Raw genomic sequence first — 144,179 nt, forward strand, 5'->3', positions numbered from 1 at the left:
CTCGAATAGTCATCAACTATGGTCAAGAAATATTTATGGCCATGAATTGATGGTATTGAGTATGGTCCCCAAATATCTACATGAATAAAATCAAAACATTTTTTCGATTTAGATGTACTAATAGGAAAAGAAAGTCTTTTTTGCTTTGCAAAATGACAAACATCACAAACAAAAGATTTGTTATATTTAACAAAAGGAAATTTATTCTTGATAACATCAATACATTTATTTGAAATATGACCTAATCGAAAATGTCAAAGGGTTTCTAGATCACTAGCACTGACATTAACAGTATTGATGATGTGTGTAGATTCAAGGAGTTTAATTTGAAATTTCTGGTAAGATGGGATCCTGAGTATATAAAGTCTATCTTGCATCTTAGCACAACCAATTATTTTCAAGGAGTTTTTGTCTTGAATGTGACAACCATTAGAATCAAAGGTAAGAACACAAGATAGTCTATCAACCAATTTTGTTACTGAAAGAAGATTAAGAGTGAAGCAAGGAATATACAAAACATTGTTTATGACATGATTTTGGTTGAGAAAAACACTTCCAGAATAATTGGCAATGACTTGATTTCCATTTGGTAATTTGACATAAATAGGATCAATTTGATGATACGAAGTGCAGTAAGTTAAGGATGAACAAATGTGATCAGTAGCACCACTATCAATAATCCAATAACTAGAAGAAGAAATAGAGTTATTACCAGTTTGTGTTGTCATGTTGGAAGGAATAACAAAGACTTGACTAGAAACATTGTCACTGGATTTAACCTGTTGTAAAAGAGCTAACAATGTTTGATACTGCTCATGAGTAAAACCAATTTGTTGAGACTCCACTTCTGACTTTGAACCTTCATGATTCTGCTCATTATTGTTAAAATTTGTATTGTGAAAGGCTGCATGACTTTGATGATGGTTCTGATTTTTAAATTTGAAATAAGGTGGAAAACCACGTTTTTTATAGCATGTATCAATGGTATGCCCTGTCTTTCCACAATAACTACAAATTTTGGAAGTATATCCTCCTACATAGCTTCCTCCTCCATATCCACCACTCATGCCATAGGTCGTAGCATTGTTATTATAACCTCCTTTGCTAGTAGCAATCATTGCCTTGGATTGATCACCAAAACTTGCCTCTCTTGTTGTGTAATGAGAGAGTAAACTCTATTCAAGGATGAATTATCGGATAAACTAACATGGTAAGGTGAACAAAGATCTTGTGAGGGATCAACAACTTCACCCATAGATAAATGTAGCAACTAGAGCTCTAATCAGAGCTCTGATACCATATTACAAAATAGAACAGAGATGAACAAAAGAGTAATCTGAAGACAAAGTATATGAGAATGAATATCTCTTCTTTCTTCTTTCTGAATATATACAACTAGTACACAACTCATAATTAGAAAAGACACTAAATTATTATCCTCTATAAAGAGAAACAACTGATAATCATAAAAGACACCCAATTAATATTAGGATCCTTCTCTCTATAACTATAACTCTGGTATCCGTATCCTTTAATATTCCATGTAAGATTATTTCATTTTACAAACAACTCTTGTGCATGCATTTTCAAACTATTAATAATATAAATTATCAAAAATGTTAATAATATAAATTATTTTATTACAATATACAATAAACAAAGTTAAATATTACATAAATTTATTTAACAATTTCAAAAATATTTAATATACTATTAATAACAACATATAATTATAAATAATGAAAATAATAAAATAAAATTATATTATCAACAAAATATTTATAGTTATATAAAATAACAAATGTATATAATAAAAAATATCATTTTCATAAATTTTAATATATTTAGTAAATTTATTTTAATTTAACACAAAATTATTTTTTATTATATTTTTAAATTTTTTATTAAAAATACAAGTAATTATGGATATTATATATTAGAAAAAATTAATTAACTCAAACCTACATAAAAAAGTAATCATAATTTATTATTCAAATATCTTTTAATAACATGATAAATTTGTAAATTTACATTTTACATCTTTAAAATAATTTCTAACTTCCCTCCCAACTATCACATCACTCACAAAATTCAATAAATCATCCTTACAAATTCATTCTATCATCTTTCAATCCAAATAACCTCACACATCCTCTTTAATCCTCACAAATCCATTCTCTCTCCTCCCCACGATCCTCAATCCAAACACAACATGTTATTCCATGTACTAAAAATATGCAAAGTTTAATAAATATGCATATATATTATGTTAGTTATAAGCGAGAAAGAAAGTGTCATTTTAATTGCTAATTGTTAATAATGTGGTAATTTAAGTTTTTCAATTTTTTTAAACACAGTAAATAATATTGTTTGACTAATTGTAAATTAGAATTATAATTGAATAGAATTGAGTATAATTAAAATTGTGTAACTAAATAGTTATTTAGTTTGATTCCAATTTTCAATAACGTGAACCATTAGCATCCTTTGTGTCTTGAAACATTTTCATCAATGCCTTAAAATGCTTAATGATTTCTATTATTTTTTGTTTTCACAATGACACTTATCCAGTGTGAATGCACACGTTATAATTGAATATAATTAAAATTATTTAACTTAATAGAATTTAATTTTTTAAAAAATTTTAGTAGTGTGAATCATTAACATCTTTGTGCCTTGAAACGCTTTCATCAATGCCTTGAAACGCCTAACAGTTTCTATTATTTTTTGTTTTCACATCAACACCTTCCAATGTGAATGCATGTGTAATAATTGAATATAATTAAAATTATGTAACTGAGTAGAATTTAATTTTTATTCAAATTTCCAGTAACGTGAACCATTACCATCCTTTTGCCTTAAAACGCTTTCATCAATATCTTGAAACGCGTAACGATTTATTATTTTTCGTTTTCACAGCGAAACCTCTCCAGAGTGCATGCACACATTATAATTGAATATAATTAAAATTGTGTAACTGAATATAATTTAATTTTATTAAAATTTCTAGTAATGCCTAATGATTTCTATTATTTCCTGTTTTCATAGCAACACCTTCTCATGTGAATGTATGCTGTATAATTGTATAGAATTGAATATAATTAAAATTGTGTAACTAAATAAAATTTAATTTTATTCAAATTTCCAGTGGATCATTAGCATCCTTGTCGTCGCTGCTATAAAATCATAAAATAGAAACTAATTTTTAGTGACAAAAAATAATTAGTTGATATAGTGACTAAATTAGAAATCATTTTAGAGATTAAATAATTTTTGGTTTCTAGATTAGTTTCTATTATTATTAAATGGTTTCTGAATTGGTTTGTAAATTGGTATCTAATTAGCAACCAAGGTTTATGCTTCCAAATTTAAAAACTAAACAATTAGTAGTTAAAACCTTAGTTGCTAACTAAATATCAATTTAAAAATCATTCAACAATAATATAAACCTTGAAATGTCTAACTATCTCTATTATTTTTCGTATTCACAACTACACTTTCCAACGTGAATGCACACATTATAATTGAATAGACTTTAAAAAATAGAGAAAACAATTTTTTTTTCATTATTTCCCATACAAATCTTAAGAGAATTAGATTCAAAATAATTATATAATTTCATAATTAAAGTGAAAGCAAATAATAGAAATAAATTATAGTTTGAAAAAAATAATTTGTAATTATTGAATCATAATTATGTTTAACATACAATTTGATTAAAGTAATGTTTATATTTAATATTAATCAGTTTAGTTAAATAATGAAAAATTAAGAATATAAAATGATAATTAAAAATATACCACAATCATGTAATTAAGGATAATTCAAAACAAAATGTATACAAAATGTAGTAATAGATAATGAAGAGTGACAATAAACAGTATTATTATTTTTTATTTTCTCTAGTTCTTGATTATTTTTCTTAATCTTTTGTCACTCATTTGATTTTTGACACTCTCACAATCTTGGTGTTGTGTTGTCAACGGCTAAACCTGTTCCAATCTTCTGGCTTTCGAGGCTCAAACACAAAAATCCTACCATCTGTGAGCCCCACAACAAATTGGCTTGGCTTATGTGGATGTGCAGCAATTGCTAGTGCAGAAATGCTGGAACTGGAATAAACAAATAACATAATTATAATGTGTGCCAAGGGAATATGCAATATATAAAAATTAAAAAATGACTATTAGTTTTTTTTGTAGTGAAATCAAAGGCCAAAGCTTCTGGTGATAGGTCAAGATCTCATAGACAAACCAAATACTCTAATATTTGTTACCTTAGAGAAGAAAAACATACCTTAAAGTTGTAGAAAGGTAAGTTGATAGATTAATCCTACAACGTATTTGAAACTTTAAGGTATCAAGAATTGCCACATTTCCATCAACAAAACTGACATACACAGCTTGACCATCAGATGAGAAAGTTGCTTGGGAGATAACCACTGCAACTTGTGGAACCCACTAGCATGAAACAAAAAGTTTGTGTATTTGTTAAGTAAGAAACAACTCGCTTTATAAGGGAAAACCATATCATAATAACTAAGTGAGGGGGAAAAAAGAGAACCTGGTTACAACATTTGAGATCTGTTGCTTCATACATTGCAAGATAATCACTTCGAACAACAAGGAAGTGCCTCTGATATAGGTGAAATTGAATATGTGTTTCAGACACTACTTCTGGCAGCCTTCGTCCATATATCTGCAAGTACCCTTCTTTCCGTTTTTTCCACTCATTGGTGTCCCATACAAAAATCTACAAGAGACAATTAAAATAATGACAAACCAAGTTCATATGGAACTAACCAGAAAAATCACACTAACCCATCTTATCACCCTCAGTCACATAATGCATGTAATAGATATGAAATATACTAACCTCATCATTTACACCAATGGAAACAAGCAGATCAAAACTAATTGAAAATGCAAGGTCCGAAACTCTTTTGGAGTGACCCTCAAGTTTGCTTATAATCTGTACAAAAGTAAGATGCATAAAACTATAACTTCAACCTCTTTGAAGTAGGTGATGAAACATATCTTTCTCAAGATTAAGTAAGATATATACCTTATTTGTGCAAACATTGTATATAAGTATACTCAAATCATCCATACCAACCGCAAGTATATTATTATCACGAGGGTAGAAGGTTAAACAAGTTGCCATAGGTGGTGGTGGCATGATAGTCGTCAGAGTCTGTATTTATTGGACAGTGTATAACATGATCAGACAAATCATAGTTTCATTAGCAGACTTGTAAATGGTAGCGTGATATCAAATAAGAAAAGGAAAGAGAGAACACATGAATAATGTTTATAAATGAATGAGCATAGGATGAAAAAGAGGTATACATAACATAATAACAAAATGAAAAATCAATTATTTTGATTCTAGAAAAAGTTTATGCATACTGATAATTTCTACAAGTTGTTAGAAAACCTTTATGAATGTAGGGATATGGAATCAAACCTTCCAAAATAATATCAAAACTTTAACATTAAACAATTTCATATAAATTAAGGACATTTCTTCTGCACAAATAAACTTTTATCTTCTAGTTTTACCTTAAACGAGGACATGCTGAACAAGGAGATTGGTCCCCCAGATGTTGACATGAGATATGAATCGTTCTTCGATAAAGAGAAACAAGAAATTGGGTCTCCACTATATGAACTTGTAAGTTCATTGCTCATCATCAATTGCAAGTCACTCCCAGCTGGTTGCCAAATGTAAGGAGGAACTTGTGTAGTTGCCTACATGTATTACTTATACTTTATAATAACTTCAACTACAAAGTAAGAAAACTAAAAAAAAGTGTTGATACGTTGACACTAATTTACAATTAGAAAGAAAAATAACTTTTTAATGGAATGGTCAAATCACAGTTATAAATTAGTGCATTTCATTGAACAATTATCAAAGTAACATTTTTCAACTTAAAATTATAAAGTGGATTTTATGTTTTTACTTACCTTGCCATCTGGGTTAAGGTTGTTACTAGGCCACTTCCAAAGTAGATGATGTCCATTTGATCCCAATGCCAAAATGCCATTTCCCTCATTGGTGTAAGCCAGTCTAAGTATCTGTTTTATCGTGAGAAAAGTTAGTGATAATTTCTTGTGTTATGAAACCTAGTAGTAAATTCTAACTTGTATTTTGTTTGTGCAAAATATATCTATGTGAATTAAAATCTTTTCATTCTCAACTCAGGTATTTATGACAAGGATGTTATCAATCCATGTAGTAATTGTTATTTTATGATTGCATTTACCTTATAAAATTTATGTAAAAAGGGAGTTGAACATTTCAAATAGAGCTATCCATGACACAATAAAGGATTATATTTATCATGTTCAACTATTTTTAAAAATTAGTGATAATAATACATGTAACTTTTAACAATAATCCAATAAAGCATTACCCTAAAAGGTCATACCTTGCTTATTTTGGGATGAGTTTGAAGCTCCAAGAAGTTACAATGGGATGATGAGTCACAAATTTGTAAGTCATTCCAAAGATTTGAATTTTTACGAGACTCTTCAAATGAATTAGACCTCCCATCTTGCAAGTCGTTTTGGTACCCATTCTTTTACAAAAACCAAGTTTAAATTAGGGCAGTCAAGTAGTATATAAGACATAAAGAAAAGTGAATAAGCAATTCCAATCGAAAAACAAAGCAAACAAAGTTATATTTGTATGTGTAATGCTTATATAAGCTACTTAAGGTAATGAACCTCAAATATATCGTTTTACCAATAACACAATATTACTTTATAATTTTTTAAACAAATACTATAAATTGCCTTCACATGTAACTCTACTACTTAACACAAGTGAAAATTGGTCTTTGTGTATGCGGTAGGAAATCAAAAGTTTAAAGATTGAGAAACTCTATAACATAGTCAACTTAAAGGTTACATACAAAAACAATTCTTCACATGTTGTACCCCATCTTTGATGATGAAAACTACAAACTTTAGACTATGAGAAGGAAATCCAATTTAGAGGCACTAGCTAGATATTTAGGATGTTATAGAAAAAGGTTATGATGTTCCTGTGTTACTAGATAACCCCACCATGACCCAGATTAGAAACCACAGAAAAGAAAATCAAGAAAACAATGGTAAATGCATGCATATTTTCTTGTCTCACAACATATTCATCAGAATTATGAATCTTAAATAAAAAAAACAATTTGGGATTATCAAAATACATGAGATATGCAGGAGACCAGATGATAGAGAGCATGTTCGTGTTAAATTAAGTAAGGGAATTTCAGTTGTAGAGAATGAAAAAGTCTAAGACTATCAAAAAGTACTTAGAAAAAATGCTTAGCATTCTAAATAAAGATAGATTGCTAGGCACTAAGTTTCTTGGTTCCAGAATTGTTGAAAATATTCTTGTAACGATACTTGACAACTTTGAAGCTTCTATAGCAACTTTGGAGACCTCAAATGAGTTGTGTTTTATCACATTGACTGAAATATTACATGAATTAAAAACACATGAATAGAGGAGATTGATGAGGCAAAAATGATCTATGGAGGGTGCCTTTCAAGCCAAGTTGAAAATTAGCACAATAACGAAAACAACAAGTAGAAGGATTTGCAAGCAATGAAAACAATAATCATAGTAGTAATGCTTAGGTTTATCCTCCATGTTCTTACTGCAAAATAAACAAAAAAAACACTAATCATCCACAAAAACAATGTTGGTGGAGGCTAGATCCAAGGTGCCCTAGGTGTGGTTAGGTAGGACACACAGAAAGGGTATGCAAATCCTAAGAACATTGAAGTCAATGTTGTCGAATACCAATCCAAGAGGATAAGTTGTTTGCTTATCATGTTTTGATAGCTTTACAGAAAGTTGACTTATTGATAATGGTTGTACAAATCATATGACTTATGATCGTGAGTTCTTTAGAAATTTTGATTAAGCTATTCTTTCTAAAGTTAAGATTGTAAATGGAGCATACATTGACGGAAAGAGTAAAGGAACAAGTGACAATCGATCAATGACAATAACAATAACAATGTAGTTTTGTATTAAAATACAAGTGTGCGAGTTTGATTCCTACATTAAGTAAGAATAAAAAAGTTGAACAACATATAAGAAAAAGACCCACAAATATTGAGTTAGAGACAGTGTCAATCTGTTGTACAGGTTTGACTCATGTCTCATTGTTGTTGAATATTTCTGGTGAATCCCTTTAAATAACCCAACAACAAAACTAGTATTTAGGAAAAATAAACATTTGTTGACCAACCAAAAGTTTTTGTTATTCAAGAATAAGAGGAGAGTACTTGTAGTATTAGTATTTTTAGTACAAGAAGATATACAAAATTACTTGACAAGTTGAATGAAGATAAGAAATATTGTTTTGAAATGACATTCTTTTTTGGTATACATGTTAAAAAAAGCAAAATAAAATATTTGAGTGTAAAAAAAAAACTAATTGCAATTATGATGAATCAAATGAATTTTTTTTTGCAAAGAATATGGAGTTGAAAATCGTAATAAAAAGTTGTACAAAATCTTGATAGGATATTTGATGTACTTAATCACAACCAAGCCAAACAAGTCTATTATAGAATAGAGCATCAGTCTAGTATAGAACAGAGCATCAGTCTACGAACAGAGCATCAGCCTGTAGAACATAGCATCAAAATGCAGATATCTTAACATCTTAACTGAGACATTTTCCAAAACTATATTCGAATTCCTAATAAAACGACTTGTAATAAACAACTTCAATATCAAGAAAAGATGTTAAATGATTGACTGTCAAATAATCTACTTGATTATCTTGATTTTTAGACATTAAATAGTCAAATAATATTTTCTTAATTTTTAGATAATAAGGAATCAAATCATAATATCTACTTATCTAATTTTTAGATATTTGTTATATTAATTACTTGGTGAATTTTATGTAATTTTATTCATCTCGATGTTATGTTATGTAAATTCACATTCCACTTGTACTTAAAAAATTATACCTTCATATATCCTTTATATAATCAACAATGTTTAACAAAGTAAGTCCAACTAACCTCTTTTGACATCTGGGAGGGTCTACCCTCTAGTGATAATACATTATGAACCTCCATTGTAGTATCTAGAGAAAGGACATGGATTATTTCCATCATAGGCAATAATTGAAATGATTACATTAAGCAACAAAACAAAATAAGAATAAATCTCATACCTAGATTTTCTGCAACAGGAAATGATACAAAGTCAATTATAGCATAAGAGTTAGAATTGTGATTTGAGATATGCTTACCAGATTTGGGGTTTTCAATTGAATTATTGTCTTCTGATTGCAAAGATGAAGGGTCCATCAGAAAGGTTTTCATGTCAGGAACACGATGTGGATCTTTAGAAACTAGATATTGCCAATTCAAACTGACAAAATGAGTAGTAAGTAAATTTTATTCCAACAGTTGAAAAGTACATGCCCATATCCAGAAAAGAAAAAAAAGCATGATTGTTATATGTGTCAATATATTATCAACTTTTGAGTTGGAAAAAAGAGGGAAACCTTTGGTTCAGAAGATGGTACAACCTCTGAGTTTTAAAGGTAGGACATTTCAATTTTTCATGGAACTCAGGATTTCCCTCAATGAGTTTCATAATACTATCTGCAACAATTCTCCTCACAGAATTTGTTTCTCCATATGTTGAAAGTGATGCATTCTCCCTGATCGATCAAGAGAAAGGTTAAGTTTAAAGCCCATCAAAGGATATTATTGTGCTCACATCTAAAATTACAACACTGAAATTGAGTTGTACCTTATATTGTTAATTGTCAAAAGCTGAGTCAATTCTTTAAATAGTTCTTCACGCCCTGAAGAAAAAACTTTCAGATCCTTGACGAGGATATCCAAAGCCTTGGTACGGTTGTCACTGTAATAAATGAAGAAACAAGATATGAAAAATATACCCAAATGAAAACAATTAAGCATTCCTTTGGAAATAATAAGATGACACTCAGCCCAATGATGTTTTTTTCTTAATCCGACAAGGTCCTTTTGTAAGACAATAAAAAGCTTACATGTCTAATGCTTCAAGGTACTTTTGTTTCCTGATTTCAAAGTATATTTTGGTTGAGTGCATGTTGTCATCTATCCTTGTAAATCTAGAAAGATAGCTCTCAGCGTCATTCCATTTCCCAAGAAGTAACATCTCCTCAAAATACTTCATGTTAAAGTACAGTCCACTTTCGCACTCAAGTCTATGAATAAAAAATTAAAGAAAACAAAATTGTCAAAAGATTAATGATGAAAATGAGAACGAAGACTGAATTTATATAAAGAGGGGTGACATACTTCTGTGCAGCTTCCTTAAATCCCTCTTCATTAAGAAATTGAAAGGTTAAGAAAACAAGATCTTTGTCTAGAGCAGAATTCTCCATTACAAATCTCTTTGTTTTATCTTATGGACCTGCATCACAATTATATAAAAATCGAAACTTTTTACTCAATTCATAACAATTATCCAATTCAAAATACTCAGAAGAGTCCTTTATTAAAATGGCAGCAGATTAACCACAAAAAACTAACATGCACTAAGAAATAACAGAAGAAATTTTTGGCACCTAGAGGGGAACGAAACACAAAGAAAGGTGCAAAGGTGAATTCACCCAAAGCTCACCCCAAAAGAAGAAGAAGAGATGGAAATTAAGAAGTAAACATGTGAAGGTTTTTTAAGGTTTTTATCTAATTGGGAAAATAAACCTCTGTAAGAAATGCGGACATAACCACTGAGAATGACTTATATAAGAAGCAGTGTCTTGAACCAGAAGAAAAAACTTTCAGAAGCACCTATCTCATGTAATATGATAAGGGCATGAACTTATCTATGTCTGAGATGTCTTAAGTTGGTGGGGACCACATGGACAGATGGTCTTTCCCACCACAGCTACAATAAATACTTAATAAAATCTCATTTTATTTTATTTATATAATTAATGTAAGTGAATGGAGGTTTTAAAGAAGGTTAGTTGTCATTCCAGTGTTTATTAAATTAAGAATATAAAATATTAAATGAAGGGCAGTTCTACTTTAGATGAATTGATTTCTTTTATTGGATTAGTATATATAATAGTATTTTTTTTTTCTTTAGGATTAAGTTATAAAGTGATATTGTTTGAATTAAAGTAAATAAAATGAAAAAAATTGTGAAATTTTATGAATAGTATAATAAATATGATTAAAATTATAATTTATTTTATATAAAAAAAATAAGATTACAAATTTTTCTTATATTTAAATATTATTGAAAAATAAATTTAATTGTAGATTATAATATTCAAACGTTATTTTCAATAATTAATAACATACCACTTTCATTTAAACGTTCTATTTAAAAAAATAGTTTTGAGTCCATATTTAATAAATTTGATTAGAAAAAAATATAATTATTTTATGAAATAAAAACATTAAGCAAACTTACTAACATTCTTAATTTATGTAAACTCAGCCTATTTCCAATAAGATTTGCTTATGAAATTACTTTAAAATAAAAGTAACATTTTAATATAAATCTATGAAAGTTATTTTTATTAAAAAGTTCTATTCAATTTATAAACACTCCTCTTTGTATTAGAACAACTCATTTATATATATATATATATATATATATATATATATATATATATATTTTGTATAATCTATATTAAAAAATAATCTTATTTAACTCTCATGCTTTTATATCTAGGTTCACGGCAGTTTTTCAAATAATTATTATAAAATCAATAATTTATTGTAAAACAGGATGTAAACTCTTACATTATATCATTTCTTTCATTCATAATTTAATCAAAGTACCAAAATCTTTACACGGTTACAGACTATTTATTCTATTAAAATTAACTAATTCCATTAATGTTCATTAATGTTCATAATAAAATAATTTTATATGACTAAAAAATTTATTAACAATTACAATTGTACATTTATTATTGTATTTTATTATTATATTTATTATTGTATTTATTTCTTGAAGATACTACTGAAAGATAATCACTTTTTTAAACATTTTATGGTATGATATACTTTTTTATTTGTCATGCTAACTGGACAGAAATTAATTCCCTTATTTATCACTAAAAAAATTCATTCAATTTTAGAGTTAAACTATAATTAATTACTATATTAATTAAATTCAATATTATTTTGAAAATTAAAAAATATTAATTATAAAGTAGTTTCTATTATTAATAAAATGTATTGGTTTTTAATATATTTTTTAATTAATTAATTTAAAAAATATTTTAGAATATTTGATTTATTTTTTATATGATATTTTGTAGAATTTTTTTTATTGTGGATTGAGATTTACATGTATGTAGTGTAAAAGTTTAAATATATTTTATTCAATATTTTGAAATGGATAAAAGTAAGATTGTGCTTAAAAAATGAGAGCTCAAATATTTATTTAGAGATGTCTATATTGTATATCTGATTATGTCTTGAATAGAATTGGTATGTGAAAAATAAAAAAATAAAAAAAATACTTTTTATACTATTGAATCATAGTTTGTCATATATATGATAAGTATATTAACTTTTATACTAATTAAAACTTTGTTAATAATAAATACGTACGTACAGTAAACTTTTTAAAATTGAGTGTGTATTAAAATATTTTTAAACAATAAAAAAAATATTGGGAGATTATGTTTTCATTATTTCTATTGCACTTCTATGGTACACAAAGTGTAAAAAATATTACATAAAAGTGAATTAATTTAAGTATATTATAGATTGAAATGCTCTAAAGTAGAAGTCTCTTCTTTTCAATTTTTAATCATACATTCTTAAATTTTTTCTTTGAAGGATATATATTCTTAACAAATCTTTCAATTTCCAATTTTAGAGTATTTTTCAAACTATTAATGTTAATTATGTTGTAATAATTAATATCTACAGAAAATAAATATAATAATAAATGTAAAATGTAGTTAGTAAAACTATTCTGCTTAGATAAATTTATTTTATTATAAAAATTAGTGTGCTTAATTATTTTTTAGTATAATAAATAGTTTATGCATTGATTGTATAATAAATAGTTAATTGATTGTATAATAAATACTAGTCACAATTTATAATATATATATATATTAAAAAAATCATTAAATAAAAATTAACTTTAAAAACTAAAAATAATCAGTTTATTATATTGACTAAATTAAAGACTATTTTAGAAACTTAAAAAAATTATTAATTTTTAAATTAGTTTATATTATTGATAAATAATTTTTAATTGGTATTTAATTAGCTACCAATATTTTAACTACTAATTATTTATATTCTAAATTTGGTAGAAAAAAACTTGATTGATAATCATATGTCAATTTAGAAACTATTTAATAGAAAATAATTTAGAAACCAATAATTTATTTTAGTATTTAAAATGGTCTCTAATTTAGTCAATATAACAACTAATTATTTTTTGTCTCTAAAATTGAATTCTACTTAATAATTTTTTTGTAGTGATATATATATATATATATATATATATTATTAAGGAAATAACATAAGCAAAAAGTTGTTGAAACATTCAAATAAACACCGCAAGAAATACAAGAAAATCATAAAATAAAAACCAATTTTTAGATTAAAAAAATAATTAGTTGCTATAATGACTAAATTAGAGATTAGAGACTACAAAAATTTTGGTTTTCTAAATTAGTTTATATTATTGTTAAATGGTTTCTAAATTGGTGTCTTATTAACAAGTAGCAAAAACTTTGGTTGCTAATTAGACACTAATTTAGAAACCATTTAATAATAATAGAAACTAATTTAGAAACTAACATTTTTTTTTATCTTTAAAATGATCTCTAATTTAATTACTATAACAACTAATTATTTTTTGTCTCTAAAAATTGGTTTCTATTTCATGATTTTCTTCTAGTGAAAAAATCACATAATTTATCCATACTTTTAGACGGAGACAACAAATTATAAATATGTTTTTCCACATAATTTTTTAATTATTGTTAAGAGTAACATGTTAAGCCTATAACCTTTATCATTAATTTTTTTTAAAATAAAAAGACTAAAAATGAAAATATTCCAAAGTTTAAGAATAAAAAATATATTGTATCCTCTTACAAATTACAATAATAAATTAAAATAATAATAATATTTGCTCCATTTATTTGTAAATGTTATTTTTTTTTCTATTCATTGTAGAGTTTAAGATAATTTTTGTAAACAATACCCTTCCCTTAATCTTTAATAAATGTAAATACATGCATTTGTTACCGTATATAAGTAAAAAAAGATAAAATAAAAGTCTTATGAATATTCTATTAAAGTTAGAAAATTTTATTACATTTTTTTTTATTTTTTAAAAAGAACCTTAAATAACACTTAAAAATAAATAAAAAAGAATAAACTTAAATGTAGTTTAATACACGTATTATTTTTTATTCGCAATTTTAATAAATCATCAAATTTGTCTATATTTTTATTTTTAGTATTTTAATTGATTAAATTATTTTTTAGGATACCTTGAATTAATATGTTAAGTTTAAGGTTCAATAAATAAAAAATAAATAAATAAAATATAATTCAGAATTAAGAATTGGACTAAAATTATGATTTTTCTAAAAGGAAAAAATTTAAATGCTTATATTTTAAGATGTAACTGGCGGCCTCTCCCCTCACTTTTTTTCTTTCTCTCCGGTTGTCCATCTTTTAAACTATCTTCCTTTTCTCTTTTCTTTCCATACATCATCAATTTTGATTGAATCAGAATGTAGCTGAGGAGCTAAAACAACATTACTACTCAAACATATTCTCGAACATACTAAGTTCATATTTGCTATAAATATCATTTATTCTCTGTTTTTTTCTTAAAATTTAGTCATCAATCTTAATGAGTCAGTCGAGAAAAGTAATTTTCTCAACTTATTATACTATACACTAAATTTTGTTATGTTTGGATAACTTGCATAAGGTCTTTATATCTTGAAGCTTATCCATACTGGATAGATAAAATTCTAGAGGTTGCTCGGAAAACAAACAATTAAGGTAAGAGAAGTTAATTTTAACTTTCAATAGTACTCTAGGCTAGAAAATCTGAATGTGGAGAGGACGTGATCCCAAGTTTCAATTTCTTTTGCATGGACGTTATTTGATGAAATTGTTTGATTTTATGTTGTGTGAATATGTATAAATATTAAATTTTGATAGTTTGAAAAGTTAACTATTGTTTTTTTTTTATGTTGAAAAGGTTATTGAATGTTATATGTGATTGAATGGTATGTGAATGATGAAAATTGCATGAAATTGAAGTCATACATTTGGGATAATGTATGGACTTATGTTTGTTTGTGTATTAAGTATTGATGTCTATGTGGTAACAAAGATCTACTGGCCTCATTGGTAGTCTAAGTCACATAAACTAAGATATCAGGTGGTGAGAAGCTGATAGGAAAGTTCATGCACACTGTGACATATGAGATGCACGACTTGAGTTGTATTAAACTTACTTTGATCATTTTTCCTGGATTCACAAGTCTTGAGTATTAGATCAAGTGTTAGTATCTGACATGACTTACTTAATACGGGTCTTCTAGAAGGCGTTTTGAATAATTGAGAAATTGATCCATATAATCTGATTTGCTCTTTTGATTGGATTGTATATATTATAAAATTTTATTTTCACTAGTTTACACTTACTTTTTTGGTTGTGTTGTGAACTTCCAATGACTATACTATGTACACGTGCAAATAATGATTATGTAGGTACATGAAAGTTTAAAGGACTTTAGAATATTATTTTGAGTTTTGTATTATAAATATTGTATTTATATAAATCTTAATTATGTATTAGGAACCTTTTGAAATACTCTAAAATATTTGTATAGAAACTTATAGAACTTGTATTATAATAATTAATTATATTTTTGGGTATTACATAAGATAAGATAGGAATCAAAATTAAAATTTGAATAAAACTGAAGGATCAAAATTATATTTAAATAAAATAATAATTGTAAAAACTTTAACTTTTCAATCAATTTTATGTTCACTGTATTTATTACTAACTTCTTCTTTTTTCCTCTGCACTGTACTTTTCCTGTGAGACGTGCCCTTTCAAGTATATCTCAATATGTTAATAAAAATAAAAATAATTTATATAAAATTTTCTAACAAATGTTAATTTCAATTTATAGAAAACTAGTTTAACTATTTAAACAAAATCATAAAAATGACTAAGTTTGTTGAAACGTATCCTTAATTTGTCAATATCTTTTCTTGGATGCCTCAGTTTTTGTTTTCTTCTAATCTTGCTTCATACAAACTTAATGGGTGAACTGTTTTCAATAAGTTTTCTTTTTTCTAATAAATGTGTTTGTTATAGAATGCTTGAAACGGGGAATTACAAATATTCATTTCATGGATGACAAGAAACTAATATTAATTTGGTTTATTGTTTTAGAACTTGACATACTTTTTTAAATGATTCAATTACTTTTTGTTAATATTAAATTTTTAAAAATAAAATCAACTTCAAATTTTTTGCAATTATAAAATTTAAATTATCATTAAAATAAAATTCTAACTTACGTCATTTCTATGGGCAGATATTATTTTTATAATTTTATTAGTTCACAAAACAAATATTCAGTAACTTCTTAAAATTGAAGTTACCGAAAATACCACCTAATGAAATTATACACTAAAAATAGTTTCGCATGAGAATCATATAAAATTAAAAAATAAACATAATTTTATTTTTGTCAATCCAATTGACGTAATCTTTAATATAATTTTTCAAAATATTATAAAATCAATAAAATTATAATTATAAGGACTTACATAATTGTATAATGTAAAATTGATAGGGCTAAGATAAAGTATGAATATTTTATTATTAAATATAAAATTTATAAATAATAAAAATGAATTATTCAAATTTTATTTTAAAAGAATTATTATCGTTTTTAGAAAAAAATCTTTTTTTCTTTGATTTCTCTCTACAAATTCGTAGCATGTCATATGAATCCCGATGGAGATAGAATAAGTGTATCCAATCAATTTATGCTTTAAAATAAGTTTCTCTTTACCTTTTTTTTGGTTAGTTTTGAGAAAAAAATTATGCATGTCTGGTGAGGAGACTTTTTTCATATTTTGTTTTTAGAACTATAATAAGTATCAGTTAGTTCAGATCATATCAAATCATTTATTAGAACTTTTTGTGTTCAAGTTTAGTCCTCCTGTTGCTATGGAATTGGAGTTTAGTTGCTATGGAATTGGAGTTTAGTTTTGTGTTGAACAGGTAAGGAAATATGATTTAATTGTTAATAGTATCTTAGGTTAAACGAAGTGGATGTGAAAGTAACATTCTCACATTGTTTTGAAAATTTTGTAGAAATTGGTATATTGGTTTATTTTTTTATTTAAATGAGTTCAACTTGGAATTGCTATACTAGTTTGACTGAAATGAAAATCCTATTTTATTTTGAATGCTTTGAAATATTGTATGCATGTATCAGTTTTGTGTTAAAATGTTGAGCACGGACAAGTAATTCAAGTTGGGATTAGTTAGAATAAGATAGGTAGAAAAGAAATTGAAAAACTATGTTGAACCACAATAAACATGTGCTAGGTTATACGAATTACCCTAATCTTATGCACATTTGTTGAGTTAGTCAAGTGTCGTTAGACTAAATTTGTTTTATTAAAAATTCAAGAGTTGTTGGGTAAGTCAAATTCATTGGGCGAGCTATTTAATAAAAACTCCTAATAGATTGATCGTTGGACAAGCCAAACTCTCGTTGGGAAAAAATCATTTAATTAAAAATCTAAGAACTTTGATTGCTAAGCAAACCAAATTTGTTGTGCAAGCTATTAAATAAAAACTCCCTAAGATTTGGTTATTGGGCAAGGCTAAGAGCTAAGAGATAAGAACTTTGTCACTAGGCAAACATTTTATTTATTGGGTGACTAAAATTTGTTAAGTGTGTTGTGCCTTTTGCTGCGTGAGCAAAATGGTAGTTGGACAAATTGTAACATATGCTTAATGCGTTGGACAAGTCAAATATCACTTGAGCGAGAAGAGGTTTTCTAAACTTTGAAAAAATATGTTTTTAAATGTTTCTAAAAGCTAAAATGTGTTTATCTTTCATTATATTGTTATATTTGACCAATATATAGTATTTGAACATTTTATAATATAATGGATGATGAATTTTGAATTTATTGGCATTTGATTTAAGTTAGGATGTATATGTATGAATGTAAATTTTGATGAAAATGATTATATATGATATGAAGTATGATATAGATGTACTTATTTATAGGAAAGGGAATTTTATATTATTCTGACTCTACTAATACATTGGATTCACAAAGAGAAATATTATCATGTGATGGAGTCAATGAGAGTTCTTATGATTTAGTTTGCGATGTGAAAAAAATTGGTCTAGCACATCATAGAGATTTACCTAGTCATATGAGATGACTAATCTCTTTTTGATGTAGTTGTGTTCGATAGACAACATAATAAATGTTGTATAACAAATACAGGTCTTTGAGTCAAATTCAATGCGTGCGTAACATTTTATTTATTTTGAAAGTTTTTAAACAATTATATTTACACCAAAAAAAGTAAGTTCCTTTCTGAAAACAAAGTTCATTTTACCATTTAAGCAAAAATTAATTATTCTATATTCGTTTTTTAATAAATTGTTTTTAAATATACATTTTTTAACAATTATATTTAAAAAAATAATTGTGCTAAATTCTAATTAAAAAATGACCTTACATTACAAAATAATCATTAAATAATAATCAAATTTAGAAATAAAAATAATTAGTCAAAATATATATATATATATATATATATATAATAAATTAATCACTATATTAACTAGATTAGATATTAATTTAAAGACTTAAAAATTATTCATATCTAAAGTGATTTCTATTAATAATAAAAATTTATAAAATGATTTATAAATTAGTTACTTAAGTTTTAGCTACTAATATCTTAGAATCTAAATTGATCCACGAAGTAATAAAGACTAATTTAGAATATAAAATAATAAATAAATAAAATTTTGATAATTATTGATTAAATTAATTAAATACCAATTTAAATGCCATTTTAATTTATGTTATTAATAATAGAAATTACTTTAAATATCAATAATTTTTTTAATTTAAAAAAATAGTCTCTAATTTAATCAAGTAATAATTAATTATTTTGATATGTAAAATTAATTTTTAGTTAATAATTTTTTTGTAGTGTTATTTTTTTTTATAAAGTTTTCGTGTTAGGCATCACTATGCAGCTTGACATCTCACCTAAGCTGACACTTCAAGTAACAACAATCATCTGCCATCATATGAAAAAAAAAATATTATTAAAAAAAAGAAAAAAAAAAGAAAATACAAAAATATGGGGGGACTAGACCAAAATCCATATATTAACACAAACGATACATAAGTAGATTATACCTATTCATAAAGAATTCTAAGAACAGACTAGTTGGGAGTCTATTATACCAATGAAATTATTCTCTATGAATAAATCTTAAATTAGCCAACTTATCAGCACACGCATTCCCTTCACGAAAAATATGAGTTACCCTAAACCTGATTGTCCCACAAAAATTAAGACAAGTATTTCATCGATTCTGTTTTGTAGTGTTATTTAAGATGACTAGTATTTCACTTCTCACTGGCACCAAAATACACTCTAGAATGGAGAGAAAATAAAAATTTGAATGGAAGATATATATTTTTTAAAGCTTTCATTTTCCAAAGACGACTTTTTTTTGTTCTCTTTAATTAAACAAAAAAAATGAGTCATTATCTATATTTCTTTCTTCTATACAACGGTTTTCTTGTGATCTAGGGATCCATTTCATTATTAGCACAAACAAAGATCAAGAATGAAAAAAAAAACTGAAAACTCCTTGTCACCACAAAAGGCTTTCTCAATATGAAGCCAAAAGGGTACTTACTCCAGTGATACTGCGATAAATTATTTCAATACTAATATGAAAATGTTGCAACTATGAATGAAGAATATTCTAGGGTTAAAAGCCCGATAAATAAAAAATAATTAATTCAATATTGGTCACCAAGACAACATACTGAGTAGCAGATCCATATTTTTAAGGCACCATGAATTAAGAAGGGTACCCTTTATCATAGTGAGCAGTTGATAGCTTCATACAGCAGTGGCATCCCTTACAATTAATTTCCATATACATTTCTTGGTTTTGCTTTGGATAGGATGAAGAAGTGAAACTAAGTATCTCGACTAGAGCAGCTCTTGAAGTGGAAGAGGAATGGTAGGCCTCCAAGTTGTGCCATTTGGACTGTCCATAAGAGTAATACCAAGAATAGCCAAATCCTTCCTAATTGCATCCGATTTAGCATACTCCTTTTCTATTCTAGCAGCAGCCCGTTCTTCAATTTTCTGCAACACTTTCTCTTCTGTCAAGTTTGCACGCTTTAAAGCTTTTTCCTTAAGCTGCTGCAGAACCTGCAGCATGCAACAATGATTAGAAACAAGAAATATTGAGCATTTGGCAGAATAATATGAATTATGTTATGCAAACAGATACCAGAGAAACAACATCTCAAACCTATTCATATTTCACACCATTAGATTTACCACTGGATTTTTGCAAGCTCACTGTAGGTATCATATAAAACATAAATGTTTTATAACAATATACAGAGTCATTAAGGAGAATTTTGTAGCAGTCCATTGTTATAGCAGCTTCAGACTGGGTGGAAGTATCATTGCCTGTTGGATTAGTCTCAATACTGAATCCGATGGCCAATAAAGCAGACAAAAGAATGCCCATAAAAAACCTCCACTTAAACACTATGCCGGAATTGAATGGGAATTAAAGATTTAGAAAGAAAAAATGAGAGGATTCAGTGTATAGATCAGAAAGAATATAACCAGTAAAAAAAGATTGTTAAAAGAGTTCAAAAATAACAATTAGACCCCAGAAAGATAAACGATAAAGGAATCAAAACTTCTAATCAATGGAATTTCCGTTAAGTACACATAAATTAGTGATTTGTACTCCCAATAAAATGTTGGGAGGGTATGATGTCATACCTCGCATGCAAAAAAAAAAAAATTAGAAAACAGAGACAGAAAGCAATCGGTTAAATGTATTCATACCTCAGAGTAACTTGCAGGCATTAGTCCTAAAACAGTAAGGACATCCCCGATGCTCTTCTCCAAAGCTGCAAGTGACTCTATTCGAAATTTTTGTTTTTTCCCCTGCATGATTATGAACTTGGAATGTTATAAACAGCATTTAACCCATATACTTTATTTGCTGATGTGCCAAGCATTAAATAATATCATCCCCAAGATAAAATTTGGAAGATGCATTTCTGGCACAGAAACTCTGAAACAACACAATTAATTAGAGACCACATCTAGAGATCGAAAACCATGAAGAGATCTGCACAAAATCCTTTTATTCAACCTTTGCAAAGGTTAAGTTATTGGCATCATGTAACACTTAGCAAGTAAACAACTTGAAATATAGGTTTGCTTGAAGCACGATTGATTACTAGATACAAGTACAAGTATGACCAAAACCAGAGGTTCGATAGACTGACATTAAACTAAAACCAAAATTGTACAACAACAATAAGATGAATTAATTAATGTTAAAGTTATTCATTTCCAAACCTTGACCTCATTTAAAATCAATACTAAACTATAATTACATAATAACTTCGGCTATAAACGAGAAAATGTCATACCTTACGCGTATGCAGCAAATCATTGATTGACTTTAAGGGATCAGACATTCCAGCCAATACAACTGGAGTGTGAAGATCATCCGACATTGAGGTCAGAAAAACATCATGGAACTTATCAATAATATTCAATGTATCTGGTGGGGTGGAATCCTTTCTAATTGTCTGATCGTGCTGATTCAAGAAGCTTTCACATTCGTATAATGTCTGCAAGCACACGACACATTCAAGATAGTCCACACAACATACATGCTGACATAATAAAGAAGCAAGCCTATTTAAGAATACCCATGGGGAAAATGCATAGAAGATGAAGTGTGCAAACTGTACAGATTGATAAGCACACATAGCAAGGAGAAATAAAATAATTCCTAAAGAAAGTAATACCTCATATATATAAAAGATACGGTCTGAAGCACTTTCAAGTTGTATATTTGAGTAATTAACAGGAGATCGATAATGGGCACTCATCAAAAAATATCTCAAAGCCAGTGGATGGTAAATGTCTATAACCTGATAAAACAATGTTTATGGCATCATAATGTAACCCTTTGAATGGTAACTAATCAACAAATAGAAATTGTAGGTCCTTGACCATAGACTAAATAGTTTGTCTAATAAAAATGACGATAGACTTAATAAGTAGGATAAGTTTAAACCATCAGGGATGATTCACCTGACGTATTGTGAAAAAATTTCCCAAAGATTTTGACATCTTCACAGAATCAATGGTAACAAAACCATTGTGCATCCATATGCTTATATCACTTTTCTTACATGCAGCACAACTCTGAGCAATTTCATTCTCATGGTGAGGAAACACAAGATCAATTCCTCCACCGTGGATGTCAAAAGAGTAACCAAGATAAACTGCACTCATGGCACTGCATTCAATATGCCACCCAGGTCTTCCAGGGCCCCAGGGACTTTCCCAAAATGGCTCCCCTGGCTTTGCAGACTGCAAAATAGCATTGAAAATCCACAATAAGTTTCAAACTAAATTAAGATTGAAGAATTTAATAATCATTGATTTGTAATATATAGGATATCAACATATTTGACAGAACATATTATCCTCATTTGTCAATTGTCACTGATATATTATACCTTCCACAGAGCAAAATCAGCAGGATTTTTCTTCCTTGTATCAACTGCAACCCTCTCACCAGCACGATTATCTTCTAGATCTCGACTAGATAGTTTCCCATATTCAGGAAATTTTTCTACATGAAAGTATACATCCCCGTCAACAATGTAGGCATACCCATTATTAAGAATCTGTCAAGAAGCATGTTAACTGATCAATAATGAAGCAAATCAACATTGTATTTCTTAAGAAGATAAACAAAAATAGAGTTTTATAATGAACTATGAAGAGAAGCATTTCATCTACCAATAATGTATCTAAGTAAGCTTGTGTAGAAATGGAATATGAATAAACAGTCCAAAATTTGTCTATCTTCTAGTGTCCATTTTAATGCCCACAGTAAATGGTGAGCATCAGTACCTTCTCAATCATATCAATGATTTGGGGCATGTGCTCCGAGACCTTTGGTTCCACAGAAGGAGGCAGACAATTCAGAGTTATCATGTCTCGACAGAACTCTTCACAATAGCGCCGGCTCAAACTGATTGGATCTTCTTCTAACTCTTTTGCTCTAGCAATTATCTACATATTGAAAAGTGCAGACTAAGATCCTGTAATACCAATTAAAAAACAGTGGGAACTTAACAAATGGATATAATCAAAATTCAAAACTTGTCCACAAGTTCTTAAGGTCTAAACTCTAAATGATTCAGAACTACTATTTATAGGGTAACAACTAAGAAGTGAATGGCCAAGAGTCACGTAAAAGGTTTTGTTTGGATAAACTTCTGTATACGTGCTTGTATGACAAGAAAATGAAAAAGGTAAAATAAATTGAGATTCTCTGATGAGTTAAAATCATTTCTACGTAGTTAACTTTTGTAGAAGCTATCTCATTTAACTTCTCCAAAAGCTAAGATACGTAAGTTGATTTTAACTTTTGAGAGAAACCCAATTCATTTACCTTCTTATTTACTTTTCCTATACGTAATTATGAAAAGAAGTTGACCATAACAAGACCTAGTTCAAACCCATGAAAAATTCCCCACCCACCTCATTACCATCCTCTACTAAGAGCAAATTCAGGCTTAGTTGCAAACATATCATCTTGAAGATTTTCATCTCTTCTCTAGCTGTCTAGTTATTAATATTTTCAACAAGCGAAAAGCTTAACACCTTGACCTAATGAAAGCAAAGGACAGACTTTGAGCTATTAAAACAAGAGCCAAGCAATAAGCTGAAAGATGCTTACTAAATAACGAATAAAATTGCCTCAAGGGCGCCAATTGTTGTATTATGAAGATATGAGACATGAGATAACAAAGAATCATACAAATTGACTTTTTAATGAGAAAGTAGCAAGGAGGTGCAAAAACAGGAAATAGACACTCACTCACTGACCTTGTCATCAACGTCAGTAAAATTGCGAACATAACAGACTTCAAATCCCAAATGCTTAAAGTATCTGCCTAATTGCCAAGCAGAGAAAACCAATTAGTACCAAATAGAAAAGGAGAGTACGATTGAATTAAGCGTGTGCGAAGAGAAGAGAGAAACCTGTAAAGAAGGTCGAAATTGATATAGACGCGTGCATGTCCAATATGGCTGAGATCGTAGGCGGTGACGCCGCATACGTACATTCCCACTTTGGATTCCACGTTGGGTTTGAAGAGTTGCTTCGTTTTACTCATGGTGTTGTGCAGCCACACCTCCGGCGCGGATTTCTTCAGGGTGAGACCCTCGGCGTCGGATTCGCCGCATTCCTTCACCGCCGTCAACGGCGGAGATGAGCCGGTGCAGAAGGACTGCGGATTCTTCGTCCTGAAGATGGCGGCGTGGGGTGTGGATGGAGCGGAGCGAGGAAAAAGCGTAGAGAAGAAGGGTCTGTAGCACTTAAGAAGAGAGACAGTACCCATTTTGCAGCTTCTCTTATGGCGTCTCTCTGTTATCTGTTATCAACAATCAGCTTGCAGTTACGGAGTTCACTCGGACGAGTTCATGCTTTAAGGTTGTCGTTTATTGATTTATTCATAGGGTATGAACTTAGAAGGGAAAGAGAATTTAGAAGGAATTTTTTTTAAAGTTTATTGGATATTTCTTCTTATTTTAACCATGATTTAGTATAAAAAATTTATTTAAAGTATTGCTTAAAAATTTAATGATTTGTATACTTTAGAAATAATTAAAAATACCATTTTTCTAATTTTTATGTTTTCTGTTTCTTTCTTCTCTTAAGGGATGCTTGGTAACTTTTAGAATATCTGAAATTAAAAAAAAAATATATATATATTAATATATATATATATATATATATATTACACGTTAATTAACACGATCATCACAAATTAAAGAAAACAAATACAAAACAAAGCACGGGATAAGTTAGCTATTTTTAAAAGTTCAAAAATAAAACTTTAAATATCAAACATAAATCATCAATATTACAATTTCATCAAGTGTCTATCACGTTCATCATCCACATTACTCTTATCATATTTCATGTTTCTACTGACTAACATACACAAACACCTGACTTTATTTTCGGAAGACTCGTGTATTGAAATTAGCATCCAAAGACCTACACATGTTATACTACTCACTATGAATCCAAACAGTCATGCACATAATCATCTCAATGTCTCATCATCTCATATGATAAGGTAAATCCATTTGATCTGATGATCAGTTCTTTCAAACCTCAGATTCAGCCAAATGGACCTCCTTCGACTCTCACCAACTGAATAAATCTATGTGATTCCATTATATCAGTAGAGTCAGGATAGTCTTAGGACACTCACAAATCAATACACCCTAATAACATTCTTAACATGGTATTTTCTTTCCTGAAAATATTATGTTTTGATTACACTTTCACCTCATTACATACATCATTTAACACATCAATGCACCAATCACATCATATTTTAAACTTTGTAAACAATCAAAATATATCTCAAAATTCACTTAAACACATAACTAAGTTCCAAATATATGCTCTCTAAATCATTCATCATCTAACATCAAACAACCAATTCTCATCAAACATCACATTTTAAGTAATTCAACAACTATTCAAAAACAATTCAACTCATTTATATCACCATTCAAACACTTTAAATTCTCAATCACAAACACTTTTCAATAATTTATTCACCTTAAAATGAATATATATAATATTCAAAATCAACCACTTCCGTTAGTATTTTACTTTACTCTTAAAAGAGACAATCCTGCAAGCAAAAATTGGAACTAGTGACCACGTCATCCGCACATCCAAATCTTCTAACCTATAGTTTTATTGAAAAAAATAAAACTAGTTTCCCTTACCTGAATGCTCACTAAGAGCTCCAAATCTACCAAAAACTTAAAGGTAATTAACCTACACCACAAAGTCCTGTGAAAAATCTAACTATATAACTAGGACCCTGAGTTAACAAAGATTAACCCTGAAACTAATTGAGTCACATGCAAAGCCTATGTAGAGACAACACTATCAAGTTCAAAATTTGACTCAAAGAAAAGGGTAAAAAAGAACTTACTCTATCTAAGATTTTGATCGGACAATCTTTGAGAGTTCACTGTTAGGAGTCTAATTGGCAGACTCCGATTGTCAGAATCATAGAGAGAAGGAGAGGCAAGGGAAAAGGAATAAAAATGAACTTACTCTTATTAGAGATTCTAATCTTGCAGTCTTGTAGTCTTCGTTACCAGGAGTCTAATAGCGTACTTCGATCGTCAACAAGGAGGTCAGAATCTTAAAGAGAAGGGAAAGGAAAGGAAAAGGGAAACTTTTAGAGGGATGGTGGTTCTTTTAAAATGAAACTTGAATAACTCTGAATATTCTATTTATATGTTCTTTTAATTTTAATAATGTGTCATTTAAAATATATCACTTCTACTCTAAGGTTATTTTTTAGATCTTTACACGAATATTGATACGACACGGATACGGATATATATTTTCTAAAATGTAGGACATGATATACTATATAATTATGAATTATATAAATTAAAAATAAAAATTTATATGCACTAAGTATGTTTAAGTTATTTTAACAGAAAAATGTTTTTCATGACTGGTTCAAAATGATTTGTTCCTTCTTTTTATAATCATAATAAAAATTTATACAATAAAATTGTATTAGATCCGTGCTAGAATTGTCAGAAATTCAACAAATATTTTTTGAATTAGACACTTCACTGATAAGTGTCATACGATCTCAGTGTCTGAAACGTGTGTCAAAGACAGACACACCATTTAAGAGAAGTGTCCGAATTTTATAAATATTGAAATAAAGTTAGGAGATAAAATATCAATTATTCAAGTTTAATTGAATAGTTTACAATCAATCCAATTTATGAGAAATTTCAAATTAATTAAATTGATAAAATTTACTCATGATTTAGTAAATGTAATGTTGTATTAATTTTGACAATATTTATTTAATCTTGTCTACACTTTAAACTATTTTATCTCCATTTTAATTTTTTAAAATATTTTTTCATCAAGTTAGTTTTCACAAGATTTTTTATGATCAGTTTAGACCTCAACAAGATTAATACAATTACTATCAATCACAATTAAATGTATAAACCACTAACAGTTAGCCCCATTATAGCTTATCCTTGACAAACGTTTCGATGAATTAAAAAAAGTTTCTATAAATTATAAACGATATGACTATTTTGGTGTAAGAATAATTACTAAAATAATTTAATTTTTATATACATCCTAAACCCACTCTTACTCTTTCAATTATCAATCTAAATTTCTAGAGAGTATACAAAACATGACCCAATTGTTCATATTCTCCTCCTGACTATCAAATCCAATATTTCGAAATCAAATTGCCAAAGGAATGACAAAAAAAGAAGGCAAAACATACATTGAAGAAGAAAATTAACTAGAGCAATACAGCAAAAAACAGATTATAAATCAATTTTTTTCAAGAAAACGACCAAAAGTGGAAATTCAGATCTTCTACAAGTAAACCAAAATAGCTAAATATTACTGAATGGTTATCAACATTGGCAAGAAAGAGGGAAGAGTTACGTAGAACCCTACTCCTGAGAAACCACTATCAGAAATTTCAAATTTTAGCTAATCCACAACATAAACAATCAAAAGATTTCTCAGTACCAATTTGTTATGAGAAAAATAAGTCATATTTCTTCAGCTTGTGCTTGAGGCAACCAACTTGGTCACCAGTTTCCATTACTCGTACACCTAGTTACTTCTTGCGGCACCAGGTAACAAGCTTGCTAACGATGGAACTCCTTGATTTCTCATTTCTTCTTGTGCACGCCTCATTTCTTCTGGATCTGTTTCCACAGAAATACAATGAGGCCATCAGCATAATTTATGCAAGAAGTAGCACAATATCCTGGTTTTTAGGTCCATACAACATGAAAAAACTACCATTCGGCAGATTGCCTACGAAACAAGTAAAGCAAGTCACAACATCAAAAGTAAAGTTGAACAAGATTTTCGAAGTTCAAGATTTTCAAAATTTTCCCCATTTAATCTGGATTTTGACCGACAGGAAGTTAATGATTAGTTAAAAAGTTTTTTCTGATAAACTCGTTAAGTTTGATAACCATGCAAGAAAAAATTAGTAGAAGCCCAAAAAGGGAGAAGCATAATTCATAGCTCAAACTTTTTAATATGCACACGATGTATTAACGTAAGATAGCATACCGGTGGAACATTGCAAAGTATTCAGTTATGACTCAGTAATACAAGAAAATCAGGGGAGAAAATTTTTCTTCAAGGATGAAGACAGGGAGAAAGATAGAAGGAGCTTCAGATATTTCAACTTGATTTTGATATTTTGACGATGCCAAGCAACAGTAATAGCCGCTGAGATAGGATTAGTCCCAAACTTCTCCAGAAGGAAATCAAACATTTCACCCATACAAAGCAAGTACATCCATAAAGAGACATGCAAAAAAGAGACTCGGAAAATGAAAAAAGTAAGCAGATAAGTTTTTAGAAGCATACCCATGTTCTCCATCAATTTGGGCATGAGGAAGACAACAATTAGCATAAATCCAACCATCAGACCCATTGGACTTTTCACAATGGACATAATAGAGAATGGCTCCCTAACCTGTAGCAAGACAAGATAACATCATGCAAACATTCAGATGATAATTTGAAGGAACGGGAAGGGGAACTGGGAAACACAAACAGGAACTTTGCAGTCTAAACCAACCTCGTAATATTGTTCATCCTTTAATGGCTCTAAGACAAACTCACTAAGTCCCCTCCTATTCTCTGTCAGTGCTGCCTGAATTTTGCCATGGTGTCTAGCACTAACATCAACTCGTACCTTTTTTTAATGAACACAACAATTTAATAAATGATCATACATTGAATATATATATATATATATATATATATATATATATATATTTGGGGAAAAGGATCGAGATGTAATTATCAGGTTGAGTATTCACCGGAGAAAAGAAATAGCCAATTGCAGCCACTTCAATTAGATGTGTCCCTGCAGGAACATTGTGGCTTAAAGAACACGTTAAGGAATTAGATCATGTCTTAACATGAGTTGCCAGCATTAACTACAATAACTTCACAAAATCAAGAACAAGAAAATGAGGAGAAATAAAATTAAATAGGGTTTAATATCCCAAAAGCATTCATCATGCAAATTAAACAGAAGTGGGAATTATGTTGTAAATCAAAAGGATACAATGAGAAATATCCATCAGGCCTCAGAAAAGTAACTCTTTGACCACCATTGAGTATGACTTTGACGTTTGAAATTTTTCCTGGAAGAATATAATCTTTTGTTCCCACACCTGTCATAAATATTTACCAATTTAACAATGCAACAAAACGTGTAGGCTATAGCAAACCTATACAAAGTCAGAAGATAGATACGCAACAAATAGAAGGAATGCATAAAGGATAATAAACTGTCAAATTTTCCCATTTCAATTTTCAACCGCCTGGTAACTAAACCATCAGCTTCCCTAAATACAGGCTAAACTAAACACCATCCAATGACAACACACAGTAACCGGTTCAGAACTCCATCTTCCTATTTCAATTGCCCGGATAAAGTTCATCTAAGTAACTGACGAGAGCAACCAACAAGCTTTAAACCCACCCATATTCTTGATTCAAATTTGTTTTTTCATAGTCTTGCCACATGAAATCACATCCTAACAAGAGAATATTTGTTGTCAAGTAAAATGAGGTGTATTTATCTGTGAATTCACAAGTTCTATTTAAAAAAAAAATCATTATGTGCAAGGAAAAAAATGTTGGAGAGGGCGGAAGAATGAAATAACCAGGTAAGAATTTTGAACCAGATAACTTTTGAGCAATATAATGCAGGTAAATTCATGTGAACAGCATGAACTGAGTGATCACCCAAGTACCACTACATTCCCAACAACTATTCAAAATTAATCTTGATGACACAGCACAACCTATAGTATCCTATTGTGCATTAGCCTGTTAACTTAGCCTTAGACATCAAAGCAACCACACGCTTCGTTCACAGATCGAAGTTCAATACTTTTTTGTTCATAAAAAATTTAACGAACTACACAGTAAGCAATAATCAGGATTTAAATTATATAGTTAATAAAAAACGAAGTACAAGCAAGAACGTACTGGGGATCTTCACTCGACCATAAATAGTGTAACCTTCGGTGGACCTGGAGAAATAGATTCGTTAAAATAAGGGTTAATAGAAAGCAGAAAACAAAGCGAAATTAGGGTTTAGGAATTAGGGAATTGATACCCGGTGGCAGGGGATTGGGCGAATGAGAAGGGTAGAAGTGAGAAGCAAAATTGAATTAATAGAAAAAGAATGAGTGATCTGGTGGAAGCCATGGCAGAATTTCAGAAGTGATCTAAACCTTTGTTTTCTCAAAGACACCAAAACACTGTTTTTTTTTCCTATTTCAACTGTTAACTTCGAAGTTCAACCCGCACCAAAGCACTCTCTCGCGATCTATCACTTCAGATCAGGCAAGAAAAGAAAAATAACACTAAATTATTTTGTAATTAAATTTTTATTTTTAGTATTTCTTTATTTTAAAATATCTCGATTTTAAAAATGTAACAATTAAAAAACTAAAAAAATCTGAACAAATAAATAATAATAATAATTTTAACTAATGAAAAATGTCACATTAGTTAAAAACTTAATTGAATATTTTACTACGATCAAATTAAATAAATAAATAAAAACTCAATTTTTTTCACTAGTTAATTGTTTCATACTTTCATCTTATTATAAAAATAAATGGCATCATTTAAATTTATTGAAAAATTGGGATACCATCTAGTGTAAAAAATGTACATTTAGCATTTACTCATTATTTCAAGAGTTTAATAATTTTATATTCTCTTTATTTTTTTCATCATCATTAATCAAAAAAATATTTTTTATATCAATTCAAGTTTTATGATATCCCTAAAACAAAATCAATCATGTTTATATAATTATTAAAAGAATTATATATTATTAGAATATATATATATATATAACTAAATATTCTTATTAGATTATATACAAAAATGATTACCATTATCGGTTATTATTTCACTATTTCTTTAAAAAAAAAGTATATAAATTCATATTTTCTTACTTCATTAAAGTAAACCATCGATAATAAAACACTTCTTAACTTTGTTTCGGATTTTTATTTTTATTTTGTATTCAAAGGCAATAATAATATTTAAACTTGTGCGTTTAGACCAAACTACCTAAATCTCTTATAGTTGGGTCGATCTTAATGAGTTATTATTTCTTAAATATCACGTATACATGAAATAAAATGCAAATTTAATACCTTTTTTTATATTGTTTAGGCCATTAAATATCTATGAATATTTTTAATACGATAATTTAATTGGAAAATTTCCTCTCTTTTTTTGTAAACTTTTTATATTACCTCAGATTTAAGAACAGTCGTCAAGACAGAACGTTTACAGTCCATGATTATTAAATGAGTCGTTAACATTAATTTTTCTTATTATATAATCTCATAAATTTAAGCATTTTATACAAAATTCCATTTCAACAATAAAATTTCCAAAACAAATATTTAGATGGAGAAAAAAATTGCATACACAAATGTAAAAAAAGGCTTCATTACATTAGGCCAACCTATAATGTTATATAGAACATGAACTTCACTCTAGAATCATATACACAAAAAATTACAGCACCATTCAGCGCATTGATTTATGATATACATTGTCTCGTGGTACAGCATCCTATCAGAACAATGGAGGGATGATGGACCGAACAAAGAATCAACTATGGAAAAAAATTAACAGAGAAACAATATGCTACAATCCCAACTTCTTCGTCAACCGGTCTGAAAGATTAGCTATAACAAAGCCTGCAAATACCTGCAGCTCAATTCCAAACCAATTCCAGCATTAATATGTGAACAAATTGCTGATAATGATTTGTCTCCATCAGTCAGTAGTTAGAACATTGGTGGAGAAAAATTCCTATTACATGTTTACTTTTATAGCGGAAACCAGAATGACACACAAGAGTTAGCATGCATAAGGTAAAACATAAATAATAATTATCACTCGTATATGTCGATCAACGCAACCATCATTAATAGGTGTTCAGTTTGATTAATTTTGGAAGAAAATTGCCTTTTTTTAGAAGCTCTTTTAGTAACATTTTGATCACAACAAAATAAGTTAATCCATCCATATACTAAACCAAATCACAATGTTGTGATCAAAAGCCATTCACGAAATCCGAGGAAACCCGTCATTTTCATTCCTACTTGGTCCCTAACCTTGGCATGGGTCATCATATTAGTCCTTAAAATAAAATAAGAAAAGTGCAAAATATGTCTCATGTCTATTTTGTCAGTCAAATTAGTTCCTAACAAAGGTCTTATGTTTCGGGACTTTTATTGTTGGACAAATCGGAGGACACAATTGTCTGACAACAAAAACAAAGGTTAAGGACTTGTATTCATGTTTGCTTTTTCAGTGCAGGAACTGACATGACAATGCGTGCCAAAATTGGAGATGAAAATGGGGTATACTTGATGAAATCCATTTTCTGAAGTTACTTGCCAAGCAACATAACTCATAAGCATGATAGAATTTAACAATATGCTATCCACAAGAATTTGTGAAAGACGAGAACAACAGCAGGCAATCCCCCACAAACATGCCCCCACCAACCCCTCATGAATATAGACATGTCCAAACAAACAAGCAGGGAAGCAAATATAAACTATCTGAACAGATATTAAACTGCAAGGATCATCATGACACCAAGAGGCAAATGGATCTTTTTTTTTATCATTTGGCTAAATAGAAACCAAAATCCTCCCACAGGTACCAGCTAAAAAAGATCAAGTAGTTGATATCTTTAGAGATAATACCTGAGCTGAGCCAAGAATGTATACAGCTGAGTAATGTCGACCATGAATTACCATGTCAGCCACCATAGCGAGAGGAATGGTGAGTGACATCCCCAAAGTGGCCACCAGGGGAGTAGTCCATACAACGCAAAGTGCCCTGGATAGATGAAACAATAGCTAAGATATTGAGTAATTACAAGGATTTGAATCGATAAATTTGAAAGTAGGCTTTTCATGTACCAGAAGTAGTCTGAGAGTACGCTTCCAATAAATCCATTTGCAAGAACCACTTCGTCCAGTTTAGCAGAGTGGGGAATGCTGAATTTGGGTTCAATTCCTAAGGCCATCAATGGCCAGACTGAGGGAAGTATAGAAGAAAATTAGCAATCTTTTAGTGCAGCAATTTATAGTCTTTCATGCTCAACATATAAATGAGAGCATAAAGTAGTGTGCTATTCATGAGTAACTGCAAAAACATTAATAAGCAAAAACTTACCAAGCCACCACAGTGCTACTAGGGTAAACAATCCGATATACCCAAACAGCTTTTGCACATCAACTCTTTCTCCTTCTCCGGAAAATTTCTTGAGAAGAACTGCAGTAGTAATGATTCAAGAAATGATCATGACCTATCGAAATTATCTGATTAAAAACAGAACAGTCGGGATATTGCTTAACCTGTAAATAGGCCATATGACATAGCTGAGAGAATTCCAAAAAGATCGCCAACCAAAGAGTGCTTTCCATTGCTGAGCACAAAAATAAACTGTCAATGTCCCAAATAAAGCATTACAAAGAACAAGGTGTAATAATATATTTACTTATAAGACTCAGTCTCAGTTTAAGAACAGTCCTGATGACAGCATCCTAGGATAATGGAAATGTCATGAAAAAACAAGAACTTTACTCCCTAAAGTTGTGCCATATAATTTAAATAATTATCTTTATTTTTTTATCACTTCATAGGATCTTTTCAGTCCCATCCTTGACACATACATCAACGAACATACACAGAAAGATATATTTCTAATAAATACAAAGCAGGACAAAGAAAGATCAGCTGAAATTATATTTTTTACCTCAATGATTTTCCTGTCATTTTGACATGAATGATTTATGGGGATTTTTTAAGTTACTCTATAACTTTCATATAATTACGAGTAAATAATAGAATCAGAGTTGAAGATATGAGTAATAATATTTTGTATTGTACTATAAAGTTTTCTATTTGTAAAGGTAGCCAATAACGTTCTTATACAAGCCACTAAAAAGATCATGCAGCTAGTGATTATTAAGCAGAATTTTGAGGCTGACATGACTTAGTAACATAATACTAACCCTTAGGATTTTGTGTTCACCAATCACATTATTTCTTTTCAATTTTTTAAATTTGAACTAGAGTTCAGTTAGATACCCCTGCCATCTACAAATGGGCTGCCCTTTCCAACCCTATGAGGTCACATTTACATAGGAACTTTAAGTTTTTCATATTGACTGAGAATGGACAAGAAAAAGAATTTTTCTTTTCAGTTACAGCCAATGTTCTCTTCTCTTATTAATTCCAATTTTAAGGAGTTTACTCAACATCATAATGACAAAAAAAAATTCAGACATAGGTGTGAGAATAGTCAGGCCAACCTAGGCTTTACATAAATAGGCATGACCTGTTATAAAAATATTAAGGTCTAACCTATTAATCTATTTGGAGGTCTTCTCTATATTACTACAAGCCAAATTTTAAATATGCCAACAAGTTAAGAATGTCAATTGGTCTAATCATAAAATGCAAACTTAATGAGTTTTGATAATCCATTCTTCATTCTAAATAATTATTTTATTTATGATATGAGATTTTAATTTATTAAATATTAAATATAAAATTATAATATATATATATATATATTAACTTTTATTATAATTAATAAGTTTTTTTACCAGTTTGGGCCTAGCCTATTTATTTAATAGGCATTTTTAGAAGCCCAACTCTGGTCATTTTCTTAAATAGGCTAGGCCAAATCAGACTTTAAATGAGTAAGGTCATAGGACTCTCTGGAGCAGCCTAGTTTAGATAATCTCTATTGTAAGATTATTGTATGAGATCTTAATTTACTTTCTGACCCTACAAGACATCATGGTAACTTTTATTCCAACATAAGTGTTTTATAAGACTCCACTTTAAAAATATATTTCTTTGAACTTGTTAGAAGAAGAGTTACTTTGAAGATAAAAAAAATTTAGTTTAAAAATATTTCTTTAAACTCTTAAATGGAATGATCTGATAAGACCCAGGTCTTAAACTTATGACCCCAGCAATGAATATACCCTTAGTTGCAGGTGGAGTTTGTGTAAAGATATGGAGCAGTTTAAAACACCTGCAATAAAGTTCAGCCAAAATACTATGAAAGCTTCATCAACATTCAACAATGATTTCTTTAAGCGTCATTTTGTTTGGAGGAATGGAGAGGGTCAAAATATAAATTGCTGTCAAATTTGAAAGCAGAGAATAGGTAACCAAGATCTTAACAAGTTCTTTAACAAATAATGGAAATTTTAATTTCATGCAATTCAGTGCAATTTTTCTTTTTTTTCCTAATCTCGTATTATATGAAAGCAAAGAATAGGTAACCAAGGTTTAAACAAGTTCTTCAACAAAAAGATGAAAAATTTAATTTCATGCAATTCAGTGTAATGTTTATTTTTTCCTCATCTGGTGTTATATGAAAGAGAGGAGGGCAAGATTATAAAGTAGGATGAATGTGGACTAGCTCCCACTACATTATGCATTAATTTCACCCACTAGCCACTGTTGAGCTAAAACTAGAACATCTGTTAAATGTGAGTTGACCATTAAAAGGATAAAAAAAAAGCTTACCCATCACTTAATTGCGATTCATCAGCAGCCCAGGTTTTCCCCATTGTTGTCATAACAACCCCAGCCATGCTGACTAAGACAGCAACTACTTTTGCTACATTTAAAGAGTCTTGACCCATAAATGCACCAATGAAAAGTGTGAAAAGTCCTGAAGTTGATGATAATACTGTTGTACTTGCAACACTTGTTCGTGCAAGGGCAGCATTTGATAGATACTGAAAGCAACAGAAAATAATCAATAAAGCACCACTGCCACTTCCCTAAAGTTGTCATAGAAACAGCAGAATAAACAACAAAGCTCAGCATTCACAATTGAGAAACATCAAGGCAGAGAAGAGGAATAAAAAGTATAAAATGAAGAAAGACATGTTGAAAAAAAGTTCCATAGAATCAATCAAATACTGTTCCCAAAAACATACAAATGTTTAAGTATGAGAAGCATGGAAACATCTTATTCTACCAATATGATTAATATGGCAAGGCATATAACTAACTCAAGGACAAGTGAACTTAGACTTAGGTGCTATATATGAATTATCTATCCAGAGTGATGAAGGGGTCAGGTGTGCTGAAGTTTTTCCTAGTGTATAGAATATATGTATGCATTGATCTACAAGTATGGTGTAAAAAATCTGTTTATGCAATATCAACTTATCAACAAGAAAGATCACTGGCACAAAGAGATTATAAAAGGTGGTGTGTTTGTGTCTTGCATTGCTAGTATAAATCATATAACATCTTCTAAGAGTTATAGTGAAAGGAAACATCTACTACTTTAACCGATATGATTTTAATATAATGTCACATCTTGTCAACTCAATCTCACAGCCTCCTCTTAGGACAGAGAATAATTCAATTTTTGTTCTTCTTAACAACAAAACAGAATAGTGATATCACTCTGCAGTTACCTCTGTTATAAACCAGATAGGTGCAATGTAAAACCCATAAGCAGCAATTTCCTTCGCAGTAAGTTCTTTCTCCACCTTTAGCACATTAGTATTGTCATTATATTTAGCTACCAATGGCTTTACTTCTGAAAGTGTTGAAAGGTCTAAATCACTATCTTTGCGAATCACACTCCCCAGTTCTAGTTCAAAGTTTGTCTGCACTCCATTGCTTTTGAGAGGAGAGTTAATCCTGACAGAAAACTCATCCATGCACTCTGCATTTTTACCACTTTTAGAGGAGCGGGATTTAAGCAAGTTACAGAACCAGTCCTTAATGAATGCTATTGGGAGGTAAACTACCATAAGAGAAGCTCCAAGATATGTCACTGCAAATGGCTGCTTATAATCTGTAAAAATATCCTGTTGAGAAAGATTTTGCACAGAAAATTATTCACAGGTATAAAACTGTGGCTGAAATTGTTTCATGATAATGTAACATTAAATAGATAAATAGATACTAAGATACCCCTTAAGCAGGATTAAAACTACAGGGGTATTAGGAAAAAATACAATCTCCCCATGTGCAGTTAATGAATCATAAGTTTTGTTGCAAGAGTATTAATAGGATACAAATATAAATCATCAACCAATAGTCTCCACCTGTGGGCACATGTTATGATTGGAAATGCAAACCCAACCCTCTCCCAAATAACCAAGGAGACATTGTATGCTACGGGGCTGCAACTCTAACTTACTCAAAACCATGATGACCAAATGTTTTCAGGTTTGATATACTAGTAATTGTTCCACTTCATCAAAAGGACATAGGGTCTGTTTGGATGATCTTAACTTCTAGAAGAAAAAAATAAAAAATGAAAATGAAATGAACTTCATCATAAACTAAAATTTACTTCTTCATAAGAGATTCTTTATAATTCTTTTTCATATTAGTTTGTCTAAAATAGATGGTTTTTAACTAATGCATAAGTTAGTTTTAATTTCTGAAAAGTTTTACTTCATCTTTCCTTCTTATTTTTTGTAATCCTAATAGCATTTACAAAGAAGTTTACCCAAATATACCCAACCGTGGGATTACATGATTGAATTATAAAGTTTGAAATGCTTCATAGCGTGAAATGATAAAAAGGCTGATCCTTACAGAAGAGCTGTAACTCAAGTGGTACCAAGTGTGTTAGATTAGAAGGGTTGAAATGGGATCCAAAACCGAAAAATTCGAAGTCCATTTGCATGCAGCTCAAGTGCCCGCAAAGATACAAGCACGCACTTTAGCCGCTCATGTTCAGATCTTGTATCTCATTATATAACCAAAAAAAAAAAACACTACCCCAGGATTGCGGAGGTTAGGAACATCATGTCAAATCAAGTCAAACATTACTTTGCACCCTGTTTTGATTGTGTGATCGGTATTCAACTATTTCTAAATAATCATAGCCTAGGAATCAATGATAGTAAGTAGGAATCCCATAAAAAAAAACATAAGAACAAAATTGCTTTACTTTCGTACCTGGGTAACTTCAGCGGAGGTAACCCAAATGACAACAACAGTTCCTATGAGGAACAAGCCAGCCTTGTATCTCCAACCCATCGCAAAAACAAACTATGCCCCGATGGACCAAAGAAACTGCGAGATCCGTACTCTTCCACACCAATTTCCCAACCAGATCTTAATCTTTGCGTTGCTTTACAATAGAGCAAGACGCCACACAACAAAGCGAGGTGTGTGGTGGGTGCAGGATTCTTGTAACCACCGAAAAGCCAAGCCTCTGAGAAAAACGTTAAAATTAAGTTCCTTTCTAATTTGTTAACACCTTCCTTAAATCTTCCTCACCGGTCACGGTATTCAGTATTAGGAACAGTACCACCTCCCTACCAATTCCACAAATTACTATTTTTAATTCACAAAAAAAAGGACAACAACTTTGTCTTCAATTCTAATCCAGAAATTATATGTTTAAAAATGTGACAAGACATTATGGTATTTTTTATTGTAATCAAATAAATTGTAATTATCATTAAAAAATAGTTTAGCTGTGCCAGTTACTTGGCAGTTGCCATTGATAAAACTGGAAAGGTGAAGATGATATCTCATTTGATTGATTATGAATATTATCTTACCTAATAATAATAATAAAATAATAGTCATTTAGTTTTGATAAATTATTTTCGAAATACTCGTATAGCAAATAATTAAATTGATCAGAGATGATTTTTTGCATTAAGAAAAATGGTTTTACCACGTTACCACTTATTGACGAAATCGAATTCTAATCATTAAACTTAAATTAAATCTTTAGTTAAATAATTTAATTTGTAAATACATATAAAACATTTTTTATTAGCAAAAAAACGTTAATTTTCTAACCCTAAAAATAATAAGACTTGAAAGCTAATTCTAATTACATCTTATATGCACATTTGAATATGCGAGGATTTTTATTTTCCGTTTTCGTATTGCCGACAACCTGTACTCGGTTGAAATCAAATAATCAAGGTGACACATAAATCGTAAAATGCACACGGATACAGGCGAATATAAGCGAGTGCAGAAAGAAAATGGTGGGACCTGTAACTTGCTGTGCAAATGTCCTTCATTTTGAAAAAACTATCCTTGAATATCTTAATTTCTTTTTATATTTCATTTTATAGCTTTATATATTTCAATTTATTACCTTCAATTTTTTTATATTTCAATTTCTTCAACTCAAATTGAATTAATCAAGATTTAGATATTACGTTGACATTTATTTTCTTTTCTTTAAAAATAAATAAATCTTGGTCGGGTAAAATATTAAATCAATGGATCTAAGTAATCTTGCTCTCTCATATATAGTTTTTTTTTTTTTTGTGGTGAGTTAGATTTAAACAAATGAAATTGTACTTTGTAGGCTAAGTAATCTCAATTGTTCTTGAAATAAACAAATATATTTGTGAGTTATTCTAAATCCTTACATATTATACACTCACTTTATTTTTATTGTTATACATAATCGTGTATATTTTCATGAGATAATGGACGAAATATAATTATATAGTAAAATATTTTTTATGCTGTGAAAATAGTGAAAAAAATTATTTATTTCTTGCTAAGGAACAAATGATTTTACAAATTAATTGGATATGCAGGAGATAGTGATAATTTTTTAATATAATTAGAAACAATATCAGATTGTGAGGGAAAAAAAGGACATTATTCATTATAAGAAAAGAGAGTCCGATTGAAAAGGTAAAACAATTAAGTTGAAAATCACTATTTTTTACTAAATTAAAATTAAATGTTTTAGTTAAGATTAACTAGAACAGTTTGTATATTAGTTAATTTTTTAAAATATCTAATGTTTTGATTTTTGATTGATTACGTATTTTGTTTTTAATTGTAATTGTGAACAATGTTATATGTATATATCAGGCTTTTGATACATTCCGAGGTAGATTATTGTGACTAACATAATGCTACTTTCATCTTTACAATAGTAATTCTTAAATTCTTCTATTTTTCTTTTCAGATTCAGTTATGAAGTACAAGATGTCAGTTTTTATTTAATTTTTTAGTATTATATTTGTTTGAATATTTTTCTATTAATTTTTTATTCTAAAATACGTTATTTTTAAATTCTAAAATATATTAATATTTTTAATCAATTATTGATTCATTCAATTTGAGTTTCTTATTCAAAAACAACAAGGGAAATTCAATTTAACTCAGATTTATTTCATCAGATTGTGTTGTGGGATAAATTAAACTCAACTAACTCATCCTTGTTGACTTTCACACTAACTAAAGAGTAATAAAACAGAGACGCCTTATTGAAGAATGAAATAAGTAACTTTACTTATATTTTATTATAATTCTAAACGAGTCACTATATTACTTTTTATAATGTAAGCACATTTTGATTTTAATAAATTGTATCACGTGTAGGTTTATGTCCTTAATTAGTCTATTAAGAAATAATGTAACTTATTAAAATAGTCGGTAATCAATAAAATTATTTAAAATTTTAGTAAAAAAATAAATGAATATCTACTTGAATTCAGTTTAAGAATATATAAATTTTAAAATTTGATAAATTAGTTAAGATGAAGAGAATAAGAAACTAGTATCTATAAAATAGATCTCTCCTTATAAACAATAGAATAAATTTGAACTTATATATTTTTTATTTGAGATTATTTAAACTTTGAAACAAAATAATTTCATTAAAAGTTATAGTTATCTCAATTATAAAATTATTAAAAAAACTCAAAACACTTAAATATTTTCTAGACTAATAAAGTTTTGAAAATTAAAAACATCGAAAATTTCCTTAAATTAATTTTTAATTCAAACAATCTATTGTCCATAAAACATATTAAAATATATTTAATGTATTGTCCATAAAACATGTTAAAATATATTTAATGTATTGTTGTTAGTCTTTTGTATTTGTCTTGTATGTGGGTGGGTGGATGAGTGTGGGTGGTATGGGTGGTGTGCATGGATATGTTTGTTGCGTGTGTGTAGGTGTGTGTATTGAGAAGTGTATTGAGATGAGATTCTCGATCTCGATTTCCCAGAGTCTTAGTCTCAATTTCTCTCTTAGTCTCATTTTCGGAGAAGATATTACTTGCAATGACACTCAATTAAGTATTCAAGGGTGAGATTCAATGACACAATAAAGTACAATAACCTTTGCGAAAAACAAAAGTTAGTCATTTTACCTAGGGATGCTCATTTATTCATACTATCTTATTGGGCCTTTACTTATATGGACATTTGGAGGAGGCCCAAGTTTTCTCTAATCATGATGTTGACGTTTCTAAGTCGTAATGACATTAGTGATCATGTATTTGGTCAGTTGCTCCAAACATTGGTGTTTTGTCACTGTATTTTTCATTAGAATGTCTCAGGTTACTCAGTTATCAAGGAGGCCTCATACTTACCTACCTATATAGCTTGGATCAAGTACAGGGTCAACCTTATAATCATATTAAGCGTCCACTGAAGTGATGTTGGTGACCCAAGATAGTCACTAGCCCAAAGCATGAGTAAAGGACAATGAAAGAAAAAATTGTTTCTTTGTCAAGTTATTATGGGACCTACTAGTTCCCGGGTTCTAATGGGAGTAACCTTACAAAGATTCTATAACATTTTGATTGGGCATTGAGGATTATTCATGTCAGATATAAAGAGTTGTTTAATTGTATTCATTGGTTTTGAATCAATCTAATGGTTGGGGTTATGACGGTTTGCTTCCCTAATGTTCCCTCATCTATATAAATAGGAGTTCTTGGAGATTTCACAATCGTCCTTTCCTTTTCTTCAATTTTTTTGATAGCTCATAAGTCCAAGATATTTTTGAGTAATTGTTCATGCATTAAGGTAAATGATGTCTTCCTTTTATTCTGATATTAGTTTATCTTCATGGTTTTCAGAGGAATTTAGGATACTAGTAGGAAAGTGTTTACGGGTGATATGGATGTCGATAATATGAGTTAGTCCTTGTATGTTAGTGAGTATTGTTTGGTGGAAGGGGGTGGGGGTGAGGGAGGTAGTGGGCAACAATGTCGCTCAATTGACATCAAACATTTTGGGCGAGGAAGTGGAAGAACAAACTAAGAATGATATTCCTTTAAGGGAAGAGTGGGTAGATTATCGAGTTTATGAGTACTTTTCCAGTATTAACGGTCATGTGTAATGTCAATATTTTAAACATTGGAGTACTGAATGATTGAATAGTTTTTCGTCGATGTAGGTCAACTGACAACAATTGTCATGGGTGAGAAAACTAGTTCATAATTTTTTGTTTTTTTATTGATTAATAACAAACATTCATGTTTGATTTCCTCTTAATGTTTATCATAAGGGTACTTTACATTTTAAATGCCGTACCAATTCAAATAGTTGGATGTCATCTATGTTTTTCGAATTTTGTACTTGACATGTGTTTGAGAGTGACTTCTCAAGTATTTTTACATTTTTTAAATACTAGACCTAGAGATCAAGTAAAGTGATTATTGTTAATTGGTTGATTAAGAATCCGTTTTATCACTCCCTTCAACTACTCTTATTATAATTTTAAGGAAAAATTTTAAATTTTAAATTCTTATTTTTATAAAGGTAATACTTGTAGAAACTAATTGAAGAAAATAAAAAAAGGTAAAATGTTTCAGAAACTGATTGAACGTGATTGCACGAATTTGCAAAATTGTTAAACTGATTCGTGCATTTTGATTTACTCCAATAATATATATATAATAAAATTACAATTACTGAAAGCTATAAAATAAAAATACTAATATCCATGTAAACTGACCATGAATGCAATAATAACGATAAATAAGTTAAAGGTAATAAAATATGAATTAATAATCAACATCCTCCTTAATTCTGATTTGGAACAACCTTCATACCCATAAGATCTTTTAACTTGATGAAAGCATCGATATTCAAATATCTGCAATTTGATTTTCTGATCTGCAGCATTACAATTGGATCTTGTTCTTCCCAACTCTCGCAGGAAGTGATATTGAATATCAACCTGTTTACTTCTTTAATGAAAAAACTTGATTTTTTTTGCAAGATTAATTGCAGAGACATTGTCAACATAAATCTTGATTGGAACATCTAAATTAAAACCAATTTGAACCATAATATTGCTGGGTCAAACTGATACAAACACTATTAATAATCAACAATAATTCAAAGTTTTCTTTTTTATTCATGATTGAATCAAGACGATTTGGAGACTTTATCCATTTTGAATGAATAGTTGCATTGAAATTCTCAAAAATTATAATAATTTAAGTAACTACATTGAAAATTTAAATAAAAAATAAAAAAATAAAGATAAGAGAACAAACAAAATAATCTTAGTTATATATACATATAATTTTAGTAGTAAAAAACAAATAAATAAAACAAATAAATGCTTCTATTCTAATAATAATGTCAAAATTTTAAACTTGTTTTTAGGTTCTACTTCTTCAATTTATGAATGATATGAGAAACAAATCTCCAAATAAGGAGTAAAGAACATAAATGGGTTAGTACTCTGAATTTTATTACTATAAACAATACTAATGTTCCAAACCTCAAGCTGATTGAATCAGTGCATTTGAAATAATCCCCTTAAAATATTTGAGAGTTTGGGATATACTCCTACTAGGAATCTAAAAAGTTGGTGGTAAAAAAAAAAAAAAAAAGTGCAATGTGCTGATTTTATAACAATACTAGTAAAAAATTCAGTTTTGTTTTATTGTTTTCTGGTGTATATATAGACATGAAGAAATTCTGAACCAAAACCTGAGAAGAAAGAGAACAAAAAGATTTTGGTTCTTGGGGGACACCAAAGAAAGAGAGAAAAAAAAAAGAGCAAAGAATAGAAAGAAAAGGTGAATAAGTTAAGGCGAAGAACCCCACAGAATTTCAGCGCTAACAGTGGCAAACTCTGCCTCAGTCTCCGAAACTTGCTTCACAATTCTCAGTATCTCTGACTTAAACTCTCTCTTCTCTTCCGCACTTAACCCCTCTCCCACTTCCACTTCAATCGCAAACCTCGAAACGCAATTCCCAAACGCCAAATCGCAATCACACTCACTACACCCTTCTCTTTGCAAGTCCATTAGAATTTCAACCACTCCCAATTTCACCATCGCTTCCACCACTTCCCTTCTCCCTATATATCCCAATTCTAGAACGCACTCCAACGCCGCAACGCGAAGCCCTAATTCCGTCGAACGCAGAAACCCTATAATTTTAGGGATCTCTCCACTGCACAGAATCTCATCCACCAAGGGGCTTCGAATGAAATTGATCAGCGAGGACAAAACGCGAACGGAGCACGTCGTAGCCATCGCTATCAAGGCCTTGATGGTGGGGCCCATCAGCACCAGTCCAACGAACACGTTCTTGTTGAACTTCACCAGCGCTGCTATGGTCATCGCCGCTTCCTCTTTCACGCGCTTCGAACTCGAATTCGACATCTCGAACAGCACGCACTCCAAGAGCGTGAACACCTTCGCGCGTAGAACCAGGTCCTGGAACTCCAAATCGAAGCCCTGCGAGAGCCTCTGGCGGAACTCGACAAGCGCCTTGACCTGGCGCTGTTCTTCGCCGTGGCGCGACGGCGGCTCCTGCAGCGCGTCGACGAGATCGCGAACGGCGACGCGGTCGATGTAGGATTGGGTTTCGGATTGGAGGGCGCTGGCGAGGTGGGAGATTTTGCATTTGGTGAGGTGGCGGTGGAGGAGGGATCGCGGGAAGTAGCCGCGGTGCTTGTGGAGTTTGTCGATTAGGATTGGGAGGGAGGAGAGGAGGCGGGAGAGGTTGCGGAGGTTAGGGTCGGAGGAGAAGGCGGCCAGGGCCTTGGCTTCGAGGTCGAGGAGCGTGTCAATGGCGGCGCTGGAATCGGTTGGGGAGAGGAAGGAGAAAGGGTTGGTGGTGGTGTGAAGGGCTTTAGAAGCTTCTTTGAGAGTGTTTAGAAGAGTTATGAGGCGGTATTTGGAAGGTTCATCCATGATAATATGTGTGAGATTGGAGAGAGAAGGAAACTGAGTTGATTTGCTTTGATGGTGTGTTTTGGAGTGTGGAAGGAAGTAGAAGAAAGGAGAAAGAAGAAAAATACAGAAATTGGAAAAGACAAGAAAAGAAGATCAGGTGGTGACTGATAGCAACTATCAGTCCAAATTATCAACACAAACCAACAACCATTCCTCTTCGGTATGAATTTAATCATTCTATATTCCTTTCATTTGTTTGGTTTAGCATTTTTACATTATTGGGTTAATGATTGGAAATGTATATATATTTTTCAATTAGTTTTGGGTTAATAAATCAATAAAAAGACTCTTTTTCAATACATTTTATATACTACTATTAAAATGTAATTTAATTATTATTTATAGAAAACAAAATTATATTTTAATAATTATGTAGTGAAACTAGATTGCATTACATTCTAATAGTAACATGTAGAAATTCATCTGAAGTAAAAAAAAACAAAAAAACAGTATAAAATAAGTTTCAAAAACTTATATTGATTTATTTAAAATTTATCACTAAATTGAATTCTCCATACATTCTGGAGGATGAAATTGACCATTCTATCTATTTTATAATTTATCTCTTTTTGAAAGAACTATAATTTTGTTAATATTTTTTAAAAGGTTATTTAGTGTCATTGTTTTTATTTTTGAAAAAAAGGAGCGATTTGTTAATGTTTAATTTATATCCTTATTTTTAATATTTTCTAACAAAGAAAATCAAAGAGCACATAGATAATATAGTGAAATGCATTTTTTTCAAAATTATAAATATTCTAAAATAGAAATTATTACTAAGTGGACTCTTATACCATATTACGAGGTGGACTTTAAGGTTAACTCAATCTCATAAAACAGGCTCATGAGGTTGAGGTTTGCATCCATCTATATACAACCCTAATCTCTAGTAGATGTGGGATCTCTAACAGAATCTCTAGGATCTCTAACAGAATCTCTAGGATCTCTAACAGAATCTCTAGGATCTCTAACAGAATCTCTAGTAGATGTGGGATCTCTAACAGAATCTCTAGTAGATATGGGATCTCTAACCGAAATATTATTTATGAAAAGTGTTTATTCATATTTTTCATTTTTATTATTATTATATTTATATTCTTTTAAAAAAAGAAATAAAAAATTATTTGATAAAAAAAATAACAACTACTTCACGTAAAAACTTTCGAAGTTAACAATATTTAGTTTTATGTTTCACGAACTATTTCACAAATAAAATTTAAAACTGTTTTTTATAAAATGACAATATATTAATATTAAAAAAAACAGTTTTTAATTAATTATAAAAATAATTAATCATTTAATAAATATTTTAAAAATAAAAAATTAATAATAAAAAATTAATAGGAATAAAATGAATATATAGATATAGATTATAAATTATAGATATGTAGCGTAATTTTTTTTTTAAATTAATAGTAGTAATGCATGCTTTCAATATAATCAATAGGAATTTAAAAAATATATTAATAAAAATAAATTATGAAAATTTTGTAGTTTTATTCAATATTTTAATGTGTTATATACTTATTTTAAGTATTTTATATTATGGCTTAATTGTATATTTTATTATTATTTTCTAAATTTATTACTATTTTTTGTCTTTACATATTTTACCTATTCATTAAATTCTAGCTTATCGTGAAAAAGGAAAGACACAAAAGAATATCGTTTTGTTATTAAAATGAGATAATTTTGGCAAGAAGGAAGGGATATCTGCATGACTTCGGCCCTTGGCTCCTGATTTTTTTCTCATAAGAATGTAGATGAAATTTAATACTAATATATTTTTTATTTAATGAGGTAGATTGTGTTGATGATAATATTTAAGTTTACTTTTTTTTATATATTTGAATATAGTAACACGTTTTCCTCTTATTAGATAAATAAATATATATATATATATATATTATCTTTATAATTCACCAAATTATAAATACAGATTTCACTTTTTAATATACAATTTTATAAAATATTATTTAAAAAAATATTATTATATAAAAATCATTTAAAAATTCAAGCCCTGCATCCTGAATATACTAGTAAATAGATAGATGGAACAATTATTGTACAGTTAAATTTCCATCTAACTATCAGAATACATTAAAGCATGCTGTTGTCAAAATCAAAATCTAAAATGCGTCTTAGCCACGATAAAAAATATTCTAATCTTTACATAAACGGAGATAAATATTTCAACCACACTTTATACACTCGAAATTCATAATAATATAAAATCTCCTTTCCCCAAAATAAAAGACTTTAAGAGAATGAACTTAGTGTGATATGATATAAACAGCCTATATTTACACAGAAATGTAATACTTGCTTTGTAGATACCATTCTCATTTTCTCTTGTAATTGTAGGAGGCTTCCTCGGTGATCAACCAAAAACTGAAAGGGTTTGCCAATCTAAATGATCAAAAACAATAATAATAATAATACATTAAAAATATGAACTAAAATAAATACGTAAAATAGGCCTCTAAGTATCCCGGAATTTATGCTGCGGAGTCCACTTCAAATATAAAGAAATGTTTCCGGATTTAGCTCCATCCAGAGGATAAGTTTCATTGTATTCTCCTTCTAAGATGACCTTAGTCAGTGTTAAGATCACTCTTCCAATTTTTTCCTGAAATAGGTCACATGACAATATCAAAATATAAACAAGCAGTAATGCAGACACTTTTTTTTCTTAGCTTTTTCATTTAAGCAATGATTGCTCAATTTATAAAACCACGTACTCACGAACAAAAAATTCATGAAGTATCACCTTGCCAAACGTATCATGATCGTAGACTTCCAGAATTAACATTTCATGTAAGCCATCCTCCACAACAAAATCAAATGTTTGATTCCAAACTGGGTTTAGGGATTCATTTACAACCTGAGAATACAAGAAAGATTATTCAATCTTACTAGTATATAGAAATCAGCCTGTGAATTTTGGGGATGGATTTTTTCTGTTTCCGGCAAGTACATTCAAAAAAAAATTCTGATACTTTTTTTAAACTAATATGCATTTGAATTAAACTATCTCACGTTTCTAATCTATTTAATCATTTGAATTTATCTCGTTCTTTACCTAATTAAAATGAAGTAAAGAAACTCTTATAGAGCAAAAGGATCCTGTAAAGAATGTCCAAAATCTTACTCTGGTCTTGAGTTTTTTTTCTGTTTTTTTCAAACTAAGGACAACAAATGGATCAGCCTTGCCCATTAAGTCCACCACTGGTAAGTCTTCAGCTGAAATCACCGTCACGGATAGAACCCCTCTTACAATCACGTTGCTTTTCCTACGTGACACAGTATGATCCTCGCCCTCTGCTTCACCACTCTTGAGGGTCTTCTCGAACGAGGTTAATGAGAAATCAGGGTCAAAAGGGTTCTTAATGGCGCTTTCGACTCCAAATGGGCAGAACAAGAGCTCCAAGTGCACCTACACAGTGTATATATTTATATGTGAAAATAACAAGAAGCTCAAGAAGATTTATGAACTCACGTAATACGAATTTGGCTCCCCGTATATTAGTCCCAGACTAATTTATCGAAATAACCGTACTTTTCTTTATAAATATGTTATTTGATCGAGATATAGAGAATAATTAATTTGAAAAAAAAAAAAAATTAAACCTGAGATATAGTGAATTTGATTTTTAGAAACTGCACAAATGGAGTATAAGACAAGAAAACACAAACTGCAAGTATTGAAGAAAAGGCCAGATTCGATGCCTACAGTATAGGGAGTGTCTATAAATTAATAAACTTGAAAACACTTTGGTTGGCATGCCAAGTACTTACAAAATTGCTATCGGCATTGATCAGTTAGATAGAATGCTAGATGAATGTTAAGAAGACGCAAAAGAATATACGATCTTACCTCACCCCTATATTTGTTATCTCTATGGACCTCCAAATCCTTAACCAGCTTAAGCCACACATCCTTGACTTTACCAGGTTCGAGGTCCTTCAGTGAAGTTTGGGCACAGCCAATAAGTTCAGAAGCTTGAATGCCTTCATCATCGAAAACTCTTATGGTCAAGTGCTGCGATGCCGCATCTTCAATAGTGAATTCAAAGTGTTCATTCCATACTGGATTCAACTGGTTGTTCTGAACACGCCCCGCATTTGGATTATACAGTTACACACAATAATAATTAAATAAATAATAGAAGAATGTAAATGAAGCTTCCATTGGAAAAAAAAGTTGTCTTACCATTACTTTACTGGTTTTGGTTCTGTCACGAAGTGGGCGTACAAAAAGGACAGCATAAGGATCGGATTTCCCAATCAAATCTTTATTTGTTAAGCTCTTTGCTTGAACTAGTTTTACTTCTAGTATTCCAACCGGTTTCAACTCTAGATTACTGGAAGAGGAAGAAAAATCACACGCACTCAAATCAAAAATAGGATATTCAAATATTATCAAACACACACACTCATGTTGCAGGTGATGAATCCATTTACTTTCTAAACTTTCGCTAACTCTCAATCTGTTGGGTTACATCACTGATTCAATATTTCTTATAGCCCTTAGAGAATAAGTGCCTAGCACTATTTTTCTTTATTCTTCCTCTTATATATTGCATTTGCATTCTTAACGTATTATCAAAAGCAAGTTTGGCTTCAAGAATTGATTTAAAGAAAAAAAATGGGTAAGAGGAGCAATCATCACAGAGAAAAAAAATAGTGTCTTTTAGATTTTTCACTAGGCAGCTTCAATAAAATGGTGATTGTTATTTGTTTTGAGTTGATATTTTTTATTGTCGTGGTTGCAAGCTTCCCAAATTCACGTCTTTGCCATTTTTTTTATAGGGTATTAGTTTTTGTTTCACCTTTTGATTAGTTTATTCATAATGTTTAGGACAAACAATTTAGGAGTATTTTTTTTCTTCATCCACTTCGCTGAACTTGGCCTATTCCCATGTTAATTGGGGGAGGTGATTGCACTAATAGTAAGACTACACCACATGTTTTTTTTTTACTTTTAGAGATTCTCTTATTTTTTTTAGAAGAGTAAGGACCTAGTTGTTGTTTCTCAATTTGCTAAAAAAATTGATTGTGTCATGCTTTCACAACTATAGATTTGTTTGATTGACGTAGCTACACAACATTATTGATGTTTCTTTTTCTGCATCTCTTATGTAATATTGTGATAATAAGAGTGTTATTCAAATCCTTCATAATTTAATCTTGAGTATATTGAGATTGAATGTGACTAAGCAACACTACATCCAACGGACCATTATCTCACCATTTGTCTCTACCTCTATGATGTTGACTTATTCACAAGATCTCATTATTCTTGATTCTTCTCAATGCTTCTATTGATGCATCTTAAGTTTATAGGAATGGTAGATAATAGACCCAATAAATTTTTATGCTTTATCTTATTTTAATAGAGATAGTTTAGCTTTTACATTTCTTTCTAGTACTGTATAATCTCAAACTCTTCAACAGACAAATGAAGTAGAATTGCACATTCTTATAAATTTTTGCAACTTTTGTATAAGTTTCATGTAACTATTATCTTTATATAGAGGTGTCAAAATGGATTTAAATTTGTGACTCAACTTGGTTTATCACGAGTTTTTGAACTTGGTTAGATTAAAAAAAATATAATTTTTAAATATTGGTCAAATTGAATATAACTTACTTAACATGTATATTAAATGACTCGTAATCCATCACCAACAACCTTGATTTTTTTAACACAAATATTGTTCAATAGTATTTTGAATGATTTTGATGCTCTATTTATTTGTTTGTCTAATTATATAAGTTACCACTTTAATTTTTACTTATTATCTTTTTTCTTTTTTTTAATCAACATTTACTTATTATCTTTGTAATATCATTATCTAATTATAGTTAATATTTAGAGAAATATGTGAATATCCTAATTGTATTATTATCATATGAGACAAGTCAATATGCTTTGATTGTACTATAATAAATATATGAAATAAAAAGAGTAAAATATACTTAAATGAATCAATTCATCATTAACTCGTGATAGACTGAGTCGAGTTATAATAAAATTTGTTTACCACAAAGAAAATCAAGTTAAATTGACTATTTTTAATTCAACCCGTGAGTTAACTAAGTCGAATTAAATCACTTTTACACTCGTATCCTTATATAATTAATATTGATTTCACAACCCTATAAATTTATACAATTATCTAATACGTATTTTTTTTTCTTTTTTATTATAAATTTGTCGTTTTATTAATCATATTATTCTTAAAAGTAGACAGATATTTGTCAACATATCATTTTTTTTATTTTTTAGCTAATAAGAAAAAAAAAATCTACTTTTGGAAGAAAGGGAGAATGAAATGCATACCTGTAATCCCCCGGTAAAATGGGTATAACTTGGCGTACAGGCCAACTTACAGAGTCTTCAATCGCATCTTTAATTGTTTCCTTAATAAATAACAGCAGAGTTTATTACCAAGTTAGAGTGCTGAATGAATATAGACAATGAAATGGGAATTGATTATAAAGCCTAACTGTTGTAAGTCATTATATGATTATGCATCCTCGCCGATTCAAATCCAAACAAATGGAATAAATTTAAAATCTATATCTATTTTAATTAGATCAAATTTATTTGAATTTTTTTAAATTTATTTAAAGTTTAAATCTAAATTAAATCTATTTTGTTAATTAAATCAAATCTATTTTGTTATATTAAATTTACTTTGAACATATGTTAACTTTGCTTCAATTGGGTCTAAGTCGACTCAACTTGGACGCATACCAACTCAGCTCCACATCGGTTCGGATCCGGACGACTCAACATCGACTCGACTCAACATCAGTCTGGGACCGCTCAGCTCAATATTTGTCTGGGACTGTTCGACTCGACCGATCTAGGCCTGGACGGCTTGATATCGGCCCAGGACCGAACAACTTGACATCGGCCCAGGATTGAACAACTTGACATCGGTCCGGGACAGGATGGCTCAACATCGACCGGGGCCCGGACATCTCGATATCGGTTCAGATCTGGACGACTTGACATCGGCCCAGGCCCGGACGACTCAACATCGACCCAGGATCAGACGACTCAACATCGAACTTGGTCCGGACGACTCAACATCAACCAGGGCCCGGACGGCTCGACATCGCCTCTGGACCGCTTAGCTCGAAATCGGCTCAGGATCGCTCGGCTCAACATCGGTCCGGGCTTGCTTGGCTCAATATCGGCCTTGGCTCGTTCAGCTTAACATCGGTCCGAGGTCGGACAACTCGACATCTGCCCGGGAGCGGTCCCGGGCCCGATTGGCTTGACATCTGCCTGGGCCTGGACGGCTCGACATCGGCCTGGGCCCGGACGGCTCGACATCGGCCAGAGCCCGGTCATCAAGACATCGATCCAGGCCTGACCGACTTGACATCGGCCCAGGCCCGAACGGCTCAACATCAGCCTAGGCTCGGACGACTCAACATCAGCCCGGGCCCGGACATCTCAACATCGATCCAGGCATGGACGACTTCACATCGACCCAGGCCCGAACGACTCGACAACGACCCGGGCTCGGATGGATAAACATCGGTCGAGGCCCGAACATCTCGACATCGGTCCAAACCTGAACGACTTGACAACGGCCGAGGCCCGGACGACTCAACATCGGCCTGGGCCCGGACATCTCGACATCGATCCAGGCCTGGACGAATTGACATCGACCCAGGCCCGAACGGCTAGACAACAGCCCGGGCCCGAATGGCTCAACATCAGTCGGGACCCAGACATCTCGACATCGGTCCAGACTTGGACGGCTTGACATCGGTCGGGGCCCGGACGACTCGACATCAGCTTGGGCTTGGACAGCTTGAAATCGGCCCAGGCCTGGATGACTCGACATCGGCTCTGGATCACTTGGCTTGACATCGGCTCAGGATCGCTCGACTCAACATCGACCCGGGCTCATTTGGCTCAATATCGGCCTTGGCTTGCTCAACTCAATATCGGTCCGGGCTCGGACGACTCGACATCGGCTCGGGACCGCTCCGGGGCCTAGTTGGCTCAACATCGGCCCTGGCCCGCTCGACTCAATGTCAACCAAGCCACTAAGCTCGACACCGACTTGGGCCCAAACTGCACGACATTGGCCTGGGTCCAAACGACTCGGCATTGGTCTGGACCCGGACGACTCAACATTGGACCGAGCCCGGACAACTCAATATCGGCTTCGACCCATGCCCGGACGACTCGATATCGGCCAAAGCCTAAACGACTCGACATCGGCTTAGGCCCGTTCGGCTTGACATCGGGCTGGACCTGGTCAGCTTGATTTTATTTATTTATTTATTTTTATCAGCAAAGAATGAAATTAAATAAAAAAGAGGGGATACTTCAGGGGTATCCCAACCCGTATACAATTATCAGGAAAGAGGCCTACCAAAATCTAAACCGGACCCTCTTCCCTTCTAACAAACTTCCAACTGGGGACCATAAACAAAATGCATCGAGATGAGGTACCAGAACCTAGAGGCCAAAACCAGCTAATCCTAACATTCAACTAGCACAACACAAACCATGCGTCCAACAAAGACACTGCACCATACACTTATTTGTTGTAATTCTATACCTTCATATATTTTCCAACCATAGCGAGCCTAAACCAGATTGGTAGCAACACCTCATTGGCTGCATCAAACATCCAAACATTCTATGATTGATGCAAGCCTTGATTTGGCTTTGGATATCAACTGCTGTGATTTGGCCAAGGACTGCCAAATCCACCAGCCGAACCACTGATAGCGTCCCACATCTCTTCCCTTGGGTTACGTTTTCCTGCATAACTCTTTGATGGGCCACCTTTAAAATCCATCTACGTGTTGTCAACAACAACGTGGATCCCCTCAACCAATTTTTCCAAACCAGCATATTAAAAAGCTAAAATAAATCTGCTATAGTAAATCTGCAATTGAAAATCTGCAATAGGACTCCCCTTCACAACACCGATTAGTGCCTACCAAGCAGACCCGTTACCTTGGCACCATACAACGACAACTATGTAAGGCCTTTGTCTTCTTGCACTTAACCTTGACATCTTGACAATGAATATTACACCTACTAATTCCTTCCACACAACAGTCCTTCAATTCCACCAGCATATCAGAAGTCATACCTGCGATGGGACATCCACGTCTTCCAGTAGAGACAGAACCGCAACCCACCATAATGAACCTAAGAGCTCTTGCAAACGGGTTCTTCATCTGTAGACCTACTATGGTATAGCTAAAGCATCCAGCCTGCACATACAGAAGATCTTCACACCAGCCATATCTCACCTACCAATTGGCATTGACACCTCGCCAGCATTGCGTCCTTGTTTAGAGGACTCAAGGCAGACCTCACAGCGCATGAGGCAGCATGGAGTTGGGCTTGGTCCATGCAAACCTTCAACTTCTCAAGGAATAGTTAAGGTACTTTGGGTTATCACGTGATTCCCACTGGACCTCATCTGAAAAGCACACGTAAGACAACTACAACCAAATAACTACACCACATCAATATGTGTTTCACGGCCCGGTCAGCTTGATATCGACCCACAACCGATCGACTCGATATCGGTTCGGGCCCGCTCAGCTCGACATCGGCTCGGGCCTACTCGACTCAATATCAGTCTTGACCCGCTCAACTCGACATCGACTCGGGCCTAGACGACTCGACATCGGCCCGAGCCTGCTCGACCCTACATTGGCCCGTGCTTGCTTGGTTCATCAACGATCCGGGACTGCTCGACTCGACATCGGCGCAGGCCCGCTCGGCTGGACATCAGCCCGCCCTGACCCGATTTTTTGGTATCGGCCCGGGCCTGGTTGACTCGATATCGAACTCGAAAGACTCAGCTCGACATCGGTCCAAGCTTGGACGGCTTGACATCGGCCCAGGCCTGAACGGCTCGACATCGGCCAAAGCCTGGACATCAAGACATCAGTCCAGGCCTGAATGGCTGGACATCGTCCCAGGCCCAAACGCTAAACATCGGCCTGGGCCCGAACGACTCGACATCGGCTCGGGCCCGAACATCTCGACATCGATCCAAGCCTGGACAACTTGACATTGGTCCAGGTCCGAACGGCTCGACTTCGACCCAAGCCCGAATGGCTCGACATCGACCCGAGAAAGGATGGCTCAAAATCGGCCCGAGCCCGAACATGTCGACATCAGTCCACACCTAGACGGCTTGACATCGGCCGAGGCTTGGACGGCTCAACATCGGCCCGGGACCGCTCCTGGACGGCTCTGGACCGCTTGGCTCGACATCAGCTCAGATTCGATCGGCTCAACATCGGCCCGAGCTCGCTTAGCACAATATCAGCCTTGGCTCGCTCAGCTCAACATCGGTCCGGGCTCGGACGACTCGACATCGGCCCGGGACCGCTCCTGGACCCGGTTGGCTCGATATCGACCCTTGCCCGCTCGACTCAATGTCAGTTAAAGCCCACTTAGCTCGACACCGACTCGGGCCCAGACTGCTCGACATTGGCCTGGGCCCGAAAGACTCGACATTGGCCCGGGTCCGGGCTCGAATGACTCGACATTGGCCTGGACCCAGACAACTCAATATTGGATCGGGTCCGGACGACTCGACATCGGTCAAAGCCCGAACAACTCGACTTCGGCTCAGGCCTGGTCGGATTGACATCGGGCTGGGCCTGGTCGGCTTGATATCGGCCCGGGCCCGGTCGGCTCAACATCGGTCCGGGCCCGCTCAGCTCGACATCGGCCTGGACCTACTTGACTCAATATTGGCCTTGGCCCGCTCAACTTAACATCGACCCGGGCCCGGACGACTCAACATCGGCCCGAGCCCGCTCGGCTCTACATTGACCCGTGCTTGCTTGGCTTGACATCGATCCGGGACTGCTCTACTCGACATCGGCCCAAACTTGCTCGACTCGACATCGACCTGGCCCGGTCAACTCGACATTAGCCCTGACCCAGTTTTTTGGTATTGGCCCGGGCCTGGTCGACTAGATATCTGACTCGAAAGACTTAGCTTGACACGGGCCTAGACTGACTCAACTAGACATTGGCCTGGGCCAACTCGGCTCGATATCGACTCCGACCGACTCGGGTCGACTCAATCGGCCACTAAGCTCGACTTGGCCGAGGGTTGACCCGGCTCGACTTTGGCTTGAAACGACTTGGCTCGACTTTGGCCCGGACGACTCGTCTCGACGTGGACTTGGGCTGACTTTGCTCAACTTAGATTAGACCAAGTCAAAATCCAACCCAAAATACAATTTGGATAATCTAAAAATATATCTAATGTATATATAATCAATATCCAATTAAATGGATTAGATTTAAAATCCAAAAATATGGATTTGGATATGAAATAAATCTATTAAAACTAATATAAATTTAGATAATTATGAAAATAGAATTCACTTCATAATTGATTTCGCAACTCTAAATGGAATAGAATACAGTTCATAGACTAAAGTACAATAATAAATATTAAAAACTAATAATTTTGATTATAATTAATTTTGTTAAACATATATTTACTTCTATTATAATTTTTTTACTGATAAACATTTTTAAGTGAATTTAATCTTCTAAAATACACCTTCCTTTAGAGACTCGCTCACCTCAATCTTACGTATACCGGAATATTATTGTAAAAGTTAGTAAACTACTTACTGTACTTAATCATTCGTGATGGGATGATATTGTAAAACTAACGTTAATATTATATGTTATTGATAAAGTAACTGTAAAGATTGAAATTGGTGAAACCGCAAAAAGATTTATAAATTATTGAGATTATTACACGAAACAAAATTAAAACTATAATGTCTAATTATTATTTTATTGCACAACTAGGAGAATCAAACACTTGAAGACTAGAGATACATCACTTGTTTTGTAATGTACCATCGGCAAACTAACATAACAAAAATCAAAGGAATGACAGAAATACCATAAACATGGAATGCTCTGTACCTCTATAGCATCAGATATCCCCGGTAAAGCTGATAAATCACCACCAATAACTTTCAGAGTGAAATCAAGATCTTTCTGTTGCCAGAACAAAGAAAAATAGAAAGGAATTTTAGAAATGGGTTGATTTAATAGATTACGCATATTTGAATAAGCCACAGTCACATCACAGAAATGACATAAGAAAGCTATATATCCCAAGTGAATTTGCATCCAGTTACTTGATCAAAGAGAGGATATTCTATTATATAATCTCGTGTCAATTATCCTTCCTTCAAATTGGTGAAATATTTCTTGGACCAGATAAATTTTGAAATAACCTTTTTTTTAATCTTCCCGGTAAAAGCAAGTGTTACAAGACATAGTAACTCACCTTTTCTTTCAAGGAAAAACAAACAGCTCCGAAACCGGGGAACTCATTCACTAGTGGTTTGAAGATCAACCTGAAAACCCCAGTGAATCCAATATTTTTTACCTATATACACAAGTTGCCAGGAAAGAGAAAGAATAGAATGATAAGGAATAACTTAAAAGTAAGTGTCGGCATATATGCACTCATTAATTATGGCACTAACAGATTGAGTTGCATAGTCCACCTTATTCGTCATGAAAAGTATGCAAATACTTGATACAGATAGAAGCCTAAGCTGTCTGTATTAGAAAACAGAATAACATGGACTTAAATATACATTTCTCAAAGCCTGTTGGGACAAACTTGTGTATATAAATAATGAAGTTGAAAATTGATAATATTCACCAGAACTAGGATGACAGCATTCCTTTAATTTGCAAAATACAAATACAATTTTCTTTTATCTTCCTTTCCAAAAAATGTAGTTCACAATTATATTTTATGAGACAACATTTAGATAATAATCTGATGAGACAATTTATTCAGCACATCCATTTGTTGTTGATACCTAGCATGGACGATATAAACAGACTCCATGAGTGATGGGATAATCAGGTCAGGTGCAAAAAATTTACAACTTCGTAGAGGTATCTATCCTCGACAATAAAAGGAAACAAAAAGAAACAGATATGGACTACCAAATATTAAAATATAATATAAATGTGTCTGTGTGTACATATAAAAAAAAATCAGCATGCGAAAATGTCATAGGTGCGCAATGATTTGTGTATCACCTGTACAGGAAGTACTACACCAACTCGGGTTTTAATGTCAAGAACGATATTCGGGTTACCATCCCATTGCATCTCAATATCCATAGTCACCCCATCAGGCCCACTATCCTCTTCAACAATAGTAACTCCTAGAAATTTCAAGCAGTAAACGTTTGCTATTACAAGGATGAACAGAATCAACAATTTAACAAAGTGAAGACCATCGAGCTCACGTCACTTTGTTCAAATTGGTAATGAGCATGCAATTGCAAGTACAAAGCAAAAGTCACCCATAAGTCACAACATTAATGACCACATTCATATTTCAAATGTAGAATAATAATATAAAACCTGTAAATTGTGGAGCCACAGTGCCAAGGGTCAACGTGGAGAAGCTGAGAGAAGACAAAACAACCGGCCTATATTGTTCAAGAATTGGTTCCACATTGGTTCTTATCAAGTCGGACACTGCCTATGTACATTTCGACATTGCATCGGAAGTCTAGAGCCATAAACTCACTCGACGAATATGAATATATAACAAGAAAGTTGATAAATGAAAATTAATATAATAAAAGTAAAGTACCTCATCAACATGTGGCCAAATCCTCTTGAGTTGGGTATTAAGCCAATTTAACTGCAGATAATGAACAAATTAAGATCAAGACCAAGATAAACAATGTTGAACGTTCGTGTAATAAGTAAAAGTGTAGATGTATGAACTCAACTTCTGTCTCCGTGTGAAGACCACCCATGACGGATAGAACTTGGGAGGCAAAAGTTTTCTGGAATCTTCCACTGTCATTCTCGCAAACTCTGCTATCGTCTTCGCCTAAAAGAGATTCACGGAAATCACACCGCAACAAGAACAATTGAAAACGACTTAAAAAGATTCGTATTATTATTATTATGGAATGGAATGGAGGAAACGGTTAAAATCAAATGAATGCGGATATACCAAATCGGAGCGACGTTTGGATCGAACGTTCTGGTGACGGGCAAAAGCGACGATCAATAAGATACCAATGGCGATACCGAGGATCATGCCGCTGAAGAATCCCATTTTCGCAAGATAGATTAATTAATCTCTATGGCCAACGCTAATCGCAAATCATGAAACTGCTTCGCTTTTATTCCCAATGTTGTTTAGCTGAAGCATGGTTTTCACTTTTCAGACCATGTTTCTTGGAGCAATGTGATTACAAAGAGAAAGCGAAAAAGAATGTGTCTATTGTTATTAGTTAGTTACGTTATATTAAGGCGCGGGTAATGAAGGAGAACTATATGTTAACTTATTAATTAACCAAATTTGTGTTATTATAATATATTTTATTATAATAATAATAATAAACATTCATTGATTATTGAGAAAGTAATCCATGTGCCCCAGCTGAACTGATATGATGAGTAATGTCCAATTAACGTAGAAGGAATATGTTCTTTTCTTTTATTTTCTTTTCTTTTTGCTTTCGTCCTATTCTTTGTTTATTCGATTTCTTTATAACTCATCATGTTTTTTAACCTTGTCTCTTTCATATGCTAAAAGAAGCAAACGGTAACTAAATCATTCCGTTAGTTGCACAATAATAATCATCATCATATTCTGATGTGCGGTCCAAGTTATGCGTACGGTAAAGTTTATATTCAGGACTACGCGCGTCTAAGTTGTTTCCTTGAAATATTAATTTGAAAAAAAATTAGAAAAAGAAAATAGGCCTGTAATACACTGGTTTAACTGGATATAAATATCTGAGAGAAAAAATCATAAAATTTATTAAATGATGACTAATTACCATATTGATTGTGAGATTGATTAATGATTATACTCATTAAAAAGCTGTGTCCTGTTCTCTTTAATGTCCAAATGCTAATTCAGTTACATTTAAGAAAACAACAATATAAAAAACTTTTAATTGAAATAAAGTTCTGTAATACACATCGTATTGAAAGAAAACACCAAGAATATGGGTAAAAAATATATTTGAAAGAGACTAATAAAAAAATATAATTACTGTATTTAATGCAATTTATTGACTTTCTCGTGAACAAAACTACAAAGTACATATTTATAAATTGAGTACTGATCATGAATTAAATTAAACTAATCAGCTGATGGTTTTTTCAGAGAAACCACTTCTTTAATAACATAATTATAGGATTTAAAAAGCTTGTTTTTAGAATTGATTAGTTGTTTCAACTAGTTTGAGAACAATAATGCATATATTTTTCTTATGCATCTGAAGAAAAAAATAACTACAATTTGACATGTTCTATTTTTTTTAAAAGAGATTTCACATTAATAAAGGTAAAATATATATATATATATATATATATATAAATAAATGAGTGTAAATCTTATTTTATAAACTAATTTTATAAAATTAAATTAAATTTAAAGTTCACTTCTTAATATAATATTAAAATAATTTAATATAAAATATAGATAACTACAAACCGATCCTTCTTAATATGAATTGAAAATAAATTTATACAAAATATTGAACAACGAAATGAATAAAAACAATAAATATAAGATATATCATTGACTAAAGAGTAACTTAAGGTAGTATGTAACAAAATTATTTTCTTCTACACACAACAAAAATATTAATTGTAATTACATTTTGTGATGAAAAATAGATTAAAGAGTAATCAACAGAAATGAAAACTATGTGGATGTTTGTGTATTTTTTCTTTGCTTAAAGTAAGAAAGTAAAAAAAAATTATTGTAAATTTAAAGTATTTTTTTTATGACAATTTAAATAAAAATATATAATTTACTTGTTTTTCGTGCTTTCTTATTTTAAATAAATTAAAAATTTATTTAATGAGAGATAATTGAGAAATTTAATAAGGGAAGAAACAAAAGGAGGAGAAAATCTATACCTATATATATAAAGAGATTATCCATTCTAACCGTTTTTTGGTGTACACATTTTTTTTTCCCGATTCTACTCTTATTTAATATATTTCATCTTATTAGTATAATTGACTATTTTTTCATTTCATATGAATTATTTAAAAAATAAAATTATTTTTTAACTTTTTAAATTATTTTTTAATTTTTTAAATTAATGTTATGTGATGTAAATTAACTCCTCACTCTTCCCTTACTTCCTTAATTTTAGATAATAGCATAAATAAAGATAACATAATTCTGACATATCAAATAAAATAATATTAATTTTCAATCACTCTATCCACTCCATTTGAAACAACTCTATTCTTTGGTAAAACCATCATTCTTTTATATCTACTTATCTATCTTAACGTGAACATCAGCGTACTCTCCGATCCCAAAATCACCAATGGAAACAAAAAAAAGTTTGAAGAAGATAAACTCAACCCATAAAAGAAAATAAGATTATCATTTTTTTACATGTTATTTTTTGTTTTTCAATTTTGACTCATTCAAAATTATTTGTGTATGTATATTAAATTTTTATCATCATAAAAGTTAAACAGAAAAAAAAAATATGGATACAAATGTGTTGTAGCGACTGTGTAGTATTAATAATGGAAGTGATTATAAATTTACCGAAAAAAATTTAATTTTCTATAGGAAAAAGAAAGTTAGGGAGCAAAATAAGAAATAAAAATAGTATGAAAAACAAAATTATTTGAATAGGTTAAAAGAGAAAGAAGAAGAGTGAAGAGTAAATAAATTTTATTTGTAACGAATATTTTTATTTGTTATTATTATTAATTTTATTTATTATTTTGGTGGAAAAAAGAAAAAAATATTAAAAAAATACCTCCCTAGTTTTGGCGGGAAAAATAAGTTATAGCCTCACAAGGTCAAATTCGTCTGTGCTTCCGCGTGCGTTCACATTTAATATCACTGTGCAGAACAAAGTTTGAAACGCAGATATTCATATCGCATGCATATTCCAACAACTATATAAAATATTATTTTATTTTAATGCTTCATTTGTATTCATTATTTTTATTTTAATATTAAAAAAAGTTGTAAAGTAAATATATTTAAAGTTGGTTGTCAAAAGGAAAAGATTTCCTTAACTTAAAAAATAAAATACACACACTTAAGAAACCATTATAATAGTATAATAATATTTTTAATTAAAAAATAAATTAAATATCATTAAAATATTAGTTTATTCAAGTGTTAATATATCACTATCCTTATAAAAAAAAGAGTATATTTACCCTTCCACATTATCTGTTACCCAAACCGGTTCTATGTCACTTCACTTAACTTCATCTCATTCACTCAAACTCACGGAGAAAATCAAAAGCAGTTCAAGTAAAGAAGATGAAGCTTTTCCGGAAGCGGTTGTTTCTATTCGAATTTCTGTTGCTATTTCTATCACTGATTATCATTGAAAGGCTACTCCCATGGCAGTTTATTAGATTCACCAAATCGAATCTCGAATATTCCGTTTCTCTTCATCAGCTTCGGAGACAGGTTTCCGGCGAGAATCAACTTCTCCGTCCTGTTAAAGAATCCTCTCACTCATCAAATAACACCGTAACGGTAAACTCTGATTTTCTCTCCTCTCTCTCTCAACTTTCGGCCAGAATTTGTTTATCTCTTTTACATTTATAGTATCAGGCCTTCTAATTTCTGTTATGCTGTGCATCTCATATAGAAAACCTGCAACATACGCTAGGTTTTGAATTTATTTTTTCGCATAAAATAGGCATTACTAATATCGATCGATTGGTTTTAGTTTAATTACATTGTTTTGTTTCTGTATATCTCACTCGCACTGTGTGTGAGAATATATATGTGACGTACATTGATTAGTGGAATGGATGATGATGTACATTATGTTGTTAGCAGAGGGAAGTAGTAAGAATGAAGAGCAGAGAAGAAAAGAGAGAAGAAGGACTCGCGCGAGCAAGAGCTGCGATGCGAATAGCGGCATTAGCTGGGGGAAATCTCACGGCACCAACAACACGCGATAACGACGACATTCCCGCTGCAGGATTTCTTTACCGTAACCCTCTTTTATTTTACCAGTAACCTCTCTCACTTTATTTTTTCACCGCGTATATAGCATAGCATGCATATTTGTTTGTGTATATAGTAATTTTTTTATACTAGAGTATATGCAACGAAATAAAATAATATATTATATATATATCGAATTACAACAAACACAAGAAGTAAAAAAATCTTATGTACAGAGTTAGATTCGAAAAGCTTATCCAAATAAATTAGTTTATTATGTATAAACTTGTTTATAAAAATAATTTGATTTAGTTTTTATATATTTTATTTTATTTTGTGGATAAACTAATTATAGAAAAATTTATTTCATTTTTTTTATATTTTAATTTTTCCTCATATAAATAAATGTTTATGATTTTTTTTTGCCTAAATAGACTTTAAAATATACTTAATGGTTATCATATCAATTTTAACACAGTAGAAAAAATTTATAGAACAATAAAAATAGACATACATATATGGTATGCTTGTGTTTTTTTTTTTTTTTTCAAAAGATATATATATATATATATATATATATTAATATAAGTAGAGTTCGTCCAATTCGCATACAAAAAACTGTTTATGTTAACTTAAGATTATAGTACTAAGATTTACGTGGAATGTGTGATTTCAATAATAATAACAATGAATAACAAAAGAAAGTGAAAGCTTATTTGACTTCTTATGAAGAAAAATTATTGAATGATATAGGATTATCAGACAAGTTATACGTAAACAATCTTTATTTTAACATGCAGTTTATTATATATATTTTTTACTTCATGTTGTATAAAAATGGCTAACATGTTGTGATTGAAACTGAAAAATAATGCTTGGACGCCTATAATGTTATTAGACATCTAGTTAGATATTGATAAAAGAAAAAAATTTGTAAATAGTGATAGTAAAAAGTGGGAGATAATAAAAAGGCTAAATATATTTAAAAGATAAATATTGAAAATATGACTGCACTTTGAAATTTAATAATAGTTTTTAAGCTTATAAAATTTTATAATTATTAACCACCCTTCTATTTATGCTACCTTGGCTCATACTATTAAAGAAACTTTTTCCTAATTTATGATCCATAAATTGTCTTGTCCTTGCGAGAGCAGATGACTCTGACTGGGCGGCCGAGTGCATGCGCTAGTATACATTTGCTTTCAGAGTTCCATATATAGTCCTTTCATTTATATTGCTAAAAAATTGCTGAAAAAAAACCTTTATCTTAGTGTACTATTTCAATTGTCGCCATTAACTTTGTGCAACTTGTGGACACAAATTTCATGATTCTAGACACCTTGAATAACGTATCTATGTTTGTACATCGAAGCCTATTCCTGGGATTATAATTAAGTATGAAGCTTAGTATATGCATGAAGGCCAAACCATTATTATTTGTATGAGAAGCCATGTGACGTTAGTGCCACTCTTAAATTTGAAAAAAATGCGTATAATAAACCGCCGAACCTTACTGCAGAGTTATTAATCAACTGTGACAGGGGGTCACTTTCTTTTAATAAGGGGTAAATGTCTTTTCTACACTATTTTATTTTCTTTATACAATTGTAATTTAACCGTTCATCATTTCAATATTGTTATTTTCACGGTAAAGAATGTTTCAATTTCAATTTAAGGTGATAAATTGAGTGTAAAGCAAAGATGTAGAAGAAAGAAAGTGTGAAAAATCATGGTTCTTTTCATAATTTACCACCTCCATGCCTCCGTTTCAGGTTCTCAAAATACTCTTAAGTCCTGAGATATATATAGCACCAGTCGTTGCACCATTTCTACGAGAAAATTTTAGTTAAATGGGAATACAAGAGTAATCAACTTCTTATGCTTAATTGTTGTAATCAATTACAGGAGCTATTTGGAGATGGAAAAGATATTCAAGGTATTCGTATACCCAGATGGGGACCTACCAATTGTTCACGATGGCCCGTGCAAGGACATATACTCGATTGAAGGGAGGTTCCTTCATGAGATGGAACACGGGGTTGGAAGGTTTAGGACCAATGACCCCACTGCTGCTCACGTTTACTTTCTTCCATTCAGTGTGACATGGATGGTCAAGTACCTCTATACACCTTACGACGTCACTCCCTTAAAGAACTTTGTCTCTGATTACGTGAGAGTCATATCCACGAGATACCCCTTCTGGAATAAAACTCAAGGTGCCGACCACTTCATGGTTGCTTGTCATGATTGGGTTTGTTCGTCTCCCTCTCCATTATTTGAGCTTAATGCTTTTGTTTGATTTTCTACACTTACACCACAGTTTTCAGTTTCGATCTCCATTATATTAAAATACTCAGCTTTTCCGCTTTCAGCCCTTCAGATTTATATGACTCCCTAACGAAATTTTGAATAACGTCTCTTATTGTCGCAGGGTCCTTATGCGTCAAAGGGAAATCCTTTCCTCTACAACACCTCCATCCGGGTCTTGTGCAATGCCAACACTTCTGAAGGCTTCAACCCTCAAAAAGATGTACCTCTACCGGAAATCCACCTCTATGGAGGTGAAGTATCCCCTAAACTCTTATCACCTCCACCGGAAAACGCCCCACGCCGCTATCTTGCCTTCTTTGCTGGTGGCATGCACGGCCCAATTCGTCCCATCCTTATCCACCACTGGGAAAACCAGGACAATGACATGCGTGTCTACCAGTATCTCCCAAAAGACCTCGACTACTATTCCTTCATGCTGGACTCCAAGTTCTGCCTTTGTCCAAGTGGGTATGAAGTGGCTAGCCCGAGAATCGTGGAGTCAATTTATGCTGAATGCGTACCCGTGATTCTATCAAAGAATTATACGCTGCCCTTCGGTGATGTGCTGCAATGGGAGGCGTTTTCAGTGCAGGTAGATGTTTCAGATATTCCAAGGCTGAAAGAACTGCTCAGTGGAATTCCAGAGAGGGAGTACAGGAAACTCAAGCATGGAGTAAGAGCCGCGAGGAGACATTTTACTCTGAACCAACCGGCTAAGAGATTTGATGCCTTTCACATGATCTTACATTCCATCTGGCTCAGGAGATTAGACAGAGATCTCAAATAATTTCCCCTTAAGCATAGGTAACTGTAAATATATATATATAGTTATTTTTTTAGGCTTGAACCCATTAAATTGGAAAGTTAGGTACTAAAAAACCTGTAAAGGAGCATATTACTTTTAAAAACTGTTTCTAAAGTGTTTGTTTTAGTGTCATAGAAATTTTATTCTTTTTAGAATCCAAAACTCTAATATGGCATGAGGGAATTGATCAATACTAAAACATAAGAAAAATGATATATTCAGAATTCATCTCAATATACAATTTGTGATTAATAATATGAAAAAAATATATTTCTCATTTCATGTAAAAACTGAAATTTTAAGTAAAGAAATATCATTGCACAACTGTCAATTCAATATATCACCTTTTAAAACATAAAATCAGAAAAATTATAAAATTTCAAAATCTTAAATTCTGAAATATTTGGCTTTTTTACTGATTTTCCAAAGTAGAATTAGGGAAGACAGAGAACATTCTTTAGAAAAGAAAAAAAAAAGGATTTAGGCAGATCGAAAACACAACCTGAATAACATAGAGGGAAAGATTGTAAATTATTGGGAACTTAAAGGATTCACAACCACCATTCAAGTGAAGAATACTTAGTGCTCCCACAGGTAAAGATTTTGGAGGGAAGAAAATTCCTTATTTGGATCGAATACTTAGTGCTCGCACAGGTAAAGATTGTGAGACAATGAAGGTTTTTCAAAATATAATTTTATATTTTAAATTATAAAGTTTGAAAGATATTTTATGGATTTTAAAATATCTTCTAAACTTTACATTTTGGAATACAAATTATATTTCCAGTATAGAGTTTGAAAAGTATTTTTTCTGGATTTTCAAATATCTTTTGAACTCTATAATTGATATTTTCTGGATTGGAATTGTAGAGTTCAAAAGGTTTACGGTAATTACGTAATTCGAAAATAAAAAAAACAAATACAACATTTTTTTCCAAATGGTGATTTTGGATGTAAAAGAGTTATGGAGGTGCAGAAAAAAGATATATGGAAGTACAGAAACAAAACACCCTTCATATGACCTTTGTTTCTTTGAAGCCCAATATTGGATGCATAAAATGAACAAGATTCTGTCGTTTAAAGTAATTGCTAAAAATTAAAGGCAGTTACTACCTACATCAAATTTTTATATAAAATGATAAAAATATCTTTAAATAAAAATGGAATGCAGATTAAAAATACTTTTGGAATCTTTTTTTAACATGTTTTTGGATTGGAATTTCTGAAACATTTTTTCTGAATTTCAGAATATTTTAAATTTTATTTCCAGAATATAAAGCTACATAAGATTTGCTTTGGTGGAATATATTTTTTGAATTCTAGATTTTTATTTCTGGAAAGAAAGATAATTTTGAAAAAGTAATAGGGAGCAAATCACTCGTAAGGTCCAGGAAGAATTTGCCAAAATTAAATACTATCACCCCCATTAACAAAATATCTAGAGAGAGATGGAACATCCAGTATTAAGGTCTATTTCAAATATTCACCGGACCCATAAAGAAAAATAGATGCTGATATTTGTATACCAATTTTATAGAATAAGCTGATCTTTCTATATTTCCATACCAATTTTATGGAATTAGCTGAACTTTCTAATGTGCATAGAGATTGTCAAATATTGTATAACATGTGTAAAGAATAACTTCTATGTAAAGAATAAGGTTGAGGAAAATCATACAATAATTGGAAACAAAACATAGCAGAAATGAAGAAAAAAGGTCTCCATTTCATAATATAATCGAATGAATTTAAGTATACCTTGTAACTACAACCAAGGAAAAAAAATGAAGTACATATACCTAAATCGCATGAGCTTCAACAAGAGCGTAATCAGAGGAAAAAGGATTTTCTTTGTTGATTACGTATTAAAAACTGTCAGTCTAAGATTTCTTACAGCGCTTAAATTGTGGCCCAGGATAAAAATAGAATCAACCATACGGCCAAACTATGTAATAACAGTAAGCTATAACTATGGAAAGTTGAAAAAGCCTGTAAGTAATATTTTCCCCCTCAAAAAGACGTAGGCGCAAATGAGTACGGCATTTGCAACTGATAGTTCCACTGGATTAACATATGTAAGGCAAAACTTCACCCAATATTTCTAATCTTCGGTAATCCTTTACCCAACATTCAGCTCCAACAGTTCTATCGGCCAAAATGCCAAACAAATAACTCAAAAAGAATAACATTCTATGACCCGAGAGAGAATTCAAGAGTGGTTAAACCAAGGTCCAACTGCACCATTCACATGGCCGTTGCTGTGGATCCCTACACCATTTGGGATGATCGAGGGAGGCAGTCCCACGGCCATAGGGGGCGAGGCAGCTGGATACAAACCATGGGTGTGAGGGAGAGCATGGGGGCTTACAAGAGGGCTCCCAGCAGGACTCCCTTTACGCTGTTGAATGGCATGGATCTGCCTAAGCCCGTCTTCATGAATACGTGATATTGTTTCCAACTCTTTCAATGACAAAGCTTCCAGACCAGCGCCATATAGAGGGGCATGTCTTGACATTTCCTCCTGGAGTGAGGCCTCAAGTGTGTGAATATATTGCTGCACAAGGAAAACAAAGTTATTAACCAACAGTATTTCTCTCCGGAGTATGTGTAAGCATAGAGTAGAAGTGACAAATAACAACAGACACTAGCATCAATTTCAAACATCCTCTGAAGATCGTTACTAGTAGCAATAATTGGATCGTTATTAATCATGGGAACATGGTCATTTTTACACTATTTTCGCTAATCCAGAAAAGTACTACTTTAAAGCTGATTTTGAAGTTTGAACTAAGGTGATTTTTGAGCAATAAATTAGACAAAATAGAAGAAAGAAGCAATCTACCACTGTTAATAGAACACGACATCGGCCTATATTAACAAAATGGAAAATGTTCTATATAGTATAGACACCTATAATGATGATCTACACCTAGAGAAAAAAAATAAAATAGGTTTATAGGATATGTGATATGATGAGAGGAGAGAGAGAACGAAATAAAAGGTGTATAATAAACAAGTGTCTTTCAAAGAGAGGTTTATGTGTATCATTATCCATTAGCAATACTGAGTCAAACTCATGTTACACATTTATTGTATCCACTTAATATGATTTTAAGGTTACCCAACAAAACCTGCTCAAAATCCAACTAAGCATACAGGCGGCAATACATTACATATCAAACAACTAGTTCGAACAGCTAGTTCCATAACTGAAACAGGTTTAACTATCATATAAGTTGAACATGTAAACATATATAAGGCGATACGTAATTAACAATGATAAAAACAGCAAGAGTAGTACAGATTCTATATCAAGACAAACCTGGCAAGCTTGCAACTTTGATTCCATGCCATCAATATATGCTTCACACCTAGCAACCTGCTCTTCCTTCTCGCGCTTTTCCCCTTCAGTTTGCCCAACAGTTTGAGTCAATCTACGGACTTCATCTTCAAGTGATTGCCGAATTTCCTCCCGAGTCACATTCTCTGTCGCAAATCTTTTCAGTTCTTCATCAAATCTCTTGCGTGCAGCTTCAGCATTCTTCAATCTTTCAGCTAGAGCATTTTTCTCCTTGACTACTTTCTGTATGTCATAAGATCCACATTAATTTTCAATTTGTGCCCATTTTACACAATGAAAATTTAAGAGTCATCAAATTTGAAAAATAAAACTTCTTGTTTTCATTTCCTGTTTTAATTAACTCGGTTACATTTTACAAAAAGGCCAAGGTGTTTTCACTTTCTTCCTGTTTTCAAAAGTTTGTACAGTAGACAATGAAGAAAGAAAATAGAAATAGAAAACCAGGAAGAAATGTTTTCACTAAATAAAAACAATTGATTTTCAACAGAAATGAAAATAGAAAACAAATTATTTCACTGGCACCAAAATGAAAACATGGTAACATTTGTAATTAGAAGTAAAGGAAAAATCTTAAACCAAACAGCACCACTAATCAATTCAGAACCACAATGAAGCTCCTTTCACTTGCCCACCGTTTTTAAGAGTGCCACATAAAAAATATATGCATATGATTGCATTACTATCAGATTATTTCAAACACCTGTTGATGCATAAATATCACCAATGAGATTGTTGATGATAATCAACAAACAAGTAAAAGAGAATGCACAATAGTTAATCATGTTTTTTCTTTCAAGTAATTTGATAAATGAAATAAAGGATGACTAAAGAGAACTGTATAGCTCATGATTCAACTCTTTTGAACAACTTAAGCATTTAATTGGCAAATTGGATCCTCTGCAGCAAGCAAAAAATAGAAGAGAGAATAGGTAAGTGTCAGGCTGAGAGAGAAAGGAGGATAGAGATAAAGAGGATGGAGCAAGGTGAAGAGACATGGTGCTAGAGTCCAGCTCCGTTACTGGAAGCCTAGGAATGACTTATAAATTATAATGTGCCCTTACACACAAAAAGAACTTTGGTCTTGAAGGTTGGACAAGGTATGAGAGCCCACTCAGACTATGTACTGAAACTAATACTTAATTAGATGTATGGCACCAGGTAGGATCAAACTCCTTCCTAACACACGAGCAACCTGTCAGCTGAAAAACTAAGTAGAACTAATAGCTGAAAACCATCTTTCATGAATTGGCAAAAACAAAGCATGGACACATTCATTCGCCCATATCAGAGTTTATAGGAAGGATAGAAAGAGGGGGAAACATAGCAAGAATCACAGGTGAAGTAGTCAGATAAAGCAAAACCAGTAGTAAATTTCATACTGAAGAGTGTAAATGCAATGAATCCCCTAGATTGAGTATAGAGATCCTTTGAATTTTGAAAAACCCATAAGTACACTTGCAATTGCACCAAGTATGAGTAAAATTTAACTGGTAAGAAAATGTAAGAATAATCATCATAAGCATAAAATTTATAGTGTGCAGTGCACGGCATTTAAAATTAGAATAGCTGAACAACTTTTTTCATTATCAATGTAGAAAATCAAACTTTTTTAAACTATACCTTTAATTCATCGCGTTTCCGAGACTTCAACTGAGAAAGTTGTGTCTCAGCATCATGTAAACGGTCATGAAGAGCCTTCTTCTCTGCTGAGAGCTTCGCAATTTCATCATCCCGTTCTGAGCGGAGCCATTCAAGCTGACTCTCAACTTCTTGAGCTTGTTCAGCTAATTCCTTCTTTTCCCGAGAAAATCGATCCATCTCAGCCCTCATTTCAGACTGTTGAATCATGAAGTGCGTTAGACCTAAATTCTCCATTAGCAATTAACATGAGGTAACCACAGTATGTTATCAACTAAGACATGAAATACCTTCAATCGATTGTTTGTCACTTCAGATTCACTCAGCTTTTGTGATATAATAGTTTTTTCCTTAGCCATATTAGAAATCTCAGTTTTGCTTTCTTCACGAACACGAATAATTTCATCCTCACTGGCGCACAACTGGTGCCATAGTGCAGCCCTATCAACATTTGCCAGTTCAGCAACTTCACGCATCATACTCAAAGCAGGCCTGATAAACTCCTGCTCCTCACAGACCAAAGTAACCAATATATCCAAATCAAAATCTACTTCACGACCATTGTCAGTATTGCTAGTGGCACGGTCAACAAGCCTCTTCAACATCCTCCCTCTATAAGATTCATTGGCAAACCATCTAAACATTATCATGTAGAGCAGTTTAACAAATTCTTTCACGCATGGATCTCTAGAGAGGGCCAAATTTTCAGCAAGGCCAAGAACAGAAGTATAATCATCCCTCTGAACTCCCAATTGCTCACAGGCATCTCCCTCTGTAGCACCATCTGTATGTTGGAAATTTTCAGAAACATATCTTCCATTATTGTTCAATCTTTGGGAAAGACGGCTTTGCAATACCAGGGCTACAGACTGAGCACTTATTGCACCTCGAGCTACAGCTCTCTCAAATGTTTGAGAAGCTTCAGCAACAAGGCAAGGAATGGATAACATCTCAAACAGTATATAAATATCAGAAAAATGACGACTAGCTTGATAAGCCTGCTCATCAATCACGTGCAGCCCACTGGGAGAAGTGCCATGTTCACCAAATAAGAAAATCCCACACGGCAGAGCTGAGCAATTGTCACCATAGTCATCATCACAATCAATGTCCCTAAGTATGGTTTCAGCAACATCCCCCCAACTATTTATAGTCTTACTCAAAAAGTCAAGGACACAAGGCGACACCTCAAGACCTAGATTTTTCAGCCTGACACGAACAGACCTAACCTGCATAAGGGGGAAATAATGTTACAAATGTGTCTTGAAACATTTGACCAAGATTACAGAAGTATGAGTTTACTTTTGATGATTTGTCTTACAACTGTTACACACTAACATCCATTTTTTGCTTGGAACCCTGTTTAATGATTTTGATAATACTAACAATTTCACAAGATGTAAAGCTCATTAATGATGTGGCAAGGCATTATTGAGTGCTAATACAGAACATTTTTGCATTGACAGTGCATCAAAATAAATTCTAAATAATGTAACATAGTACAATTCCCAACTATTTATCTTCAAAGCTTACAGCTTCAGGGAGGTGTTGACATTGAGATGCTGCTTTGAATATAAAATCTATTGTTGTAGCAAGGGGTTCGTCATTTGAGTCTGTCAAAAGCTCAAATGACTGAAACAGAATGCGTTCCCACACTTCACTACCACACTCCAATTGACTAAGAGCCCCAAAAACCTGAAAAATAGAATGCCATCAATAGGAGAAAAATAATGCAAGCATATTCGGCATCATGTTGACAGAGGTGGAAATGCAGCAAAAGTGTAACTAAATTAGGATTGCTTGCTGAATTAATACATGTGATGAAACAATTCAAAATAAGGTATTTTGGATAAAAAAATACTAGTTTCTCACTGGTATTCGTAAAGCAGGTTCGGCATCTGTCTTTTGAAGACGCTCAAGAAGTGCATAGGCAGCAAGTGGGTGTTCTGACTGCTCAACCAATTTAGGTACCAGAGCAACTAGGTCAGCTTGCAAATGCTTAGGAGCTTTGTCCAATACAAGAGTAATTTTTTGAGCAGACTGAGGCCGACGTCTTGGTTCTGGACAGCCTTGAGGAACAGCTCCATCCAAAGCTCTTAGTGAGTTTACAATCAAACCTAAAAGCTCCTCAGACTGTTCTGGCCACTTGGTCTGATGTTTCAAATTCACACAATCAAAACTAGAGATATGTGTAACAAAATACACCTGTAATGAATATAAAATAAAATTGTACCTTTGACCGAAAGGATGCATTTTCTGAAGCAGTGGCAGATGTCTCTGGTGGACAAATGGGATGTCCAGGAACAGGTTTTTCTTGAATACCATTCCCTTTTAAATCAGAGCTCTGCACAGCAGATGTATTACTGCTTTCTTCAACAACAGAATCCAGTCTCTCATTAACAGGAACTCGTGCAGACTCCATTGATCCACTTTCTCTTTCACACTCAAGAGGACTAGCAGCGCCACTTCCATCTGGAGAAGGTTTAGAACATGCATCAACAGAATCAGCAACAGGACCTACTTCAGAAGGTTGGCAGCACTCAACCATTATATCTAATAGTAAATCTATGATAGCTTGCTGCAAGACTTTAACTCCCATCAGCAAATTCATCAAACTTGGGGAAGATTCATCAGCTTTGGTGGCCTTCTTCCCATCACAACTACCAGACAGCTTGGTAGGTAGAAGCAGGCGCTTAACTTTTGCAGGATCATCAAGATAGACTCGAAGACCAGTCAGAAACCCTGCAATTGCACCAGCATCCATTAGAAGTTTCTCCCTTAAAGTAACTTGTGGCTGAGAAGGATTATCTCCATATGTTAAATGGAATCCAGCTCTGGAAAGAAGATTTCTGAAAATATCTTCCTCATCTCCACTTATCCCTTCACTGTCTTCAGAGTCAATGAGCTCATCAGGGTCAGTTGTCAATGCATCCTGATCATCCTCTGATGCTAAAACCTGAATATTGAAGACAAAATTAGATGATGTGTCAAACATAAGATAAAAAATTTAATATAACCAGTAGGTATTATAAAATCCATAACAAAATCCCCTGGTTTTACAACATGTGAGAAGCTAAGATGTAAAGCGTATAATCATTTTTATCTTTCACATAAGACATAATCATAATCTATCATATGGCTTAGGTATGGGATAGAAATCTGCTTACAAATTTTTATTGTACAATAAGAAGTTCAAGGGATGCAAAATTATGAACTGAAGCATTAATCAACTTCTGTAACTCGTGACTTATCAGCTTGTTCCATGCATCTTATCAGCTAATCACAAGCAAAAGTTCCAAGGAAGAGGCCATATTTCCTAACTGGCTTGTTCCGATCTTACATTAAAAATGAGTCAGATACAAAACCAGATATTATATGTTAAATTAGTGACATGTAAGACGCAGAAGAGCCATTTCAAATCAATAACAATTAATACAAAATTACATGCAGTCTAGTATCTAAAGTCAAGAATAGGTCATCCTATAGATGGTAGGAGGGAAGTCTTAAGAAATGGGGCAAGAATATTTGGCATCTATCAAATGATATTTGTAAGAAGAATGTAACAGAGACAAAGCAATCCATAAGGACTTACCTCTAAATCGGAAAACTCAAACCAAGGACAGCAATCCAATATTTCACAAACAAAAACAACAGTGTCACGTACAAGAAATCCTGCATCCGCTTCTAACATGTCAGACACCTTCATGAATTGCAAAACAGAATTATTCCATGTCTTTGTGCAGATAGAAGATTCTTTCCACACTGTCTTGGTTGGGTTCTTTTGATTCACAACAGCCATCCTGTATCTGACCCAGAAATTTTTATCTGGATCACTACCAACTGCCTGGTCACTCTCTAAATAAATACATATAGTGTCAAACGACTCATATACACCTGGGTCATGGAAAAGCAAGTTTAATTAAAGAATAAAAACATAAAAGTTTACTACTACTACTACTACTACTACCAGTGAATAAAATGCAGGAGATAATATATGTTTGCAAGAACACCTACCAATTCGAAGTTCACATCCACCAGCTTGAAAGAATTTACTGAAGATTTTTCGTGTCTCCATTATTTCCTTGAATGACAGGAAATTCTCAACTTTCCATGTAAATGAACTTCTTTTCCCAGAATTGTCCAGAGGAGAGCCACTGCTGCTTAACTCAGAATCATGTTCAGTAAAATCCTGCATTATTGATGTCTCTTTCAATATAAGCACTTCAGCAGAGAATATGACAGTGTCCTGGACAAGAAAACCTGAATCTTGATCAAAGAGACTGGTGAGTGTCACAAATTCACGCCAACCCCAATCCTTTGCAGCTTTTGAGTAGCGGTTCTGAGACTCCTTGGTGACAGATTTATCCTCCATCTTCTGGTTCACAACTGATAAACGATGGCTAACAAAACAACTCCAATCACTGGAAGTATTTCTTGAATCTGTAACTTCAAGAAACACTGAAAGGTGGCATGGTGGCTGAGACTGCCCTGATAGCATCAAAATCATATAAAAATTCATCAGACTCCATTTTTTTTAATCAAAACCTAAGCCTATTCTCTGTATTTAAGTAAAGTGAGTGACTATTACATTCATACATCCAAACCCAATATCTAGATTATCAATTCAACTCTATGGTTGTATCAGTAGATATACAACTACAAGCATGAAATATCAAATACAATGAAAATTTCAAAGATAGAAAGGCTGATAAAATTGCAGCCAGAATGCCCCTTCAGTTCTATCAAAATAGGCCAAAATTGCACTAAAATGCACACAACAAGATCACGTCTAATGGAGCTTTGACTCACAAACAACACCGCAAATATTTAATAGCTAACTAATAAGCCTAAGAAAATGGTGCACAGAAAAAGAAAATAGATTTGCAGAGCAAAAACATTGCACACCTCGAGGATAAACAATAAGTCGACAATCCCTATTACCAATCTGAAACCTCCGGCTCTTGATGCATAGACCCGTGATTTTCCTCTTCTTAAGCAAATCCTTCAACCTAGTAAAATTCTCAATCCTCCAAGTGAACTTTCCAATATGCCCATCAGACTTCCTAGCACCACTCCCACTTCTCCCAGCAATCACAGAACCATTCTTGGAGAAGCTGCTAAACTCCTTGATCACATGAAATGAAGTGCTAAAAACAGCGGTGTCATCCACCAAGAACCCCGAATCCACACCGATGAAATCCGACATCTTCATGTAATCATTCCATCCCAAGCTGGTATTGTCACCGCTCTTATTATCAGCTGCAAACCGGCCATAAGAATCCCTATGCATGTGATTGGAACCAGGCTTCTGGTTCAACACAGACATCCTAAACAAACACCAACAACTCCTATCAGATAACACCACAGTCTTATCCGTGTCCTTGCTCTCCAAACACATAGACAAATACTCAACCCCATTCACGGAGCTCTGGTACACACTTATTCTCAAATTACACTCCCCCGCAGGGAACACCGGGCTCATTATCTTCTGTGTCTTGATCATCTCCTTAAACAGACTGAAATTATGCACTTTCCAAGTGAACTTACCACTCAACACATCAGACACGGGACCCGCAACAACGGATGAACTTGAGGAGGAGGAGGACGAAGACGAGGACTGCAACTCATTGTTGTCCCGCGTGAAATTAACGGACTCATTGAGAATGAGAATATCCGCAGTGATCAAAACGGAATCCGTATTGAATAGGTATCCCAATTTGGGGTCGAAAACAGTGGAAGAGGGCGTGAAATCGCACCAACCGTGCGATTTCTTCTTACTGGAGAATCGGTGCCAGGAATCGCGGTGAATGGTTTTGGAATCGTCCGCGACGTTCACGATTGCCAAGCGATAACTCGCGAAACAGTCCCATTTTGAGGAGGAGGTGCCGCGAGGGTCCATGATTTGGAGGTAGATGGAGATGTACCCTGGAAGCGCCTGTGAGTCACCCTTGGGGTATATTAGCAACCGACAATCGTAACCGCCTACCTCGAAGTATTTGCTCCACAGTGCCCTAGCCTTTATTCTCGGGAAATTGTGCACCGTCCATCGGCACACGGCCGAGTACTCGCCTCGCCGATCCACCGCCACCGTCTCCTGAGCGCCGCCGCCACCATCCCGCGACCCCACCGCCAGGTCATCCGCCGCAGCGGCGGAGGATGACGACGATGTGGCTGCCTCCGTGAACAACGGCGTGGAAGATAGCGAAGGAACTGCCTCGGACGAAGCTTGCTTCATTGTTTCGTTTTCTTTTGTTCGTTCCTCTTCTTCTTGTTCGTGTTAGTAATTTTCTCACGAGTATTGAAATCTTGGACGCAGAGAGAGGAGGCAGAGAGAAATGTGGTGCAAGCGAGAGAATGAAAGCACACACAAACAGGTTTGGACAACGTGGGCGCAAGATAGTACCGTGCGCCTCTTTCTTTTATCGCCTCATCCCTCCTGGCGTACGATAGTAATCTTGCGCCTTTCTTTCATCATTCTGTTTTCAAAGGGAAGATTCCAGTGCAGGCAAAACTATGTTTGCTTCCTCACGTGACCCTTTTTTAACCGTGGGATTAATACAATTGATGTGATCAGTGGCTTTCCACTTGGGCCCATTACGAGTGCACGTGGTTCTCTCTTCATTTTGTTTCCATTGAATAAGTGTCAATACAAGCAAAACTATATTTTTTCATCATGCTTGCTCTCTTTAGCCGTTGGATTATTATATCGATGTGATGAGTGGATCTCCGCTTGGGCCAATTGTGAGTGCACGTGGTTCTGGGAGGGTCTGGATCCTCTCTTCCACAACAACCACGTCATTCGGCGAGCTGGGGTATGGAGTCGTATACGAATAGGGTGGATCGCATAGCATTTATTCCCAGGATATTTCCTAGTCAGGATATGCATTTATCACCGTTGGATTTTCCTTGATCGATCATGGTTGAAATTAGGTTTGACTTTGTTGCTTCCCTTTTTTCTTTTGCTGGGTGCGAGTATGTGTGATGTCATGTGAATCATACCATTAAGCAGATTGTTCTTCAGGGCAAAACCAAACTTTATGAAAAATAAAAATAAAAAAAATATTGGAGTATGTATTTTTTTTCTACATCATACCATTCATCTCAACCCATCTTGATTATTTACTTATCATTCTGATTTCCAATTTCGATTTTCTATGTCATTATTATCCATTAGCAGGTGAATGATATAATTGTATGAAGTTTGATTAAGCTAGGATCATGTTGTATTTCAAATAATAAATGTGGTTAAAGTTACTATTAACAAGGATAGAGCTTAGTAAGTACTTAAAAAAATATTTTTAAATATGAATTATATTTAAGATATGTCTATATAGATTTGGTTGGTATAAAGTTATATATTTACAATTTTGTCATTTTAATTAAATAAATATATAAAAGAAACTAAAACTATCTTAATTAGAAAATACTTTTTTATGTGATATGTGATACTTTTGTCTTCTCCTTTGGAATATTACTTATGTCAATATTACTTATGTCTTTTTAGATGAGGATCTCATGAAAATCTTTATGAAAGACAAAGTGATGAAAAAATCACCCTCAAAATCAAATGAAAATATGTATATCTTTGTATTGTATAAGTTACAAATAGAATTTAAAGAAGATAAACTCTTGTTTAAAAAAAAATCATAGAATACGTAAAATATTATGTGTGACATGGTTTGAAGCTCTTGGTATCAAAGTTACTGGATAACAACATTGGGTATTATATGATCTTCAATAATATTAAACCTTTATGGAACTACAAGATGGATTTAATCTTAAAAGACATAAGGCTACCTCATAGCAAGGTTACACTCTTTGTGAGATAGATAAAAAAATACTTATAAGATAGATAAAAGGTAATGAGTAGATCTATTTTGTTATCACTATTTTATTATTAAAATGTGGTATTATGGTTTCATAGTTGAAGAAAACTCTATTAATAGCACATTGGGTGGGTGAAATGTCAAAGTCTTAATATGGTTTTTTGCAATTAAATTTTCTATCTGCTTGGCCACAATTTCATAAAACTGATTACATGAAATCCCATTAGAGTATAATTCATGTTACACATAAAAAGTTTATAAGGGTGCTTGGAGAGGTAGATCTAAACATACTTATTGTTGATAGGATTGATACCAATGGTTATTACGATGATATTGAATATGAAAGTCTTCATCTTTTATGTAGAGCATGTTGACATAAAACTAATGATTGTCCAAATAATACTGTAAAAAATAAGGAAAAAAGCAACCAAAATAGGAAAATTAAAAACTTATAGAAAAAATGTATGAGTACAAATAGGATGAATGATAATATGGTTATCTAACAAAAAAAATCAACAAATGAGAAAAAACATTTGCTATGAGAGATATTGAAACGCATGGAGATTGATTTATGGTGCAACACATGGAAATAAATACTTGTAAGAAATTTATGCATGCACCTCATAAGAGAAACAATTTGGATGACTTTAAGAATACAATAATAGTCTTGTAACAATTAAATCCAAGAACATTAACAACTAGGTCAATGGAAATCAAGATTCTAAGACTTTAAATATATGTGCACAATACCTATAAAGAAAAAGAATAAGGAAATTTCATACTAAGTTATGAAAGAAAAACATTTCCTTTGTCATGAAGTTTTCACAAACATTTGTTAGCAAAAATATGAATACTTGTATGGATAATAATGTTAAGACTCATATGGTGTGATCCCTAAATAGTTTGGGAACATTATACAACCCTTCTATATAGTTTTGATGATAATAAATATGTGACTAACTCTTATGTAGAGGCATACCACAATACTCTACCAAGCTTTGACTAATATACTGTTAATTGTTACCTATTTAACACTTGAGAGCAGATTAACACATCAACCTAGTTGCAAAAATGTTACTCTTTCGATCTGGCGATTAGTATCATTTGAATTTTAGATTTTGCTTAACATTTGGTTTTTTAGGTGTTTTTCATGTATCTAAATACAGATACATGGACTCAAATTCATGTTAAATTTTTTTTTCAAATCTACTAGGAAACCTGATGATCACGGCATATCATCATATGGATGGAATCTAAGTGGGCAACACTCAACCTACCATGCTTTGTTTCCAAGAGCTTGAATAGTTTATAATGGTATATTCATTGGTTCTTTGCTAAACGTGTATGGTCCTTATTAGTTAATAAGTGTTTTCTTATTCCTAGGTGAGCCAGACCCAGAACTACAAATATCATATCGGCAGATGTCCCCATTTGTACCACATAATTATAGAGAAAGTAGTCTACCTGTTGTTGTTTTTGTTTATGCGGTGTGTAATTTTCTTTTACCATTGTTACTTAAATTTGTACGTAAAAGAATATAAAGGTCGGTTTCCTTGCACTATTGTTTGATATTTTGTTTTCCTTTTTATTGACACATCATATTATATACTAAATTCAAACTAGTTGCTGCACTTTAGCTTTTTTGAGAAAATTAATTGCATTTTTCTTAGTTTACATTAGTGTAAAATCTACTATTGTGTCCTCTTCAATGTAATGACATTTCACCTGTTTATGTTTTGGTCCTCTCTTGGAAAAATTAGATTAGATGCATTGTATAAGACTGTTTTTTATTGTTGCAAATTACATTCACTTTGATTTGGACTCTTTTCATCACTTTGTTTGGTATTCATAAAAAAATTATGGATTTACTGGAATTGAAGAGAGGGGAGGAATAAAAAAATTGTGGAAAGTATTTTTTTGGTATACCTATTATTTAGAGAACAAAAATTATGTAAATAAATAAATAAAAACAAGTGAAAATAAATTATTAGATCATCAGCATTTGTTTATGTTAATTTAGAAGTCATTTGTGGCTAGTGAATTCTAGATGGATTATATAAAAAAAATGCTTTGATGTAATAAATTACCAAAAAGTTTGCAATGCTTAATTGAAAAAGTTGTTTACTTATTATTTAGGGAACACAAATTATGCAAAGAAATAAAAGTGAGTGAAAATAAATTATTAGATGATCAACATTTGTTTATGTTAATTCATAAGTAATTTGTGGCTAGTGAATTTTGTATGGATTATATAAAAAATATGATTTAATGTAATAAATTACCAAAAAGAGTTTGTAATGTTTGATTTAAAAAGTTGGTTATTGGAGAAATGAACTAAGAAATTTCAATTCTTTATTGCTATCAATTTCTATTACTTTGTAATAATATTCTTTTGTAATGATTACAACTTCTACTATTTTGGTATACAATGAAATATGTAACTTGTAAATTTGAAATATTAATATTATATACATTGTTCTTATTTAAATTATAAATGTGATTTAAATGTAAAATTATATATATGGCCTAAATGTGCAATTACATTTTAAAACAGTAAAATGTTGCATATTGCACAATTTTATAAATTAAGATGTATTTCATGATTTTTCATGTTAAAAAAGTGTTGTCTAAAAATACATACAACATGTACATAAATATTGTCTAAAAAGACAGACAACAAGTAAATAAGTGTTGCCTATTTTATCAATTTGCAACACTGAAAATGTGTTGTCTATTCTATCAATATGCAACACTGAAAATGTGTTGCCTAAAAGACTGACAACATGTAAATAAGTGTTGCCTAAAAAGGCAGACAACATGCAAATAAGTGTTTCCTTTACCAATGACAACATTTAAAAAAACGTTGCCTGAACAATAGGCAACACTAAAAATGCGTTGCCTAAACATTATAAGAAAAAACATTGCCTAAAGTTTTTTTCAAAAATTGTTGTCTATTCTACCAATATAAGGCAACGATTGCAAAAAAACATTGCATGAACCTAAGCCCACAACTGCATATTCGACGCTTGAAAAAGAGTTGTCAAAGTGTTGTCTAAAGTTATGGTAACTCTTTTCCTACTTTAGGCAACGTTGTTTAGGCATTGTCTATGGTCAAAAATGGTGTAGTGAAAATTCAAGGAAGAATTGGATTAATTATAGGGACTGTAATACTTTAATTTTCAATTCTCAAAACATTTATAGGCATAAAAGAAGTGGTGTGAAGAATTTAATATCAAGGGAATGGAAACTCGAAAATATTTTCACCATTTATTATATAGATAATTAAAACTTGGATTTTGTACAACTGGTAATTCTACTCATGCCTTTTAGTTGTATTGGAAGAGTTATCAAATCAATAAAGTTAACCCCTAAAATTATTCGGTCTTATCATATTTTCAAAACAATAGGTCAAGTGGTTTATGATGTTGGTTAAAGTGATACAATATTTGAAATTTGGTGACTCTAGTTGAGAATTAGAGGAAAAGATAAATGAACTATTCCATACTTTTTTCCTATGAGTGAATTTTCAAGTACAATTTTTTTGTTATTGGTAGAGAATGTAAGAACTTATTTATATTACATATATGATCATAAAGTAAACGAAGAATGAAAAAAAAAATCCTTTCAAAAAAATTTATAAATAGATTTAAAATAATTCATTTTCCATTTCAACTCAAATTTAATCTCTCAAAGTAACTGGTCATTCTAAATATTTTATTTAAGATTCCCAATTGATCAATCATCCTTTTTATGAATAGACTGCACCATTAAGGAGGCAACAATTAGTAGATCAAGATAGGTCAATCAAACTTTATCTATTTTATCCCTTTTTATAATTCAGTGAGGATCTTATACTTCACATGTTGGAATCAACTAGGCAATGTGAATGCAATAATCTAAATAAGTGGAAAAGTTGGTTGTGTAGATTGAAGTTTGGAAGTTTTATCATTTCACTTTAGAAGCTTGTGGATATTGAGGTTGTTTTACTTAAAAGGAAAATTATTTCTAGGTAAAGAAAGTTGATTAGTTATATCTATAAAATTATTTTTATTCAAAAGTGTTGGAAGTGCATCAAATCTTATGGATTTTTCTTATAGTTTAAAATACTTGAGTATTGGTACATGAGTTATTTGACTGATGTCATAATTTGACTTAGGTTGAGTTTTGGATTGTCATAATTAGTACGATTTAGTGCACATGCAATATTAAATGCAAAATAAGATATTTTGGGTGTTTAAATAATGTTGGATAGATTGAAATTGGTAGATATGAACTACTATGTTTTTTTTTATTTCTTTGTAATTTTCTCTTAAGCATTAAGTTGTTAGTGGAGTGACGCTTTAGCAATTACAACTATTGCATGCCCCAAGTATTGTCGCTCAAGTGTTGCCATGGTTGTTCAAGCGACAATGCTCCTCGATCAAGCACCAATATGGTTGTTCAAGTGACAATTCTCTTCACTAAAGTAGTTTAGGTGAGAGAAATGTCATAACAATATTTTTCTCTGAAACTCTTACCGCTCAAGCTATAAGTGGTAATTCAAGCAATGAAAATTCATAATTTTAGGTAGTCTTCGGGAACTTGGTGGCTTGTGCAAGAAGTCATGTGACTCAAGTGATGGTGCGACATTTAAGCAATGAAGGGTTAATATTGGTTGTTTCTCCTCTAAAGTTGGTTTCCCAAACAATGAGAGGACACACGAGTTTATCTCCCCTTTAGAGATAGTATTCCTCAAATGAAGTTTTTTACCTTAAGCAATGGTCTTATAACTTGAATGATGAGTCTTCCCTTGTTTAGTGAAGACAAATCGCTTAAGCAATGTAGTATCTCTTAAACAACATACTCTTTGTTGTTATGATATGTTGTATTGAGATATGTTTTGTATATACTTATATATGTGCATGCATATATGGAATAATTGAATTAAATACATATCAAACAAATATATATATATATATATATATGATGAATGGACATGTATGATTTTATATATTGTGTAGATACCTATGATGACATCGTAGTTAATGTGGTCATAGTATTGATAATCTAAAATATACAAATTAATATATAAAGTTTAAGAAACTAAAAGAGATTATTGCATCAAAGTTTTGTAAAGTATATGTAAGGAATCATTCCAACATATGAATTTGAGGTTTCATTATCAATATTATTTTTTATGGATCATGTATTAGTCTTTTATAAGACATATTTATAAGTGTATTCTAGAAAACATTGAGTGTAACAAATTACTTTGAGGTTGAAAAAACAAATTGAGAATTATTGTTATCTAACATTGTAAATCAAATAAATTTATTGTTATTATTGTATGATTTGTCATCTAATATAAGAATATGAATATGTGATTATTTGTAAGTAAAGATAAAGAAATTACAGATAAACTTAAGATTGATAATATTTTAAAAAAAATATTCTTGGGACTTAAAATTTTAGAATATATATATATATATATATATAAAATGTAAGTTTTATAAAATAATTTTTTTTATATAATTTTGTTCATATTTATTATAAAATATTTTTATCATTAATAACTCTTATAAAAATCATGTATATATTTAAGTTATATGTACATGCAAATACATTTATAAAATTACTATTTTTAAAGAAATCAATGTAAATATATGATTTGAATATGTATTTCTATTCTAACTATTTATATGTTTGTAAAAATATTAGTATATAGATATATTAGCATATATATTGTTGTAAAATTAAAATACAATAAAAATATATATTAAAAGTTATAATAATATAAAAAATCACATATTGTAAATTAAAGGCCCAGATAATCACTAAAAATACACTAGTTCTCATGGTATGAATACTAAAACTTTTTGTTTTCTTTTTTGTTACAGAAATAGAACAAACAAATCTAGCATATTGAATGAAACGATTAAAGAGGATTTAGGAGTGTTTTTTTTAACTTTTTTTTGTTATTTTTGCATTAAACCTACTTGGTCATGAATGAAAGAATTATTAAAAAAATATTTTACGTGCTTGATTATTATTTTTTACCATTTTTTTTTGTGTGTGTTTTAGGAGATTAAAGAAAAGTTTGTAATAGATTTAATTGATATAGGAGAAAAAATAAATTAATTAGGTAATATCTATACCTATATATAGAAAATTATCATCTTTAACTGTTCTTAATTTTTTTTTTTTTTTTTTATATCAATATTTAATTTTATTACTGTATTATGGGAATTACGTCATTTTCTATTTTTTTTTTAAACATATTAAAATAGTCATCAGAAACACTTTTGAGTGTAGAACATTTTTTTTTTAATTTAATTTTCTGAAATATATCTTCATTTCTTCAATTTTCATAGATGATTGTTGTTTTCTAATTTGAATTTTTGAGATTTTATCACCGTTTTTTCTCTCTTCACTCTTTCTCACCTTATCTATTTTCTTCCTCAAATCTCTTCAAACCCAATAACATAACTCTCATGCTCTCTCGGTATCTCTCATACAGATACACATAAATCTATATTTTATTTAAATAAATATAAATATACATATAATAATAATAAAATAAATGTGGATGCATATACACATGAGCGTCTGTGTTCTTATTAGTAATCAAAATCAATAATAAAAATATAGTTGGTTTAATTTTTAACAAGAATGGCTATAAATTAAGATCGAGAAGTGATCAATTATGAAGTAATTAATTTATAAAATTGAAAATGATATTAAAACCCATTTTTTATATTGCATGTATTTAAATTATTAATTGCAAATCATGTTTAAATTTTTTCCACATACAACTTTAAAAAAGTCAAAGTATAATAAACAGTCAAGCAAGTGAACATAGATAGAACATTATATTTGTCATTTTTGGTTTGTTTCTTTCTTCTCATTCTTTACACAATTTCTTGTCTAAATTAAATTGTTGATTTAAAATGTGTTTTTAATGGCTAATAATTGATAATCACAACTTATATAATGTTATGATATGATAATAGTTTGAGTTCACAAATAATGATTGTGACACTTGTAAGAATCTTAATGTTTAATTTAATAAGAGTTGAAGTTAAAAAAAAAAAAAGGAAACAGAGTAATATTTAATGTATTTCATAGCCCTTTAATATTAAATTGATTATTTGTTGGTAGTTATTATGATCTAGAGATTCTTAAAACTATACTCTGGTTAGTTGTATGGTTACAAAGTAGTTTATTATATTTGATTGCACGTGAGAGTTTTGTAATAAATTAATTTTAAACAAATAATTTTAGATTAACTAATTAAGTGATATATTTATTCTAATTTTTCTAATACAAATATTAACCTTTACTGAAATTATCTCTCTAAATTAGATCAAAAATATATTTAGTTATTGATTTATTCTAATGGAAAATATAATATTACTATTTTTAGAAAGTTAAAAATAAACAAATGAGAGAAGTGAGCTTATAAGAAAAGGGTGTGGCAATAGAAAAAAAAAATGAAGTCTTTCACATCCAATTTCTCCTCCTTCTTACCATCTCCTTCCACTACCGGTCTCATTTGTTCCTAGAGTATGAAATTGAAGAATTTGAATTATCTACTAATTATTTATTTATTTATTTATATTGTGCATCCAAGTTATGTTGATTTTGATATTTTAAAATATTTTTTTTAATATATTAAAATTAATGTATTTTGAAGACACAATAGAAGGATAATATAAAAAAATTAATAGAGAATCTAGACTCAAAATTGGAACCCCTAAGTTAGTAGAAACAAGAGTCTAAACATGAAATCTGGAGAATTTATTTATCTTCTTCTTATGGTAGCATGCAAAAGTTTATGAAGGTAATGAGGAAAGTTTAAGTTAAAATCTATGTTTGATTTTTATAGTATATTAAAGTTCTATCATTGGAAATTAAGAGTGTGTTTTTCAATATATTGATTTTTCATCTTTTGTCAAGTAATAGTTTTCTTATAACACAAGAAAGGTTGGGTTAAGGAAAGTTGTAATTCCATTTAAAGTATTTGAATTAAAATTATTGTTCTTGCTATTGCTAGTGAGATGCATGTTGAAATTTTGTTATATTTACAAATTTTAAATCTTGAGCTATATTAGTTACTTGGTTGATTTAATGATCTTGATTGTGTTTTGAAGATGTAAACAAGAGAGATACTTGAGAAATTATTGAATTGCCAGTTTGGAAATGTTTAGAATTCTTATATGAGAATAAGTGAGACCTAGAATGTTACTATAAAATGTATTTGATCTATTTTAAATTTAGTTTGACAATGTGAATCAACAAGACAAACATAGAATTTGAATTAATGATGAAATTAAATTATATCACCAAAATTTGATTGGTTTAATTATTTAAATGAGATTATGTGGTAAATTGAATGAAATGAGATTAATATTAGTTTCTAATTTTAAACTTGTAATAATGCATCAAAATTAGTTTGGCTAGTATATTTTTTTTATATTGTTGTTATAGTATATTTTGAGGTATTTTTATATGTATATCACCTTCAAAATGAGATAGAGGTTGTCATTTATTGAAAAAAAATTATTAATTTTGATTAATAAATATTTAAGATTAAGAATATTTTTAAAAGCTTTACATGTCTAAAAGAAAAAATATTAAAAAATTAATAAAATACTTTTTATTAAAAAAAATCACAGATAAATAGCTTGAAGATTTATTGTAAATTTTATTAAAATACAATTTCTTGCAGATTATTATTCATAGCAAAATTTATAAGTATTTCCTAAAGAAAATTTTCCCAAACAAATTAACAGTAAATATGTGTTTTTCTAAATAGTGTTAATTTAATAAATATAATAATTAACTATTTTTTATCTCTAAATTAATTTATATTTAATGATTTTTTTATAGTAAAATATACAATAAATTTAAAATAAAAGGTAATATATATATAAGTGACACAATAGGCCCAACACAAATACTCGTTAAGATAGACTCAAAATGACTCTGATACCATGTTATCAGGTAAACTTTAAGCTTAACTTAACCCCATAAAACCGGCTCATAGGATGAGGTTTGCACCCACTTATATACAATGAAAGGCTCTAATCTCTAGTCGATGTGGGATCTCTAACAAAAATCAAGACTTACTCACAGTATATCAGTATCCAATACTAGTTGCTCTCATATGGGTGTGATATCGGCTGAGCAAAACAATCAACATTTGAATTGGTACTAAGTCAGCATCAGTGTTATCTATGTGGTTTAGTTCATTTTGTTATCATGTTGTCACAGTTATTCAACCCCAGTGATAAGTACAATAATGTTCATCAATGCTTAGTATAATAATTCTAGAATAAGATGGATTGCAATTATTTACTAGACTGCTTCTGTGAATTTTGTCACTGTTCTCTCATTCCAAATTAGGGGGTTTGCTGAAATGCATGATCATAGACATTTGTGTGGCATTAACTAAACCTGAAGCAAGAAAATATTTGCAGCAGTTTAGTAGAGATTACTCTCACAGTAGAGGTACTTGACATAGAAACTTAAATGAGGAGAATTTCTTGGTGTATGCTGATATATAGAGTGCATAATGTATTCTGAAGATTTTGAACTGAGTGCAAAGATCGAGAGTGTGCGAGAGAGGCAAACTGCAGTTGGAAAAGTAGGTAGAGACAGAAGTTCAGTTTCATGAAACAGTTCATACATTTGGTTCCTGCCATGCCATGGAAAAGAGATAAACCATAATATATACCAAGAATAATAATGCTCAGATGTGTTGCCAAAATCTAGAAAACATGTAATTTAATTATTTAGTGGTTTAGAATATAATGATATCTTAAGAGGTAAAATCGTTTCTGCTTAAGAAACATGATAATAGCTTTAAACTACAGCTTGGTTTTTTCTATTAACTCTAACGACTGGGATTTACAAGATGAACAACATTATGAGTTGCAAAATTGCAAAATGAGACACTAGGCATAAATAGGTGAATTAGTGTGTTCTTGGAGATAGAATAGAACCTTATAATTTGATTTCCTATAACTTCATAGTACTGTATGAAGTTCAATTTGACATTGGTTTTTGTTTAACTGAAACCTTTTTAAAACTTACTTTTGATATTGGAATTTACATTAAATTATAGGGCTATGCCAACTCCCTTTACACTTAAACTTCATATGGTGAGAAAATAAACTGCTGGAAAAACTCTCCCACGGAAAGAACTACTCTATTTGCAAATTTGTGGTATGTTTTATGCATTGTTTTTCGTTTAAAATATTTTTGATAGATATTTGTTTGTTGATGATAATTCTTTTTATTAAAAGCTGCATCTGTATAAGACACACCTTCATTATACATTTTTCGTGTTCTTTGTTGCTATTTCTTTGGCCTAACAGAACAAAATTTGGTTTAGTTACAGGTGTACACTATAAATTTTTTACTTTCTAGGAATATATTGTTTTGTTCGAAACTCCACTTTATAATTACTATTCTTTGATTTGATTCTTCTTGTAAAATTTCATAGTATATTCTAAAATTTATTTTTGATTTTATTGATAAGTTATTTTTGTGAATAAGGCTTTCCTGAACTCGAAGTTGATGGGAATAAAACTTTCTGCCAATATCCAATTATGTTTATGATCAATTTTTGCCTCAAGTTTCCACTTACTTGACTATGGAGAATGAGAGTAGTGATGCTATTGAGAGAGAAGGCAAGTAAACTTAATTGTTTTATTAATATTTATTTAACACAGTACAACTCAATAAATATTAATATTTTAATTATTTATAAAAATTTATAATTTTATAAAAAAATTCTAACATTTTCTAAGTATTTTTATTAAAGTTTTTTTTTAATTTTTTTATAAATATTAATATTTGTTATAGTTATATTTTGATGTGGTTATTAAAATATAAAAAAAAAATGTTACTAAAATATCAGATTTTTTTTTTTTTTTTGCAGTATCTTGTTCTGCATATGTTCTGCTTCTCTGTTAGTTTCTTTATATTTTCTGAATCATCTATTTCAATTTCTGTTTTCTTTTCAGTGTTTTCTTTAATCCCCATCATCATCCTAATAATAAGAATGTTATATTCAATCGCTGTTTTGGAAAACCAAATAGATGACTTGGGATTTATCACAGCTATAAGGGAGCTGTCATAATTAGCTCAGCCATCAATCACTTTCTAAGTTAAAAGTAAAACATTGAAAAAAAAAACAATAATGTTTTATGAACATCTTATCTTTACATTTTTTTCTATAGTTTTTATTTTTTTATTGTTTTAACTTACTTATATATTTAAATATTATTTGTATTCATATATTTCAAATATTTTCATTTTCATTTTTAAATATTATTTTTATTTTTTTCTGTAATTAAGACTTGGTTTATTTATATCATAAATATTAAAATAAATGAAATGTTTTCTAGAAAAGTTTGCAAATATATTAAAAATAACTCATTCACGTCAACTAAGATTTCATATATGTGATAAGTAAATCATATTTTTTTATGTAGGTTCTAAAAATATTTATCATATAGAAAGTGTTGAAGAACGGATAAAAATTTGTTATACTAAATTAAGGATGAGAGTGGCATGTCTAGAAATATGAGAAGTTGTCAAATTAAAACAAAATCTATACTAAAATGACATATGTTAGTGTTTTATGTCCAAATTTAATATCAGTTTTTTAAAGATGACATTCAAGTTTATTATAATATAAATATTTAATGTAACATTTAATAATAGATATTTATTAAAAAAATTAATATATTCTATATTATATATCTAATTAAAACATTATCCCACCCAATTTTTTTTTGTTAATGTTTGATATCATGATTATGTTTTGATATCAAAATAAATAGTTGTATCAGGATCATATATAAATGTTTTGTTGCTTTGACTAACAGTGAACATATCTTATGCATTATTTTAGAGTTACATTTATTAGGATTATATATAAATGTTTTGTGGCTTTGACTAACAGTAAACATATCTTATGCATGTGATTTTAGAGACATTTATTAGTGTATAATTTTTTTTTCCAAATTTACTGTTTATTATATTTCATTCTCTACCTTTTTCTATATTTTAAATCTTACCAGTGCACATATCAACTTGTGGTTTTCTAGTAAATCATCACATTTTCCATAATATATTTCCTTTCAAAGACCATTGTATTTTTCTTTTCAGTGTTAGGCAATTTTTTAACTTTTTGTCATTATGAATTATTTAAAGCACTTAGATGTATTTATACAACTTTGGCTATTTTTACAATCTTCATTTAGTATTTTAATTATTTTTACAACTCAGCCGAAGTCGAAGCAGTGGCCTTAAAATGAAAGGGTTAGTGCTAAATTTAGTAAGGAAAGATACAAAAGAGTGTGAGCAATAATACATGCAAAATCATTAACACTTTTAACTATGATCTCAAAGGGTTAGTGCTAATGTGAGCAACAATATATGCAAAATCATTATCACTTTTAACTATGCTCATGATAGAGTTAGGCCAAAAATTGAATCACTTAAATTAACTTTCTAAAATCAATTATATACCGTTTTGGACATAGGAGATCAACCATAACTGATCTAAGTAAAATATGATGGTTAAGGACATTTAAATTATTTTAATATGAAACATGAGATTAAAGAAGCATAAATAGTAACAAACAGAGACTCAAAACAATGCCTTATACCAATCATAATGTGGAGTGAGAACAATGTCTTATATGAATCATAATGTGGAGTGAGAAATGAGTAAATATTATATTAAAGAGAAAGATTGAAAAAGGAAAAGTGAAAGAGTAAATACTTAGTCTTATAACCTCAATATTCCTATACCAAAATAATGGTATCTATCGTATGGTTAGATAAAACTTTTTCTACAATTTTAAGATAACACATATGTAAAATCTTCCTTTTGCATCACGCTCTCCTCATTCTTAAAAAAAAAAATTCATAATCTTGAAGTTTGGACCTAACAAAAATACTTGTGAAATTAATCCTCAATCTTGTCTTATCTTTGTTGATGCCGTGGACAATCTCTCTTAAAAATGACCTCTTATCATCTATGATGAGCTTGAAGTGAATCCGACAATTCTTGAGGTACTAATAGAACATGTTATGGGCAAGAATCTCAAAGATGTCAAGTATGCGGACGTGAAAAACATTTTGGATTCAATACTACCAGATAATGGACTAGCATGTTGAAAGGGTTTCAAGAAGCTCTTTATGATTCAATCACAAGTATAACCTTGCTTATGAGACCATAATGATTTAACCGAAATCACTGCCATTAGAATAAGGAAAATATTGGCATTCAAGATACTCGTAATTAATCATGTCTTGAGGGAAGTTAATAGGGTTGTCTTATAAATTTCTAAGTTTGACATTTTAGATTTTTAATTAATTGATTAATTATGAGTGTTATTTCCAATTTGGTTAAACAAATTTTAGCTATGAGTGTGGTCATAGGGGTTAATCAAATGGTCGTGGAGGTCGAAGTGGTGGTGGCATAAAGGACTTACCTTATCAGGCAACATAAACAAAAAAATTGACCTTATTAGACGGCATAAACAAAAGACCGACCTTATCAGGTGGCAAAAACAAAAAGACTAACCTTATTCGACGACATTTACAAAGACTAACCTTATCAAACAACATCTACAAAGATCGACCTTATTAGGCGACATAAACAAAAGACCGACCTTATCAGGCAACATAAACAAAAGAACAACCTTATCATGTGGCACAAACAAAAAACCGACCTTATCATGCGGTATAAATAAAAATTGACCTTGTCAGACATTACAAAAAAAAATATTGACTTTAATAGGTGACATTTATGGGAATAGACCTTATTAGGTGGTATAAATATCAATCTAACTTTGACGGCATTTGCTTCCACTTTTTAAGATAATTTATTTCAAGATTTTTCATTGAATATACCTCTTCGTCTACTCGGCTTGAGATTATGGAATTTTGTACCACCTCGGACTCAAGGAATCATCCATAACTTACCCATAAATGATACAATAGTTAAATTTGTTTAATAGGTGAATTCCAATAATACTACTCTGAAGCATTTAAATCATTTTAATACGAATCATAATAAAGAGGCATAATTAGTAATAATGAATGGAAGTGATGCGGCTGAAAGGAAGGTATGCGGTTGGAGGAGAGCTATGGGAGTGCGGAGGTGCAACTGAGATTATTTAAAAAAATGTAAGGTTATGTTTAATTTATGATTGTTTAAAACTTTTAAAGAGGTTAAAGTCAACTTTTTACAATTAATATAGAGTTTGAGGAAAAAATGTAGAGGTGGAGGAAGAATTTGTCATAAAATAAAAAATAAAAATAATATCTTAACACACACACAATTAAATTAATTTAATTAATTTAAATTTGATATTTTATAAACTAATTTATTTATTTATTTATTTTATAAAAACTTTCATGTTAGGCATCATTATGCAACTTGACATCTCAGCCAAGGTTGTCAAACTCGCGAGTCTACGTAGACTCGTGGGAGCTCCGTAGACTCGACTCGCAGACTCGACTCATAAACTCGTAAGAGTCTACTTTCCTATTAAAAAAAATAATAAAAAAAATTAATAGTTTTTTAGAGCATTTTTACTTCTATTAGAAGATGCAATTCTATTGAGCTCACTTAAATTTGATCCACACCCTCCCAGACTTTCCTTAAAAAAAATATATTGCTCCTCCAAATTTAACTTCTGCCCAAAAAAACTAATGTGCAGCAAGCCCACTTCATTCTGTAGCAGCCCAATAAAAAAAAATAGAACCCTAATCCCTTCCCTACCCTAATTTCACACCACCCATCTCAAGCAGCAACCTGCGACCACCGCGACGCCACCACCTTCAACCCGCAACCACCGCGACGCCACCACCTGTAACCCGCGACCACCGTGACGCCACCACCTGTAACCCGCGACCATCGCACGCTCCGCTCGATCTACCGCCGCACTCCACAGAAGAACACGAAGACGCAGTCCACACGCAAACACAAACGACACTGTTTTGAGTTTAAAAAAAATCCAGTTGGACTTGCCAACTCGGACTAGAGTCGCGAGTTCACTGCGATTTCACCGAGTCCGCGCCGAGTCCACCGAGTTTACCCCAAAAACGAGTTTACTACCAAGTTAACTCGGTAAGGCAAAGTGGGCACGTAAACTCGGACGAGTCAACGAGTTGACTCGCGAGTTTGATAACCATGATCTCAGCTACACCTTAAGTAACAACAATCATCTGTCATCACATGAAAAAAATATTATTAAAAAAAGACAAAAATATGGAGGGACTAGACCAAAATTCATATGTTAACAAAAATGATATATAAGTAGACTATACCTATTCATAAAGAATTCTAAAAACAGACTGGATGGAAGTTCATTATACCAATGAAATGATTCTCTATGAATAAATCCTAAATTAGTCAACTTATCAGCACACGCATTTCCTTCATGAAAAATATGAGTAACCTTCAACCTGATTTTTCCACAGTAATTAAAACAATTATTCCATCGATTACGAAACATCCATGGAACATTAGTCCTAGTAGTAAACGCAACACAAACCAATGCAGAATCACATTCAAGTCAGACATTAGTAAACCCCATCTTTTGAGCTTCCTTCATAACATGTATAACTCCATAAAACTCAACAACCATAGCAATCTGAACTTTAAGAAACGCAAAGAAAACATCAATAAACTTTCTCATACTCCCACGGAAAAGACCTCCACAAGTAGCAAAACCAGGATACCCTTAGTAGTCCCATCAGTGTTAATTTTAACCCAGCCTGGTGAAGAAAACTCTCATCTAACAGGAAAAGGACGAAGAACTTTACCACTACGAGTATTAATATCAAAAAACTTAATCACGTTGAAATCCAACATATCATTCTTCATTAAAGCTTTAGACGATTTTTCCACTAGACAAGTTAAATCTTTAATTACTGAAATAGTCATAGAAACCTCAATCTTATCCTAAAATCTAGCATAATTCCTCATATGCCATATCATCCAAATAGGAAAAGTTATCACAACAAGCTTAATCAATTTAACCAAACGACTATCATCACTCTTAATAAAAGAAAGAAGATCATCTTTATTAGAGAAATGAGAAGTAAGAAAAAATTGTCGAACCTAACTTCAAATATGCAAAGTATCAGAACATTCAAAAAATAAATGTTGAATAGATTCTTCATGCTTTTCACAAAGTGTACACATAGAATATATATGCAAACCTTTATTCTAAATATGTTGATAGGTAGGAAGCCGCACATGAAAACTTTCCAGAGTACTAGAGTTTTGGAAGGAAAAATAGATGAAGACCAAATGAATTTACCCCAACCACAAGGAACTCCTGGTTCCAAGAAAGAAGTCCTAGCCGATTTAAGAGTGAAACAACCAGACTCATCTAGAATCCAATTAAGAATATCATGTTCCTCCCTAACCATTATATGATTAAAAAAATGAGACATCTGCTGTAAAGACAAGAGAATATTCCAATCACAACTTGTTCAAAACTGAGAGACTGTATCCTGAATGTTAGCACCATTAGATAACCTTGCAATATTTGCTAAAGAAGTAGTAGAACATCATTTATCATTCCAGAAATAAATAAAAGTACTTGTACCAACAGTACAAAAAGTATAATAAAATATAGTAGAATAAAATTGCTTAATATCAGGCCAAAGACATTAGGATCTATAAACCATTCTAAACTTTTATTTTGATTCAAGAACCCTGACTTTCAGGAGAAAAGACCAAGGTATGTTGCTATAAGCAAAGTTTCAAACAAGTTTAAGAAGATATGCATTATTTTCATGACGAAGACTAATAATCTTCAAACCTTCATTCTCAAGAGGAGAACAAATCGTATCTCAATTCACTGTAACTATTTTTTTTCAGAATATGACCAGTCCAAATAAAATTTCGACATAACATATTGTTTTTTATTATAACTTTTTGAGTTGATGATAATTTTTTTATTTTAATTAAAATTTATTATAACTCTAATTCATGTTTACATTTTTTTTATCAAATTATTTTTTAAATATATACTAAAATTTTATTTTATTATATTTACCACATCGAATATAAATTGTTCGGTCCCTTTCTTTTAATTTAAAAAATTTTACTCTTCACTTTCTTTTCTTTTTTCATTCTCCTTATAATAAAAATGTAGCAAAAAATTAAGGAATTCCGGAGTAACGAACTTTTTGCTTGATTCCAATAATTTGATGAATAATTATAATTAAACATACAAATATCGTAATCAAGATATTAATATATGTTCTTTCTCTTTTATTGTAATCTTTTTATCTTACATATCATATCAACTTTTTTTCCCTTTCAATTCTTTCTTTATCGAGTATCTTTCTCATGGGATTTGCCTGGCTCGTTACTTACAGGCTGGAAATTGCTAAAAACATAGCTTATATCTCTGTACAACTTTTGTCCTTTTGTTCTTATTTTTTTGGAATTTCTTAAATTTTTTCTGCATGCTTCTTATTTATAGGTCTTTCCATTATTTTATAAAACATTAAATACATTTAATTCCTTAAAAAAGTATAACATACGTTTAATGCTCTTCCAAGTAAGAAATTAGAGAAACTCCTATTGGAAGAGAATTTATTTATTTTCTATAAATATCTTTGGTGGTTCTAGTTTTATCTGAATTTTTTTCACACTTGATAGCAACGACTCAGTGGAGGTGGAGGCATGCAAAATATTAGCAAGGAAAATGACTGCATTTTTTTTTATATAAAAATTTCCATGGGAGACATTTTCATACAACTTTACATCTCAGTTAGACTGATACTCCAAATAACAACAATCATCTGTCTTCACATGAAAAAAGTATTATTATTAAAAAGAAAATACAAAAAATATGGGGGAACTAAACCAAAATCTATATGTTAACAAAAACTATACAAAGATGGATTATACATATTCATAAAAAATTCTAAGAACAGATTAGATAAAAGTCTATTATATCAATGAAATGTCTACATCTTTCATCAATGTACACTTTGAAGTTTGGTCTATAGTGAAAATGTAAATTAATGGAGTCATTTTTACTTTTTACAAAAGAATATTAATGAGATTTTATTTTTTTATGATATATAAATAAGTGTAATTTTTATTTAATAAATTTAATTTTATAAAATTGAATTAGATATAAAATTTATTTCTTAATATAGTATCAAATTTATTTAGAATCTATTTTTGGAGTGAACATGAAAATTGAAAATTGCATGAAAATAAAGATAGTCCAGAAAGAATATATGAAACATTCCCTTGTTCATAGCTTAAGAAGTAAGAGAGATAATATCTAAGTAATGAACAAAAATGCTACAACCCACTCGTTCACAAGCTTACAAAAACATCCAACTGGAAGCCGCGTTATCACTTCCTTCCACTCAAATCATCAGATTTTCACTCACATTTCTCTTTAAATACCTCCACGTCCCTTCCCCTTCCCATTTCTCTCAGCACATTGCATGCCACTTTTTTACCTTCCTTCTCCATGGCTTCCCTCAAACTCCTTCCCACCATTTTCCTTCTCTCTCTCATTTCTTACTCTTCATTCACTCAGGCCAATTGCCCACCCCCATCCTCCCCAAAGCCCAAGCCCTCTCCAAAGCCCACACCACCCACCATAAAGCCCACACCCTCTCCAAAGCCCACCCCACCCATCCCAAAGCCCAGCCCAAAGGCTAGTTGCCCTCCTCCTCCAACTCCATCACCATCACCGAAAGGTTCCTGCCCTAAAGACATCCTAAAGCTAGGTGTTTGTGCTAATGTCTTAGGACTTGTGCACGTTATTGTTGGGACTCCACCTTCCAGCGATTGTTGCGCTTTGATTAAAGACTTGGCGGATTTGGAAGCTGCACTCTGCCTTTGCACTGCCATTAAGGCCAATGTGCTTGGAATCAACTTGAACGTGCCTGTCGCGCTAAGCGCAATCCTCAGCGCGTGTCAGAAAACTGTCCCTTCTGGATTCAAATGCTCCTAGGATTCAAATCCATGCACTTATATATAATTCCTGTTCTCTTGTTTTAATTCCTGTGTTCTTCATTCATATATGTTGTTGTTAATTAATGTTTGCTGTATCAGTTTTCTATAGTGGAACAATTGAATTGGCAAGCTTCTTTGCCTTCATTTGTGTGTACCATGAAATATTTGTCTTACTTCATCACTATCACTATGTCCAAATTCTTACCTAGTGATTTTTTTTTTCTTTGAATGTGTCGATCAATAGAGTTTATGGGTTTGCAATTGTAACTTATTTGAGAAGATTAGAATGTTTATCTTTGCAAATCTATCAAATGTCCACAACAAATAAATTGATAAATTATAAAAGTAAATTTTTTTTTAGAGAATTGAAAATGACATTTTTTTTAAATACGAAAATAACTTCAAAAATTAAATCCTAAAAGTTAAGAAAAGTATGTGCATAGATTCGATGATTTATATTAGGATAATCTTATGAAATGATTTGTATTAGGATAATCTTATGAAATGTTTACTTAGTATGTCAGGTGACTTTTTCTGGGTTAAGTTAAGAGTGTTTTGTATAGTCATACTTTGGAGTATGTCTACTGGATGTGATTAAAGTTGTCATTATGTATAAGGGTTGAACCATCCCTAAAGTGATTCATATTTATTTATTTATTATTGTCGGTAAAAAAAAAAAAACCTCTTTCATACATGTATTCAGAAAATTGTAAATTAAAAATTATACTCCTCGTAACACACAATTACTTAAATCCCTTTTATATATATATATATATATATATATATATATATATATGAAATTTATTGAATTATAGTAAAACGTTTAAATAAACTCTCTTTGTTTTAATAGTTTGTTTCATACATTTTTCCTTGTTCATATTACTTACTTTTGATAAATATTCCCACTTAATAAGAACATCTCTCTCATATTTCTTTCTTCTTCTATCGGTTTGTTTATATTCTCTATATAACAATATTCATGTAAAAAAAGTGTTAATAATTGTATGTTTTTGGATTACTAAATATCATTTAAGAGCATATCCATTGTAGGGGTCATACACTAGCCATAAGATAAAAATATATGTTTTTATAAAACCTCTTTATTAGAGTACGTTGACATGACATAAAAAAAAAAAATAAGAATAAAAAATTATATTTTAGTTTTGGAAATATATGTTTTTATCAACAATCAAATATAACGTTAATAAGAGTGTGGGTCCTATAAAACCCTTCCATTAGAGTAAAAATTGCAAAAAGGGTTTGTAACATAGTAGAACTCAGACAAAATCAATTAAGACATTGTAAAATGACTCTTGCAATGAAAGTATTTTAACAATTTTTTATAATTTATTAAATATTTAAAATTGAATCATGTTTGTTTTCATAAATTTAATATAAAAATTTCAATTTTAAAATGTACATTTAAAAACAAATTTTCCTTATAGATCAAATTAAATTATTTTATACAAACAAGAAATTTGAAATTTAAAAATTTAAATTAATTTATCTAAAAAGTAAAAAAATTATATTAATTTATCTTTAATTTCTGTTTTTATAATTAAATTAAATATAAAAAATTTCATGAAATTGTGGATAATGTAATGATTTTCGAAATTATATTATTTACAAAATATAAACACACAATGGGATTAAAAAGAATAAAATAAATACATGTTTGATTCAATTTTTTTTATAAACGGTTTCTTTTTTTTTCATTTTTTAACATTTAACAAAAATAAGCAATCATTTATTTAAAATAATCCAAGCAAATATATACCTACATTTGCATATGTTTGTTGTATTTTTATATGATATTTTAGACTGATTTGATATAATGTGTTTCGATATGTTTTTAAGTTAATTTATAAATTATTTAATTAATTTAAAAAATTGTTTCATAATCCAAGTTATTTCGCTAACTTTTCTAGACTGTGGCGCTTAGGTTTGTAATTTTTTTTATCTTCAAATTTTTTATACAAAAAAATTATGTGTCTCCTATTTAATATCAGAACAAAATTTCTAATTAAATGATTAAATAGTCAGTAAAATAAGTATTAATATATTTTATTTTTAATATAATAAAAAAATTTAGTACAATTTTAATGTTAATCTTTATTTTAATAAATATATGCAATAATTATAAAGATTAAATATATACTTAATTACCTCAACATAATCAAATTTAAATAGAATTAAAATAATTAAAAAAATTATATTAAAATTGTTCTATTTTATTGTATTGAAAATAAAATATGTAATTAGTTTGTATTAAATAGACTATTTATCTTAATGATTTTTTTATGTTTCACTATTTATTCTAATTAATACAAAAAATAAAGTTTTGATATTTTTTATTTTAGCAAATAAAGAAGCTAAACTTAATAAAAACAAAAAAAAATAAAGAAAAATAAAATCAGACTACGGTAATAAATTAAATGTCGTTTTCCATTGTCGGCACACAATCCTATAAGACAAAAATGCAATTTTCACTAGTTTTGGATGGATATCCCGACATTTCGATCTAATAAGTACTAAAATTCATTTGCTTTGATCTTTTTATTAAAAATAACTTTTATTTCGTAAATGGGGTTGTGAAAATTTTAAGGCTATATAGCTAATCATTTTTAAAACTTATTTTACATAGTTTTCTAAAAATATATAATTACAATTGTTATAAATTTATATTATTAAAGGTATAAATTATCATTAATCCCATCTTTTACTTATTGTATCAATAATTTTAAATTTCTTAAGATGTTATAAATCACCTCATCCTGCAACTCCATAAGTCTTTTTACATTTTTATATTTTTTTAATTCCAACAACGTGTTTTTAAGTATAGTGAGAAATGTGTTTTTCTTTTCAAGTAGTAGTGGTTATTTTGTGGTGTAGAATAATAAATATTGGTGATTGAGATAACTTTTGTGATGTTTTTAATTGTGTTTTCGTTTACAAAATCCAAAAAAACCAACAAGATAAAAAAAATTGAGTATAAAAACTAAAAAAAATATCTTTACACGATAAAAGAAATTATGAATTTCGAGAGTTTACAATTTATTTCAAATTACAATAACTTTCAATTTTATGGAACCACTAAATATAATAACAGTTATTTTCTTGGTATAAGATGTTATTTGGAAAAAAAAACCTAATTACAAGAAACTCAAACCCTCTGTTGGATATCCTACATCGACTAGAGATTAAAGTCTTTCATTGTATATAAGTGGGTGCAAACCTCAACCCTATGAACCGGTTTTATGGGGTTGAGTTAGGCTTAAAGTCCATTTCGTAACACCCTCACATTCATTTTATGAAATAAAGTAAAAGATGATAAATAATGAAACTAATTGAGTCTCATTAGTACTTTCCATAAAAGACTTTTTCAAGCACTATACGTATAGTGTTTTTTTAATGAAAATTTTCATGTTAGGCATCACTATGCAACTTGACATCTCAGCTAGGCTGACATCTCAAGTAACAACAATCATCTGCCATCACATGAAAAAAGTATTATTAAAAAAAGGAAAAAGAAAGAAAATACAAAAATATGGGGGGACTAGACCAAAACCCACATGTTAACAAAAACGATACATATGTAGACTATACCTATTCATAAAGAATTCTAAGAACAGACTAGATGGAAGTCTATTATACCAATGAAATGATTGTCTATGAATGAACCCTAAATTAGCCAACTTATCAGCACATGCATTTCCCTCACGAAAAATATGAGTAACCCTAAACCTGATTGTCCTACAGAAATTAAGACAAGTATTCCATCGATTACGAAGCATCCACGGAACAGTAGTCCTAGCAGTAAACGCAGCACAAACCAAGACAGAATCACATTCAAGCCAAACATTAGTAAGTCCCATCTTCTGAGCTTCCTCCATAGCATGTATAACTCCATAAAACTCAGCAACCAAAGCAGTTTGAATTTCAAGAAACCCTGAAAAAGCACCAATAAATTCTCCCATACTCCCACGGAAAATACCTCCACAAGTAGCAAGTCCAGGATACCCCCTAGCAGCCCCATCAGTGTTAATTTTAACCCAGCCTGGTGAAGGAAATTCCCATCTAACTGGAAGAGGATGAAGAACTTTCCCACTACGAGTCTTAATACCAAAAAATTTAATCACGTTGAAATCCAACATATCATTCTTCATTGAAGCTTTAGACGAATTTCCCACTATACGAGTTAAATCTTTAATTACCGAAATAGCCTTAGAAACCTCAATCTTATCCTGAAATCTAGCATAATTCCTCATACGCCATATCATCCATATAGAAAAGGTTGTCACAGCAAGTTTAATCAATTTAACCAAAGGACTACCATCACTCTTAATAAAAGAAAGAAGATCATCCTTATTAGAGAAATGAGAAGTAAGAAAAATCTGTCGAACCCAACTCCAAATATGTAATGCATTAGAACATTCAAAAAATAGATGTTGAATAGATTCTTCATGCTTTTCACAAAGCGTACACATAGAACATATATGCAAACCCTTATTCTGAATATGCAGATCTGTAGGAAGTCTCCCATGAAAATTTTTCCAGAGTACTAAAGTTTTGGAAGGCGGAATAGATGAAGACCAAATGAACTTACCCCAACCACCTGGAACTCCTGGTTCCAAGAAAGAAGTCCTAGCCGATTTAAGAGTGAAACGACCAGACTCATCTAGAATCCAATTAGGAATATCTTGTTCCTCTCTAACCATGATATGATTAAAAAAATGCGGCATCTGCTGTAAAGATAAGGGAATATTCCAATCATAACCTGACCAAAATTGAGAGACTGTATCCGGAATGTTAGTCCCATCAGATAACCCTGCAATATTTGCTAAAGAAGTAGTAGAACACCATTTATCATTCCAGAAATTAATAAAAGAACCTGTACCAACAGTCCAAGAAGTATAATCAAGTATGATAGAATAAAATTATTTAATTCCAAGCCAAAGAGAGGAGGATTTATAAACCATTCTAAACTTGTATTTTGATTTAAGAACTCTGGCTTTCAAGAGTAAAGACCAAGGTTTGTTGCTATAAGCGAAGTTCCAAACAAGCTTAAGAAGATATGAATTATTTTCATGATGAAGATTAATAATATTCAAGCCTCCATCCTCAAGAGGTGAACAAATTTTCGCCCAATTAACAGTAGCGATACCTTTTTTCATAATATCACCAGTCCAAATAAAATTCCGGCACCACTGCTCAACTTGCTTAATAAGAGAAACTGGCCATTTATACATATTAAAACTATAAGCTAGAAATCCAGTAATCACTGTATTGACCAGCTGGATCCGACCCATCATGCTAAGAGATTTACCTTTCCAAGATGCTAGCTTCAATTTGACTTTATCAGCCAAAGGTTGAAGAAATCGACACTTTGGAGCACCAACAAAGATAGGCACTCCTAAATAATTGAAAGGCAAACAACCATGACTACAAGAAAAAATAACTATAGGTATAGTGTTTACAAGAAGAATAAGTTAACTAAGAAAAGGAAAGAATACCACTTACTTTACATTGTGATGTTACTTTTCATAGGGAAGTAAATTATATTAAAGTATTCCAATGTCAAAATTCCAAATGAAGATCAGGTTGAATATATTTTGTACGTTGAATTGAGTTTAAATTGAGCATGATAGTACATACCATAGTGACAACAAATAACGCACCAAAACTAAAAGTCTTGATATTCCTCATGCGTGGTTCACATAAACCAGCTACCTCCATCACTCAATCCCTCTCCTCTTTCTCTATCGGAAAAAGCTAATTAAGAAAGTGATGTCTATTATCAATGAATGGTTTTTTACCCCTAAGGGTTCTAACAATCTCTCGAACCCCATTATTTGATTGACTGATACCTCAAGTCCAATTACGCTCAATCAAGGTCAACGAAGTTAATCCGTGATTAGAAGTTAAGTAATGCATCCTTAAGCATGGTCCAATCCCTTAACCTGATCCAATAAGAAAATTCTACCAAAGGTAATATAAATAACGGTACATATTCCAAGAATTAGGTATGTCATCATATACATTACTCTGAGAATCGAGTACCGAACATCTTTGTTGACTTGAGCGTCGGAATACCTTCTACCGGTACCCTCCGAGTCTGGATTACGAGAAGACCGAAAGCCAAAGCTAAGAAGGAAGGGAGCTAAAGAACAATACGATTGACCGATAAAATGAGATAGAACCGATAAAAAGAGATAGAAGAATTATCTAAATAGTTCTCTAAGCCACAACCCTGACACGAGAACAATTTTCTTCATGATCTTCCACACTTTTCTTCAAAACGGTTCAAGAAAGCTGTAGAAAATCAATGAGATGTTCTGCTCCATATTTGAACACCTCTTGCACTTCTTCATCGCCTGCATAAGGCGTCACTATCCTAATTTATTCTTCATTTTGTTTTCTTCAAACAAAAGGTTCTTCATCACTAGTTTCTTCTATTGTATGAACGATGTGGTAATTCAGGCATCTCTCATTTGCTCCCAAGAAGAAGATAAACTTGACCCTTGGAGTTATACAAAGCCATAAATCTCCTTCATTATGATCCTATGTATTTTTGTGTTTGGTTTTTTTTGACTCTTTCTCAATTATCGTTGAAGGGCCCAGTTTTGAAGTAAAACCATGTCCCAGAATCTTTGAAGATGAAGATGCAATTTGAGGCTCTGTTTAACACTGAAGTGTGAGAAAATGGGCAAAATCAGAGTAAATTTTTGTCTATTGTAAGTTGAATTGCATTAATTTCGATGAATGTGTGTACCTTAGCGTGATTGGAGGAGGCATGTTCTGTGGTGCTTGTGTGAAGATTGTGATATTGAAAATCAAATCTTTGTCTGACTTTAAATTTCTGCAATTATTTTATAACTATTGTTTTCCAAAACAAGTTATTTTAAATAAAAAAATTTATGTTAGACATGCAATTCAAGATTTCAGTTAGACCGACAGATCAAGTAATAATAATCATTTGTCATTATATGAAAAAAGTATTATTAAAAAATACAAAAATATGAAAAAATTAGATCAAAACCCATGTATTAATACATAAGTAAATTATACATATTCATAGATGGTAGCCTATTTTCCAAAACAAACTTATTTCAATTAGTTTTTCTTATCTCACATAATTACTTTACTTTTTAATTGGAAATTATTTGTCTTTAAATTATTTTTTCATCATAAAAGTATAAAAATAAACAAAAAAATGGGTAGATTTTATTTAGACTTTTTAGTTAGAATGATGATTTTTTAAATCATAAATATAAGTTTTAATTCTTATAATAATTAACTAAGTATTAAAATTGACTATCTTTCTTTAAATGTAAAATCTTATAGAAAATCCTTTATCGGTTGAAAATTGCAAAACGTTATTAACTTAAGGAAAAAACTTACCGTTTAACTTTAATTAAGTTGTTTAATTTACATTTTCATGTCACAAAATTAGGGATTTGATTGGTAATTTAGTTTAACTTATCTGTTCTTGTAGTGACTTAACAGCAAGCTACTACCAATTTTTTTTTATATATTTATATGATATTTGTATAAATTAATTAATTTTATTGATGTATTTTTTATATTTATATGATATGATATTATTGATAGCTTTTTTTTCTAATGTGTAATTGATCAGGAATATAAACCTCTATTAAATGAAATTTTTATTTACTGTAACGTGTTAATGTGCAATTGATCTATGATTAGATATTTAAAAACACTTCTGTTGTAAAAAAAGATAAGAAGATAACGTAAATAAAAATTAAAGTTATAAAAAAACAACACAAAATCTAGTACGTAGGTAAATCTTAAGTTGATATAATATTAGTTAATGCTAACTATAAAGTTATAATATTTTCAATCAGGGATCAAATTGTAAACATTGTACATTATATAAGGAAATTAAGACTATAAAGAAATATAACAAATTTATCGTATAAGATTATTTGAAAATATAAAATTAATAATAAACAGATGGTACAAGGCATATCCATCAAAAGGTATAGTAATCAGTTAGAAACTGAATTTTTTTTTTATCGAAATTGTAACATCTCTAAATATAAATTAATATTATATATATAATAGAAAATAACTTACAAATGAAATTTACTTTTCACATAAATATCAATTATTTTATTGATAATAACTAACTCTGTAAAGTATCGGAATGGTATTAGATACATGTAAGTACAATATATTAACTAAATTCTAAAACATCAACTAAAACCAGTTATAAAAAAATTCATGAAAAAAAATTCAATTTTTAAATATAACAAATAATTAGTTTCTGTGAGTAAATTATAAAATATTTTAAAAACTAAAAAATAATTTTTAAATTAATTTCTATTATTATTAAATAATTTTTAAATTGATATTTAATTAGATACTAATTTAAAAACTATTTAACAATAATAAAAACTAAATCAATATTGTTTTTCAATCAATGTTGATCAGTTATTTGTTTTACTAATATACGTTAAGATTTTTTTTTTATTAATATTAATTATTTTTTTCTATTATTACGTTACGATTGTATCATTTATCTATTTGAAATTATCTTTCTGTTAGTTAGTGTAGGAAACAATTATTTATCTGTTAACATTAATCATAATTTTCTTGTTGGGACTATTTTCTGTTTATTAATTATTATAGTTACTTTATATTTTTTATTTATTTTTATTTGTCCAAAGTTAGTAAAAAAACTAATGTCCACTAGGAAAAGTATCAAGATTAAGATTTTTCCTAGTTTGATTTTTTTTAGATATCAATAAAAAATGTTTCTAAAAATGGTCTTGATGTTAAATAAAATAATTGTAATCGATATTAATTAAAAATAACTTCAATTGATATTAATCAACAAAAATCTTTATCAACGTATTTTGAAAACCGTCTTTGAAAATTTTGGTAAAAAAAATAATCTCAACGCTTATTAATTAATTGAAATGCATCCCGGGTTAATTTTTTTAATATGAACTATTATTTAATGTTAGACTTTTTATATTTAATGATAAGGGGAACACTTTATCAAAATAAGAAAATTTAAATTCAAATTTAATAAGAGTAATTGTTTCTTTAAATAAAATAGTAGAAAATAAATCAATTTAAATAAAAGTAATTCAAATTTTATTTATTGCATGAAAATTGACTAATAGATTTTTATCTAGTCTGTTTTTAAATTTTTTTATGAATATTTATAGTTTATCTATATGGTATCGTTTTTTTTTGTTAACATATGAGTTTTGGTCTAATATCTCATATTTTTGTATTTTTATTTTTTTTATGTGATGGGAGATGATGGTTGTTACTTGAGATGTCAACATAGGTGAGATGTCAAGTTGCATAATAATACCTAACATGAAAACTTTTATAAAAAAAAAAAAGGATTCAAGTCTAATGTGTTTTACTCTTATTTGGATGAGTTTTTATAAGAGAAAATAAAATAAACTTATCTATAAGTTAAAATAACTAAAATAAAATTAAAAAAACTTATATAAAAACTTTTATAAAATAATTTATATATAATTGAATTTTAATTTTTAGTAAACTACAAAATTAACATTATGTTAGAATGCACTTGAAATTAATAAAATAACAAAGTTTTCAAAATCATATATGAATATTAAATTTAATCCTTAAAATTATAATAGAAAATTAAATTGATGTTGCAAATAAATAAAATCACAAAAAATGTAGATTATTCAAATACATGTGAAACATTTATAATAGTTTTTTTTTAATAATATTTTTTCATGTGATGTGATGACAGATGATTGTTGTTACTTAAGTGTCTGTAACACCCCATAATTTACATATAACTATTACAATATCAGTTCTACCAGTTTCTATATAAACTTGGAGTTTCTCAAAATATTCCTAATACATGATTAGGATTTATAGAAATACAAATATTTACATATCCACAACTCAAAATGAAACTTTGAAACCTCTAAGGCTCTCCTGTACATCTGCTCGTGTACATAGTACAGTCATTGCAGTTTAAACACAGCAAGAAAAGCAAGGTTAAGCTAGTGAAAATAGAATTTTAGAATATACACAATTAAATCAAAAGAGAAAACCAAATTACATGATCAATTTCTCAAATTATTCAATTTTCTTCAAATCTCAACAATAAACAATCACATAGATTTCACATGGATCTACACATCCAGAATATTCAACAAACAATGTCCCGGAAGACCCGTATTAAGTAAGTCCTACCAGAGACTAACATCTGATCCAAAGATTACTAGCGAATCCAACAGAAAGGATAAGGGTAAGTTCAATACAACCCAAGCCGTGCATCTCATATGTCACGGTGTGCATGAACTCCCCCATCAGCTTCTCACCACCTGATATCTTAGTCTATGTGACTTAGATCATCAGTGAAGCTCGGAGATATCTGTTACCACATAGGCATCAATACTTAATACACAACAAACATCAGTCCATACATTATCCCAAATGTATGAATTCAATTCCATATCATTCTATCATACAATATCATTCAAAAAGTTATCCACAATATTCAAAAGTTTATTTGACATAAAAAAATAACACTTTAATATTAAATCATCAAAACTCAATATTTCCACAAATTTAAATAATATATAAACAAACAACCCAATGTAAATAAACACATAACATCCCTGCAAGAGAAATTGAATATTGGGACGTCCCTTCCGCATTCAGATCTTCTATACTAGGGTGCTATTAAAAATTAAATTTAGCTTCCCTTACCTCAATTGCTTGCTTTCCAAGTAACTTTTAGAATTTTATTCCCCACCATTTGGATAAGCTTCAAGATTTAATGCAAATTATCCAAACAGAACAAAATTTCAGTATATAATAGAATAAGTTGAGAGGATTAAACTTCTCAATTGACCCCACCAAGATTGATGACTAAATCCTAAGGAAAAACAGAAAACAAAGGATATTTAGAGTAAAAATGAACTTATTCTGTTTGAAAATCTGATCAGGTAGAAATATTCCTTAACTCCTCAGCTACAGCGTGGTATGATCATATTCTAAAATAGATGAAGATTGGGAGAGAAATTAAGAGAGAGGGAGAGAAGAGAATATTAAGAGAGAGAGTGAAAGAAGAAAAATGAAGGCACATGGGGTGTGTAGCTTTTTTTTTTTAAAAAAAAAGCGTTGTTACAGTGTCAACTTAGCTGAGATGTCAAGTTACACAGTGATAATGTTAAAACAAAAACAAAAAACTCTAATTATTAGATTTGTTGCTGACTGACCTCATTTACAGTTTCCAAACCTTCTTTCTCAATACTAAAGATAAAAGTATGGTGACCAAAATATAAAATATGTGTAATAGTTATAAACCTCTATTTATCATAAAGTTCGATCGTATACATATTCTCCAAATTATGAATAAGTTAGTATAAGTGATAGTAATTATTGTTGCAAAGTACTATTATTATTATTATAGGAAGAAACTTCACTTGTATTATTCTCTTCATCCTCAATCTTTATTCTTGTCGTTCTTTCAATTTTATAGATAAAAATATCTGCAATAACATTTCGATGTTTAAGTCAATTTAAAATATAAGAGGAAAGTTTCAAGATGAGAGTTTCATTCCATTTTTTATAGAAATGATTTCATATTTATAGTTATAATTTTAGATCTAGACACTAATTATTAATCTGTCTGCTAATAGTTATTTTGATGTCATTACTACATGATATTTGTTTAATGGCATTGCTAATTAATTTGTGGGATGTGAAATGGACTGATCAGGGAACCGGCTAACCAAGTGCTTAGATGTAAGAGAGTGCTCAAACTTCCGGTAGTGCACCAATAAAATAAATGAATCATAATTTTAAAGACTTAATTACAGTTAACTTTTTAATTCACTTACCAAATATAAACATAATGTAGGAGAAAAATAGACTCATTAGACGTTTATAATTAGGATCCAATTTGTTTAATTATTACAAATTGAATGAGTAAATTGATGGATGATTTATAATTTTAAAGGCTATTTTTCATTTTATTTATTTCAAGAACTAGTTTAATTTTTATTACAAATTGAACATAATGATAACACTGTTGAAAGAATTTATGGCGAGGAGAAACTTCCTATTCTGCAATTTTTAAGAGTATATTAATCACTTTCTCTCACCCTTTCTCTCTTGGGCACACCATATATAAAAATGTGACTCCAATGTTTTTCTAGTATTTTTTTTAATACATTTGTGATAATATTTTCTTAAATAATTGTTGGGATGCTGGGGTGTAAAAAGAAAATTTGTTGTCATGCGTGGTTAATTCAAGCCCAGCCCATTTCCGTTTGGTTTTCTCCTCGGTGATGCTGTTTGAAAGAAGAAGACAGTTAGGTGTGATTGTTTAGTTCCTTTACTAACTCTTTTTCGTATATTTCTTTTAGCACCTAGGTAATTTCTGTGTGAAAAAAATCTAAATTATGAAGAGTAAAATTCTTTGTAATATAAACATCTATTTTGAATTTTGAATTGTGCAATTACACAATCGAAAAGAATATTTCCAATTATACAATTCAAAATACTAAAAATATTCTTTAGATTATATAATAGAAATGAAAATACATTTGAATAAAAAATATATTAGAAATTAGAGGATCCAAAAATATATTGTAAATTACAAGATCTACAATATATTTAGAAGTTACTCGTAACGAATATTTAAAAATATAGTAATTGAATTTAAAATATATTTGAGTTGATAAAAGTGAAAAAGAAACGATGATGTAGAGATGAAGTAGCCTCTTTATTTTGTTTCGCCATCTGTGTTGTGTCCCAAAGCAAACGCACTATACTGTATCTACAGTGTACATAGCACAAGAATAACACCACTTCAATTGTTCGTTTTTCATTGGACTAAACACGTGTACACAGTACATAAAACAAACGCACTGCGCTCGCGGCTTTTCTTAGCCACGTTGCCGCTTCTACTCTTAACGTGCGCCCCTCCGCCGTACCCACGACGGCACGGATTCCATCTTGTCCGATCCGATCGCCCGAACCCTAGTTCTCAGTGGTTCCCTCACTTTCACTTCGCATCACAATTCCAATTCCCATCGCTGAACTCGGATGATCATATTATGATCTTCAATTTGTAGAAACAGAGAGCTAATTCTTGACTTGACGACGGCGAATACGATGCAGAGACGAAGTCCTCCGAAGCACAGGCACGATGGAACTTCGCCGCTGCCTCTCGGCATGGATTGGAGCCCCGCGCCTCGGAAATGGGTTAGTTGTCTTATTCTTCTGGTGTAATTTTAGTTTTATTTGCGCGATTGAATGAACGAGTTCCGTTTTCATCGATCGACGACCTTGTTAATAGTTTTCTCACTTTGTCCGTGACGATCAAAGAGTTAATTGTTGCTCCCTAGGTCTCTATTGTCGTGATTTGATTGATGCGCGTGATCGTGATGAACTGTGTTTTACAAGCATCGTAAGTGTGAATTTTATTCAGCGTATAGGGTGTGCCATTTTTGTGTTTGAATGCAACGGGGACCCTTGTTTTAGTTACTTTTATCTTTAGGCCGAGGAGATCATTGCTTCTCAATCACTTAGAGTTAGAAGTCCTCTTTCTTATGTTATGTTCCCATGTTTGGCAAGAGAGTGGAGAAATTATTGCATTATCCGTGATCACCATGTGTCAATGGTGGTGCCCAATCTCCACGTGAAGCTTGGCTGAGATTTATAAACTCTTCCTCGTAAATTGAAAAAATCGCTGTTGTATGTCAAATGGAGATTGACCAGAACTATATGGTATATGACGGTATAACTTCGCATAAAAGGAAAGGAAAATTGTCTCAAACTCATTTGGGCCATTGGAAAGTCTCATATGCTTCCCTCATTTCCTGAGATGCAATTTATATGCCTATTGTGGAATTTCACTAATGCTAATCGGTTTTAAGAAGAAATCTAACGTGACATCAAACCAATAACTCATTTTCTTTGCTTCTATGGTCTGTGGAACAGATCTCTATTGTTTCTGTAGTTTTTTTAGTTTCCTTTCATGGAAAGTCCTGCATAGTATGTCCAATTACTTGGATGCAGTTTACATACCTACTGAGCAATTTCATTTAGTATCAATTGGTTTTAAGGTTAAATACAACATGTTTTCATAGCCTGTGGTTAATTTTTGTTGCGTCTGTGGTTCATGGACGTGATCTCTACCGCTTTCACAGTTTCCTTCCATGTAAATCCCACACAGACTGCCTTCTGTTAATGTGGCGTAGTTTATTGATGTGTAAATAAAAATAAGGCAAGGATGTTAGTTAGTAAGTCAGTCAGTCAGTTATTGTTAGTTCTAGATGTTTGGTAGCTGCCTATAAATAAGGGACGTTGTTGTATTCTAGACAGCTGAATCTAGATTGAGTGTTAGTGACAGAAATGCGATGCACAAATTCTTTGACATCACTGTTCCCTACTCTTTCCCTGAAACTGCCCTATTCTTTTTTGTTCTCTCTTCTCTTCTATCTCTTTCTTTCTGTTTCTCTCTCCGTCTTTCTGTTTCTTTCATCAATCTCACCTAAATTGGGATGGTCAATTTTTGAGAGTAGTAGTAATTGAGGCAACAATTTCCAGAAACATTCCAGCTCTCAAGGGGTGATTTAGGAGTGCAAGCAACATATCAAAGGTAGAAATTCCTCTTTTGGTGGAGAAAGATGATTCAAGAGGTCCAGTATTTTATTGAACACTGTGATACATGTGCACAATGTACATAAGATATTTACTGCCCTTGGACTTTTGCTGTCTCATCCTATTGCTAGTCAGTTTTGGGAGAGTATTACAATGGATTTTATTGAGAGCCTTTTCAAATCCAATGGCATGGATACTATTTAGGTTATTGTAGTTTGCATGAGAAAGTATGCTCATCCTGTTTTCCTTTCATATGCAACACTTGCTTAGTATTTCATGGATCAGATTTACAGACCACAGGGAAGAACCATTGCGCATAAGGAATTTAGTGGTGGATGCACTTGACAGAACATTTGCAGTCAGAGAATCAATGATAGGAGTTCTTAAACATCAGTTACAAATTGCTGCAAATGCGATTAAGCAAAAGGCAGATTCAAGAAGGTTTTATTGGGATTTACAGATTGGACAGTGGGTGCTTTTAAAGCTTCAGCTCTATTGACAGATTTCTGAAGCAGCAAGATGCTCTGAAAGCTTGCTACTAGGTACTATATGGTCCTATAAGATTCTGAAAAAGTTGTGCCCATAACCCCCTATTAAGCAGACGTATTCTCCCATTGACTGTTCAGCTATACTAAGTACCATGTTTCCTAAAGAGATTCTAAACAAATGCATGAGGGATGTATAAACACTGAAATTTTGGTGCAGTCTCGTGATTTTCCTGACAAAGCGGCTACTGGGTTTCCTCTATCAAGTTTCAACAAGTCCCTACATTTGAAATGCAAGACCCTTGAGGAGGACGATCTTCTTTTGGGGAAGGGGTATTGATATGTAAATTGAAATAAGACAAGGATGTTAGTTAGCTAGTTAGTCAACTATGGTTAGTTCAATAGCTGTTTGGTAGCTACCTACCTGTAAATAAGGTGGTTGGTTATTCTACTAGACAGCTGAATCTAGATTGAATATTAACAACAGAAATGCAGTAAATATTCTTTGGCTTCTATATTCTCTCCTCTTTACCTGAAACCTCCCTATTATGTTTTTGTTCTCTGTTCTTTTTCTGTCTTTCTGTTTCTTTCTCCTTTTTGTTTCTTTCATCTGTTCCACCTATATCATTTATATACCTACTTTGCAATTTCACTCAATATCAATTGGTTTTTATATGAAATCCAATAGAGTATCAAAACCTATAGCCCATTTCCATTTTTTTTTTGGTTTGTGGAGGGGATTTCTACTGTTTACATAGTTTCCTTCATGAATCACCTAGTTGGCAGGCATCTATGGTGTTTGAAAGTCTCACATCGCTACTTCAATTATTGACATGCAGTTTATATACCTACTAGACAATTTCACTTAATTCCAATTAGTTTTAGGATGAAGCTTAACATGGCAGTTTTTTTCAAAACTCTGCCATTTATAATAATGGTTCTCATAGTTTACCAGCATTACCAAAGGCGAAAATTTCTTGAAATTTTTTACATCATTCTTCTAAGTGGATTAGATGTGTGCAGAGAACACCAACCTAATATTTGCTTGTTCTTTTCACAAGGACAACATATATCAACTGTTTTAAAATCTAAAAAGGTGGATTGCTCTTCATTTCGATTTTTTTGTTAGAATTTTGTCTAGAATCTCTTCAATCTTAATTTGCTAGTACAATTATATCATTTCAAGAATATTTTATGGTATTGAAAGCTAATATTCCGCCCTTTTCCCTTTTTGAGGTATTATTTGATAGCTCATATTTTCTCTAACTTTTATCTCTAGAATTCTTTTTGTGCAATTAATTTTATCATAATTTTTTTATTTGACTTCCTTCTAATTCTGAAGTCCCTATTGTACAGAATGGGCAAGATACAGTATGGCCACACAATCATCGTACTGGTTGGAGTTATTGTGTCACGATACCTTCTTGGTCCTTTGTTCCAAAATCAAGGAATTCAGATCCTGTAGTGGTAAAGTTTATCAAGATCCAAATTTTCATTCATGGCCAGATTTAAGATTAATGTTGTACCACTTTTCTAGTTTGGATTTGTTAGGATTAGAAGTATATACTCAGTCTGAAGCAAGTGGAAATTATCATATACTTAGTCAGTTTAGAAGTTCTGTTTAAATTAGTGTGTTTTAAAGTAATTGCAAGCATGAGGAGAATTGTGCAGAATTTCTTTCCAGAGATGCAGTGAAAGAAACAACGAGTGTTGAAGGAGTTAATAATATTTCAATAAACCTAATTATAATGTTTGACCATTGTGGGAGTTTCCTTTATAGTGTAGTATGCATGGCACTATAACATCCAATTTGAAAGAAAGATTAAATTGAAGTGTATTTCCAACTTCCATTCATTTATAGTTTGTGGTGTAACGATGGCTTCTTTGTGAATGTTCATTTTTAACATCATTAAGGGACAGTTCTACAGGGTTCAAGTTGGTGTACAGTCACCGGAAGGGATTACAAGGCTCCATGGAGTATTAAGAAGGTTCAATGATTTTTTAAAGTTGTTTGCTGATGTAAGTTTACTCATTTTAACTGCTGCTTTTTTATCTTTTCATGTATCTGTACTTCATCCCCGATTCTGATAACTGATTTTTTATTTAAGCATTATTATCTCTACACATATTGATTGGTACCCATTTTTGTGTTTAACACTTCCATAAAACCATTGAATTTACTATAATGTAAATGTAGTAAGGGACAAGCAAAATCTTTAAGAAGAAATATGTAAACTTATTTGATTGGGGTCTCTGTCCATGAAGTGAAAACAAGCAGGAATGTCCGTCAACAGTGGTGAAAGAGTTCAGTTTTATCCATTTGGGCTGTATTCTTAATTCATAGAAGATGAATGGCCCTAATTTTGTTTTCATAAACAATCTAGCTCTTTTACTTTGTTAGGTAAATTTGAAATATCCTTTATCAAATCTGCAAATGGATTTCTTTCTAATTTACATATTAGACATTATAGGAGTGCAGATCGGAAGGTTAACGAGTATCAAGTTTCTATATAAGTATTTTCTATCCCAAGAAAAACGATAGAATAAGGTGCAGTATGGAAGTTTCAAAATAGGAAACTTTGCCATCATATTGTCAAACTTCCAAATTAGAAACTTTACAAGATCAAACAAAATTGAACATATTTCACGAGAAAACACAGACATGGATGGAAAATTTTGAAAATAGAATGCCTTGCAATTAATGGACAACAATGGTGGCCTCACAAATACATGAGAGAAGCCAACCCTTTTTTGCACCAATGGTAGATACAGATAAGAGTCTTCTTCAAGAAACTGGGAACTCTGTTAACGTTTCAATTATTTCTTAATTCTGAGAATAATTTTGATTGTCAGATGAGAATAGAATCAGTGGGTTATAATTTATAAATGTTTTAAGAAGTATATAGCCTGTGTTTGCACTTGTGTGTGTATGATACATAGATAAATATTTTGCATGTGTTTGTGCTTTGTTTGGGTTACACTGATTTCTAGACTTTTGCCACATGCTATCTTTGTAGCTTAAAAAGGAGTTTCCCAGGAAAAATATCCCTCCAGCACCACCCAAGGGACTCTTGCGATTGAAAAGCAGAGCTTTGTTAGAAGAGGTTGGAAATGTCTTACTACAGTACCAATTATTTTGTCTATGGCATTATTATGGATCTGCATATTGATCTTTCGTCATGCTTGAATTTTCTTAAGTATAAGAACATACTTGGCCTAAATGCTTAGCTACTGTAGGTTACTAGCACTTAGAGATTTAGGTAAGGTATGTATGTGGTTACTATTGATCAAGCTTACCATAAATAACAGGACACAGTCTTCCATTGAATGGATGGTTTACAAACCTGGGTTTGGATGTAAGTCAGGAAAGGATTTAGCCTCTTGGTGGACTACACCAGCACTATATTTCTAACCCTTATATGACCCTTTTAGATTTGTGTTAAACATAACGCTTGCAGTCTAAATACTTCTTAATCTTTGCCATTATCTTTTAAAAATGGGCCCCATCAATGTATTTACCCAAAAAGATGATAAATTATTTGCTTTTGGATTTTTGCTAGACCTCATTATATTTTATTCACCAAATTCTTTTATTGAATCCCTCTCTATCTACTTAATTGCTATCTTTTTCTCTTTGACCTAACAACAAGAAAAAAATGCCATTTTTGTTCGTGACTGCAACTACTTAAGTTTTCAGCACAATTTTCAATTCAAACTTCTTAATTTTCTGTCCTAAATAAATACTTAAGAACTTTTGTAGAACCAATTTATATCTGAACAACCTCGTATATATTTTTATTTGGTTGTTGAACAATTATTTGAATTGGAAAAGGATGGTCATTGAAATTTTGGGACATGAAAAATGTAGATGAAAATTGCCTCCATATTCTCTTTATTTATGTGGAGTTAAAGAGCTTACAGATTATTTGGTAAAAAAAACCATGAAATACTTATAGCGGGTTTCTTAATATTAACTCGTAGATAGGATTAACTAACTGTAACTTAATCTTAAACAAGGTTATTTGTATGTTCCAATAGCTGTTATCTACACTACTTTAGACAACTGGGCAGGTTGCTCCACCTCCATCTAATTTTATAACCTCCAGTTACAAATTTCATATCACCATTAGATTGAGCTACCTGTGCAGCATGGAAAATTGTGAATGCCAGACTTGAATCACTGGCCGTAAATTTTAAGACATACTTTTGCTACAGAGAAGGTGCTCTTTGGAAGAGTGGATCACGAAACTACTGTCTGACATTGATGTATCAAGATGTGCTGCAGTGGCATCATTTCTCGAACTAGAAGCAGCTGCTAGATTTTGTATGTGATTGTCTTTTGCAGCTTTCATTTAGTTGTCTCATAGATGTTAGTATGGTCTATTTATTTTATACAAAATGATTGCTAGCTTTCCCAAATTTGATACTTTATATCTCATTTAATCACTTCTCAGCATTCCAAGATGCAAGCCAGCAAAATTCTGTAACAGATCCTGATTCTAATAACACGGTTTATTCTGTGCAATCACCTCACCAGTCAAGCTTATCACTACTTGCTGGCAGTTCGTCTGTTGCCTCCGATTATGGTAGTGATACTGCATATGAGCCATCTGACCTAGGAACACCAAGAGTTGGACAGGATGATAATTCTGATGTTGGTACAGATGATCTAACATTAGATGAAGATATGTCAAATCCAATAGAAAAACTTGTGAAATATGGCATATCAAATATTGACGAAGGTTTGTTTATGGGTCAGACTATTCTAGAGCAATTGGAAGGCCTTCCTAGGCATAAAGCAAATGCCAGACATGTGAACTATGTTACACAGAAGGACAGAAATAATGGAAATTTATATGATTCTTCACTTTTAGCTAATAATACCATGGAACTTTTCTCTGAGCCTGGGCATGCCAAGGTTGTTGGTCATGTTCGTAAGCTTTCAAATGATAGTTTTGGAAGTGATGGAAGTTCATTACGAGGTAGTGACATCTCTAATTTTGGGATTCCAAATTCCTCTGGTGATGGCTCTCATGACCTTCCTGGATCTGCTTCGGTTTCAAGGGACACAGATATTATGGGCCACACAAAGTTAAAGCCTACTGGTGATACTCAGTTAGTCTTTCCAGTAGATCAACGCAATAAATTGAACAGGATTCTTTCAACCATGCAACGAAGGCTAGGCACTGCAAAAACAGATATGGAGGACCTTATAGTTAGATTAAATCAAGAAATAACTGCAAAGGATTTTCTTGCAACTAAGGTACACGATTTGGCATGCATGTCCTTGTAAATTATTTCATATATATATTAGTTTAATTGTATCTGAGATTGATGAGAGACTAGTCAAGTTGAAGATAATATATCTACAAATCATAGATGTCTGAGTATTTTATGATTCTGTGGCAAGCATACAAGCTGAATCTTTACATGTCCATAACTATTGGATCTGTTCAGGTCAAGGATTTGGAAGTAGAACTTGAAACTACCAAACAGAAAAATAAGGAGAACTTGCAGCAGGCTATTCTAATTGAGAGGGAAAGGTTTACCCAAATGCAGTGGGATATGGAGGAACTTAGACGAAAATCAATGGAAATGGAGATGAAACTAAAGTCAGAATCGGTAGGAAATTTTTGCATTTACTTTACATATATTAAACTTATTTGTAGACCTTGTTGATTTAAATAATGGCTCATGACATAATATCCAGGGGGGGAATTCTTACCAGAATTCAGCAAAGGAATCAATTGTTCACCAGAATGATGTACTGTTACAGAATTTAGAAACTACTAAAGAGCATCTAGAAATGTTGTCAAAACAGTATGGAGAGCTAGAAGCAAAATCCAAGGCGGATGTTAAAGTTCTGGTTAAAGAGGTCAAATCTCTTCGTAATTCCCAAACAAAGTTAAAGAAAGAGCTTAGTGAGTCGATAAAGGAAAACAGTGAAACTGAGGTAGGTTACAAGTCTGCACATATCATATTCTGCAGGAGTTTTTCCCTCAACAGTTCGTGTTTTCCCCCAGAAAATAACTGTCAATTTACTTGTCTTACTTTTGAATTAATATGTCTCTAACTTGTATATACTATGTATTTTCTATGTGGAAAGGAGGGGGAGGGGGTATGAATAACATATTCTTCATTTGAGTGTTCTTGCCTTTAGGTATTGCACTAGACTCTCATTTCTTATGTATTTATTATGCTATGCATTATTTGTTATCTTTACTTCTCCAAGATTTTCTGTTATGTCTGTGTCTCTTCAGTGGGAATTTAAATTAATGTAATGAGCAGATCATTATATTCCTTTTTTTTATTTATGGACTTCAAATCCGTAGTGTATGACATATATGATGATGCTATGCCTTAAATTCTTGTGTATTTAGAAACTACTACTTCACGAAAGAGAGAAGAGGGAACAGGCAGAAGCTGCGCGGAGAAAACTGCTTGAGAAATGCAGGTTTCTTTTCAACCAGCTTCAAGAGAGCAATGTCAGTCTTCCTTATGAATGTGAAGATAGGACAGTCATGAATTCATCGTCATTGAGTGATGCCTTTAATAAATTAACAACATCCGATGACCAAATGGACATCGTACTATCAGAAGTAAGTCATATTTCTGTTTACGTTCTTGCCAGTTAGTGTTGAATTGTGACTACTTTTAATGCAAAGCATTTAGAAACACTTATTTCCAGCAAACTCTCTAATTGCTGAACTTATTTAAATTTGACCAGGTAGAAAACTTAGATAAGGAATATGGAAGTGCGGCTTCCAATGTAGATAAAGCCAATGGCATAAAAGATGGTGTAATCTGTGATGATGAAGTGGGTAAGATCATAGCAGACTTGTTTATGGATAATGTTAGACTGAGAAAACAGACAAACCGTGTCACAAGGCATACTCTGAAATTGGACATGACAGCAAGTGATGATACCCCTTCAATGGAAACTGTATCAAGTATTTAGAAATATATGTGAAGTGCTAATATATGTTCGGCTTTTGACCAAGAGCCACTGTTTCTTTTCCCGGTGGATGATCATTTGCCGTTCCTAATAGGTGAGTTAAATATACACTGAGTGCAGTAGCTCCCCTAATGTATTTCAACTTGTACCAGTTTATCTTCACACGCATATACGAGCCTTGCACCACATTTTTTTGTGAACTTAAAATAATGAAAAGCTGGAACTCATCAAAGTTAAAGTTATGTTTGTTGCCTTTTTATCTTTCGTCTCTATTTTTTGTTTAATAGAAAACGCATTTTATAGCTGTGGTCGTCTCATGGAGAAGCACTGTCAGCGGTATGTGGCCGGTAATCGTCACCCTGATCTTGTCTTGGACCTCATTTTCGAAAATAGATTGTTTTTTTTTTACTTTTCTTTTTCTTTTATTGTTATAAAACATTGATTCAGCATGTTTATTTTACAGTGAACTTCCGAAAATCGTACCTCGTTATGAATTGTTAATGTGATGTTAGATTATTTTAAGATTATTATTTATTATTGTACAAATTTAATTAAAACAACTATCAGAACGCGATGGGTCGACTTTAAGTGTATCAGTTGAATTAGTCATTTGCTATTTGATTTCTTAGCAATCAGTTTAATTTGACTTTGTATAACAACTAACATAAGAACTAATATAAGGAATTCGTTTGATACTTTTTTTATTCAAAGATAAAGAATCATTTTATCAAAACAAAGTTTTTGTGTATTGGAAGGTTTTTTAGGTGAAAATAAACTTGAAAATTGTAGTAAATGCTCTTATTATTATAAGATAACAGCGAAGTACATTATTAAAGAAAGAGAGATTGCTGTGAAATGCTGAAATTGTATAACTGATAGACGAATAAAGTATAATAAGATGTGCTTCTGTTCGATCATATAGATATTCTACTTTGTTATATGAAAATTCAGCGAAAGCTATGAAACTAAATTTTTAAATTAAGACATTAATTTGATATGGTATGTCAAAATTCAAATTTAGATTAATTGGTTTTGAAGTAATTTTAGAACTTAATTTTTAAAAAAGTATACTGAATTTGATATAGTACGTCAATATTCAAAATATAAATTTGTGTTTAAAGTAGGATTAACTCAAATCGAGTAATAAAATTTCATAGGAGTATAAAATATTAAAAAACTCGACAAATTTATTTTAAAACATTCATATCTTTACGAGAAATAAAATAATTACTCTGAAAAATAACGCTCTCATTGTGAGCACACCCTCACATTTATGATATAAGTGAAAAATTAAAAGGTGGCTTATTAATTTAAAATTAACAGTTAAACTAACAAGTGCATAATGAAATAAAACAATGATACAAAAAAAATCTATAGCATATAAAAAGAAATGATGAGAGAAAAAATAGGAACTTAGAAACCTAAACTCTAACGAACTAAAATGTTAAAAGATGTTACCGAAATGAGAAACATTTTTTTCTGTAACAGATATAATTTAGTTAAACAAACTTTTAACTTTATCAAACATATTAGAAGTTAACTTTAAAATCTTAAAAATTCATGCATCTTTATTTTGGTTTTTTCAAGATTTCTTACACTTCGGTTTTCTTTTCATAATTTTTTATAAACCTTTATGGAAGAAAAAAATGATATTTTTTCTATTATCTAAAATTAATTAATTTATACACAAATAAAAAAAATAAGAAACTAAAGGATTTTAACTTCTTAAAAAAAACTAAGGCTCCATTTAGTTTCATGTTAAGAAAGGAAATGCTAACTAAAAACAAGGAAAAACAAACATGAGCTTCTGTGCTAAATTTAGATTTTTTGGGATTTTTGTTATATGCATTATGTAGATGCATTACTTTTAATTAATGTATAAAACAATTTTAACTTAAGAAAAGGTATTTGATTATATATTTTTATTTACTTTCCATACAAGGATATATGGAGAAACTCATATAAGTAAAATTAGTTTAAGGCAAAGTTTCATTGAAATGACTTACCAACAATTCAAATCGGTTATTAAATTAGGATTTCTATGTACTTTTGAAAATTAATTATTTTTATGAAACTAAGGGAAAGTTAATGATTTTCTTTCAAATCCGAAAGTAAGATCCTTATTTTTTTAATGGAATTATAACTTTAATATTCGAATATATAGTTTATGAAAAAGCATTACAAAACAAATAGCAATTCGGGCAGAACCTAATGTGTGATATGTTTTTCAAAATCACGTTTTTCAAAGTCACGTTAATCGTGAATGATGTGTGAAACAAAGATCTAAGCTGCTTATGTGGAAAATAACAAAAACAAACACGTGTCACGTGTGAACGACTAAATTATAGCGTTAAAAGTTGCAAGTCAAATCTAATGCTAAGAATTTTGGAAAATAAATAATGACTTGACTTTTAAAACTTTGCAAGATATATTACCTTTGATAAATTCTACTAAATTAGGTTTCATCGGGCTAAAATTAATAGATTTTATTACTTTAATAGCATGTATTGATAAAAAAACATATTTTCCAAGTAAATAGCTGAAGTACTTAATTGATAAAAAAAAATAGAATTAAAATAATGAAGTGAATGAGCTCAAAGTATAATAAAAGTGATTTTTTTAAAGAAATTGTAATATAATATTTTAATTTGAAGAAATGAAGTAAAGTGATTTGGTTATGATGGAATATTGGAAAGATAAATGAAGAAATGCAAGAAGAATCCAACCCTTCCTTGATAATGATTGTTGAAAAGTGTTGGCCATTATGGCTAACATGTACAAGAAGATAAAAAGACATGAATTCCCAGGATGATGATATTTGCCATTTTGCAGAGTCCATGAGCCCAAAACTTATCACATTATGGCCTCTCACACCAACCTTCCTTTTCTATCATCCATCTAAAACATCACATCTCTGCATCAACATGCATATTTACTTTTAGACGAATCATTCATGTTCTTGTAAGGATAGGATAATACCAGAAAAAGCAAAAACCAGTGTTAGATTTCTATTATATAGGTCTTCCCCATCTGCTAAAAGCAACCACATTGCGGCACCCATATTGGCCCCCTCTGCAAATCAAGGGTCACACCAAACCCATAGGGAACTCTCTTTTGGTTTTAGGCTCATAGGTGTATTTCAAAAAGATAACACAGTTTATGCACTTTGTTTACACTTTTCTCTAACCATAAACCATCACATACATATAATAAATTATCACGTTATAGTTAACCCTAAAAGTGCAGCCTCATTTTAGAGGGCGCACTAGCCAAGTGTAGAGCCATGACTTTATGAGATTGCCATAAAAGGTAGCACCAAGGGCCAAAAGTGGTTACAAAAACCAAAAGATGTTGAAATATGTTTACATTGTGATAGCATGAAGCAAAACAAATATAGAGTTATTACTCCAAATTTTTATCTAGTGAAACCATTTATGAGATGAAATTTCCATTGGAGGATTTAGTGGTTGGTGGCGTACCTTTATAACATTTATCTGCTTTACGCGGCTCAACAAGAACATAAAGTGGCTTTCCAATAAGCCTGCACTGCCCCTGAAAAATATTTTTTTTTTTAAATTTCAGCAAAATATCATTTTTCAAAAACAAAATGATGTTTCTGTAACTATAATTAAAAGTAAAATTGAAAACAGACATTTTTTCCCAACATTTAATAGAGAATTCCTTTTGGGTAATTTTGGCATTATGCAGAAGTTGAAAATTTTGTTATTAACCATGAGGACATATATACTGAGATGTAATAAACTGGTGGCTCGTGATCATATAGAGCAATCCAGCAATTTGGTTTTAGAATTTTAAACTAGTGGTAACCTTGAAAAGCATAGAAATTTGTGAGAAAGGTAAATAATTAGTGGGTTACCTTGACATCAGGCACACCAATGACACAAGCACATTCCACTACTTCAGCACCAACACGTTCTACAAAAGAAGTTGAATGAAGGCATATGTGGGGAAGTTGGGACCACATGCATTGAGCCATCAGAAGTGAAATGAAAAAGGAAAGAATATAGAGAAAAAAGTAAGGCCCTCCCCCACCCCAAAAAGAGGCTGCAAATCACCTAGAAGTTTTACTCCTGCTGACAGAGTTCCACCTGTGGCCACCAAGTCATCAATTACTATGGCCCGTTCACCCGGCTGGACAGCACCAACATGCAACTCCAAACAATCAGTTCCGTATTCTAGAGCATATTTTTCTGAAATTACTTCACCTAAACACAAAACCATGTCAATGTTATGTGTGTGGAGGGCCCAATCCATCATTGGTTTCGAATTAATTTAAGATTTCATTCCAGCTGACAGCCATTTGGGGTGTCATTCATTGAGCATTTAAAAGTGCAAATGGAAGGTGATTTGGAAAACAAGTTGAATCCTGATCTATGATAACTTTGACTCCATTCACACCAAAGAGATGAGCATCGTCCATTTAATTAGTTTTGGAGGAACCAATGTGAAATTGATGCTGTCTTTCTCTACTGATTCAGTATGCTATAGTGGTATAGCTAGAATTGCTATTATTACCTGGTTCTGATAACTGAATTTCATGTCACGTTTTATGTTATATACATTTACACAGCAATTTAAACACATCATGACAATAATTACTGATCCCAAATGACTTTCATCTGATGCACGTGCTTCGATATTTAGTACATGGAAGTAAGCTGAAAATGAACTATATCAGTTTGTACTAGGCGCCTCAAGAAGAATCTGTCGTAAAATTTCTATTACTCAAGCAGTTAACAGGTTAAAAATAAACATGAATGGCAATGCTGAAAAAACACATCTATCCCCATCTCAAGCAAAATTATTGATCAGAATATACAGAAGTAAGCCTTTTGTTTAACCCAGTTTCCTTAAATTAAACGCAGTCATTGCTTCAATTTTAGATCTTGATGCACCAAATAGTAGAAATTTAGACAAGATGGCTCAGTGCAGATCAGGCAATGTAACCCCCACTGTTGTTTTGGCCATAGTTTGGTACTTTCAAGTCTCAAATTTGACCGAGTTTGTCAAGTTTCAACTTTGACCCATGTTTGGACACAATCTCTTATTCAACATTCAACAAAACACAAATATACCTGGCAGCTTCCGTGGTTTGCGTAAGGGGACAAACTTTGCACCAATGCCCAACGCAACTGAAGGACCAAACAAGAATCCCCTTGCCTCAATTCCTACATGTAAGTCAAGTTCATTAATAATCAACACAAAAACCAACCAAAGGCAACAACCGCAGCAATTGCCATTAAATCTACCAAGCCCCTTCATTAGTTGATGGGTCATTGTTAAAAATGACAACCATGACTCCATTTATTTTCTCCAATAGGCTATCATGACAAGATATGTATGTGGCCTAAATTGAGGTCCATTCTTATTTCAGTCAAAAATCAGAATCAGAAGACTTCCAAGGTAGAAAATACTTTGAATGTTACAAATGGTGCCAACCCACAACCGTGGCAATATATAATATAATATAATATATATATATAGCCGTAAAAATCAAAACACGAATAAAATAAAATAAAATAACCAAAAACGCGAATAGAAAAGGGGAAAACTGAATGCCAAGCATATTTTATAATAAAATAGGTAGAAAAAACCGCAAAAGAAACATGTTCTTTGAAGCAAAACTTACTCCAAAGAACACCCAAAAATAAAGCCCCGTAATGTTTAAATTTTTAAGAAATAAAAGAACAAGAATCACCAGAGAAAATAAGGAACCAGAACAAGCCGGGATCTCATTCTGCAAAGGAAAGGAGAAACCTTGGTGCCAAAACTACCACCCCATAAAATTTTAACTTCACATTCTGAACCTTCACTTAAAAAAAAAATAATCTCTGCTCTCATAGCAACAAGAGGGTACAGAAAAAAAAATGTTTTGTTTTAAATAGTAGCGGACAGTGTGGAAGAGAAGGTGATGGAAGAGTACAGTACGGTACCGGCAACAACGGAAATGTGCATGTCTCTGTAACGATCGACAAAAATGTCGACCGTGTCTTTAAACGCCTTGTGATCCAACAGCAATGTCGTTATGTCTTGGAACATTATTCCTGCGAATTTCACCACCCCCATTAATTTAATCCACCAAAACACACTCCTTAAAATAAACAAAACTAAATAAATGGTTGCAGATCTGTTGGGTAAAAGTTCAAACCGCAGCAACAAAACAAGAAAAGATTTTCAATAAAAACAGGAAGAAGAAGAAGAAGGAGAGGAGGCTGCAAATGAAGGAAGCTTTGTAATATAACAAATAAATAAAAAATAAAATAAAATAGTTGGAAAATTATAAGAGTGAGAGAGATATAGACCATGTTTGGGGAAGTGAGGGACGACTCTGATGGCTTGGGAAATGGCTTGAAGTCTGGGGTCTCCCTTAAGGCCATTCTCTTCTGCAAACATTTTTGTGGGTTGTGTTGTTTTGTGTTGGTGTTCTCTGGGTTTGGTTTTGTATAAAGTGAGAGTGTTGTGTTGTGTTGTGGTGTGTGTGATGTGTAGAGAGATTGAAAAAGGTGATTTGCTTTGGGGCTTTTTGTGTGTTCCCTCCGAAACTGTTACTGATGCTGCTGCTATTACTTTTTTGTTGGTATGGAAGAAGAGCGAAAGCTTTGGCTGTGAGTGTTAAACTTACAAAGTGTGGGCATTTTGTTTGAGCTTATTTATTTATGTCCAGCGTCACTCCCAACCCACCACATTCTAACTCAACAACTCATTATCCTCACGCGATTTCCCAACCCCTTCCTCACACGCTCTTCCTAATTAATTCATTTCTTAAACTGCATTCAATATTTATTTTATCTAATAAATACTTTTCCACTGTTTCATTCTTTTAACTATAATAAACACTCTTTATTTCATTTATGACTATTTAATTCCATTAAATATTTTTCTACAACATTGTCTATGTTCATTGTATTTAACTTTAATCATACTATTTAATTGAAGATATTCATTATTCCTGTAAACAAATAACGAGTTTTGAGCGTATATTAGTAAACATTAGAAGAAGAAATGAAATAAAAACCAATTTTTACAAACCAGAATAATTAGTTGTAATAGTAACTAAATTAGAGACCATTTTAGAAACTAACAAAATTTTTTGTATTAGTTTCTATTATTGTTAAATAGTTTCTAAATTGGTATCTAATTAACCACTAATGTTTTTGCTACCAAATTTAGAAACTAAATAATTGGTAGTTAAAACCTTGGTTGCTAATTACATACCAATTTAGAAACTATTTAAAAATAATAGAAACTAATTTAGAAACCAAACATTCTAAAATGGTCTCTAATTTAGTTACTAATGCAACTAGTTATTTTTTATCCCTAAAAATGTTTATATTTCATGATTTTGTTGTAGTGAAACTTAGAAAAAATAGTTTAATTTATTATTAATTTAATAATAATTTTTTTTTATAAAAGTTTTCATGTTATGTATCATTATGCAACTTGACATCTTAGCGAGGCTGACACCTCACGTAACAACAATAATCTGTCATCACATGAAAAGTATTACTAAAAAAAATATAAAAAAATACAAAAATATGGGGAAACTAGACCAAAACCCACATGTTAGCAAAAACGATACATAGGTAGACTATACTTATTCATAAAGAATTCTAATAACTTTTACTTTGAATTATAATCAGTTATAATATAATGTAATTTATTATTATCAATTTGAATAAAAATAATCTAATATATTTTAAAATAATTAATTACTATATTGTAAATATATTTTTTAAGACAATTTCAAGAAGAGTTAAAAATTAAAATTCAATCTAAGAAAATGGAATAACGCGTACAAACTTACAAAAAAACTAATATTAATGCACAATTTACAAACATCATACATAATAAAAAGAAAAAATATGTATATAATTATTCAAATCTTGATAAAAAACTATTAGAGTCTTTAGTGGATACAATTAGATGTAATAATTATTTTATTCTATTATAATTTAATATTTTTTGCGCCAAGATGATATAATAATATTATTTTCTACTTAAGTTAAAGTTATTAAAACAGTATAAGTTTTCTCTATATATAATACTTCACATAATTTAAATTATAATGGTAATTAAAAATAATTTCTTATTATTCAAATATATTTGTAAAGAAAGAATTTCCACCGTGATATTAATTTTACAAAAATTATATAATTTATTTATTACTTTAAAAAAAATATATATAATATAAAATAATTTTTTGTATAATTTCGCTAACACTAAATTATATTATAATATATATCTTAATTTTTTTGACATGTTATCTCATGCGTGTTTATATATATAATTGTCGTCGTTGATAAATTCAAACTATATTATTTTTAGAATATTAAATTAAATAATTATTATTTAAATATATTTAAGATATTAACTATAAATTTTGTTTTATATTATAAAAATGGTTATATAGATCAAATATAGTTTTGTATAATTTAGTTAATATTTATTTTTTAATATTTTTTTGTAACTCATTAAAAAAAAAAATTAAATTTCCAAATTAACAGAGTTGGTGCGTACCCTCAGCATTGCTTGATTGGACCTGTAGAGGCAAGGAGAAGCGGTACAAGCTTTGCGACACCTGATAAGAAGAAAAGAGGGCCAAAGAAACAGAAAAGGAAATCCTAGCACAGTGGTTGAAGAAAACAACATAACACTTGTGAAATAGAGAATGATACTAAGTGTATTATTTCTTACTTGTCAAAGAAAAAGTACAAGAGAGATATATAAAATATGATGAGGTTCATAAGAAGAGTTGAAGCCCAAAACAAACAAGGGCCAAAAGAATTAAAAAAACAAACTATATTTAACACACACACACCCCCCCCCCCTCAAGTTGAGAGTACAGGTTTTTCATGTGCAGCTTGGATTGTAGCAGTTTGAATGTAGATGGAGATAGAGACTGGTTATCACAGTAGAGTATTGCTGGTTGGATGGAGTGAACATGAAGATCACGTAGCATATATGTTAGCCACTGAATCTCGCATGTGGTGGCGACTAATGCACGGTACTCAGCTTCAGAGAAGCTTCTGGAGATCGTCATTGCTTCTTGGATTTCCAAGAAATAAGAGACTCACCAAGATAAATGGAAAGCCCCGTGACAGACTTTCTTGTCTCTGGACATGTAGCCCAATCTGAGTCGCTATATGCCTTTAGCTGAGGAGTGTTTGCTGCTAATAGAAAGATGCCATTGTCAGGTGCATTCTTTAGATACCAAAGGATACGAAAGGCAGCCTGTTGGTGAACAGTTGTGGGTGCAGAGACAAACTGACTGAGCTTGTTCACACTGAATGTGATGTCTGGCCTGGTGTTCGTCAAGTAGATAAGTCATCCTATTAATCTGCGATATGAAGAGGAATTTGCATCAGCTAGTGGATAGCCTTGAGTGCTGGAGAGAGGTGAGGAGTGGACCATAGGAGTTGGAACATGAACGCATTCAAGCATCCATGTTTTATGTAGAAGATCCAGAGTGTATTTTCATTGTGATAAGTGGATTTCAACGCTGTTGCAGGCTACTTCTAGTCCCAAGAAGAAGGTGAGATCACCCAGATTTTTTATTTGGAAGTTTTGATGTAACATGGTGGTGATGTTTGTGATTTCCTCAGCATTGTTTCCAGTGAGTACAATGTCGTCGACATACACAAGAAGAACAGTGATGTAATTAGAATGTGTTTTTAAAAATAGGGCATGATTAACAACAGATAACACATAACCATTATTAAGTAAAAAATGTGATAATTTAGCATACCATTGCCTGTCAGCCTATCGCATCCCATAAAGGGATCGTTGTAGTTTGCAAACGAATTGTGAATTAGGAACAACAACCCAGGTGGTGGTTTCATGTAGACTTCTTCAAGTAGGTCTCCATGGAGGAAGGCATTATTAACGTCTAGTTGTTTGAGATCCCAGTTGTGTGACGAAGCTACAGCCAGAAGAAGACATAGGGTGGTAAGCTTTGCGACAAGGGCAAAGGTGTCAAGAAAGTCGAGCCCTTCAAGTTGCATGTAGCCCTTTGAAACAAGGCGTGCTTTGTAACGATCTGTTGTGCCATCGGATTTGTGTTTTACTTTATATACCTAACAAAACCCAATTGTTGTTTTTCCTGAGGGAAGCGATACAAGTGTCCATGTCTCGTTAGCAGAGAGGGCAACAAGCTCGTCTTCCATTGCCTTTTTCCAGCAGTCATGTTTGGAAGCATCCTCATAGTTGCGGAGTTCAGTGGAAGAAGAAAAAGAGGCAACAATGTGTTTAAAATTAGAAGATAATTGATTATATGACACAAAATTATCAATGGGATATTTTGAACTTACAGTATGTGTTGATGATAAATCAGTGTGAAAATCTTCAAGGTAGGTTGGTGCCCTTCTGGCTCGAGTGGATCTCCTTGGCAGATTGTGATCCGCATTTTCAGTGGGTATCATAGGCTTAGTAACAGTATTATCAAAGAAAAAAAAAATCATAATTGGAGTTATAAGATTGGGGAATGGGCAAAGATAAATTGTTGAAACTCTTATTGTTATCATCTTTCATTTTGCATGGAAAGAGATTTTCATAAAAAGCATTTTGTCTTGAGATCTTAATTCTATGATTCCTAAGATTAAGAAAAATATTACTTTTAGTGTGAGGTTGAAAGCCTAAAAAGATGTCAGATACAAATCTATCATCTATTTTTTTCTGTGAGAAGTGATAGTGCTCGAATAATGAAGACAGTAAAAAACACGCAGTAAAGAAATATCATACAGTGTACCATATAGTCTTTCATAAGGGGTCATGTTTTTAAGTAAATGAGTTGGTATACAATTGATAAGCAAAACAACATGCAAACAAAAAAGTGCCAAAATATAGGAGGTAAGTTAGCTTGAATAAGTAAAGCACGAGTCACATTAAGAATATGTTGGTGTTTACGCTCTACTATACCGTTTTGCTCTGATGTTTCAATGCAGGTTTTTTGATGAATAATTCCTTTAGAAGAGAAAAGATTTGTCATTGCAAACTTAGCTCCATTATCAGAGCGAATAATTTTGACAGTAGTTTGGAAGTGATTTTCAACATAAGATAGAAAACTAGCTACATGAGTTCTCAATTCGGATTTTGTGCGCATAGGAATGACCCAAGTATAACGGGAAAAATGATCTAAAATCATGCATAGAAATGATAGAGCAAGAACCCCAAATATCCATATGTAAAATATTAAAGATTTTAGAAGTAGTGGAATCACTTAAAACAAATGGAAGTTTTCTTTGCTTTGCTTTATGGCAAGTGTCACACAGATATGGTTTTTTAACAAAAATAAAATAGTATCGAGATCTCAATACATGCAATTTTTCATCAGAAAGATGTCTCGGTCTGTTGTGCCACACATTGTCATCGTTCGTGACACAATGAAAAGAAGGAATAGATTTGTTTGTGACAGGTCTTTGAAAAACAGTAGCATGAAAAACATACAAGTCATCTTTGGCATCAACTATACCAATCTTCTCTTTCGTTAGATTGTCCTCTTATCACACAATCCTTAGATGAGAATATCAATTGGCAGTTCAAATTTGAAGCAAGTTTAGAAGCAGACACAAGATTGAAAGCAAATTCAGACACATACAAAACATTTGTTAGATAAAATCTATTGTTGAAAGAAACAGTTCCAGAATAACTGGTGTAAAAACGGTGCCCATTTGGTAGACTAATGAGAACAGGTTTGATGCTTTTATATGTCGTAAAATCAGATAAGCAGGTGCAAACATGGTCAGTTGCTCCTGAATCTAATATCTAAGAACCTTTAATAGTACTGTAAAGATTTGAAAGAATAGCGTTACCTGTTGGAGAGTCTTTATGATTTGTATCAACAGTGAAGGAGCCCACTTGGTTTAATTGTGTTGAAGGTTGACTCGCATTATTGTTGGCAGAATTTTGCTTGAGCATTGTAGACAAAACTTGGCATTGTTGAGCTGTAAAGACAGAGCACATTTCTCCATTTCCCTGTTCTTGCTGACAATTCTCAGAAGAAACATCATCAGTTATAATAGCATTAAGTAGAGGGGTTGTCCTATTGTTAGGTGGATTGTAACCCAGAGGAAAACCATACTTCTTGTAACAAGTGTTTATGGTGTGACCATTCTTACCACAATGGGTACAAAGTTTTCTATTATTCTTGAACCTAAAATTTTTATTTTCTTGATTTGGAAATCCTACTTTCCTGAAACATACGTTCTCGGTGTGACCCAATTTGCCACAGAAAGAGAAAGTGATAGCAGAATTACGACTTGTACTAGTATGATTAATGCTTGTAATAAAAAAAAATACTTGCCAATTGACGTTCTTGCTAAGCCACTGGAGAAAAGATTTTGGAGATAGGCGGAACTGGTTTCATAAGGAGCACGTGAGACCAGATACTGTTGAATTGGTTATTAAGCCCTCACAAGAATTGCATTGCCTGGTCTTCACACTTACTTTTGCTGATAATAGAGGCTACAAAAGAAGAACACTTATGCTGACAAACGCAAATGGGATTAGGTCGGAAATTATCGAGTTCATCCCAAATTATCCTTAATTTGGTAAAGTAATCAGTGACTAACAAATCATTTTGACTTAAGGAAGAAGCCTTTAATTGCATATCGAAAATTCTAAATATTGAGTTTAGAATATTGAGTGACTAACAAATCATTTTGACTAACCTTGTGAATATTGAGTTTTTAAATCATTCCAAACATCAACCGCTACATCCATCCAAATTACACTTTGTCTAATTGGAAGAGATACTGAATGCACTAACCATGACATAACCATGTTGTTGCACCTGATCCACGCTGAATATGTAGGATCGTTCATCGGTGGATAGGGGTGAGTTTCCAAAACGAATTCCACCTTGTTCTTTGCGCTCAGCACTGGATAGACCTGCTCCATGAATGGTAGTTCGTCGAGTCGAGAACTGGCGAGAACAGTGAAGCTGCTGGGTTCTCTCCAGGATGAAGATAGAGATAGTTGTTTGCAAAGGGTTCCAACGTAGGCGTAATCGACCTTGTTGTTCGTTCTTCCGCCATTTCACTAAATGGAAAGAAAGAAACAAAAGTAAATACAAGAAAAGCTTATAAAGACAAAAAAGAAAGAAAACAGAGCGCGCAACAGATCTCTTCAAAGGAAGAGCTCTGATACCATAACAGAGTTCGTGCGTATCCTCAGCGTTGCTTGATCGGACCTGTAGAGGCAAGGAGAAGCGGTACAAGCTTTGCGCCACCTGATAAGAAGAAAAGAAGGCCAAAGAAACAGAAAAGGAAACCCTAACACAGTGATTGAAGAAAGCAACAGAACACGTGTGAAAGAGAGAATGATATTAAGTGTATTATTTCTTACTTATCGAAGAAAAAATACAAGAGAGGTATATAAAATATGATGGGGTTCAGAAGAAGAGCTGAAGCACAAAAAGAAAAAAAACCCAAAATAAACAGGGACCCAAAAGAATAAAAAATACTAAAATTAACACAAATTATATATAATTCCAGTAAAATTATCATTTTCATTTATTTAAATTTATATTATTGTGTGTAAATTATGCAATTTTTCTATTGTATTATATTATCTTTTTTATCAATTCGATATCTCGTCCTTCTTATGATGTATTTCCAAATCAAGAAATCTTATCATAATAAATAATAAGCATATTAAGGATTTTTTGTCATATTAGCTCAATGGATAGTCATTAAGTATTCATTCCTGACACATGAACCTTAAACCAAATCGATTAATTATTTATAAAGAGAAGATAATCAAAATAAATTTTTTAATTAAGGATTAGATCACTAAACAAATAATAAGCATTGATTAACAAGAGGTTGAATCTGAACATGACTGATAAAACAGAGATACCAACAACGTAATAGTATAAATAGTTGGTTAAACATTAAAAATTAGGTTCAATAATATTAATCATTAATACACCATACTAATTTCATACTAATTTGGGGATCAGATTGTTCTCACATATATCACCATCTTGTTAAACAATACTATTTAAAACATCAAAAATCAAAAATTAAGAGTGAAAAATCAAGAGAAGAAAATCAAGAACAACAAAAACAACAAAAATAAAGAAAATTATGTCCTTTGATTCATTTTGGACATGTAAGAACATTTTTCTTATCCAATTATGTTATATTTAAAAGAAAAACTTAAACTTGATTCTATTAATATACATTTATTTATTCTCATTTACCAACGTTTAATATTTTGATTCAGGAATTAAAGAATGTAATTAATAATTTTAATTTTGTAAAAAATATTGTATGAGTTTTTAATATATTTTTTATCTGTCTAGATATTACTCGTTTATTTTTCCTGCATAGTACCAATGCATGGAGTATTAGTTAAGCGTAGTCCTGAAAAATATTAAATACATAATTGATTTTGTAAAATAATAATTAATTTAGAATTATTTTTCTTTGAAAAGTTGTACAAAATGAAAAGGGACCAGAAAAGAAAAAAAAATCAATGACAGAGTTTTTTAAAAAAAAAATATATATATATATATATATATATATATATATATATAATTAAGGTATTTTCATTATTATCAGCTAAACAATTATTTTTATAACTATAATAATTAATTAATTGAGTTTTGTAAACCTGTAGACGCTTTTTATTTTCATAATTACTAGTGTCATTCTAGCAACAATTAGCTGATTAATGTAATGAGGAGTTTGAATGAAATGTTCAAATCATGATTTTGTATAAAAAAAACTATAGTTAAAAAGGACAATTCACCTAAGCAATAACTACAACTTATCTTTACAATTATATTGTATACATATTAAAAAAAAATTATATTGCTGATAATTTTTATTTTTTTTTTAATTACTAGTACAATTCTAAGATTGGTGGTGATTTTTTTTTATTTTTTTTTCTGAAATGAACTGCTCAGTAATAAATAAGAATAGGAATGAGAATTTGTTGAAAGCGATATCCTGAAGCTTAAGTTATTTTTTATTTATTTTAAATTTTGACTTTAATATGTTGAAAAATGAAAGTGGTGGGAAGGATACGTGTCGGACAATAGGACACTGAGCGAAATGCATAGAGGAAAGAAAGAACACATTTGAATCCACGTAGTTTTCAAAGTACACACCATTGCCATTTTCTTTTTTTCACATCAAATGGAATAAAAATACAATGACTTATTTAGGTGAATGATTCATTTTATGTTTTATGTTTAAAATGTTGTAAATCACCTATGAACAAAATTAATCTTTTATGTAGTTGATTAAAAAATGTGAAATAAAAATATACAAATAAAAAATGTATTTTAGATCATATATTTAAATATAAATACAAATATTTTTAACTAAACTTAAAGTAAATCTCACTAGAGCTTAAAACATTATATATTTAGAATTCATTATACCTTACCTAATATATATTTTTTATGTTAGACTGATACAAAATTACTAGCACAAATGTATACTTGTTATTAAATTAGATGTAAATTTCATTCAACTTCTCACCGTCTAAAATTTTGTTAACACAACTAAATTATCACTAAAACCAAAGTATCTTTGTTAACATGAGTGTCGTGTTTATTATTGATTACTACAAGAAAATCATAAAATAGAAACAAATTTTAAGAGATCGAAATAATTAGTTGTAATAGTAACTAAATTAGAGACAATTTTAGAAACTAAATAAGAAATTGATTTCTAAATTAGTTTCTATTATTATTAAATAGTTTCTAAATTAGTATCTAATTAACAACCAAGGTTTTAACTACCAATTATTTAGTTTTTAAATTTGGTCTCTAGAACCTTGGTTGCTAATTAGATACCAATTTAGAAACTATTTAACAATAATAGAAACTAATTTAAAAACCAATTTTTTATTTAATTTCTAAAATGGTCTCTAATTTAGTTACTATTGCAACTAATTATTTTGGTCTCTAAAAATTAGTTTCTGTTTCATGATTTTCTTGTAGTGGACACCTAAGTCATGATAGTATATGAATATTCTATAACGTTCATAAAAAAATATACAATATCAACTATGATCAATCCTTATATACATATATACTCCACACACAATTTTTTTCCTTAATTTTTAATATTTATTATATGTGAGGTATGTTATTACATGCGTTATATGATTGAAAAAATGAATATTTGTTACTCAAAGTTTGTAATAATATGTTTAATTTTTTTTTCTCAATATTTTTTAGATCAAATTAGAGCATCTTAACCATTACATTTTCAGAGTGATTTCCTTGAGAGGAAGGAGTTTCAATTCTAGGGAAGTTGATTTGATATTTTATGTTGGATGCATTGAAATTTTAAGAAGGATCAAACCCTATGATATGTATTGTGTGAGGATATGATTCACTTTTTAAATTAGTTGAACTTGATAACTAATTTTTATGTTTGAAATAATGAATCTAGCGTTAGGACTACTATAATTTTAAGTACCCAAATATTAATAATATGAAAGAGTTTCAAATATTAATTATTATGAAGTAATTTTAAAATACAAAATATAATAATTCTTTCAATTTATCCAATTAAAAACTTTAATTAACAAAATTAAAGACATGGAAAATATTTACACAATTAAATATATTTCTAAATTAAAAAATTTGACGAACTAATCCGTTATCCATTCTCTAACAAGATAGGCCAAATAAAATAAAAATAAAAAAACATAATTTTGTCCCCTTTAACAAATATGTAAATATGTGTAGATAAAGTCTGATTTATTTGTGTTATTAAATTTTGTTGTATATATTATAGTTTGCAAACCCTATTAATCAGGTATTTTTTATATTCAGTTGTCTTGGATCTTTATATTTGATAATATGTATTAAATATATAAAGTAGATATAAAATACTAATCTATAAACATCCTGATATATTAAAATACTTTTTTATATTGTTTAATTTTTTTGTAAATTTGATCGTTATCATATCATATCATATCACCGAAAACTTGTTACACTATCATATCATATCGCATTTGATTTACGAAAATAAAAAATGATATGATGAATGGAAGCATGCATAGGTTAAATGTAGGTGGCATTAAATGTGCACCAAACATTATTTATGAACAGAACACAAGCATTACTGGGATACTCCCAAATTCAAATTGCCTGCCACATCCCATTCATTCTTAGATTTTCTTAGGTGGAAAAGATTTTTTTGGTACAGTTAGGTGTACCAGATTTTATTTCATTTATTGTTTACTTTTTTTCCTTATATCAGTGGAAATCAAATAATTTTCTTCTTATGAACCAGATTTGTCTATTTAAAGGTGTAATTACAAAAATTGATGGAAAAACACACCCAAAATTAATACATAATCACGAGTAGAAAATAAATAACACAGAATTTAACGTGGTTCGATCGTAATCATGTGCTCTAATTCTCTGAGCTACAGGTCCCATCCCGTCATCTCTACTGGATATCTGTTTTCGGAGTATCCTAAAAAATGGAGACCTTTCCTCTCCCCAGCCTAAAAAGATGTGAAAGCACGGACAACTAATTAGATTTTTGTTTGTTACAATTTTATTATAAACACAAAAATTTCTTAAATAAAAATTATAAACAGACACAATATTAAGCTTACCCACTGAAACATGGTGTCTAGTTAACCCAACCTAATTAGTAATAAGTACACACTCAACAAAAATATGATTAAAATAATGAAGAGTTTAACTTTCTATAGATTCTTGAAAGTTTTTAAATGCATACAAGTTTTTTAAATAATTTTTCAGAAAATGAAAACGAACTGTGTAATGCTGCACCTAAATATAATATAGATAAAATATTTCTTCCCTACAATTTAATTTTCACACGCATAGCATGAGAATAGTTTTTGCACCGTCAGTAAAATAGCAATAACCTTGGATGTGAGTTTTTAAATAATATTTAAAAATTCAACAATTTCATTATTAGTTTGAATTTCACATACTATTTGAGTAAATTACAGTGCTGATAAATATTAGCAATTATATGGCGTGAAATTTTTAGAATATAATTATTATAAGAAACTTATTATCTTGTCATTTATTATAACCACCAACACAAAATCATATCCATACTAAATCTCCAGTCTCATCTAAATGTATTCATTGCTTTTAATAAAAATATTTTTACAGATATAATAAATTACATGAAATAATGTATTAGAAAAATAGGCAAATTCTTATTATCTTCATCCTTCCTTTTTATATTTTTTTAATTTTAACAATATCTTTCTTTGTATTTTTTTATTTTATTTTCAAGTGATGATAGTTAGTTGTGGTGACCGCTAGTGAATGTTGATGGTTGTGATAAGTTTTATGATGTTTTTTTTACTGATGGTAATTGTGTTTTCATTTACTTGTTTTTTATTTCTTTTTTGGAAGTCACAAAACAAAAAAGATGCAAAAATTAAATACAAAACTAAAAAAAAATATCTTTACATTAGGAAACGTCAAATATAATAAATCTTCTCATCAACTCTCTCACACACGCTCAAACGATGAAAATGTTCTTTCAAATGTTGCGACTGGAAGGAGATATGGGACATGAGGTACAATCGAGATTATTTAAAAATTTGAGATTATACTTCATTTATGATTATTTAATTTTTAAAAAAGATTAAAATAAACTTTTCACTATAAAGATGTAAGGAGAATGTATGAAGATGGAGAGATAATTTGTCAAAAAAAATGTTATAAACTTTAAAAAATAACTTAAAGAGAGAATAAACACTCCCTTTCAAAATAGGAGTAAAATGTGTAAATTACTTTAAAAAAAAAACTTCTGCAGTTATAATTTTATTTGATATTTTTTCCTTAAACAACAAAAAAATCATCACTTGAAAAAACATTTCTTAATTAAAATTACTAAATTATCTCTTTCAACTCTTGTTTGAAAGAAAAATATGAAAAATCCCTCGCTCCATTAATACTCTTTAAAAACTCTTATTTTGAATATTGTTAGAATGAAAACAAATTACTCATTTGAGAAAGAAATTCATAAATTTTCTACCTCAAACTTATAATTTAGATAAGTAATAAATTACGAATTTTCAAACCATGTTAATAACCCTGTACTTCAATATATTACTTTGATAACCAAATTAAAACCAAAAGTTTAATAACATAAGTTCCATAGTAAAAGTCTTAACCTAGCTCTTTTATATATTTAGAATGCAAATCTATAACCACAGTCCAACATGAATTTACAGAACTATGGTTATTATATCTTGTAAAATCATTACCCTCGAGTAAGAGTAAAATCAAAGCTTACTAAGAAAATCCCAAACAGTATCTTAGCTCATCAATTAAAGATATATAAAACTTTTCACACTCAACAATAAAAATACTAATTCACTTTTGAGTTTTGTAAACACAAATTGAAATATTTACCTATAACCTAAATTAGAAAAAAAATTAGTTTCCTTAGATTTTCTTTATTTTTTTGCACCTTGAGAAACTATAATTTGAAGAAAAGGAGGAGTTAATAACACAAAAAGAGTCTCTTGATAAATCCTAATCAATAAAATCCCCACGATTAACATAATCTCGTCAAATTCTTATTCCCAAATTTTGAAATTTTTTGAAAGCATTACTACTAGAAAATTATAAAATAAAAATCAATTTTAGAGACAAAAAATAATTAGTTGTTATATTGACTAAATTAGATACTATTTTAGAGACTAAAAAACTTATTGGTTTCTAAATTAGTTTATATTATTGATAAATAATTTATAAATTTGTATACCAAGGTTTTAACTACTAATTATTTAAATTCTAAATTTGGTAGCAAAAACCTTGATAACTAATTAGATACAATATAGAAACAATTTATCAATAATAAAAACTAATTTAAAAATCAATATTTTTTTAGTCTCTAAAATAATATCTAATTTAATCAATATAGCAACTAATTATTTTTTATATTTAAAGTTAGTTTTTATTTATTGAATTTCTTGTAGTGCATGCATGACTTACTTAAAAGAAAGAAATAGAAAATGAAGGAAGGAGGAATGAGAAGGAACTTACTAAAGGAAACACTTAACTTTTGATGCTTCACGTTGTGTCTTGGCTAAATTGGAGATCTAATTCCATTGGCCAAGAAAAAAAAATCTTTTATGCTTTGTTTAGATGAGAAGTAAATTTTAGATGATTTGAAGGGAAGGTGGGAAGAAAATGAATTTGTTTGGATTAAGGTAAATAGAGTAAAAAGTATAGAAAAAATTTATGAAAATTTGTGAGTAACATGATGGTTATGATGAATACAAATCCTAAATTATTGAATGTCTTATTTAAATATATAAAATTCCTAAAATATTCAAAATTTTAAATTATTTAATATCCTATTTAAATAAAGATATAAAATATATAATTTTTTACAAATATTCAAAATTCTAAATAAATACAAATCTTAAATTATTGAATGTCTTATTTAATTATATAAAATTCCTAAAATATTCAAAATCCAAAATTATTTAATGTAATATTTAAATAAAAATATGAAATATATAAAATTCATAAAGTATTCAAAATTCTAAATAAATATAAATCCTAAGTCTTGTTTAAATAAAGATCTGAAATATATAAATGAAGGCAACATCAATTATACGTATGGAAACATTGATTATTAATACAAAATGGAGGGAACATTGATCATGAGTATGAAAACATCAATCATCGCTACAAAATGAAGGAAACATTGATTATGTAAATGGAAACATCGATCAACTTGAAAAAACAGTTTATAATCAGTTATGACTCCTTTATAAAACAATGATAATCGATTATGCATCTACTTATTGTCATGAAACTGGTTTCTAGCTCATGAATTTGAATTACTTTGCTTTGGATTAATCAAATCTTACCTTAATACAAATGTTCATGTAAATTGGTTAAAATTGAAAGGTAAGAACATAAAAGAGACACAATATATGTGACTTTCTCCATATTTCTCCTTCCATATGCAAGGAACCTTTTTTGCACTTGGATTATGGCTTGAATTAATGGATCCAAACAATCATCAACACAAATTCATTCTCGTTTATAATCTACCATTGAAAAAAAATAGAAGAGAAAAATAATGAATTGTTACATTCTGAAAGTTAAAACAAAATTGTAAGTTTTTTATATTTCACTCTCTCACTAACCCATTTCTTCTTATATCTTCCTTTGTATTAAAGTAGAAAAACAAAGCTCAATTCTAGTTTACTATATAAACCACCTCTCATACACTTATATTAGCACATAAAAATAAATTCTTACAACAAAAAAAAATATTTTGTATTTTTAAATTTTAACAATAGTGAATAAGTATTTTTCAGTTCACTACATCTATCATGCAAATAGTTTTTATACTGTTATTTAATAATAAATAGATATATATATATACATATATGATAAATTTGATAGAAATAATCTTAAAATTTGGTTGAAATATTATTTTAGTGTGAGTAATTTAGCATGTGTTTGTTCATGGTTTTTCCAATTTGAGTGTTTGAACAGCCGAAAAGAAGTTCGTAAGGTTAGTAGAAGGTGTGAGAAAAGAGAGTAGAAGAGACGCGCGGAAATAGGAGGTGGGGATTGGGCGGAGGGAGGGCTGAGAGAGGAAGGCACTGTTGATGCGCACGCGAGCGTACCATAAAAACATGATAACATGATCATTAATACCTTTAGACCATCCATCACATCCCTCCGATTCACATTTTATTTCCCTTTGCTCTTTCTTTTTATTTACTATTATATATCTTTTTAGCTTCGGTAGAAATAATAATAATTATTATTATTAATAATAATAATGAGGTTTTTGTTACAGATAGAAAGAAAGAAAGAAGAAGGTAATGGAAGTGGATCTTCTTAGGATCGGGGAGCCCACAGAGTGTTAGTGAAATGCAATTTGATGGACCTCGTAAACCTTTTTTCTCTCCCTTATCTGGAAACACATGCAATTACATATTAACCTAACCAAATCTTGTTTATTTTAGTCTTTATCACTAATCATGATTACCACTTAACACATCCTATCGTAATCTCAATATTCCTTTAATCCTTTCATCATTTTCAGTTTTCCTCATTGCATGTACTTTTTTTTAAATTATTGAAAGGACAGGATCCGATCCTAATTCCAGATCCTGTACTTTCATGCTTCCCATACTCCTTTTTTTTCATAATTCCATAATCAACCTTTCTTTTTACTATATCCCTACATATAAGACATACACTAGTAGGTTGATTCAATGATTCAATGATATATACAAAATATGTGAAAATTTTTAAATTTGTTAAAATTTGTTGTATTAAAAGACTGTCGGAGCACATAATTTACACGGCAGAAAAGAAAATTTTGGTGGTGTTGAGGTTTTAAGTGAGAAACTTCTCACTTTAATTGTTAGGTGGTCTCCTGGTGTGGTGGTGGTGGTTTTTCTATTGGTTGGTTTGGTGGTGCTTTAAGGTGAGTTTGGTGGTGCTTTGAGGTGAGTTTGGTGTTGTTGTGAGGTGAGTTTTGATGGAGCAGTATGCATGTTTATTGAGAGCATAACTGATTAGTCATAAGACATAATCAATGTTTTGTTTTTAAGTGATAATCGATTATGAAAGTCCCACAATCGATGTTGGTTAAGTTTTGAGAGGGATAATCGATGTTCAAAGTCCTGTAATCGATTATGTTTGATTTTTAAGAGGATATTCGATTATCTCCTTCTTATAATCAATTATGAGTTTGTTTTGAGTGCCTAATCGATTATATTTTTGACAACATTGATTATGTGAGTTTTTTTTCATTTTCCTATGGATGATTCGTTGCTTTGTTATGTAAAACTTGTGATGAACAATGTCACAATGGTGGATCTAGCTGGATATGCTTTGGTTCCCAATAATGAATGTATTGTGATTGTGAAGGTGTAATTTTGTTTGTGTAGAATTTGTGGTAAGGTGGTGTGCTCTTTTAGGTCTTTGTGTGTTGTTTTGGTAATGCTTTTATGCTCTTGGTGTGCTATTCTGGTGTTCATGTGGTGTGGTGGTTCGCAAAAAATCTTAGGTTTATTCACATTACTTTATGTGAGTCTCGTTCATCATCCAAGTATGTATTTTATTTTATGGAATGAAGAGTGCATGTGGTATTGTTTTTATGGATCTCTGTATGATTTTTTTGAAAATGATTTTGTGTGGAGTGATATGGTTGTTCATGGACCGGAAAAAAAATCTTTAATTTCAGTGTTTAGGATGTAAAAAAATAAGTTTAGTGATATTGAAAATAAATTTTTAATACTTTAAAATATTTAGAATTATGTGTTTATGGAATGTGGCTATGTTTTAAATAAATTAAAATATGTAATTGATTTTGGTTAACTAATTTGTTTTCAAAAAGTTAATTTCATTTTAAATTGAAAATTGTTAGGCTTAAGTTTAATAGCCAAGCCTACTTATACCACCTACATCTTCCACTAACCATATGTTAAACCTTAATAATAACCATAAACCTAGCTCTAATCATAATCCTAACACTAACTAACCCTAACCTCAACTCCAACACTAACTATACCTCAAAAACCTATCACATAACCCTAAGCC

At 31.0% G+C, this 144,179-nt stretch overlaps 11 protein-coding genes across 18 annotated transcripts; 3 read left to right on the forward strand and 8 right to left on the reverse strand.

Moving 5' to 3' along the window:
* Positions 1 to 3,816: 3,816 nt before the first annotated feature.
* On the reverse strand, positions 3,817 to 10,341 carry LOC137822970 (topless-related protein 1). Its single transcript, XM_068628027.2, has 13 exons — positions 10,055 to 10,341; positions 9,793 to 9,906; positions 9,542 to 9,700; positions 9,284 to 9,405; positions 9,051 to 9,115; positions 6,434 to 6,583; positions 5,970 to 6,080; positions 5,562 to 5,750; positions 5,065 to 5,193; positions 4,876 to 4,971; positions 4,564 to 4,752; positions 4,297 to 4,460; positions 3,817 to 4,112 (listed from the first exon to the last, which is right to left on the reverse strand). Exons 1-13 carry the CDS (start codon positions 10,201 to 10,203, stop codon positions 3,980 to 3,982), a joined length of 1,770 nt encoding a protein of 589 aa, XP_068484128.1. The 5' UTR covers positions 10,204 to 10,341; the 3' UTR covers positions 3,817 to 3,979.
* A 9,736-nt stretch (positions 10,342 to 20,077) lies between these two features.
* LOC137821322 (Cysteinyl-tRNA synthetase, class Ia family protein) lies at positions 20,078 to 24,899 on the reverse strand. 5 transcript variants are annotated; one of them, XM_068625857.2, is made up of 9 exons: positions 24,412 to 24,899; positions 24,256 to 24,319; positions 23,275 to 23,436; positions 22,875 to 23,045; positions 22,444 to 22,725; positions 22,155 to 22,280; positions 21,771 to 21,974; positions 21,175 to 21,276; positions 20,078 to 20,517 (listed from the first exon to the last, which is right to left on the reverse strand). In XM_068625857.2, exons 1-9 carry the CDS (start codon positions 24,768 to 24,770, stop codon positions 20,293 to 20,295), a joined length of 1,695 nt encoding a protein of 564 aa, XP_068481958.2. In that variant the 5' UTR covers positions 24,771 to 24,899; the 3' UTR covers positions 20,078 to 20,292. The 5 variants fall into 5 exon arrangements, with proteins under 5 accessions (XP_068481958.2, XP_068481960.1, XP_068481961.1 ...); XM_068625859.2 differs by having other exon boundaries at positions 24,256 to 24,323; positions 24,412 to 24,886; XM_068625860.2 differs by having other exon boundaries at positions 23,275 to 23,465; positions 24,412 to 24,852.
* Positions 24,900 to 27,767: 2,868 nt separating this feature from the next.
* On the reverse strand, positions 27,768 to 30,881 carry LOC137821301 (ER membrane protein complex subunit 7 homolog). Its single transcript, XM_068625819.2, has 7 exons — positions 30,627 to 30,881; positions 30,497 to 30,540; positions 29,565 to 29,673; positions 29,314 to 29,377; positions 29,070 to 29,186; positions 28,856 to 28,964; positions 27,768 to 28,176 (listed from the first exon to the last, which is right to left on the reverse strand). Exons 1-7 carry the CDS (start codon positions 30,716 to 30,718, stop codon positions 28,082 to 28,084), a joined length of 630 nt encoding a protein of 209 aa, XP_068481920.1. The 5' UTR covers positions 30,719 to 30,881; the 3' UTR covers positions 27,768 to 28,081.
* Positions 30,882 to 31,937: 1,056 nt separating this feature from the next.
* Positions 31,938 to 38,986, reverse strand: LOC137820949 (EamA-like transporter family). Of its 2 annotated transcripts, XM_068625303.2 has the most exons (9): positions 38,522 to 38,978; positions 37,357 to 37,416; positions 37,018 to 37,271; positions 36,110 to 36,324; positions 33,916 to 33,986; positions 33,734 to 33,832; positions 33,478 to 33,595; positions 33,259 to 33,394; positions 31,938 to 32,248 (listed from the first exon to the last, which is right to left on the reverse strand). In XM_068625303.2, exons 3-9 carry the CDS (start codon positions 37,264 to 37,266, stop codon positions 32,186 to 32,188), a joined length of 951 nt encoding a protein of 316 aa, XP_068481404.1. In that variant the 5' UTR covers positions 37,267 to 37,271; positions 37,357 to 37,416; positions 38,522 to 38,978; the 3' UTR covers positions 31,938 to 32,185. The 2 variants fall into 2 exon arrangements, with proteins under 2 accessions (XP_068481404.1, XP_068481402.1); XM_068625301.1 differs by having other exon boundaries at positions 37,018 to 37,416; positions 38,522 to 38,986.
* Positions 38,987 to 44,213: 5,227 nt separating this feature from the next.
* LOC137822510 (uncharacterized) lies at positions 44,214 to 45,850 on the reverse strand. The gene has a single exon (XM_068627407.2). It carries the CDS (start codon positions 45,511 to 45,513, stop codon positions 44,398 to 44,400), a length of 1,116 nt encoding a protein of 371 aa, XP_068483508.1. The 5' UTR covers positions 45,514 to 45,850; the 3' UTR covers positions 44,214 to 44,397.
* A 1,823-nt stretch (positions 45,851 to 47,673) lies between these two features.
* On the reverse strand, positions 47,674 to 59,916 carry LOC137822777 (synaptotagmin-4). Its single transcript, XM_068627772.2, has 13 exons — positions 59,607 to 59,916; positions 59,374 to 59,480; positions 59,235 to 59,283; positions 59,000 to 59,120; positions 58,670 to 58,797; positions 57,897 to 57,998; positions 57,527 to 57,601; positions 51,902 to 51,981; positions 49,769 to 49,919; positions 49,433 to 49,663; positions 48,707 to 48,991; positions 48,326 to 48,439; positions 47,674 to 48,184 (listed from the first exon to the last, which is right to left on the reverse strand). Exons 1-13 carry the CDS (start codon positions 59,709 to 59,711, stop codon positions 48,038 to 48,040), a joined length of 1,695 nt encoding a protein of 564 aa, XP_068483873.1. The 5' UTR covers positions 59,712 to 59,916; the 3' UTR covers positions 47,674 to 48,037.
* A 5,568-nt stretch (positions 59,917 to 65,484) lies between these two features.
* On the forward strand, positions 65,485 to 66,674 carry LOC137823013 (putative glycosyltransferase At5g25310). The gene is given in 1 exon segment (XM_090295034.1): positions 65,485 to 66,674. A coding segment is annotated over 1 exon segment (1,179 nt). The 3' UTR covers positions 66,664 to 66,674.
* Positions 66,675 to 68,511: 1,837 nt separating this feature from the next.
* On the reverse strand, positions 68,512 to 78,119 carry LOC137823012 (TRAF-like family protein). Of its 2 annotated transcripts, XM_068628082.2 has the most exons (10): positions 76,586 to 78,119; positions 75,695 to 76,168; positions 75,273 to 75,574; positions 73,914 to 74,636; positions 73,553 to 73,831; positions 73,214 to 73,375; positions 71,971 to 72,909; positions 71,663 to 71,878; positions 70,004 to 70,264; positions 68,512 to 69,235 (listed from the first exon to the last, which is right to left on the reverse strand). In XM_068628082.2, the coding sequence occupies exons 1-10, from the start codon at positions 77,913 to 77,915 to the stop codon at positions 68,891 to 68,893; spliced, it is 5,031 nt and encodes a 1,676-aa protein (XP_068484183.1). In that variant the 5' UTR covers positions 77,916 to 78,119; the 3' UTR covers positions 68,512 to 68,890. The 2 variants fall into 2 exon arrangements, with proteins under 2 accessions (XP_068484183.1, XP_090151159.1); XM_090295033.1 differs by lacking the exons at positions 75,273 to 75,574; positions 75,695 to 76,168; positions 76,586 to 78,119 and adding an exon at positions 74,848 to 75,000.
* Positions 78,120 to 97,966: 19,847 nt separating this feature from the next.
* LOC137823056 (putative lipid-binding protein AIR1) lies at positions 97,967 to 98,680 on the forward strand. The gene has a single exon (XM_068628168.2). It carries the CDS (start codon positions 98,028 to 98,030, stop codon positions 98,514 to 98,516), a length of 489 nt encoding a protein of 162 aa, XP_068484269.1. The 5' UTR covers positions 97,967 to 98,027; the 3' UTR covers positions 98,517 to 98,680.
* Positions 98,681 to 111,263: 12,583 nt separating this feature from the next.
* On the forward strand, positions 111,264 to 120,863 carry LOC137820392 (PX domain-containing protein EREL1). 2 transcript variants are annotated; one of them, XM_068624465.2, is made up of 10 exons: positions 111,264 to 111,763; positions 115,006 to 115,116; positions 115,570 to 115,668; positions 116,667 to 116,753; positions 117,865 to 117,973; positions 118,104 to 118,912; positions 119,107 to 119,271; positions 119,360 to 119,602; positions 120,030 to 120,248; positions 120,377 to 120,863. In XM_068624465.2, the coding sequence occupies exons 1-10, from the start codon at positions 111,674 to 111,676 to the stop codon at positions 120,605 to 120,607; spliced, it is 2,163 nt and encodes a 720-aa protein (XP_068480566.2). In that variant the 5' UTR covers positions 111,264 to 111,673; the 3' UTR covers positions 120,608 to 120,863. The 2 variants fall into 2 exon arrangements, with proteins under 2 accessions (XP_068480566.2, XP_090151179.1); XM_090295053.1 differs by having other exon boundaries at positions 111,313 to 111,763; positions 115,578 to 115,668.
* Positions 120,864 to 123,313: 2,450 nt separating this feature from the next.
* Positions 123,314 to 127,348, reverse strand: LOC137823057 (adenine phosphoribosyltransferase 5). Its single transcript, XM_068628169.1, has 7 exons — positions 126,928 to 127,348; positions 126,559 to 126,669; positions 125,701 to 125,793; positions 124,681 to 124,830; positions 124,482 to 124,540; positions 124,084 to 124,156; positions 123,314 to 123,518 (listed from the first exon to the last, which is right to left on the reverse strand). The coding sequence occupies exons 1-7, from the start codon at positions 127,016 to 127,018 to the stop codon at positions 123,511 to 123,513; spliced, it is 585 nt and encodes a 194-aa protein (XP_068484270.1). The 5' UTR covers positions 127,019 to 127,348; the 3' UTR covers positions 123,314 to 123,510.
* Positions 127,349 to 144,179: the final 16,831 nt, after the last annotated feature.

This window comes from Phaseolus vulgaris, chromosome 9, assembly GCF_051622355.1.
Source record: "Phaseolus vulgaris cultivar YP4 chromosome 9, ASM5162235v1, whole genome shotgun sequence".
In the NCBI taxonomy this organism is placed as follows: Eukaryota; Viridiplantae; Streptophyta; class Magnoliopsida; order Fabales; family Fabaceae; genus Phaseolus; species Phaseolus vulgaris.

Excerpts from the sequence above, each read along its gene's own strand:
- LOC137822970 (XM_068628027.2), bottom strand. The coding sequence starts at position 10,203 with ATGAAGTATTTTGAGGAGATGTTACTTCTTGGGAAATGGAATGACGCT. Across the intron at positions 9,406-9,541 it reads TACCATCTTCTGAACCAAAG|TTTGAATTGGCAATATCTAG; the intron begins GTTTCCCTCTTT and ends TCATTTTGTCAG. Across the intron at positions 6,584-9,050 it reads CCTCCCAGATGTCAAAAGAG|AATGGGTACCAAAACGACTT; the intron begins GTTAGTTGGACT and ends TTTTTGTAAAAG.
- LOC137821322 (XM_068625857.2), bottom strand. The coding sequence starts at position 24,770 with ATGGGTACTGTCTCTCTTCTTAAGTGCTACAGACCCTTCTTCTCTACG. Across the intron at positions 23,437-24,255 it reads TTACTGACGTTGATGACAAG|ATAATTGCTAGAGCAAAAGA; the intron begins GTCAGTGAGTGA and ends TTCAATATGTAG. Across the intron at positions 23,046-23,274 it reads TCATTGATATGATTGAGAAG|ATTCTTAATAATGGGTATGC; the intron begins GTACTGATGCTC and ends GCTTCTTGACAG.
- LOC137821301 (XM_068625819.2), bottom strand. The coding sequence starts at position 30,718 with ATGGCTTCCACCAGATCACTCATTCTTTTTCTATTAATTCAATTTTGC. Across the intron at positions 30,541-30,626 it reads GCCCAATCCCCTGCCACCGG|GTCCACCGAAGGTTACACTA; the intron begins GTATCAATTCCC and ends CTATTTCTCCAG. Across the intron at positions 29,674-30,496 it reads TGGTCGAGTGAAGATCCCCA|GTGTGGGAACAAAAGATTAT; the intron begins GTACGTTCTTGC and ends TATTTATGACAG.
- LOC137820949 (XM_068625301.1), bottom strand. The coding sequence starts at position 38,602 with ATGGGTTGGAGATACAAGGCTGGCTTGTTCCTCATAGGAACTGTTGTT. Across the intron at positions 36,325-37,017 it reads CTATCTGGTTTATAACAGAG|TATCTATCAAATGCTGCCCT; the intron begins GTAACTGCAGAG and ends TGTTGCTTTCAG. Across the intron at positions 33,596-33,733 it reads AGTAGCACTGTGGTGGCTTG|TCTGGCCATTGATGGCCTTA; the intron begins GTAAGTTTTTGC and ends TACTTCCCTCAG.
- LOC137822510 (XM_068627407.2), bottom strand. The coding sequence starts at position 45,513 with ATGGATGAACCTTCCAAATACCGCCTCATAACTCTTCTAAACACTCTC.
- LOC137822777 (XM_068627772.2), bottom strand. The coding sequence starts at position 59,711 with ATGGGATTCTTCAGCGGCATGATCCTCGGTATCGCCATTGGTATCTTA. Across the intron at positions 57,602-57,896 it reads GTTTTTCCTTGAAAGAAAAG|AAAGATCTTGATTTCACTCT; the intron begins GTGAGTTACTAT and ends TTCTGGCAACAG. Across the intron at positions 49,664-49,768 it reads CCAAAACCAGTAAAGTAATG|AACAACCAGTTGAATCCAGT; the intron begins GTAAGACAACTT and ends GGGCGTGTTCAG.
- LOC137823012 (XM_068628082.2), bottom strand. The coding sequence starts at position 77,915 with ATGAAGCAAGCTTCGTCCGAGGCAGTTCCTTCGCTATCTTCCACGCCG. Across the intron at positions 76,169-76,585 it reads ACTTATTGTTTATCCTCGAG|GGCAGTCTCAGCCACCATGC; the intron begins GTGTGCAATGTT and ends TGATGCTATCAG. Across the intron at positions 73,376-73,552 it reads AACCTGCTTTACGAATACCA|GTTTTTGGGGCTCTTAGTCA; the intron begins GTGAGAAACTAG and ends TCTATTTTTCAG.
- LOC137823056 (XM_068628168.2), top strand. The coding sequence starts at position 98,028 with ATGGCTTCCCTCAAACTCCTTCCCACCATTTTCCTTCTCTCTCTCATT.
- LOC137820392 (XM_068624465.2), top strand. The coding sequence starts at position 111,674 with ATGCAGAGACGAAGTCCTCCGAAGCACAGGCACGATGGAACTTCGCCG. Across the intron at positions 116,754-117,864 it reads GCAGAGCTTTGTTAGAAGAG|AGAAGGTGCTCTTTGGAAGA; the intron begins GTTGGAAATGTC and ends CTTTTGCTACAG. Across the intron at positions 117,974-118,103 it reads AGAAGCAGCTGCTAGATTTT|CATTCCAAGATGCAAGCCAG; the intron begins GTATGTGATTGT and ends ATCACTTCTCAG.
- LOC137823057 (XM_068628169.1), bottom strand. The coding sequence starts at position 127,018 with ATGTTTGCAGAAGAGAATGGCCTTAAGGGAGACCCCAGACTTCAAGCC. Across the intron at positions 124,831-125,700 it reads CAAACCACGGAAGCTGCCAG|GTGAAGTAATTTCAGAAAAA; the intron begins GTATATTTGTGT and ends TTTTGTGTTTAG. Across the intron at positions 124,541-124,680 it reads AGCAGGAGTAAAACTTCTAG|AACGTGTTGGTGCTGAAGTA; the intron begins GTGATTTGCAGC and ends CTTCTTTTGTAG.